This window comes from Phaseolus vulgaris, chromosome 9 (assembly GCF_000499845.2).
Source record: "Phaseolus vulgaris cultivar G19833 chromosome 9, P. vulgaris v2.0, whole genome shotgun sequence".
Taxonomy (NCBI): domain Eukaryota; kingdom Viridiplantae; phylum Streptophyta; class Magnoliopsida; order Fabales; family Fabaceae; genus Phaseolus; species Phaseolus vulgaris.
The window spans coordinates 37,263,802-37,407,980 of NC_023751.2; the positions used below are offsets into that span (position 1 = coordinate 37,263,802).

At 30.1% G+C, this 144,179-nt stretch overlaps 15 protein-coding genes, 1 long non-coding RNA gene, 1 other non-coding gene and 1 pseudogene across 21 annotated transcripts; 9 read left to right on the forward strand and 9 right to left on the reverse strand.

Moving 5' to 3' along the window:
* Positions 1-2,514: 2,514 nt before the first annotated feature.
* Positions 2,515-13,693, forward strand: LOC137821053 (topless-related protein 2-like). Its single transcript, XM_068625467.1, has 24 exons — positions 2,515-2,862; positions 3,004-3,183; positions 3,286-3,399; positions 3,776-3,934; positions 4,066-4,243; positions 4,338-4,431; positions 5,283-5,374; positions 5,464-5,590; positions 6,046-6,155; positions 6,896-6,965; positions 7,476-7,549; positions 7,626-7,721; positions 7,809-7,901; positions 8,586-8,713; positions 9,231-9,465; positions 9,543-9,701; positions 10,173-10,328; positions 10,472-10,582; positions 10,922-11,098; positions 11,193-11,321; positions 11,405-11,500; positions 12,190-12,372; positions 12,479-12,654; positions 13,450-13,693. The coding sequence occupies exons 1-24, from the start codon at positions 2,783-2,785 to the stop codon at positions 13,574-13,576; spliced, it is 3,144 nt and encodes a 1,047-aa protein (XP_068481568.1). The 5' UTR covers positions 2,515-2,782; the 3' UTR covers positions 13,577-13,693.
* Positions 13,694-21,295: 7,602 nt separating this feature from the next.
* LOC137821008 (probable polygalacturonase) lies at positions 21,296-24,755 on the forward strand. Its single transcript, XM_068625394.1, has 6 exons — positions 21,296-22,031; positions 22,571-22,882; positions 23,023-23,143; positions 23,237-23,411; positions 23,521-23,591; positions 23,738-24,755. Exons 1-6 carry the CDS (start codon positions 22,026-22,028, stop codon positions 24,409-24,411), a joined length of 1,359 nt encoding a protein of 452 aa, XP_068481495.1. The 5' UTR covers positions 21,296-22,025; the 3' UTR covers positions 24,412-24,755.
* Positions 24,756-28,788: 4,033 nt separating this feature from the next.
* Positions 28,789-30,688, reverse strand: LOC137821824 (uncharacterized). Its single transcript, XR_011082881.1, has 2 exons — positions 30,386-30,688; positions 28,789-29,178 (listed from the first exon to the last, which is right to left on the reverse strand). It is a non-coding gene; the product is annotated as an uncharacterized lncRNA (long non-coding RNA).
* A 580-nt stretch (positions 30,689-31,268) lies between these two features.
* LOC137820771 (uncharacterized) lies at positions 31,269-37,423 on the reverse strand (annotated as a pseudogene).
* Positions 37,424-39,344: 1,921 nt separating this feature from the next.
* Positions 39,345-39,822, reverse strand: LOC137820770 (uncharacterized). Its single transcript, XM_068625012.1, has one exon. The coding sequence runs from the start codon at positions 39,717-39,719 to the stop codon at positions 39,459-39,461; it is 261 nt and encodes an 86-aa protein (XP_068481113.1). The 5' UTR covers positions 39,720-39,822; the 3' UTR covers positions 39,345-39,458.
* Positions 39,823-43,114: 3,292 nt separating this feature from the next.
* LOC137822551 (cytochrome c oxidase subunit 2, mitochondrial) lies at positions 43,115-47,411 on the forward strand. Of its 2 annotated transcripts, none has more exons than XM_068627450.1 (3): positions 43,115-43,256; positions 45,216-45,643; positions 46,358-47,411. In XM_068627450.1, exons 2-3 carry the CDS (start codon positions 45,255-45,257, stop codon positions 47,115-47,117), a joined length of 1,149 nt encoding a protein of 382 aa, XP_068483551.1. In that variant the 5' UTR covers positions 43,115-43,256; positions 45,216-45,254; the 3' UTR covers positions 47,118-47,411. The 2 variants fall into 2 exon arrangements, with proteins under 2 accessions (XP_068483551.1, XP_068483552.1); XM_068627451.1 differs by having other exon boundaries at positions 43,245-43,396.
* A 2,567-nt stretch (positions 47,412-49,978) lies between these two features.
* TRNAT-AGU (transfer RNA threonine (anticodon AGU)) lies at positions 49,979-50,052 on the reverse strand. The gene has a single exon. It is a non-coding gene; the product is annotated as a tRNA-Thr (tRNA).
* A 567-nt stretch (positions 50,053-50,619) lies between these two features.
* On the forward strand, positions 50,620-54,192 carry LOC137820906 (protein DEHYDRATION-INDUCED 19 homolog 7-like). The gene is made up of 5 exons (XM_068625234.1): positions 50,620-50,835; positions 50,954-51,090; positions 51,562-51,639; positions 53,281-53,540; positions 53,910-54,192. Exons 1-5 carry the CDS (start codon positions 50,766-50,768, stop codon positions 54,016-54,018), a joined length of 654 nt encoding a protein of 217 aa, XP_068481335.1. The 5' UTR covers positions 50,620-50,765; the 3' UTR covers positions 54,019-54,192.
* A 574-nt stretch (positions 54,193-54,766) lies between these two features.
* Positions 54,767-55,719, forward strand: LOC137821772 (pathogenesis-related protein 10-like). Its single transcript, XM_068626523.1, has 2 exons — positions 54,767-55,084; positions 55,375-55,719. Exons 1-2 carry the CDS (start codon positions 54,781-54,783, stop codon positions 55,665-55,667), a joined length of 597 nt encoding a protein of 198 aa, XP_068482624.1. The 5' UTR covers positions 54,767-54,780; the 3' UTR covers positions 55,668-55,719.
* Positions 55,720-61,101: 5,382 nt separating this feature from the next.
* Positions 61,102-62,931, forward strand: LOC137821179 (ABA-responsive protein ABR17-like). The gene is made up of 2 exons (XM_068625649.1): positions 61,102-61,487; positions 62,413-62,931. The coding sequence occupies exons 1-2, from the start codon at positions 61,307-61,309 to the stop codon at positions 62,706-62,708; spliced, it is 477 nt and encodes a 158-aa protein (XP_068481750.1). The 5' UTR covers positions 61,102-61,306; the 3' UTR covers positions 62,709-62,931.
* Positions 62,932-67,298: 4,367 nt separating this feature from the next.
* On the forward strand, positions 67,299-68,305 carry LOC137822705 (major pollen allergen Bet v 1-A-like). The gene is made up of 2 exons (XM_068627652.1): positions 67,299-67,573; positions 67,820-68,305. The coding sequence occupies exons 1-2, from the start codon at positions 67,390-67,392 to the stop codon at positions 68,101-68,103; spliced, it is 468 nt and encodes a 155-aa protein (XP_068483753.1). The 5' UTR covers positions 67,299-67,389; the 3' UTR covers positions 68,104-68,305.
* Positions 68,306-68,706: 401 nt separating this feature from the next.
* Positions 68,707-71,951, reverse strand: LOC137821987 (uncharacterized). Of its 2 annotated transcripts, none has more exons than XM_068626826.1 (6): positions 71,757-71,951; positions 71,417-71,663; positions 70,308-70,460; positions 69,960-70,065; positions 69,731-69,845; positions 68,707-69,015 (listed from the first exon to the last, which is right to left on the reverse strand). In XM_068626826.1, exons 1-6 carry the CDS (start codon positions 71,802-71,804, stop codon positions 68,980-68,982), a joined length of 705 nt encoding a protein of 234 aa, XP_068482927.1. In that variant the 5' UTR covers positions 71,805-71,951; the 3' UTR covers positions 68,707-68,979. The 2 variants fall into 2 exon arrangements, with proteins under 2 accessions (XP_068482927.1, XP_068482928.1); XM_068626827.1 differs by having other exon boundaries at positions 68,707-69,635.
* Positions 71,952-82,663: 10,712 nt separating this feature from the next.
* Positions 82,664-86,686, forward strand: LOC137820779 (two-component response regulator ARR1-like). The gene is made up of 6 exons (XM_068625020.1): positions 82,664-83,086; positions 83,499-83,651; positions 83,738-84,112; positions 84,598-84,674; positions 84,830-86,008; positions 86,088-86,686. The coding sequence occupies exons 1-6, from the start codon at positions 82,924-82,926 to the stop codon at positions 86,157-86,159; spliced, it is 2,019 nt and encodes a 672-aa protein (XP_068481121.1). The 5' UTR covers positions 82,664-82,923; the 3' UTR covers positions 86,160-86,686.
* Positions 86,687-86,904: 218 nt separating this feature from the next.
* LOC137820780 (COBRA-like protein 7) lies at positions 86,905-89,332 on the reverse strand. The gene is made up of 2 exons (XM_068625021.1): positions 88,624-89,332; positions 86,905-88,403 (listed from the first exon to the last, which is right to left on the reverse strand). The coding sequence occupies exons 1-2, from the start codon at positions 89,141-89,143 to the stop codon at positions 86,986-86,988; spliced, it is 1,938 nt and encodes a 645-aa protein (XP_068481122.1). The 5' UTR covers positions 89,144-89,332; the 3' UTR covers positions 86,905-86,985.
* Positions 89,333-98,245: 8,913 nt separating this feature from the next.
* LOC137822467 (extensin-like) lies at positions 98,246-98,743 on the forward strand. The gene has a single exon (XM_068627353.1). The coding sequence runs from the start codon at positions 98,246-98,248 to the stop codon at positions 98,741-98,743; it is 498 nt and encodes a 165-aa protein (XP_068483454.1).
* A 3,529-nt stretch (positions 98,744-102,272) lies between these two features.
* Positions 102,273-107,518, reverse strand: LOC137822874 (importin subunit alpha-2). Of its 2 annotated transcripts, none has more exons than XM_068627888.1 (11): positions 107,020-107,518; positions 106,741-106,837; positions 106,544-106,635; positions 106,307-106,438; positions 106,029-106,214; positions 105,782-105,945; positions 105,613-105,691; positions 104,838-104,966; positions 103,620-103,747; positions 103,137-103,520; positions 102,273-103,030 (listed from the first exon to the last, which is right to left on the reverse strand). In XM_068627888.1, exons 1-10 carry the CDS (start codon positions 107,230-107,232, stop codon positions 103,151-103,153), a joined length of 1,590 nt encoding a protein of 529 aa, XP_068483989.1. In that variant the 5' UTR covers positions 107,233-107,518; the 3' UTR covers positions 102,273-103,030; positions 103,137-103,150. The 2 variants fall into 2 exon arrangements, with proteins under 2 accessions (XP_068483989.1, XP_068483990.1); XM_068627889.1 differs by having other exon boundaries at positions 103,141-103,520; positions 107,020-107,391.
* A 10,620-nt stretch (positions 107,519-118,138) lies between these two features.
* On the reverse strand, positions 118,139-120,721 carry LOC137822644 (uncharacterized). Its single transcript, XM_068627586.1, has 3 exons — positions 120,367-120,721; positions 119,853-120,103; positions 118,139-118,649 (listed from the first exon to the last, which is right to left on the reverse strand). The coding sequence occupies exons 1-3, from the start codon at positions 120,511-120,513 to the stop codon at positions 118,259-118,261; spliced, it is 789 nt and encodes a 262-aa protein (XP_068483687.1). The 5' UTR covers positions 120,514-120,721; the 3' UTR covers positions 118,139-118,258.
* A 5,093-nt stretch (positions 120,722-125,814) lies between these two features.
* LOC137821213 (protein FAR1-RELATED SEQUENCE 11-like) lies at positions 125,815-131,255 on the reverse strand. Of its 2 annotated transcripts, XM_068625695.1 has the most exons (5): positions 131,039-131,255; positions 129,264-130,279; positions 128,376-128,819; positions 127,406-128,298; positions 125,815-126,532 (listed from the first exon to the last, which is right to left on the reverse strand). In XM_068625695.1, the coding sequence occupies exons 2-4, from the start codon at positions 130,230-130,232 to the stop codon at positions 127,435-127,437; spliced, it is 2,277 nt and encodes a 758-aa protein (XP_068481796.1). In that variant the 5' UTR covers positions 130,233-130,279; positions 131,039-131,255; the 3' UTR covers positions 125,815-126,532; positions 127,406-127,434. The 2 variants fall into 2 exon arrangements, with proteins under 2 accessions (XP_068481796.1, XP_068481795.1); XM_068625694.1 differs by lacking the exon at positions 125,815-126,532 and having other exon boundaries at positions 127,192-128,298.
* Positions 131,256-144,179: the final 12,924 nt, after the last annotated feature.

A 144,179-nucleotide genomic window follows, 5' to 3' on the forward strand; every position in this document is an offset into this window, starting at 1 on the left:
TTGTCGAGAGAGCCATGTTGAGTACAAAATTTCCCAAAACGTCTCTCTTTTATTATTTGCGTCACTCTTTTGGGAATTCTACCATCATTCTTTCTTGTTGTGTTTTTTATCTCTAAAATTATTTTTTATTTAATGATTTTTCTAATAGTGATAGAGACTCTAAATGAATGCATGTTTATACTTTTGAATTTTGATAAAACATTTTTTGCTAAACAAAAGTGTAAGCATTTGTTAAAATAGAAAGTTTACAAGTAAAACAAAAGAGTAACGAAAACACATTTTATAAGAGTTTACTCCAACTATGGGTTATGTCCAAATTTTATTCAAGAAACTCTCAAAAGGTTCCTCTACAATTAAACTTGATTACAAAAAAGAATCTTTTATTGTCACTTTTAACTTCCAGAAATATATAATGTCACTCCTAATAAACTAATAGAGCTAGTGTAGGCTTAACGTCCCAATAAAAATGAAAGTTAATTTCTTGGTGGCTATGCATTAGAGACGACCTCCAATGAGACACAAATTTACAAGATAGTGTAGGCTAAGCCTACATAAAGAAAAATATATTATTTAACTATAGCGTAGGTTTGAGGGACACTAAAATGGATATAAAATTAAATAATTATTAAGAAGTGAAATTTAAGTCCAACTCAATCTCATAAAACTAGCTTATAAGGTGTTTACACCCACTTATATACTATGAAATGTCTTAATCTCTAGTCGATGTGAGATCTCCAACACCCCCTCACGTCGAGACTATATATAATGGGCGGTCTGATAACAACCTAATAGGGGGTGAGCTGATAAGGCCAACAAACAATCGCTAGGATATGCTTGAAATGACTCTGATACCATATTAAGAAGTGAACTTTAAGCTTAACTCAACCTCATAAAACTGACTTATAAGGTGAGGTTTGCATCCACTTATATATTATGAAATGTCTTAATCTCTAGTCGATTTGGAATCTTCAACAATAATTAAACTTAACATCGCAGTTGGGAACACTACATGAGAAAACAAATGTGAGTAAATTGTCGCCATCGGGGACACTACCTAGGAAATAAACATGAGTAAAATGCACTTAAGGGTTTTTGGGAGGAATTTCAGAATTATGAGTTTGAAAGTGACACATAAATGAGAAATTGAGAGTGTGAGAAAATGAAAATGTAAGACAAAAATGTTTTAATATTTTTTTTTCATTAAATAACTTAGTATGGTCTAAGGTGACAATAAACGTACACGTCACCTTAGTGTCTCCTAGACCTACGTTAAATATTATAAAATATTAACTTGTACTCACTTTGTGTTCCCATTCTCGACACAGTATCATTTTGCAACTTATTTTTTGATTACATCTACTTTGTGTCCTCATTCTATACGCTAACTTATTATTATTATTTTAATAATTTTTAGTGAGTTAAAGGTCTCCATTGTGGACAAAATATTTGACATTTATTGGTGTCCAACTTGAGTAGACTTCACCCATGCTAGTGACTTCTTTTTTATAACTCCCCGTTTTTATTGGCAACTAAAATTGATTTTTATTGTAGTGAAATAATTAGTTGCTATATTAACTAAATTAGATACTATTTTAGATATTAAAAAATTATTGGTATCTACATTAATTTTTATTATTGATAAATAGTTTTTAAATTGATATCTAATTAGTTACCAAAGTTTTAATTTTTTATAGAATTCAATTTTTTTATTTATTTTTTATCAAAACAACACATTTTATCATAAACCATTTCAAATTCTCTATAAAAATAGTTATCCTTTAATAATTTTCCTTTCAAACACACCGTTATGTTTTTTTATAAATTTAAACTTAATTATTTTTTCATAAGAAAATAACCGAGAAAGATACTAATTAATATAAAAAAGAAAACGATGATGAAATAAAAATATAATTAATGTTGTAAAAAAGTATTTATTATATTTAATATGCTGATTAAAATACTATTAAGTTTTAAAAAATTTAAATAAAGTATGATATTTTTTACTATTATTTAATAGGTGTCATATATTTGTTTAAATTGTTATTATTGTTTAGTTCAGTTAAACAAGAAAAAAATGAAAAACGCGTGAAGAAGTCAAAGAAGTAATTATAATTTAGAAAAGAAACAAATGAATGATGTAGTGTTTTTGACCAATGATATACAAATGTGTCAATCCATTGTCATTTTTTTGTTTTCTTATCAACAATGACCATATTGACCGTCTAGTGTATATAAGTACGATGTCTTGTATGATAGATCATTGAGAACAATTGTGAAACAAAAATCACTATAAATCTCATCAAAAGAAGTAAGACCTAGTTCTCAGTTAAGCAAAAGAAAAGTCCTAGTTCTATACACACATTTCTCTGTCTCCACCCCTTTCTTTCTTGGTAATTTCCTCTTTTTTTCACTTTTTGTATTACTTTTTTGTGATGAAATTTTCATTTCACTACTTAATACACAAATGTGACAACAAAATCCTATAAATCGTCTCTACTTCTTTCCATAACCACTTCGCCTGAGAAAAACGCTATCGTTTTTTTCTTCAATTGCAAAAAAAAAGAGGAAAATAACCTCATAATTTCTTCTTACAATCCTATAATTTGTATCAAAAAGCTAGTATTTTTCTTGGTGTTCAATTTCCTACCTTAGTTGTAAATCCTTACATGTTTCTTTAGTACCTAAAAGTTATTATTTGCTTTTTCTTGTTCAATTTCCAACCCTAGTTCTAAATCCTTGTATTTTTTAGGGAATTTTTTTATTCCACCGATTGGAGGCGAAAATGTTATCTTTAAACCAAGAAGTGGTATTTCTCATTCTTCAATTTCTTAAGGAGGAGAACTTTAAAGATACTATGCACAGGTAAAGATTTTTCTTTCAGATACACACAAAATTTGTTTATTAATTTATTCTTTATGTTCTTGTATCACCATATATGATGAGTAGCTTGTATGATGAATTAACATTTGAAAATGTGTTTTTTTGTCTGTTATTTGGATTCAGGTTAGAACAAGAAACAGGTTTGTTCTTCAATGTTAAATATTTTGAAGAAAAAGTATTGGCTGGAGAGTGGGACAATGTTGAGAAATACCTATTTGGATTTACAAAAGTTGATGAAAATCAACACTCCATGATGATTTTCTTTGAGATTAGGAAGCAAAAATATCTGGAAGCTTTAGATAGGTTATTGATGTCATTTTCTAATTACTCGTCAAAGTTTATGTTCAATTATATCTTGATGTGTAATGGTATAAACTTTTAACATTTTTCCATGTTCTCATTCAGGAAAGACAGAGTTAGAGCGGTTGAAATTCTAGTGAATGATTTGAAAGTTTTTCAATCATTCAATGAATATTTGTTCAAAGAGATCACAAATCTTATAACCCTTAATGATTTTAGGTAAATATTTATATGTTGCTATTTTATGTGATGTTTGATTTACTTCTGTTTGATTTATTTCTGTTTGTTGGCAAAGACTGAGTTTAGTTGTTGGACTTTTGTGTCTTTTGAGAATGTGTTCCTTTGAAGGGTATATTGATGTGCTCTTGTATATGTTAATGTGGTTGATGTGTTGTAATGCCTATTGGATCTCCAACTGGTTGGGTGATAAAAATCTTGTTTGAGATTATTTGTATAAGGGTTGAGACACCCTGAAGTGTCTCATTTTGTTTTATTTATTCTTTGTTGATAAAAAAAAATATGATATAATTGATTGAGAATTTCAGAGTTTTTATTCTTTTGTTTCATTATGAACATGAACTTTGATTGAATTCAGGGAAAATGAAGAATTGTCAAAGTATGGTGATACTAAAACAGCTCGAAATATATTGATATTAGAGCTTAAGAGATTAATTCAAGCAAATCCTCACTTTCAAGATAAGCTTAAATTTCCATCATTTAGGCCATCTCGGTTAAGAACCTTGATTAATCAAAGGTAATACAATTATTATACACAGTTTTTTTGTTGTTTTTTAATGGGTTGAACATCACACAAAATTTCTTAATTTTTCACAATGGTTTATGATAATTAATGATTGAGAAGTGTTGTGAATATTTTGTATCTAGTTTGAATTGGCAGCATCAATTATGCAAGAATCCAATGCCAAGTCCAGAGATTAAAACTTTATTGATTAACCATTGTTGTTCACCTGCAAATGGATCCACTGCACGTAGTTCTGTCAACATTCCCATTGCACCAGTAATAAATCCTTCATCTTATGCTTCACTTGGAGGCCATGTTAGGGTATGGATGTAATTTCTCTAATTTATTTAATTTTAATTATCCATTACTAAAAATATTATATTTATATCTAACATTTTTATTTAATTTTGTGCAGCCATTTGCACCATCCCAATCTGTTTCTAATGTTAATGCTTTAGCTGGGTGGACATTGAATGGGACTCCTTCTACATCTTCCCAAATACCTCAAGGTATAATTCAGTTCATTTCTAATGGTGTAAGATGTTTATTAAAATGTTTAAGATTTTTTAATTGAGTTCCCTAATTAAGATGTTTATTAGGGGTGAAAACTATAATCAGACTTTAAAGTCAATATATTAGTACATTAATTGTTTTCAAGTTTATTAAAATAAACTAATGAAAAATGGATGAATGGAATGGGAGGGTTGTTTGCTAGAAACATATTTCATTATCCTTTTAATTACCATTTAATAAACTTTGGTGTATTTTTTCCTCAAGTGTGAGAAATAATTTGATTTCTCTCTTCCATTATATATATTGATACTTAAGTGGATATAACACTAGAAGAAAATCATGAAATACAAACCAATTTTAGAGACAAAAAATAATTAGTTGTTATAGTGACTAAATTAGAGACCATTTTAGAAACTTAAACAAAATTGGGTTCTAAATTAGTTTCTATTATGGTTAAATAGTTTCTAAATTGGTATATAATTAGCTACCAAGGTGGTTTTAACTACCAATTATTTAAATTCTAAATTTGGTAGCAAAAACTTTGGTAGCTAATTAGATACCAATTTAGAAACCATCTAACAATAATAGAAACTAATTTAGAAACCATTTTTTTTAGTTTCTAAAATGGTCTATAGTTTAGTTACTATAGCAAGTAATTATTTTTTTGTCTCTAAGATTGATTTTTATTTTATGATTTTCTTGTAGGGTAATTTCAACTTCTATCAACTTAATTATTCTTGATAAAAAAAAAATTAATAGTATATAATCCTTATATTGTGCATGTTGTTATGCAGTATTGGATGATTAATTTTTGCAATGTTTGTTTGATCAATGTTGAATTTGTCAGGAGCACCTAATACTCTTGGAATGTTGGATCATTCAAACAATGGTCATGAACAAGTAATGACACAGATCCCAACTACACAACATATAGAAGAGGTACTTACAAAAGTTTGACATGTTTTTTTTTTTTTCCATGCAATTGGATTTTCATATGTATGATGTAAAATTTTTAATAATGTATGTAGGGTACAAACAATGCTCCACCTCAACAACTCTTTGATGATCTTCCTAGAATTGTTGTTTGTACATTGCAACAAGGTTCACCAATTACAGCCATGGATTTTCATCCTGCTTTTCATTCATTACTTGCTGGTAGGTTCAAAAATAAATTTTTTAATCTCTTATATCACTATAAGAAAATTATTAAATTACAATTAATTTTAGAGATTAAAATAACTAGTTATTATTGGATTAAATTAGAGACTATTTTAAAGACTAAAAAAATTATTGGTATCTAAAGTAGTTTTTATTACTAATAAAAAATTATAAAATAGTTTTTGTTGGAGATATCTCATATCGACTAGAGATGAGAATATTTCATTGTATACAAGTGGGTGCAAACCTTATCCCATGAACTGGTTTTATGAGATTGAGTTAGACTTAAGGTTCACTTTGTAATAGTAGACCAATTTAGAATCTAAAATATTAGTAACTAATTTAGATACTAATTTCAAAACTATTTTATAAATTTTTATTAATAATAGAAATTACTTTATATTCTAATAATTTTCAATTCTAACTCTGGAAAATTAACTTTTTTGAAACAGTTGGTTGTGCAAACGGTGAAATTTCACTTTGGGAAGCAAGGCATCGAGAAAGGCTTATATCAAATCCTTTCAGAATATGGAATATTTCTATTTGTTCTGTCTTATTTCAGGTTTCTATTGCATTCTCAAATTGCATAATTGTTAATAGATAACTTATATTTTTTTAAATCTTTTTACGAAAATAATTTAGTTGTTTATCCTACCTTATTCACTACCATCTTATATTTTCATGATTTTAAACAAATATATATCTCATTAACAAATATACCCTTTTTTTATAAAAAAAAATAAAATAGATGGTTCTTATTAAAGATAATTATCAATGTAGGGTAAGTTTTTTTTTTTTTATCATGTATGCTCTTAATAATAAGCCTATTTAGGTGTCGTTCATGTCATAATTTTTATGTATTATATATTGCAAAATTCGTAAAGAAAATTTATGAAAATGAAAAAAAAAATATGTGGACCATTTTTTTATCATCTAAAGAAATTGTATTTATTATTTATTAGAATGAAAAGGTCAATATTTTCAATATGTATTGAAGTAGCTTTAATGTTGTGTTTGAACTTATGGTAAAAGATATATGATGAGAGGGAATGAAATGGTATAAAATTTAATTGTCTCTACTATTAATGTACTTTTGGAATTGTTTAAGTCATAGAAAAAATTTATTTATTCCTCATAAAAAAAAATTCATTTATCGTCTTCTATTCCATTTGTTTATTGCACACTGAATTTTATTTATTTCATTGATGATTAAAAAAAAATTGCACACTAAATTTTGTATTTATTTAAAGTGTGACAATATGTTTATGTGATTAGAGTTTATTGAATTTGACTTTTCTACAGAATAAAATTTTGAAAGACCCTTCTGTATCCGTTAGTCGTGTAGCATGGGGTGGTGATGGAAATTTTATTGGTAAGTATGCTTCAATAAAAATTGGTTCTACTTCCACTAAAAAAATCGTTAAATTATAATTGATTTTAGAAATTAAAATAATTAATTATTATTAAATTAAATTAGACATCATTTTAAAAATTATAAAAATTATTAATATATAAAATAATTGTTTTTATCAATAACAATTATAAATTAATTTTTAAATTGATGTATAATCATTAACTACTTAATATTTTAGATTTTAAATTAATCTCTAAAAATTAATTGAGTCCAATTTAAAATATAAAATATTAATAGTTAAAATTCTCATAACTAATTTAAATATCAATTTAAAAATTATTTTTTAAATTTTTATTAATAATAAAATTCGTTTTAAATATAAACAATTTTTTAATATCTAAAATATCTAGTTTAGTTAATATAGTGACTAATTATTTTTATTTTTAATTTTGATTGTTATTTAATGAAATTTTTTGTGATATTTATTTCATAATTAGTGGTTAATAATAAATTTTTTCTTCTTTTCAGGGGTTGCTTTTAGAAAACATTTGGTTCAATTATATGTCTATCAAGCACCTAATCACCTACGACCGTTTTTAGAGGCATGTTTTGAGATCAATTTTAATAAAAATTTAATATAATTTTTGTAATTTTTTACTGATGTATTCTTGGCTACAGATTGATGCTCATGCTGGTGGTGTTAATGACTTGGCCTTTTCTATTTTGAACAAGCAATTGCGTATTATAACTTGTGGAGATGACAAGTTAATAAAGGTAATTAACAAGTGGTTTTTGTTGTGTATTAGCTTCTAGCCAAATGAATTTATCCTTAATTATTATTTTTGTGAAATAATGTTATAGGTATGGGATTTAAATGGAAAGAAGCTTTTTAACTTTGAAGGACATCAAGCACCTATTTATTCTATTTGTCCTCATGAAAAGGAAAATATTCAGGTAAAAGCCCTAAAATCCCTCTATCACATGGTGGACTTTCTTTTATTCATCTTTAGCTATCATCCTAAATTATTTATAATTTAAATTTTCAATCTTAGTTTCATAATCAATAGAATAGGAACATCTTGTGTACAACTAAAGATATGGTCTTGAGTCATAGTTAAATTTGTTTTTCTCTGTTTTTTTTTTTATTGATGCATGAATAATATTCTGATTTTTATGTTTTTTATTAAGTGACGGTGTACTTCAAAAGACTTTTGTCTAAGTAGGTTGGGTTTGAGGTATTTGTCACTATGTCTAAGGCTCGTCATTTGGTTGTGATGCTTGCTTTATCGTTAGTCTTGTTAGATTTTAGCAAGTTGCAAAGGAAAAGATTGCGTTAGTAGTGTCTTGTTCTGTATAAAAGTTAAGTGGTTCACATTTATTTATTTATTTTTATTGATAAAATAATTCTAAACTCTGATACTTTTGTTTGTTAAACTAAATTTTCAAACTAAAAGTATGAAACCTAAATGTGGAATTTTTGTAGTCTAATAAAGTAAGAATTATAAAAAAATTAAGCTTGTGGAATATACTGCAAGCCCATTTTCTAGGAACTAGCATGATACTTTTGTATGCCTTTGAAAAATTATTCTTTAATATTGTTCTAAGTGTTATTAATTATGAAGTAATATGTACATGCAGTTTATATTTTCAACTTCTATTGATGGGAAAATCAAGGCATGGTTATATGATGCCCTGGGCTCTCGATTGGACTATGATGCTCCTGGACACTGGTGCACCAGAATGCTCTATAGTACTGACGGAAATAGGTAAAAAAAGAAGAAGAACTAATTAGCCCAACAAATATATCTCATTAATTTTGTACTATTTTTTATTTTTATTGATTTTTTTAAACATGTTATTGTCAAAGTAATTTGTGGTGAAATTGGTTTTTGACCCTGATTCAAATTTTAGATTTTATTTATTTATTTTTTATCTTACTCTAAACTTTAGACATCCTGAATACTCGTAGTAAGAAAACTATTGAAATTGATTCTTAGTAGTTTTTTACGTAACAAACAAATTTTCATAATATTACAATATTTCACGTTGATTCATTATTGACATTGATATTATAATATTATAATATAGTTATGTTGAAATTCGTTTATTACGTAAGAAAACATTAGTAAGGATTCATTTCGATAGTTTCTTATTACAAGTATTCAGGTTAAAGACTAAAGTTTATACTAGAAACTAAAACTAATTTTGCGTTAATTATATTGTGAGTTGTGATTCTTGTTTAACAATTATAATGTGAGTTGTGATTCTTGTTTTCTATTTTAGATTGTTCTCTTGTGGGACAAGTAAAGATGGAGATTCTTTCCTAGTTGAGTGGAATGAAAGAGAAGGAGTACAAAAAAGAACATATGTTGGGTTTAGAAAGAAATCTAACGGCATTGTGCAATTTGACACAGCAAAGGATCGTTTTCTGGCTGCTGGTGAAGATAATCAGATTAAGTTTTGGGATATGGATAATGTGAATCTTCTGTTCAGTACAGATGCTGAGGGTGGTCTTCCTGTGAGTAGTCTTTCTACTTTCCATTTTTGGATGCAATTTTCATAACATTGTTTGATACAGTTAAGTTCTTGTATCAGAGTCTCCCTCGTTTGAGATTCAACAAGGAAGGGAGTTTGCTTGTTGTTACTACATCAGATGGTGGTTTGAAACTCCTTTCTAATTCCGAGGGCATTAAATACTTTAGGGTCATTGAAGCTCCATCTCATCAAACACTTCAAGCTCCACTTGGAACAAAGGTTTATTTCACATTATTCATCCTCTATCTTTTTTTTCCTTAATAAATGTCATTATCTATTTTTATTATTATATTAGTGTGTTCAACAACCTCAACAAATTAAATATTTGAGTTATCTATGATTGCAAATATTTTACTTCTGATTGTTTTTCTTTTTCTGATTGGTGTTTGAATCCGTTGACTTGTTTGCTTATGATAAAAAACATTTGATAGTTTATTAGTTTGAGTAGTTTGATTTGACGATGTTGTTTTTTTCTAGATGTTGGTATTGATTATGAGTAGGTAGCTAGGTTCTTGGCAAAATTACATGATCTAGGAAAAGAGTTATTGATATGTATATGGATTGGACCACCTCTTAAGTAGTTCATATTTATTTATTTATTTATTTTGTTGATAAAAAAAATATTGCAAATATTAATTCAATTTAGATTTATAAGTGTCCCACTAAATTATTATTTATTTATTTTTGAAGAATGGAATTGATTCAATGGCTAGAGGCATAGAGAAGAAAGGAAATATTGATTTTGCATCCCACAAGTCAAAAGTTTGGGAAATTACAGAAATAGTTAACCCCCTTCAGTGTCAAACAATGACTATACTAGCTGATAGTGTCGATCCCACTAATAAGGTATTTCCTGCAACCTTTCCTTTTCTGTATAAGATTCTTAATTTATATTACCTATAACTTTTCCTTCTATATATAAGACTTTTAATTAATATGTTTTTGTTTAATATAAAAAATTGTTTTCATAAAATCTCATTTTTGCCAAGGTTGTTCGCCTTATTTACACAAATTCTGGAGTTGGTCTTATTGCTTTGGACTCAAAAGGGACTCAGAGGTTGTGGAAATGGAGTCGTAATGAATTGAATCCAAGTGGAAAGGTAATTGTTATTTGGGTATGTGTTGTACCACAGTTTCGTAAGGTGAGAAAGTGATACCATGAATTAGGATTATTACTGGTAAAACAGTGAAAATATGCTTTTAATCCTCAGAAACATTGAAACAGAGGATCAGAAACATATTTTTGATGTTTTACCAGAGACTATCAGAGAATTAGAAGCATATCTTTGTTGTTTTATCCGTGACCATCCAAACTCGTGGTATCTCAATGAAAACGCCAATAATATGTATATTTGAGTTTGTAATGCTTGTATTTTTGTTACCTCTTATACAATTTTTCACATAAAGATCTAAATTTTCTTGTGTTTGTTGTTGAAAAGGCCACAACAAATGTTGCTCCGCAACTTTGGCAACCAAATAATGGTATTCAAATGATTAATGATGTCCCAAACTCTTCTAAAGCAACATTTCCCTGCATGGCACTCTCAAAGAATGATTCCTATGTTATGTCCGCATGTGGAGCAAAAATTTCATTATTCAACATGATGACTTTTAAGGTCATATCAAAACTCATGTTAACATACTTTGTCGTTATTATAGTAATTTTTCTCTTACCATATTTACCTATTTGAAAATTTTGTGTTGTTTTAGGTTATGACAACGTTTATGTCACCTCCACCACTTTCAACCTTCCTCTCATTTCATCCTGTAGATAACAATATTGTTGCAATCGGGATGAATGATTCCACCATTCACATTTATAATGTTAGGGTGAATGAGGTAATTGCTTCAAAAGTGTTCTAGAGTTTAAACTCTATTTTTTTTCCAGAGTCATATATTGATTTTACTTTCTCTTTGTTTAGGTGAAATCTATATTAAAAGGTCATCATAAGTATATCACTGGTTTAGCTTTTTCAGCTCAACTGAATACATTGGTTTCATCTGGTGCAGATGCTCAAGTATGTTTGGCCATGCTTTCTATTAGAATACTAGTTGTATTGTTCATTGTTGTGTTGCTTTATGAATGTATGAGCTTTACATTACATTTTTAAATCTTATAATCTTATTATATTTATTTTTATTTTTTAACTTTATTTCAACTATTTCAAGTTATGACTATTTGTAATTGTTAGAGATCCTACATTAAGTAGAGATTAGGATATTTCATAGTATATAAGTGAGGGTGCAAACCTTACTTTATAGGCCGCTTTTATGATGTTGAGTTAGACTTAAAGTTCACTTCTTAATATGGTATCAGAACCATTTTCGAGCCTATCTTAGCAATTGTTTGTTGGGCTTATCAAGTCATCCACTATTGGGTCGTTATCGGACCATCCATAATATATAGTCTCACGCACGAGTTGGTAGTCTCGGTGTGAGAGGGGGTGTGTTTGAGATCTCACATTGACTAGTGATTAGGACATTTCATAGTATATAAGTGGGTGCAAATCTCATCTTATAAGTCGATTTTATGATGTTGAGTTAGGTTTAAAGTTAACTTATTAATAATAATTGTTTTGTGAGTTTCTTTATGATCCTTTTAATTCTCTCTATGATTCAATTTCAATCTATTTCATATTTTGTTAAACTATTTTTAATTTATAACTTCACAATAAAAAAAAGAAATTATTTTGTGTTTTATTTGTAGCTTTCTTTTTGGAGCATGAACTCATGGCATAAGAAGAAATCAATATCAATCCAAATGGGCAATGGGAATGTAGATGTTGGTGATACTCAAGTGCAATTCAACAATGATCAAGTGCACTTGTTGGTATGCCATGAGACTCAACTAGCATTATATGATGCTTTTAAAATGGAATTGATTCAAAGAGTAAGCAACTATTTAATAAAATCACTCTTTCACTTTTATGATGATTAAATTTACTATGTTGTTGTTCTTGTAAATGAGATAGTAACATGTTGATGTTGGATTATAGTGGGTACCTCAAGACTGGTTGTTTGGTTCCTTATCATGTGCAACATATTCCTGCAATGGCCAACTAGTTTATGCAACTTTCACGGATGGAAATATTGGAATATTTGATGCCAACACTCTCAAGCTCAAATGTCGTATGGCTTCATCAGCATACCTACATCAACCCTCCATAATCAGGTTTTCCAACACTTCATAACTTATCTCCTTACATTTCAGATATATATAATGTCATGTGATTTCTTTTACAAAACATGAATTTTTTTAGGTGATCATATGACTTTATACAAGTTTTAAGAGGGATGTTGACAACCATGCACCAAATTACATCTGGAAAGAGAAATAATTTTTACTGAAATAAAGTAATTTTGAAATTGTATTGGTCGAATCGCAATTTTAAATTGGTGTCTTTTAATTTACAGTTGTCAAATTAACATTTTCCAAGTTTTAATCTTATCATTTCATGTATAGTTGTATAACTCTTGTTCACTTATCTCACTTATGTGAAGAGTAGTGATATGTTGACATGTCTATCAACACACTCTTATTTAACGACCAGTGGTTTTTTAAAGTTTATATGATATTTAGTAAATTACTCTTTATTACATCAGGAAGTCAATGTAAACTAAGAGTTTTTCAAGAACCAATATCAAATAAACATTTTTGCTCATGTGAAAATCTCCTAACTTCTGTAAAAATGTTCCTCCATTGAATATATTGATATCATATTATAGAAATGAATTGGAATTGGAGAGAAAATTTCTCCTCTATCATAATTCTTTTTTTTTACTACAATGCTTAAAATAGTTTATTGATATATGCTTTAGAAGTTTAATTGGTGTTCCTTTTGGTGAAATTTTGGTAGTTGGGGGAATTTTAGAGTTTCTTTATATATTAAACTAAGCTAGATGAATTTTGTTACATGATCTCTATCCATATTCTCCAAAATAATTAATCCTTGACCCTTTTTTGCAGGCAAAATGTGTATCCAACTGTTGTTGCAGCCCATCCTGGTGAGCCCGATCAAATTGCAATTGGGCTTTCTGATGGGTCAATTAAGGTTATTGAGCCTAGGGGGTGTGATAGGAAATGGGAAAATTAAGGCATATATTGATAGTGTGAACAAAATAATGTCACTTTGATAGAGGGGTGTAATGCATTATCTTCTCAAACAAAGGTTCATAATATATTATTATTCGGTTGAAATTTTCAATACATCATTTATTATGTTTTTCTGATTTAGCAGTAATACTCGATATATTGACTTCTTTTAACAAAATAATTTAAGAATTATTCAAAAAAAACTATAATATATATAAATACAAAAAATAAAAATATTTAGAGTCACTAAAAAGTTGTTTAAGTTGATTCTAGTTGCATCGATAAACACTAAAACAAATATTTATTTTACAACTTATTTAATTTAGATTTGACATGAGCCAGTTAGTATATTTTATTTCATAATTTATTTAATTTAGTGTACATTTGGCTTACATTAATTTTTTATTTAAAATTTATTTAATTTAATGTCTATTTAGCTTACATTAACTATTTTTATTTCAAATTTTATTTAATTTATGATAAGTTTAGTTCTCGTAGATGTTTGTTATTTTAAAATTTAGTTAATTTACCTTCACAAATATTTTTTTATTTTAAAATTTATTTAATTTATTGTCCATTTCATCTTCAGTAATGTTTTTTTTATTTTAAAACTTATTTAATTTAGCATCCGTGTATCCTATGCTAATATTTCTATAGTATCGATTTGATTCCCACTAATATATTTATTTTAAAATTTATTTAATTTAGTCCACACTTGTTTTTTACTTTTTATTTTTAAAAAATTGTATCATATTAGAATCGACTAAACTAAAATCTGTTAACCTCCAACACTTTATTAACATGGACTAAACTCACACTAACACAAATTTTTATTTAATTAAAAAAATAAAAATAATTTTATGGTTTTTAAATTTTAAATTTTTTTAAAATAATTTTTTATCGTAATGGAATTAATATTTAATATTTAGAAGTTAATTTAATGTTTTTTTTGTGACAAAAGATAAATGAGTTAGAGTTCTCTATAGATGTGTTAGAAAAATACAATAAAAGGGAAATGTGAGTAAAAAACTCTACATTTCATAAGAGAGAATAAACCAATACAATAAAGAGTAGTCAATTGCAGAGTTTTGACCTCTCAAAAAAAAAAAAATTATATATATATATATGTATATATATATATATACATATATATATATATACATATATATATATATACGAGAGAAAGATAATATCAATCTTACTACTAATTATTTAATATGATTGTATATATAAAATACTAGTGATGTTTACACTAATGCTTTAAATTTACCATATTTTTTTATATAAAAAATTCATCACACAACATATTAATATAATGTTATGTCTAGTTTGATGTAAGACTTCTTAACTCAATCTCATAAAACCGACTCATGAGGGTGAGGTTTGCACCCACTTATATACAATGAATTGTTCTCATCTCTAGTCGATGTGAGATCTTCAACACTTTACTCTCCCCAAAATTACTTATGATAATTTTGTAATTAACTTTACAAAAAGGACTTGTACCCAAATTCATGATTTTGAAACTTTGAACAAGAATAGTCTCAAATGCTAATTTAAGTACATTTATATATCCTTTGAATGGCTTTGGACAAACTTGTACATGTGTAGTTTTACTGGTTTGTCGTTCATGGTGAAATGAAGTGTTTCAAGTACACTCAACATGTGTGGTCCTTCACATCACCAAAATATCAAAAGCCACTAGTCAAATAAGCTATTAGGCCCAAAACGTGCACCACTACATTTTCTAATTTCTAGGATCTTCAACACTTCATTTCATGTCTTCTAGACTCATGTACTTCAAAAGTCTTTCCTATTTTTTCTTCTAAAATAATATTTGTGACTTTTTTACCCTAAATTTGAACTGCGTCACTTTCATATTTTCTTTCTCTTCTTTGTAATTTGTGTTTGTCCATGTTCCTCTCTTCTTCTGCGAGTTTCATTGTGTTGTCGTGTTATTGTAAGTTCGTTCGAGCTCTCTTCCTTCTTTACCAATGGTTTATAAATCTTTTTTGTTTCTCTTACTTTGTTTATTTTCTTGCATTGCTCGAGGTACGGTTTCATTGTCTTCGTCGCTTCTTGTTTGAGTTTTGCTACGTCTACATCAAATGCATGCAGCTATATAACCGCTGTTATAAATTGAAAATAGTTGTAGTCTTTAAACCTTTCTGCAAAAAAAATCATGATGAACTAACAACCTCTAAAACAGACAATATTTCAGATGCAATGATTGATCTTAATAATGTTATTTTTGTATATGAAAAGAACGTAAAAATAAGAATGAAAAGATATTTAGTGTGGACCAGAGGTGGTAGTGGTAGAGCATGCTTATAGAGAGAGTGTGTGAATTGATTTTCCTTGGAATGTAATCCACGCATGATAGTACGAAAAGAATTATAAAGAGTGTATATGTATTATACTGCTACACTATTTACCTCTTTTGCATCCAAAAACTAACTGCTCCTTTTCACAACAGTACATCTAAAATGCCACATGAAAGCAGAACAAAGATTCTAGGTAAACCCTAGGATCTTCTCGTACCATCATGTCTCTTCTTCCACATCATCACTACCACAATTATAACTTTTTACAATGTTTCATAAGAATTTTTTTTAACTAATTAAATACTAATTTATGAATAATAAAAACTAATTTAAAAATTAATAATTTTTTTAATTTTAAAATAATATATATATTAGTCAATATAATAAAAAAATAATTAAAAAATAATAATTTTTATTTAATAATTGTTTTAGTAAAATTAAATCATTTTTTAAATAATTTTTATTTGTTATTTATTTATTACTAATAAAAAAAATTCCTACAATAACATGAGTTTTACTTTAACTCTTAGGTGCATATTCAAACTTGAACATCATGGAAACTTTTTCTTTTTACTGTCTCTTCTTACTTTCTTATCCTTGTATAGTACATCTTTTTTTCCCCATAATTCCCTGGTCGTATCTAATTATCTATAGAACAACAAAAAATGTTCTTTTACAACTTCTACAATATCACTTTTACTATTCATTTTTTCAAAATAAATTAATAAATAATTAATGAACGATAACGCAAAATTATTTTTCGTTCTTAGATACTTGTAGTAAGGAACCTATTGAAATGAGTCTTAACCAGTATTTTTTTTACGTAACAAACGAATCTTCAGCATGGACTGTATTATAATATTATAATATTATAACATTTACGTTAGTCATTGTTAGCATGAAATATTTTAACATCATAGTCTACACTGAAAATTTTGTTACATAAAAAATAGCTAGCAAAAACCTATTCAAATAATTTTCTTACTACAAGTAGAGGCCTAAAGTTTAGACTAAGAAAACTCAATTTCACATGAAAACACTGAGATAGAAAACATATTTAACCCAAAATTAAACACATATATAAAAAGTGAAGAAAGAAGGATTTAAACAAGATGAGATTGAAATAATAGAAGTAGAAAGGAAAACATAGAAGTGTAGTTGTACTTGAGTTGGAGATGCCAAGTTTGGCTTGTTGCAAGGTCCTCTTCATTATTGGTGCATTAGCCGAATAAGGTTTAACTCTTATCATGGCATGTGGTTAATTTGGACTGAAAGCTCAGTTTCCATGTTTGTCTTTTGGTTTTTTCTGCACACACCAATAATAATTTGTTGCAGAAAACGACCTATGCAATTCTCAAATATTATTTTAGTCCTATAGGATTCTCATGTCTTTTGCTTATGTGGAACTTTTCATGTTGGCCCCATCCACTCTCTCTTTTCCATAATCACTCTTACTCGTCTTTTTTATTCTTGTCTTGAGTTTTCGATATGCATGAGATCTGATAGAAAATGTTAAGTGATTTTTTTACGAATTGCAAGGTTGTTTACGATTGTCAACTATGCTCCTCTGTTTTATGTGTTTTCGATATGCATGAGATCTGATAGAAAATGTTAAGTGATTTTTTTACGAATTGCAAGGTTGTTTACGATTGTCAACTATGCTCCTCTGTTTTATGTGTTTTGGTCTCTGTAAGGAGTTTTGAGAAGAAAAATTATACATTCACAACCTTGCTCAGTATACAAGCCTGTTTCTTTACCTAAAATTTTAATTTTTGTATAAAATGATAAAAATACTCTTTTTTATATCATCAATTAGATATTGTATAAGGGAGCAGAGTGTCAATACATCATTACTCTTCTAAAAACGAGTTCTGACTCGCTATATATAAAAATTGAGATATACATGAAATATCTTCATTTAATTTATTCCATTTTTCTGATAAAAAAACATTGAACTTTTTTGTTCCCCACAAAGAACGTGGCCTCTTTGCCATGTCCATTTTCATAAATCACAACAAATGCAGATACGTTCACATTTATTCGCCTTCAGATCCTTCTCTTTCACTGACATAGTTGCACCACCACGTACCTTCTGCTGCTAAAATTTTCTGACATGGCCACATGCACTTATCATCACCAAATAAACTCATCTTCAAAATTTATTTAGATACAATTCATTTTAACTATGGAATATGAGCATGTGGTCCATATTTTACACTTATATTTTTTTTGTATGAAAAGGGTTATGGCTTATTGATATGTAAACCTTTGACCAAGAGGGTGCGAGAAGAAAAACAAAAGCAAAGCAATTATTGGAAGAACTTTGAATGTCTTCTTCATAAAGAAATTGAAAAGTTAGGGTTTTCTCCATTTATTTTCTTTTTCACACACTGCTATCAAACCCAAGCAGATACAGCTGGTTCAAGAGAGATTCAAATAAGTTCCACCAAGCCAGATCTAACTACATGTAATTCCAAATTAAATAAGAAAACCTAATTAGCTGCATTTAATCTTTCATCATGTCGTTCTTTACCAAAAAAATGAAATAAGCAAATTGATTTAGTGACAGGAGGGATGATTTTTGTCCTGACACTTAAAAAAATTATTAAATAAAAATTAATTTTAGAGAAAAAAATAATTAGTTGTTATAGTGACTAAATTAGATACAGTTTTAAAAACTAAAAAAATTATTGGTTTCAAATTAGTTTCTATTATTGATAAATAATTTCTAAATTAATATCTAATTAAATACTAATTGGTAATTAAAATCTTGGTAGCTAATTAGATACTAATTTAGAAATTATTTATCAATAATAGAAACTAATTTAGAAATTAATAATTTTTTTCATCTCTAAAACTGTTTCTAATTTAGAAACTAATAATTCTTCTCATCTCTAAAACTGTCTCTAATTTAGTCACTATAACAACTAGTTATTTTTTTCTTTAAAATTGGTTTCTATTTAATAATTTTCTTGTAGTGTAATTAAAAGAATGTGTAATTAACAAAAGTTGCATTAATAAATATATGGCCTTAAAAAGTGTTGCGTTTCCATTATAAAGTTGAAAAAGTGGTGGGCCAGAGAGAAGAACTATGATGATGCTGTAGAGAAGTGTGGATTCTTTTCTCAAGAGTAACCAAAAGAAAGGAACAAAGTAGGGTTGAACCACGTTTAATTTTCTTTTAGTTAATTTTATCTTCTTCTTATTTAAATATTGTTTCTTTTATCAGATCATACGTCAGTGTTACTTAACTTGACAACAACTAGTGTTGTGTTTATCACTGTTTTATATATCATAAATAATTGCATTATCTATCAGATGTGGCCTTCAAAACTATGTGTTATTGAGTAAAGATTGCAAGAACATATCGCGAGAAAAAATTAATTTTATCACTTCTCACTTTCATATTTAATTAATTATTATATACATTTTAAAATAAAGATCTTAATTTAAAATATTTTAAAATTATGAAAATTAAATATTAACACTTATAACTAAAACTAAAATGCATACATCAATAGTTAAAACAAAATAAATCAATTTTTTTTTAAATATGAAGTTAAAGTCCATTAATGTGAATTTAAAGTCTACTAATTTTCCCTTTTCCTCGTACAATGGACTTTGATATTTTTTTGCAACGTGATTTAATAATTTTCTTTTATTCTTTAATATAATATTTATTTAAGATTTTTTTAAATATAAAATTTATTTAAAACCTTAACTTCAATTTATGTTATTGTTTTTTAATAGTTTAAAAAACAAATAAAAAGTAAAATGAAATTCACCTTTTCATAAATTAAAATTAGTAGTTGAAAACAAAAAATTAGAGATGTTATATCAGAAAAATTTGATAAATTAATTTGTTCACAAGTTAATGTACTAGTAACGCGGATGATTTTGGGATGTTTTGGTACCTAATATCGATTGACATGCTGATATCAATCGACATGTTTAAATGCATTAAGGTAAAATGATTGTTAACAAAGATAAGTCATATGAAAAATAGGTAATACATTATTGATTATCATTCATATGCTAATCTCGATCTAACATTAACCGGATCCATTTAGGTGTGAGTTGGCTCGTCCCGCAAAAGGAATGCAAGCTTATTTCACTAGCTTGTCGCACATAAGAGGTAGCCCGCATAAGGAAAATATTTTTAAAAAATTAAAATTTTATTAATTATAAAAAACTTATTTTTGTTGCTAAAAAATTAAAATGTTATTGTTTTAATTCATTAAATTAAGATAAAAATATGAATTCAAGTATGAGGGTTGGTTTGATTAAAAATAATTAAAGTTTTGAAGGAATATCTTATTAAAATCTCTTTTTTATATTATTTTTTATTAACAAATTTTAAATATAAAATTTTTCTTAAAACTAAATTCCCTATCACTCTTAATACTAACATGATTAAAATAAAATATTCTTTTTTTGTACACTAAATTCAATTTTTTAAAAATAAAATAAAATAAAGTCACACTATAATAATGAGTGACTAGGGTATGATTTTTTTGCATAAAAATATATATTTTTTATTTATGCGGGCTAGCAGGGCAACCCCCGTTGTTGGTCTGCGTTGGGTGCGGGTTATGCGTGGTTGCCTAAGCGGGTTAGTGGGCTAGATTAGTGAGTCTGATCCGTTGTTGGCTCGCGTGAGGTGCTGGCGGCCTAAGCAGGTTAGTGAACTATATTAATGAGTTTATCCCGCACTCTTTAGTCGCACGCTGCAAGTCATCATGTATGACCATCCCGCATTGTCATTCCTAAATCCATCATAATCGTATAAAGAGACGTAACGACCAAAACAAATATATATTATTATACATTTATTACATATAAACACTTACTTAAATCTCATATTTTCCAAATGTCCTGATGAGAACTGAAAGTAAATAACTAAAAATAAATAAAATAAATAGAATCCAATCAAAATGAAAAAATTAATTGTGAGATTTCTATAAAAAATAGTTAATAATTTAATTTTATACATAAGCTAATTTCAGTGTATAGAAAAAATACTTATATTTTTTAAAACATTAATAAAGAAACTTATTCAAATATGGTTGAACACTAATAAGATTGAAGTGAGTGAAGCCAGGCTAGCATGTATGGCATGATTGATGTGGGCCCCAGAGTCCCCCATTTCTGCTCTGTCAATCCACATGCGCCCTCTAATCTCTGTGCCCCATGCATTCCCCAAACATATTCTCATTCCCTCACCCACCCCTCCCTCCTACCCCCTCCACGTGTCACTCAGGGGACCCCCTTCTCCCTCTCTACACCCTCCCATTTCCTCACACCTGTCACTTCCAAAACTCAAACCCCTCCTACTTTATCATTCCCCATCCCACTAATCACCCTCCTCAAATCTTAATGTTACCAACAATAATGTTAACGTTGTTTTGTTTCTTCACTCTTCACTGTTCCACTCTCTCACTCCCTAACACATGCCAAACACAAAACACACTTCAAACAATTTACTTTGCCTTGTAAAAACTCTGACATGTGAAATCACTTCCACACACCCACAAACACTGTTCCTCTGCACTGCACCCACAATCTATGAGGGCCGTTTCGAACCATTTTGTCGGCGAGAGACGTTACTAATCATCATCATTAACAGGGGCAATACCCAATTATTACTATTAATTTACCTGTTTTTATGCTTTTATTTTTTTTGTCCCCTTATTCTTATTCTCTCTCTTCCCACACTCCACCATTTCTTTCACCTCACCATTATTCCGTTTTTTTTTCTATATTTGAATCAAGATAATTAATTAGTATATGCAAGGAAAGCAAAAGCTGTCATTAGGAAAAAAAATGAGATTTTTGCTAAATATCTGTATATACACGACCATGTTACATGTAGGAAAGGACTATTAATCTTCTCCTTTTCTGTGCCTAGATTAATGTTATAATAATACTCACAAAACTGGAAATAAAGCTGCTTCTGTTCCCGTGGCTGGTTCTTCTTCTTCTCTTTTCCTTCTCTCTTCTCTCTCTCTCTCTCTTTTCTCTCTGATTCTGCTGCAATTTCTTTCTTTTTTTTCCTTTTTTTCTTTTAGTTACTTATTTCTTGTCTCCCTTGGACTCTGACCCTGTTGCCAGCTTTGACTCAAGAAGATGTTTGTAAGTACGTTTTCGTGGTTCATTTTGTTCTGGTTTTTTTGTTTTTGTTTTTGCTGTGCTTGTGGTCTTTGCTTTTTGACTTTGGGCCTTGTTTCAAATCTGGGAGTCACTGATGAGTAAGAGGGCATTCTCAAATTCCAATCTTTGGTTTGGTTTTAGACAAGTCAAAGCATGCGTGATGGGTAAATGTTGGGTCTTGTTTTGTTGTTCCTTTGGTTAGGCATGTGGCTGGATGATTGATGCCAATGATGGGGGATTCAGTTGGATCAAATTTCATTCCATTTGATCTGACAATCTTGCATTCTTGTTTCAGATTGGAATTCTCTTTCAAGTTCTTAGTCATATGATGTGTGTGTGTGTGAAGTAAATTGTTTGATCAATGATGAGATTATTCATTTGTTTCTGTTCCAATTGAATTGTGATTGGATTTGGATTTCGGTGTGTTATACTGGAGTGTAATCCCGTGGTTAAGTATTGTATTTGTAGGATATCTTATGAGAATCAATGAGTTTCATTTTAGTTTTTGCACCCACTTTCAGGTGGCATTGCTCTTGCTGGTGGCATTGAGCAATGCCGTGAGAGTTAGTGGAGATGGTGGGCAATGTGGTTCCAACCCAACACTAAACCCAAGACCACACAGTGTCTCCATTTTGGAGTTTGGTGCAGTTGGAGATGGTAGAACACTCAACACCATTGCGTTCCAGAATGCCATCTTCTATCTTAAGTCATTTGCCGATAAGGGTGGCGCTCAGCTCTATGTTCCTCCGGGTAAATGGCTCACTGGAAGCTTCAATCTTACCAGCCATCTCACCCTCTTTTTGGAAAAAGGTGCTGTCATTATTGGATCTCAGGTTTGCTTCTCTTTTCAGTAACTTTTGATTGTTCATGTCTCTTTTTGCTGATCCTTTGTGTTTAGTGATGATTCATGTTCTAATACATGGTGTGTTTTTATTTGGGTTTTGGTTTTTACATCTTGTTATTATTTGTTTAGGATCCAACTCACTGGGATGTTATTGAACCCTTGCCTTCTTATGGCCGAGGCCTTGAAGTTCCTGGGGGAAGATATCAGAGCTTGATAAATGGATACATGTTACATGATGTGGTCGTAACAGGTTTTGTCATCTCCCAATGTTCTGTTTCTTTCCAGCAAGCTTTCATTTGTTTGTTTCTTGATTGAATTTTCATGTCTTTGTGTGATTCCTTAGGTAACAATGGAACCATTGATGGCATGGGAATGGTTTGGTGGGAGTGGTATAGCTCCCATTCCTTGAACCACAGCCGGCCTCATCTGGTTGAAATTGTAGCATCTGATTATGTGGTGGTTTCAAATCTTACATTCTTGAATGCCCCAGCTTATAGCATCCACCCGGTTTATTGCAGGTATACATGTTCTGTGCTTCTTCTAGACAGTAATGAAATGAAATGATACTTCTTATCTTTCAAGAAAATAAAAGGTCATGTTGATTTAGTTTTATGTAATTTGATGCAGCCATGTACATATTCAAAATGTTTCAATCTCTACTCCTCCAGAATCTCCTTATACTGTTGGTATAGTGCCAGGTTTGTAACAAACAACCACATTATCATTAACACCCTCTTTGCTTTTGGTCCTTGTTGTGAAAATGACATTGCTTCTAAAATATCATTAGCTTACCAAACTTTGGTTAGAGTCACTTTGGTAACCTTTGTGCACTACTTATTTTCAGATTCTTCTGAATATGTGTGTATAGAAGATTGTATTGTTGGCATGGGATTTGATGCAATTTCTCTAAAAAGTGGGTGGGATGAGTATGGCATTGCCTATGGCAGGCCAACTGAGAATGTACACATCAGAAGGGTGCATCTTCATGCATTTTCTGGCTCTGCTCTTGCTTTTGGCAGTGACATGTCTGGTGGCATTTCAAATGTTCTAGTGGAGCATGCTCATCTTTTGAAGTCAAACAGTGGCATTGAGTTTAGAACCACCAGAGGAAGAGGTGGTTATATGAAAGATATTGTTATATCAGACATACAAATGGAAAATGTGCACACAGCAATTGCTGCCACTGGTAATTGTGGTTCTCATCCTGATGACAAGTTTGATCCAAATGCACTCCCACTTTTGGATCACATTACCTTGAGGGATGTCACAGGTAAAAATATCACCATTGCTGGAAACTTTGCTGGAATAGAGGAATCCCCTTTCACAAACATATGCCTTTCCAACATAACCTTGTCTACAAATTCTGTTTCTCCCATTACTTGGGAATGCTCAAATGTGTCTGGATTTGCAGACTCAGTGCTCCCAGAACCATGTCCTGAACTTGGAACTCCATCATATGATTCTTCCTCCTCCTGTTTCTACCTTCACAGTATCAGTGGAAAAATTGCAGTGCAGTGATAATCCTTTCTCAATACAAAATTCTTATTCTTAAGTACCCTTTTGCTTGATTCATGTTGATGAAAAAGTGAATGGCCATTTGCCATCAAAGATTAGGCCACATTCTTTCCAATAAGACTGTTGTGAGGATTATTCATTTTTTCATCTCTTAGTTTTGCATTCTTGCATGTTCCTACCAGCACATTATTTGTACAGCTTCATTTCTTCATTCATGTGTAAGGAAATTTTGGTAGTGCCACCACAGGAGGACTCAAAGTTTGATAGTTTTGCAGTAGTGGATTTGGATGTAAAGCATGTAGTGGATTTGGTGATACTTCAATTAAAGAAACTTCCAACTTTTTCAATCTGTCTCCATTCAATTGGATCACTTCAGTGCTTATGACAGTTTAATTTGTAATGAAATTTGATGACAGTCACAACATTATTTTCAAATGTGATAATCAACTAAAGTGACCTCATCAAACAATGAAGTGGGTGACTTTGCATTTTGCCACCTAGCATAAAAAACTACCTATATCATGCACTTGCACTCTTTTTCTATATACATCAAATAATCTGGGATAATTTTAAAATTTTAGATTATTCTGAATTAAGCATTTAAAAATTTGAATTGATTAAGATGTTTTATGATAGCATCATTTCATATATTATAAGATGCGAGAAGAAATTGTGGGGTGCAAGAAGAAAAACTTGAGATGTTTTGTACCATTAGGTTGAAGGGTGTTAATTGAGTATATTTTCTGCACCAAGTTTTACAATGGAGATTGTGTTGGGTAAAAGCATGTTGGTGGCAACTAATTTTCCCCGTTTTCAGTTATTTTATATAAAAAAATTGTTTAAGAAAATTATCAGTGTTTGACATACAGGTTCAAATTTGCCAAAAAAATTGAAATTTGTTATTTTTTTTCCCTCACAAACTTCATCCCAAATTAACCCTAATCTTTCAACAGTTTTTTCTCTCAGTTTTCTCCTAACAACTTCATACTTTTTTTTGTGTAATTGCTATGTAAAAGTGATAATTTAATTGTATTCTAAAGAAATTAGGTGTTTAAAAATCGTTTTTTCAATTAACATTTTTTAATTTTATATGACACCAAAGGATCCAAAAGAAAGTTATGAACCCAAAATAGTAGGGGATAATCTTATTAGCATATATCCATTAAAAAGATACACAGATGCACATGAATCATCATAAAACCATACATAACTATTGTTTAAGTATATTAAACTCATCAAAATAAGGAAGGTTAATACGGTTATAATAAAAATATATACATAACGCAAACTTCACTTGAATAAAGGTAAATTAAGGTTTTATCTCGTTGTTTTTAAAATTCTTTATAAATAAGTATAGTCCATTTGTGTATATTTTTGTTTTTGAATTTTAGTTTAATCTTTTCATATGTTTTTTAGTAATATTTTTTTCATGTGATGACAGATGATTGTTGTTATTATAATCAGACTCTCTTAAACAAACTTATGTTGATAAAGTGAGGGTTAAGGAATAGTTAAGATGTTGATGACTTTCACACTTATACAAGGTCCTAAGGTGCACCATAAAGGCCTCTTATTTTGTGTACATTGACACGCAATCGTTTAAAAGAAATGAATTCTCTAGGATGAAACGTATGAACAAGTGTGGCAGCTTTTGTGTTCTACTTTCTCTTCACTAGCCATGGTTGAAAAGTTTTCGTTTTTCTTGTAATGGACTTGGACAAGTCATGAATGTAACAGGTAAAAAATTTGAAGGTTCTACCTAAAGTAGTAAAGTGCACAAGCTTTATAACATCGTGGGAGCTAGCCATGTGTGCAAAATGGTATATAATTCTTCTTCACTCGATTTTCTAATTGGTTGAATGTGTTACTTTGTTCTTAGATTTGGTAATCCTTCTGAACCACACAACTCCAAAACTCTTTTCCTTGTCATGGTTTAATCAACCTTATGCAAGAAAAAAAATTAAATAATCTTTCTGGTGGAAATCCCTCCTTAATTAATGGGAGACCATGACCAATGAATATTGGTAATTGATCCATTAAATATATTCAATGATAGACATTTCAATATCTTGGAATTATATTTCTCTTGAAGACTATAAAGTTGAACCTAAAAAGTCAAAGATAGTCTTTTCAAAGTATCTTGAAAATATGACAAACATTAATCATTCATTTTCTCTTTATGAAAAAATCTTTATCTCATTCTCTATATACAAGCATGTGAGAAGAGCAATATAGAGAGTAAATGAGAGAATTGATATCAGCACAGTGTGATATTAGAAATCATGGTGAGAGACTATAGAAACATTGTATTTCATCCTTCTTGAGTGAGATTAAGTGTTACCCTCATAAAGTGAAAGAAACAAATATTGTAATCTTACTTTCATAGTGAAAATATTTTTTGGACTAGGTTCCGTGAATTTTTACTTCTCAAAGTGAGGAGGTTTTCCTACATTAAAAAATTCTCAATGTCATTATTCTATTTTGCTGTATTTTCTTTAGTCTGTCATTGTTTTTGCAAGTACCCCTTTTGTATGTACACAAAGAAGGGAAAATTAGTTATGATTTTTCCAACACTCTCTTATAGTGTTTGTAGATAATCAAGATCTCAAATGTGGTACAATCAATTTTTGATGCAGAGTTCATAGATGCCACTCTAGTTGTAAATAGAACTTTGTGTGAGAAAAATTCTAGCTGACCTACAAGTGGTTCAAATTGATTTAAGCAAGGTGTTTGTAGATAATCAAGTAGCAGTTACAATATCCAACATAGTTTTTCATGGAAAGACTGAGCACTCAAACTATTTTCTTAAAGAAGTATGAAAGGAAGAAGAATTTTCATTGCAATGTTACAAGAGAGAAGAATAATTTGCAAATGTAAGCAAATTCTTGCTACCGATGCATGCATGGAGGAATATTAAGAATATTTCTCAGTAAACTCTTGCTGCAATGAATGATTGAACGCTATAGGTATAGGAGTTATTCTGATCTGTTACATATCCATGGATAATTGCATTTGTCATTGATTTTTCCTCCTCTTTTTGTCATACAAACTTTCTTTTTTGTTGCTTATGTTCTCATCAGTTTAAAACTTTCAGGTAGCCATAGGAGTAACTAACTTGCATAAGTCTTTGATTATGTTTCTGTGATATGTTAATTGAGGATTAGTTATGACCACTAACCCCTTTATGCCTCTCTTACAGTCACATAAAATCAAGCTTTGGTGGTGTTTACCTTTTCAACAATAATTCTCATGAACCATAAAGTTCTGAGGTTGATCAAGGGGTCATCACCCCTTCCTTTTTGGTTCAAAATGTTGTGCACTTCTATAAAGTGCAACAAGGAAAAATGCATTGTTTTTAGCCATTATGGCCTTAACACTTAAAATCTCTGTGACTTACTTTGTTATTTTGAAGTTTCTTATTGCACTACTAGATATATCATAATTAGTAACATCAAAAAAATGTTACTAAATTAAGGAAAATGTTACTAATAAGATTTAGTAACATTTTATCAAATGTAGTGGATATGCTAGGTAACTAAAGACTTTTAGTAACATTTTTACATTTCAATAGATACATTTATAAACATGTCACTAAATATTTTTAGTAACATTTATTTAATAAAAAGGTAACATTTTAAAAATGTTACTGAATCATTTTAGTAATGTTTATTTAATAAAAAGTAACACTATAAAAATGTTACTACAAATCTTTAGCAAGCTTTTTTAATATAGAGGTGACATTTTAAAAATGTTACTAAATCATTTTAGTAATATTTTTTTTTAAAAAGTAACATTATAAAAATGTTACTAATTATTGTTAGTAACTCTTTTTGATAAAAAAGTGACATTTTAAAAATGTTACTAAATCCTTTTAGTAATGTTTTTTAATAAAACAATAACATTATAAAAATGTTACTAAAAGCTTTTAATAATTTACATCAACACTACACGTTTAAGAACAAGAAATCAGACAGATATGTTGTTTTTTTTATAAATAGACTACTGAATTCGTAAAGGTTGACTTTACATTCATCAACTACCTTCTATATCTACACTACTACTCTTAAGATTTTTAAGTATTCCACATTCTTAAATAGTATTCCACATTCTTAAATGCAACACCTTCAACCATCATTGTGCACCAGGGAACACACGGGAACACACGTCACTCAAATTCTACGGATACTAATAGATTCTCTCCCCATGCATCTCTAAACCTCATTCATGCCTAACTACAAGTCACATACCTACTACCTGCACAAATAAATAAATAAAGCTTATGTCCCTATTTAACTATTTATTCTCTGTGCTTATTTGTAGCTTCGTTGCTAACTTCATAGAAAGCACAAATATCATTTTCCAACTGAAAAAACAGAGATAAGATGGAAGGAAATTAAAGGGACAGAAAATCTGTCATGCATTTCTGAATTTACATTTACCCCACATCAGGATTTGAGTTTTACAACATTTCTTCCCAGCATAAAAGAGAACATAACAAAATAATGCCTCTCAAAATTCACATAACTCACAACCTTTCATTGATTTGATTTTGTTCCTCTGTCTTTGAATCCTACTGTTTTAATAGCAGACTACCCTCCCAATAAAAAAAAATTGAATAAAGCATTCAAACATTTTTTCTTGGAGCTACCTTTAAGAGGAAAACATGGGTATCAGACGCGTTTGCAGGTCCCCAATAACGTATTTGCTTGTGTTCTTGGAATAAGAGAGTCCAACACCAGCAGAAGAATCCAAGTATATGATGTTGGAAACCTGAAATTAATTCAGATGGATAAGCATATTTACTATAAAGATTGTAAATTATTTGAGAAATAACTATTTAATCACCTCAATTAATTGAGAAATAAATGTCGTACTAATTTAATTAGATGGAAACTAATATAAACATTGACTTGACCCAACCTTGGACCAGCTGTAAGGCTTGGTATGCAAAATGGGTAGATTCCCTTTTGATTTTGCCCTCAAACTTGAATGGTCTTGCATGCACCCACATTTCACAATCACATGTATATAATCAACAAAAGTAAAAATGATATAATAGTATTGATTCAAGCTGAGTAAAAAGGACCTTCCAGAGAACAAAAACATCCAACATTTTCCACTTATATGCACGTATTCGAAAAGTTGAAGTGAGAAATTAATACGTAACGCGTTATATTTATTATTCGAAAAATTTATGTACTCCCATGTGTAAAAGTAGGATAAAAAGAGTGTTTGGTTGTTGTCATCTTGCTTTACCACTAGAAAAACAACAATTTTCAAAATATGAATCTTTTGTGTGTGCAATCAGAGATATGTTAAGCTCATAATGAGGGAATTTAATAATGTTTTCAGGACTATTATGAATTTCATGTTATTTGTGTTGAAATATGGTTATAAATATTGCACATTTACTGTACAATAAATATAGATTGATTGGATAATAAATGTAGACTTGTTTGTAATAAATCCCTAAAATGAAGAGATTGAGATTAAGAATTTATTTGGTATATTTGCTCTAGATTTAGAGTCTTTATGCCTGGAGATTTATTTCCTTTATTTTAAGAGATTTATTTCCTGGAACATCCAATGTTTGACTAATTCTAAATTCATGAAAATGTTGGGAAATCTTGTTAGAAATCATAAACCAAAAATTCTTTTTCTTGTTGCACCTATGGCTGTTTTTTCTGATGCTCACACTAGATTTTTTCAATCTTTTAATTTGAAGCTGATTGCTTTTAATGCTAACTCTGCCAAAGTCGCTAAGCTTTGGTGCCTTGGTAATGCTAATTTAAATATTGTTGTGTTACATTCCTCTAGAATCAATCACCATCGTTCAAACATTTTATCAAACACTTGGTGAGCATTGCACAATATGTGTAACATGAGAAAGTGAAAACGTAAGAAAAGAAAACAAAGCAAAATATAGAATCAAAATAATGAAAGTGTTGTTAAAAATAAAAGGAAATAATGAAATTACCTCCATTGCTCTTCCTTCTCGGAGGTTTTATACAACTTCTTCTTGAGTTAGAGACAGAGAAGCACTTGAAACTCTGATCCCGTAACAGCAACTCAGAGGAAGAGAGAAGCTTCACTCCCACTCTCGAAAGCTATTGTGAAGCGGTGTCAAAGGAAACAGAGGAAGAGAAAGACGGAGACTAAGAGCAGCGGGAACAAGAGAGTGAAACGAGATTGAAAGAGGAACGAGACCGAGATTGAAAGAGAAAGAACGAGATTTAGAGAGTAATGAAAACGAGTACGAGAGACTGAGTTGGGTCTGAAAGAGTGAGAAAGGAAGTTCAGATGGAGAGTAAAAAATATAAATTTAAAAAAGTTAGTTTTATGAATTTACTTATTATATTTGAAAATTTGTAATGAGATTTAAAAAATATATTGGTTTAAATTTACTTATTTGATATTTATCTATAAAATGTTACAATATATACAGTAACATTTATGTAAAAATTGTTACTGTAATAACTAAAATTTTATTTATTTTATTTACAGTGACATTTACGCAAATAACTGTTACTATAGGAATTAAAAATTATGTATAGTAACATTTTAAAGAATTGTTACTATGAAAACGTTACTATTGATAGAAAATGGTGTAGTGTTGATAAGTATCATAATTCATTAATATTTCATAAAAAAAATAGAATTCATGAACTTTAATTGATAAAATAATTATAATTCAACTTCTAATTTAAGAATTTGAACGATTTACTCTCAAATTTGTGTTAATTTCATAATTCTATGAAAAAATTGAGATAAATGGATTAAGAGAGAATGCACAAGTGAAAGATAAGATAAAAAGATAAATTTGAAACCTTGAAAACTCATCCAAACTCGCTCAAACAAAATTACTCCAGAGGAACTTGTTTGCCCAAGATTCACATTCATCTTATACATCATTGAACATTAGTTACAAACCTGAGCCCTTTGGCATGTCTAAGATGTTCATAACACAAACATTATTAGTTGCACAATGATTTGGCAGAGCTATTACCATCAGAATATAATGCTCTATCAATTCATAAAGATTAAAGAGGATGGTGAATCTCCAACTCTGCTACCACAAAAAGTACAAATATCTTGCCAAAGCACAGAGTAAGGACTTCCATCATTCAAAAACTGAATAAATTGGACATAAACAAATGAAAATCTAAGCATAGACTTGTGGATTCTGAAGCAGGTAGGCTTCCACCACTTTGCAGACTCCAAGAGAGCTTTCCCTTCCTTCCTTAATCTCTTCTTCTTTGACTTCAAAATCCCCAATCACATTGTATTTGCTTGTCATTTTACAAAGGCAACCACCATCACTTGTGGCCTCAAAGTTAACCTCATAAGCTATAGACTCAAGTTTCTCCCCCAATGGACCCCCTTCAATCATAGTGTATTTGCACACCAATTTCTCCTTATCAACCTCATCAATCCTGTGCTTCACATATTTGAAGGGGCTAGCTGCACAAAATCAAACACAAGAAATTCTTCAGCCACTAGAAAAACACACACATATATATATAACCTTGTAATCCATTGATTTTAGTTTAGTTTGTGAAAGTGTTTCTGCTAACCTTCAGCAAAGTTAACTTGTTCAATGGTTCCAGCTTCCCCATCTCCTTGGATCAAGTTGACCTCTTTTATGAACTGTGGTAAGAGCTTTGGAAGCAAAGTTTTAGAGTCAGTGATCAAGGCCTTGAACATGCGTGATGGAGCAACAGGGGAGGAATAATCATATGTGAAAGTTGTGCCTCCCATGGTCAATGTTGTGTTGATTGCAAAGATCACAGAAAAAAACTCAAAGGGAGAGCACTTTTATAGGTCTTGTGGTTATGGAGTAGTTTAATAGGAATGAACACTTTGATGGAAATGGGCATTTATTTGGCAGCTAAGAATGAGATTTTTTATTTTAAGACTTTCAAATCAATGAGTGTCTGATTAATAAGTTTTGTATTTCATATCTCCAAATAATTGTATCAAAACTATACAATACACATGGGCGGCTATTGCACAATAAGACCATTTTGCCAACATTATAAACTTGTTTGATACAATATAAAAGAAAATCACTAAATAAAAACTAATTTTAGAGATAAAAATAATTAGACACTATATTAACTAGATTATATATTATTTTACAGACTAAAAAATTATTAATACTTAAATTAGTAATAAAAGTAATTATTAGCTAAAATCTTAATAGTTTATAAATTTTATGAATAAAAAAACTACTTTAAATACTAATAATTTTTTAGTATCTAAAATAGTATCTAATTTAGTTAATATAGTGACTAATTGTTTTTATCTCTAAAATTGGTTTTTATTCCGTGATAGTGTTTTACCAACCTGATGAATTGTTTGAATAACAAGGTGCATTCACCATTTTTGAGCAATCAATTTTGCTTGAGGTTATCAGCCAAACAACAGCTGCTAGAGAGAAAGCAAAGAAAAACTGTGCAAACAATTGATTGAAGAAAGGTGTTTGGTAGTTAATTAGCACTGTAAAGAATAGTTATTGGATCTTGATTCATACTACAAAAAGGTAATGCACAAACAAACAAGGGAGTCATTCTACTTTAATATATAGAGACAGATTACATTAAAATATTTGACACTTGATATAATTATGTCTGTTGATTTATGGGCATATTTAATTAGACAGATAAATACAAATTTTGATAAGAAAATAATAAAGTAAATTAACTTAAATGTTGCTGCAGCAAATTTTATTTGTATATCTGATGGAAAAATAAAAATAAAGATAATAGTTTGTTGGAGATTCCACATCGACTAGACATGAGGACAATGAAGTGGTGTAAATTTCAACTTTATGAACCGGTTTTATGGGATTAAATTAGGTTTAAAGTCTATTTCGTAACATGGTATCAGAACCATTTTCGAGTCTATCCTAACGAGTAAAGTAGTTCACTTAAAAACTAGGCATTTTAGTTATATATATACCAACCTAAAATGTTTAAGGTGTTTTTATTTTGGTTCATGATTAAAGAATACAAAATTCAATGGTTAAATCAATAATTCAAAGTTAAATATCTCATTGAAACAATAAATAGAAGAAAAGAAGGGGAAGAAACTTGCCTTTGGTTTATAATTGAAAATATAAATGCAACAAATTTAACATATTACATTTTTTGGTTAACATGCATATGCTCAGGTTTCTGGAAATAAGAAACACTTAAAAAAACTAAAAGTATAATTTATTAATAACTTCAATTCAAAATTAAAAGGGTGTGTGATTTAAACGATAATATTAATATATATTTAGAAAATAAAGTACATGATTAAAGTTAAGAACTTCTTTCACATCCTAATTTTTTATTTTGATTTTTTTTTCTTGCCAGACCAAGTGAGATATTTTCCATTTTTTGGCGGATATGTACTTTTTCAAATCGAGATTTTTTGTGTATTTGAAAATTGGACAGAGAACGTTGAAGTCAAATGAAGTAATAAATGTTTTAATACAAAGAATGCTCACTTAGTTTATGTATTCGATTTTTCTAGTGTCCCTTTTTCGAACTAATTTTTCCTGTTTTGTATAAATATAATATGAACACTGGTGAAAGTAACAAGTAGATAAAAAAAATAAAAAATAATTATATCCGAGAGTTTTTAACATAAACTCAGAAGTAAAAATTTATGAAATTATTTCAGAAAATATCTTTATTATGAAAGTATAGGATTATAATATTTGTTTTTTTTTATTCTATGACAATAATACTTAATCTGATTCAAAAATGATGAAATGCAATGTTTCATAAACCTCTCATTAAGATTTCTAGTCTCACACTATGGTGATTATTAATTCTTTCATTTATTTTCTATGTTATTTTTCTCACTTTGTTTTTCTCTTTCTCACAATTTCAATTTCTCTTTATATAGAGAATGAGAGAAAAACTTCTTCATAAAGAGATAATGGAAAATCAATGTTTGTCACATTTTTAAAATACCTTAAAAATATTATCTACAATTTTCTAGGTTGAACTTCATACTTTGAAATGACCATCACTGAATATATTCAATAAGTCAATTATCAATATTCATTAATAATATTAATAAAAGAAAAAATGGTTATACACTTACACAGAACATTTTGGTTTGTAAAGTGTAGATTTTTTTAGAGAACTTGTCGGTACTATAAGAGTATGGAGAAAAGAAAATTTTGATATCTTTGTATGAGATCTGAATGTATATACATTTTTAGTTTTAAGAATGAGTATGACTGCTGTTGTTTATTGTTGCAGGTACAAAAACCATGTTTTGACCGAAATTTGTGGCTTAAAATCTGACTTGACAGAACCAAATTATGTGCACAATGGGCTGGAATATCCCATTATTTTGTGGTAAGTTTTGCATCTCTATCATATGACGGGCTCAATTAAAAAACGTTATCCCAATAAATTGATTCCACGTTATGGAATGTTGATAGGATTAGAAATTGAAGTTTGTGATTAAAACCCTTCATTGGTCTCTGTAGTTATTACAGTCAAACGTTTTTTTGTGTAACAAAGCATCATTGTGGAAGCATGAGGTTATAGGATTCATTGTTTTTTGTTTCGGAACTTTCAAGGGATTTTTCACTTATTTGTGTAATATTCTTCTGAGGATAAAATTGGTTAATACTATATTTATTAACAAGTAATAAGTTTCCACTGTATTAATCGATAATGTCATTAAATCTTTAAATCTTCCATGTGTCTCCTTAGCAGTTTGTATTCTTATAAGGTCGGGTTCCTTTTAGAGTAACTCTTTCTGTGTCTTCGTCTTTTGATCTTCACAACCTTCAGGCACAGTGGTGTCTGATTGGTTCTTCCTTTCACCAAGATGAGTGGGGGAAACCTGCAAAGGTACTTCGACGATTAAGTTAGTTCAAGTACAATGTGCAGGTGAGTTGAAAGTGGAAAAATTACCTTTGACACTGAGTCTCCTTTGATATTTATACCTTTTGGATGTGTCTCAGCTGTTATGGATCTGCTCGTATGTCTAAAAGAGGGTCCAATCATGTCTTAATTATGTTTTACCACTAAACTAACTTAATTAGGGTTATCTGTGGATTTATGGGTTGTGTTTGGATTAAGAGAGTCATTTGCCCTTCTAGGCCATTCGGTCATGTCGGCCTTCTCGACTATCCCGTAGTACATTTGTCTCCCAAACTCGAGTGGAGTGATTTAAGTGTCACGTGAAGTTTGTTGCTTTATCCTTTACCTAGATGATCATCCCGGGTCAGTTTGTATAATTATTGTGAAATCTAAAACAGTTTTAGTAGACCAATTATGAATCTCTATTCGGAACAGTTTCCTTTTAGATCCGAAAATACTTCGAGACAAAGGTAATGGTCCGAGTTCCAGTAAATCAAACTACTAGGGACGAATGATGATTGAAGTTTTCTCAAGAGTTATGTTTATCTTTAAAGACCAATTATTATTACGCACATACAATACAAAACATCGTTTTCATAGCTTGTGGAACCTTCTTGTCGTGTGAAGCATTCAGCATTGTTTCATGTTCTGTCCATGATTTTACATATATAAGCTCTGATTTACCACTTTCATGACTGACACCATTAACATAGTCAATTTCTGAAAGCAATTAAAGGAAAAAATGAAAAAAAGTGTCCCAATTAACCATTGTGTCTGATTATCCCACCCTTTAATTAGTTATTGTGTGCCCTTTAATTAGTTATTGTGTGGATAGTATGTTGTCACGAACGTTGTGTTTATTTATGTAGTTTTGATTAAGGTTTCTACCTATGTAGTTTTGATTAAGGTTTGTGAATGAGAAAGTTTATTCATGTTATTAGATTTTTTTGTACGTGCTTCCACCTAAGTTTTGGTGTTTTAGTGAAACAAATTTCTTTCTGTAATTGATCTATTTCCTTTGTATAGGGTAAGAGATTAATTTTGATCTTTTCTAAATAAAGGTTGAGAATCTCCTAAAATGTTTCATACCTATTACATTGTTAATTGTGTGGATAGTATAAATGTATTATCATATTTGGCTATCAAGCCCCATAAAAGTAAATCAAATTTTATTATAAGCCATATCATGCTTGGCAAGTAGATTACAAGCTGAATATAGAGCACAACATATTATAATCTAATGCAAAGGTGCCCTGTGTATAAGATCAGTTCAAGGCTTCAAGCATAGGCCTCTGGGTTTGCCACAAGATACGCATCCACTACCTTGAGGAGAGCCAAACCTTCTTCCTTTGCAGCCTTGAAATCCTCCTCTTTGACATCAACCCCTGCTTTGGGATGATAAGTGCTCACATTCTTGGTCTTGCAACCTCCCTCCTCAGTGGCCTCGAACTTAATCTCATGTGAAATTGAATCCACTTTTTCCAGTGCACCATCCCCCTCAATCACTGCGTAGCTGTAAGTCAATTTCTCTGGGTCTATTGCATCAATTCTATGCTTCAAGTGTTTGATCTTATCACCTGCATTGAAGGCATTACCAATAACGATCTCTTTGTTAGTCATTTCTGTTTGAAACCTACCAAAAGATGTATTGGATTATACTAGAAAATATTTTGAAAACCAAATTTTAAGCACATAAAGGTGAAAACTATTGAGTTCTTTAACTAGATCACATGGTTAGATAAATCATGATGTGATTTAGTACTACCATGTGTCTACTATCTTCTTTAATCTTCACGTGAGACATGGTCAGTCACAAATAACAACAAAAATGATAAAGTGAAATGGTGCAACTTGCCTTCAGCAATGGTTATCTCCTGAATGCTTCCAGGGCCTCCGTTCCCTTCAACCAATTGAACATTCTTAATGGCATCAGGCATCAGCTTGGGGATGAGGTTTGGAGCATCAAGGATCAAAGCCTTGAACAACCTTCCTGGCTGGACACTGCTAGTAAACTCCTCTGTGAAAGTGAGTGCCCCCATGCTGCTTAGAAGTTTAAATTGAACTACAAGATATGGATAGAAACTTAAAGCTAAGGAGAAATTGGAAATGCAGTGATGTGAGATATCAGAAATGTGTGTATTTATAGATGAAGAGGATAAGAAAGCAATTAATGCCATATTTGACAATGTTTCAACAAACTACGAAGGTGTCTGTCCCACTATTGTAGAGTGGACCGTCCCTTTGCATGCCTTATTAATTCCAATGGAAGTCTTTGTTTCCTTCACCAAAGTAAACATGTAATTGGACAATGCAACCTATGACCCTAATGCTCCTAAATCTATGCAGTGATTGACATTATGAAATCACATAACATGGAGTAGGCTGATTAATAAAATACTCTACTATGTTTTTTGCAACCATGGTGGAATTAATTTTTCTTTGTAAATACTATTAACACTTTTAGAGATTAAGGCCAGTCCAAGCTGTAATAGATTCCAATATTTCCTCAGCATGACTTGAACATATGCCCACCAACTCACCGCTGTTCTAAGCATGCTAAACATAAATGAGGGGGTTGGATTTCTACTTGAGTCTCTAATTTAGTTGAGAATTTATTGGCTGCAATTTATGCACCCACTTTGTGTAGGCACAAGGATCTCAATTTAAATAAGAAGTACATGCAAATATCTTAAAAAAAATGCAAGTGGTGTAGAAATGGATCTAGCCTCTTAAAACAAGAGCATATTACAGTAACACAGTAAAGATTCGTGTTCTTTTTTTCACCATCCTAATGCTATAGTTCTCCCTACGGTTTTAATAGCCATCAATAACTGATCATGGTGGCTTTTTTTACACACCAGAGACCATAGGCTCCTACTGTGCCTACCTATTTAAGGTAACAAAGATCGAACTCATTGATGAGTTTCCATTCTCACCACCTTGTAACAGATTGCTTTAAACTTTTAATAAGTTGTTTGACTATTTACTGGAAAAAAATAAATTCTGTGTAGAAAAATAGAAGTTGATCGAAGCTGGTCTTATTTAATGGTCGAAACAGGTAGTTGTGGTCTTCATTTTTAATTCAGCATCATTCTCTCTGTAAAGTAAAAATTACAGCTGAAGAACACAGATGTAATGTCAATCCAAGGGGAGAAAATTAAAATAATTATAATCAGTTACTCAATTTATTTGAATGAAAATCACTCAGTAACTATATTAAATCAGAGTATCTTTAGGAGCTATTAAGATAGTTAACCTCTTAAATTTGTTAACATATCATTTTATCTTTCTTTGTAAATTAAATTTAATATTTAATTAAAAATCCATCAATAGTTAAAAATAACTGTCATAATATAATTATTTACCATAAATAAAAATATAATTTATTTACTCAAAATATTATATCATAAATTTTAATTTATACATAGAAATTATTTTACATATTATATGAAATAAACAAAGTCAAGTCAATTGCACAAACTAAAATAACATGTCTAATGGTAAAACAAAAATACTAGTTTGAGTACAAAATTTATGAGTTAATAATTAAATATTAATACAAAAATCATAATAAATTAGGTTTGAAATACGTTAAAATGGCAATAGAAGTATATTCATGACACGCTATATTGAAAATAAATAAAAGTAAATACAATACTAATGCAAAATTTTATTATATGATCAGAGAGAAGAAACTATGACAGAATTGTCAGTGAAAATAATTATTATATAAGTAAATCAATAACAAATTTCAAATATATATTAATTTAATTAATTAAGTTATATGCTTGATTAATAATTTTGAGTTGAAGGATAACACAAAAAATTGTAAACTAATTTTATACCTATCAAACTGAAAATTGTTTTCTTTTACACTCATTTATATTTTCTAGATTACTTTTGAATCAGATGAATTATGGATCTGCTTTCAATTATTCACTCTACTACATATGTTCTACACTATTTCCCCAATTTTATTTGAATCGTATAAATTCAAACAAGTATCACTCACAAACAATTTTTCTTCTTCCACAATAAATTCACCGTCGGATACAGATAAAATTTATATCAATATGAATAATAAATTTAAATCGATATGAATAATAAGCGTTGCCACAAATTCCTAACAATTTACAGAGAATTGAATAGCAAAAATTAGTTAGGTTAGGGAATAAGCTATTGTTGGTGAGAAGAGAGGCAGAGGGAGAGAGAAAACTGAGCCTGTTGGCATTGCCGGCGCTTCAGAGCGGTGCCGGCGGTGGAGCAAAGGGTGCGCACCGCCTCCGATTGTTCGGGACACACCGACGAAACAAGACACATGGCCAGCGCCTGGCTAAGGTGGCGACACGCTGAGTCGCGACTCGGACCTGCCGGAATTCGACGGTGGCACTCTCGTAGCGCGTTCTCCACACGCTCGCACGTGTCTTCTCTTCTCATCTTTCTCTTTCTCGTTCGTTTCAGATCGCGCAATTGAGCATGCTTATTCTCACTTCCAATAGTAGTTACTCTAAACCAAGAAAGAGAATGAAACGACGTCGCTGAATCTAATTTTATTAAATAGAATAATATAGTTAAATATACGTATTAATTACTATTTATGTTTAATGTAAAGCTTTGTGAAACTCCCTGAACTATATGAAGTGACTCACAAATAAAATAAAAAAATCAAATTGAAATATAATTATTAGACATTTCAATTATTAAAATAAATAAATTTAAATCCAACCAACATTAAAATAGATGATGAAAATTGTTTAAATACAAATAAAAAGAGTATTGAACACTGAATTACATAACAAAATATTAAAAAAACATAGTTTTTCCATTAATTATGTTTTATCTCAAGTAGTTGGTTCTTCCAAATTTTAACACTGAATATTAGTTAAATACATATACACTACAACATACCATAAATAGTAAATGAATAAAATATTTTAAATATTTAATTAAAATATTAATTTATTATATGAACTATTTGGGTTAAATGTTGATAATTCATAATTTCCAAAAACTAAACTTGTTTAATTTAAGGATGATGCAAATCAGACTTCATTGCAATATTAATCAAAGTTATACAAAATTTAAATAAAATCAAAGAAAGAAAAACTTACCATAGTCATCTATTAATTTTTCATGTACTCAAATTAATCAATAAATGGTGAAAAGATTGAGATCTCTTTTTTTAATATAAATAAAAGTAAGAATACTTTTGTCCAGCGTATTTTTTCCCAAATTTAACATTCTTACAAAAATAATAATAAAAAAAAAGATGTTATAATAGTTATTTAAGTTATATTAATAATATTTTGTTTTTTATGAATAATAATTTTATTTTAATTTTTAAGTTACATGTCTTGGTTAACTTCTAGTACAGATACAATATCTTATTTATAGAAAAAAAACACTTTTGTAACGTGAAACACATCAACAATAAGGAGGAAGACATGAATTGTTTTTCTCGTAATAAGATAAACTAGTCATCAGATAATTCGAAACTAAGTGGGCGTTAAGAGACTTACGATCTACTGAGACCATTTATTGCATATCAACACTAGATAGTCTAACATTGATCAAACAGTCCATGAACATTTTATCATTTTTTTTATTAAGTCAATTATTCACAAATATGCATCTGGGTTCAACACAATTCTTTTGAGCAATAATGATTATTTGACACTAAGTTCATTACAAGCTTATTCTCTAATTAGTTTGATCAAATCCAAGCAATGAAATAATTTACTTTTTGACAAAATCTTTGTAATTATACGAGTGATTTGTTAAGACCTTCATCGCCTTAACATACCCTCGTTCAATCTACTCTCTTACAAATTGCAGTTTCATATCAATGTGCTTAATTCTTCCATGATAGACTTCGTGCTTGGACAATCCTATATTGTACTGCTACTATCATAATAAACTCGACAATGTGGCATACTCAATTCCTTCAACCATAAAGTTACATTTACAACTCTTGTCATGTTAGTATACTTAACTTTAGTGGTTGATAAAACCACTATCTTCAAAGTGTTTTCCAACTAATAAGAATGTCATACATAATGAAAAAATAATATGTAAAAAACTTTTTGGTGTTCAAAAATATAACATAATTTAACTAACAAAACCTTCTATAAAAACATTTATGATAAACAATTTAACTCCACCATAAACCAAGACTCATCAAAGTAATCCATTCAAATTATGAAGAATCTACTTAAAAATTTGTTAATATATTTCCACATTAACGGAGACATACATGCTAAAACATACATGCTAAAAGTGTTAATATTTTAATATTATTTATTAATTACAAATGATAATCATAGAAATTTTTTAAAAAAAGTAAATAAATAGGATTGTTTAAAAAATAAATATAAAATATAATTGTATAAGTATAATTATTAATTTATTCAATCATCCTAAAAACTATTCTATCTAATGTCACGCATGATTTTTATAATTTGTTTGGGATGAGTAAAGTGGTTGACTTTGCTGATATGAATTTCTTTGATATAAATAATGAAAGCAAAAAGCTGACAAAACAAGTAAACCTATATATTAAGGATGTGAAATTTATATTATATTTAAATTTTAATAAAAGTTGAACATAAACTATATGTATACTTTATACTCATCAATGTAGGTCAAATAATATAATTTATACTTGCTATGATACACATACTTATCGTAATAAATAACACTGTAAAAAATTAATAATTATGCGTTATATTATTATTATGTATATATATCCATCAATAATTAAATTATTTAAATTAGATGAAAGTGTTACAACATAAAAATTTAATTAACACATTTAGGAGTTGTGCAATTAAAATCATATAAATATGGTAATGGACAGACAACAAGTAAATTTAACTTTATTAAATTAATTAACGTTTTATTATTTTCAGTTACACTTATATTTAAATTTAAAATATTCCATTAGTTATTTAATAAAAAAATAGAAACAAAAAAATCGTTACTAATTTAAAATTAACATATTGTATACAAAATTAAAAAATATTTTCTTAGAAGACATTAATCATTTTCAAAAAATTTAAATAAAAAAGTTGGAGATTTTATTCATGTTTGACTAATTGTACAGATTAGGTAATTGTAACTTATATATAAAAGCTAAAGAACTATTTGACTAAATTAAAAATATTTGGTATATGTATTTATTAAACTGACATAAAAAGTTATACTTTATCATTTCTAAACATTTTAACAGTTATACATAATAAAAAATATTTATTTATTTATTTTAATTTATATCGTTGAAACAGTATTCTGTGAAATAAAATAAGATATTATATTATTACAAAAATAATATTTGATGATTTGGTTTTGAATCTTATTCAATTTAGCCAATTCTTTATTGATTTCAAAATCAATAAATATTTTAGATATTTGTTGTGTTTGAGGATTTTGTTTCTTTTTATACAACATAACTTAACTAAACAAGATTATATTCCTTGAAATAAATTATGTGTATTTTTAATCATCAAATAAACTTTTAAATACTATAATTTTGAGATATTACTTTTATTTATAATTAACTTTCAATAAAAAAAGGTTTCAATAAAATATTTAATACAGTAGAAGAATGAAACAGAAGTTTTAATAATACTACCAAAAAAGAAGTTTGAATAAAATATGATATTGAATTCAAAATGAGACAGTTTTGTAGTTTTATTTATTGGTCATTATAAGTTATATTCTATCATATTACACATATTATAATTGATTAATATATTAAATATAAAAAATATAATAAGAAACTTTTAATAAAAGAAATGAAATTACAATCTTGTAATTGGACTAAACAGCAATTTAAGTATTAGAAAACACTGAACTCTGAGGGAGTAGATAGTAATTTTAAGTTTTAGGGTTTCTGTGGACAAGGTCATAGGTATATATTCTAAAGAAGAGCTACAGAAGCGCACACGCCGCATCGTTTGGAGCAACACTGATCATGTAAGTAGATCGATCCGATGTATTAGGGTTCTTCAGATTATCTGATCTTATTTAATGTAAATTTGTGATTTGTGTTTTTGATTCAATTCTATATTCAAACTATTGCGTTCTTCTCGATCTCTTTCGTTGAATGCTATTAGGTATTAGTAATTCTGTTCATTCTTCGTTCGTTTGATTAGATCTAAGTTATTTCGTTTCTTTTTTCTTAGATCTGAGTTCTACAAGTCCTTTTTTGTTTAATAGGTATACGTCGTTTTGGTTTCTTCTCTGTTTTTGTTTAATAGGTATATTTTTTGTTTTGTTTCTTGTATACAAGCATGATACAGAACATACACAAGGAAACACCATAGGAAATTTAGTTTTTATATGGTTTAGAATAGAGTGTTGGTGAGATCTTTATCTTTTACATAAGGAGAGATTTCACGAATGGAGAGGGATGGTAAACAAATATGAAAGCCCTTTGTTTGGTATAGTGTTATGTGATACCTTTGAGGGACACAAATTCTATTATTTTTAGCGATTTAAGTGAGGAAGTACGCGAATTTGTAGAGTTGACACACTGAGATATTGGAAATGGATTGTAACTTGATGGTTGCAGAATCCAAATAAATATTGTGGATTATCAGATGTTTATTTTACATAGAGTATGGCTGTGGAGGTGATGAACGCAGGTTGAAATAATATGTTGTGGTTGTTTTTGTTATGCTTCTTGCTTGGTTTGATATATCACGGAAGCTTTGCAAGCATAGAATGTGGATGTTATGGAATATGGAATCTGTAGTTCACAACTCAGAGTTGTGAATCACGAGTTGCATTTTTTTATTTATAATTAATGTATTTTTCGTAAGTTGTAGTTTGCCACATGTGCGATATTGCATATGATGCATCATACATGTTTTATGCTATAGTGGATTTGTTGTAATATCTGTAGAAACTGTTTTTGTAATTCTGGTTTTTGCATTTGGTACATGTCTTTGTACGTCGAGTTTGTACTAGTTTTTTCTGATAACAATGCAACTTTGCCTATAAAAGAGTAAAGGGATCACAATAGACCGTTACATCATGTACCATTAAGTTTGTTATGTATGTATGTTTAATGTGTGTATTTAGTGGAGTTTTCTCAAAATTTTTTTCTGTAGATTTTAGTAGTTCGTATTGTCTTCTATTTTTATTTGTTTTTGAATATGAAACAATTGATGTGAGTTTCTTTGGTCATTTTGCCATTATTATTATACAAAAACTTTTTTTTTCACAGCAAAGGTAGAAAAATATTTAAATCTGCCACACACACCTACATCTTAATTCCATAACATAAATACTTGAAAGAATATGAACTCAATTTTGCTGCATAGTCCAGAGGGATTGCTGCGCAAACCAGAAACACTGACAAACATATATTTTCAATCTAACAAGTAATATGAGCATTAACCAAAGCACCTCCAACTAGAATCTTGCTAACCCTTAGAGCTCTCCCTCCATAACGTATCAATCTTCATCAATTCTTCTTGTGACTTGGTGTAAGCCTGACATATAGTATACGTGTTTTTACATTTCCTCTACCGCACAGTGAAGCTTCATTGCACATTTCCTCTACTCTGTTTCTAAAAGTGTTGCACATGGTAATCTTCACCAAGTTATAACATATACCTATTACATGACAGACCCCGCCCCCCACCCACTTTGACATATTCAGCTAATCAGAAAATATACACCAGATATGAATTTTATGCCTCTGGTCGTGCTGTATAATACAATAACTATGTGAAAGCTTCCAAATTATTAGAAGAATATACAAGTTAAACTATAAAACCAAGAAATATGGTTTTGGGTTGTAATTGGTTCAGTCTTAAGTTTTTTGTTAGTTTTCTCATTGGCATATTGTATTATGCGTATCTTTATTTGAAGTCATTCAATATTTTTTCTTGGAATTTACCCAAAATTTTGTTATTTCTATTTTAGTGAGACCAAAGTGAAGGCAAAAGTTCCTGGAGTTGGAGCATGGGCCTGCTATCTCATGTTAGGTCCACAGTTGTGGGAAAATGTTGCAAAGGAAACTTTGGCATATCTAGATTCTTGCAGTCGAATGATTATCAACGGAAGTTGATTTTATCCAGTGGTAGAGAATCATACTATGAACATTCTAGCAAGAGATCATATTCTTCCCCAACTGAAACTGAGAGTATGATTGCAAGTACTAGAACTAAGATGCCAAATATGGGGGGTGAAGGATTCGCCTTTTCATCTTATTTATCAACTGTCAACAGAAATTCAAGAATGATTCATTTCAGTAGTTGCCTCAAAACCCCTGTGAAATCTGAACAGGTTAATCCAAATTCTGAAATCCAGAAAATCACTACTGGGATGGACAAGATGCCAAGTCTTCTAAGGTTTGTGTTCTTTCATTACCATTTAAATGTTAATATCTATGTTACATATAACTATAATAGACTAGTGTGATTTGCAACATCCATTTTGCCACTGAAAGAACAGATAATGAGAGATTTAGAATGGAATGACTGTCAAATTGTTTGTCATAACAAAGTGCAAGAAGAGATGTAAGGTGAGGATTTGGTTAAGTTTTGGATTTTTTTTATACATAGAGATAGTAGATAATTCAAACGCATGAGTTCTAAATTTTTTTTACTGAAATATTCAACCTTAATACTCTAGTAATTAGGAAAAAAATACACAACTATGTTATCTTCCTATTCTTGATAAACTTTGGGTTTGTCTCTTCCTAACATGAGAATTGTAGAATTGTATTCATTTCTAGGAGAGAGAATACATTAGAAGTGTCCAAGGTATGCATGAAAAGAAAGATGTCTTGGTGACCTTTTCTTAGTCTGCATCTCACCTTGAAATTCAATTCTTAAATCGTCTGACTATATAACCTAAGATAGACTATAATAATAATGCATATCTTTAATGATGAAGAAATATCAAGACAAAACATGGTAAGAGTTAGGAAGAAACTATACTGTTTATTTAGATACTAAATTCATATAATAACTTTACAATGATTAATACTTGTACTTCTTTAGCAAAAACGATTGATCATTTTCAGTAATCAAATATTCCAATTGTTGTTTTATTATGAATAGATGGGTGGGTGGAGGCATCCCTGCGGTAGCTTTCTGTGATGCACCAGAACCATGGCAACTAGGATTTCAAGATGCAGCAACACCTATAATGCAAGGAATAATGGACTTACATCACGACATCTTTTTCTTCCTTGTTCAGATTGCGGTTTTTGTATTATGGGTTATGGCTCGTGCTTTATGGTGTTTCAGGCATAAAGTTAGTCCAATCCCACAAAGGATTGTTCATGGAACCACAATTGAGATTCTTTGGACCATATTTCCTAGTATCATCCTCATGTTCATCGCTATACCATCATTCACTTTGTTATACTCAATGGACGATGTTGTAGTTGATCCAGCCATTACTATCAAAGCTATTGGACATCAATGGTATTGGAGTTATGAGTATTCAGACTATAACAATACGGATGAGCAATCACTTGCTTTTGACAGTTATATGATTCCAGAAGATGATCTAGAATTGGGTCAATTGCGTTTATTAGAAGTTGACAACAGAGTGGTAGTACCAGCAAAGACTCATCTGCGTGTTCTTATAACATCAGCTGATGTACTTCATAGCTGGGCAGTGCCTTCCTTGGGCGTTAAATGCGATGCAGTACCCGGTCGTTTGAATCAGATCTCTACTTTTATACAACGAGAAGGTGTTTATTATGGGCAGTGCAGTGAAATTTGTGGAACTAATCATGCATTTATGCCTATAGTTGTAGAAGCAGTTTCTACCGAAAACTATGGTTCCTGGGTTTCCAATCAAATCCAATAGCCCAACTGATTGGGGGTGGTGGAGACAATGACGACATTGTTGTGGTGACGGAAGTAGCAGTGACAAGAATTGCTGATTGGTCAAATAAGACAAATAAAATTAGGTATTTTTCAATGAGTATTCGTATTTGAACCAAAGAATTGTCTCAGCAACACAATTAAGTTTTTGTCACTGTCTATTTTCACTTTGTTTTCTGTTTATTTGTTAAAATAAAACTTGAAACAGTTGTATTTTGTTATGATGTGATATACTTTTTTGTTACAAATCCAATGCATACATAATTACTTATTGGGACGTTTGTGGTGTGGTTTTATTTGATTTTGTATTACAAATTTATCCAAATCAATGGAAATATGTAAATAGTAGAAATTGATTTGATTCTATTGGAATTAGTTATGAAATGCACATCAAATTTAATTTCCTTTCAAGTTTTTTGCATTGGTGGATAAATTATTTCAATTGCATCAAGGAGTTGTCTTTATGTTTGTGAAACATACGATAAATAATTGAAATGTTTGAAGGATGAGAAATATTGAAGCAGATTGTGGATGATTAATTAAGTATACGTATTTTTGTTGGTGTTAATCACTGCATGGATTGTTACTAGCAAAATGTTGGTTCTCTTTTAAAATTCTTGAGGAAGCTTAGTCATAAGTTTATTGTGACGATTAAAATATCACTTAGTAATTTTTATTGTCATTTCATTCTCTTCTCTTGTTTCTACACTCTTTGAAACAATAGAAGATATACTATAGATGTTTTGAAGAAGCATAGTTATCTGAAATTGTATAAACTAAAGGAAGCTAAAAGGAAAAAGAAGGAATTATTGACTATCTTTACATTTATATGATAATCTAATAAATTTTGGAATATTTTAAAGTATATGTTTTCAAGACACAACATTCCATGCAGGTTAGGGGTGGCAAAGCGGGTCGGCATGCCCTGCTTAGGCCTGCAAAATGCGGGTTGAGTTGGCCCGTTCCGCATACAAAATGCGGACTGATTTTCATGACTTGCCCCGCATGCGGGTTGGCTTGCGGGCCGATCCACTTTTTTTTTTTTTTAGCGTAGAGGAAGAATGGAGGCAACACCGGGATGACAGTAGGGCGCGATAGTTGCAGGCGAAGCCACGCGAGTTGCAAGCGGAGCGAGCGACGACGCTGCAAAGGAGAGTGCGTAGTGTGTTGTGTGCGTTGTCACTCCTCCATTGGACAATTGTTATCAAGTCAATTAATTTTTTTATTTAACTTTTTATTTATTATTATTTTTTATTTTTATTTTTCTGGCTAGTGGGCCAGCTCGTCCCACCCTGCTACTGGCTCACACGGGTTGTACGAGGTGGACTAATGCGAGTCAGTGGGTTGAAAATGTTGACCCGTCCCGCGTTTTTTATAACGGCAGCCCCACATTGACATCCCTAATGCATGTAAATAATGAATTTCATACATTCACCTTCACATATTTTAAGATTTAAATATTATTACATAATTTTTGCGATGTTATTTTACTCAATTTTGTTATACATCTATGATTTTTCTATAAATTACAACTGTAAAATCTAACGTTTGATGTTGATTTTTTTCTAGTTTAAAAGATAAGACAACATATGTAATTTCAATTAACCTTAAGAACAGTTTAATTATTTATTATGAAAAAATGGAAGAAAACGTGTATTTACTTGATAATTTTGACAACTAAACATTTGGTATTAACTTTCCTGTCATATTAAACCAATATTATTAATTAACTAGTACAAACTTCACGAAGACAAGTTTGCTTGAAGGATTACCATTTCCCACTTAGTATAAGTGTGCTTGAAAATTGATAGGTTTTACCATTTTTTCTAGTTACATATAATAACTTAACTTATGTGACCTAACTTGTATTAAGAGTATAAAAGATTAAATATATTCTTTATCTTTAAATTTTTACGTAAAATTGACTTTTTTTTATTTTAAATTTTAGACAATTTGGGTACTTCTAATAAATAAACTATTGAAATAGGTATTTGTCAAATTTTTTACATTTTTAGTGTGAATTAGAATGTTAAGATATTTCATGCTTATTCATGGTTAATATGGATGTTATAATATTATAAAACAGTCCACACTTAGTAATTTGTTTGTTACGTAATATAAATATAAATATTCAGAAGATCTAAAGTTTGAAAAAAAAAATTATATTATAATACATAGACGAAAAATATATTTAATCTCATAAAAAAATTATATAATAAACACAAACTCAAGTTAATTAATCGAATTGAATATTGGAAACAAACTAGAAAAATCCAATCTATTGTATGACATTTTAATATTAAAAAAACAAGTAATACTTCATTTGACAATCTAATTATCACTTCCAATCTCAACACGAATTCAAGAATTTACTTCATACATGATATAAGACAGATACATAATAAATCAATTATATAATACAATAAAATTAAAATAATCACAAAATCATGCTATTAACAATTGTCATCTCTTTCATGAAAATTTATAGAAATTAGAATTATCATCTCTTTCATGAAAATATTATTTCTTAAGGAAAACTTAATAAAAATTCCTAAAACACATTGATTTATGAGAATGTTAATGTCAAAAGCAAAACCAAACATGATAAACAAGTTTTCCAACTTCAAATTCCTGAAAAAATATTTCAATGAGGTAAAAGCATTTTTATAATTAGATGCACCGCATTTAAAAAATTAAATTCTTTGAAAACAAAATAAAGAGAAAAGCTTTTTTCAAATAAAAAGTAAAACATAGATATTCACTTTAGTGTTTTAGAGAAAAAGAAAAATGATTAAAGAAGTCTCTATCAAAAAAAAAAAAACATAAAAAAAAAAATAATAATATTGCTCTTGTTGAGAGTCGAACTCAAGACCTCCCGCTTACTAAACGGGTGCTCTAACCAACTGAGCTACAAGAGCCTTATATTCATCTTAATCAATATTAGTTTATGATATACACTTGAAAAAGAAATTATGGATAATTTTACAATTACTTTTTTTTAAATAATTCCTACTTTAAATATAAATTTATAAAGAGAAATTATGGATAGTTTTACAATTACTTTTGTTAAATAACTCCTACTTTAAATATAAATTTATAAAGAGAAATTATGGATAGATTTACAATTACTTTTATTAAATAATTCCTACTTTAAATATAAATTTATAAAAATAAATAATGGATAGTTTTACAATTACTTTTATTAAATAATTCCTACTTTATTTTTTTATTAAAATAATTGGAGTCATTACTAACTGGAGTTATTACTAACTGCAGCAATTAAAAAGTTAATTATAAAAAGATTTTTTTTTTATATATTGAGATATGAAAAGAATAGTTATAGGAAAATTAAAATACATGTGTGTGTGTGTATATATATATATATATATATATAATTACATTTAAAAGTAATTGTTTTGTAATTTTGAAAAAAAAAATATAGCTAAAATAGTTTTTATTACAAATTTTCATAGATATATTGACATAGACAATGATTTGTACAACGATATAAATAAACGCAAAACACAACAAACTCACTCTCTCCTCTTGCCGGTGCCAAAAATTCTCTCTCTCTCTCTCTCTCTCTCTCTCTCCGACGTACATTTCTTGCGGTTTTTGATATTAGGGTTTGATGGACTCCTCAGATTCCTGGGTTTCCACGCGCATCTCCAACTCTTCACGCCGCTATCATTCTCGATCTGGTTTTTCACTATCTCCACTTCCTTTATTCTCTTGTTTGAATTTTGAAAAATGTTTTTTATTGGATCCAAAAGTTATGGTATAACGAATTGTAACAGCGAATTGCAATTGTTGCTGCAGATCTGTACATGGAGGAGAGTGAAGGGAACGATGATTTCAGAGCGGAGTACCTCTGCCCTTTCTGCGCCGAGGATTACGACGTCGTTTCCCTCTGTTGCCACATTGACGATCACCATCCTATACAAGCCAAAAACGGGGTCCGTTTCCCCTCTCTTCTTTCCAATTACCAATTACCGACACAACTTAATATCAGAGTTTTAAAGCTTATTTTTAATCCTTCTAATTTAAAAAAAAAAAACATGTTCCATTTTAATTTTAACCTAATATCTTTTAGTTGTAGTTATAGGAACTTAATTAATTTAAAATGTATATTTATTTAGAGAGTAAATGAAATTAAAAAAGTGTGTGCATAGAGATTAAAATGAGATGTTTTCAGTGTTGTTTGTAACTATATAATGTGTAATATTTACGAGTGTAAAGTTGAAAGGAGTAATTAAGCATGATTTGAATTAGTGATCACAGTCAAAGATAAATAAATTATTTATTTTTATTACTACTACTATCAATTTCTTCTAGTGCTACAGTGAGGATAAGCGAGTATGTTTGTCGGTGGGTCGGTTTGTTTTGCGCGCTAACTTGTGTTTCTTAATTGTTGCTTGTGTCTTCAGGTGTGTCCTGTTTGTGGGAAGAAGGTGGGAGTGGATCTCGTTGGACATATTACCACGCAACATGGGAGCTTCTTGAGGATATCCTTTTTGCTATTTGGTTTGTTTCTTATGTTATTTTGTCATGGTTTTTCTACTCCTCTTTACTTCAGTTATTTGACAATTTTAAGTTGACAGTTCAGTTGTTTGATGCTTTTGAAGTTTGAAAACTAAACAGGAAGTAAAATGAATAACTTTTTATTTCCCTGTTCAAATTAACTTATGGACTTTAACTTTTGGAAATGTAGGATTTGATAACTTTTAAAAAGGTTGACCTCCATACATTGATTTTAATTTAGGAAGGAAGCTTGATTCATTTTATTTTCAATTTTTCTTCTTCCATAAACATTTAAAGTAGGCCAAAATTTGTTGATAGATAAAATTTCAATATGGATGCATATGGCCTTTAACAAAGGAAAAGAAAAGAAAAAGGACCTGTAAAATGTCATGTGAAGAGTTTTCATGTGTCTGCCCATCATTATGAATGGTAAGGTCTGCTACTTGAATTGTAGGGAATGAGTGATAGATTTCAGTGAGCCAATTTAAGTATGTTTGTATTAAGCAAGCATTAATTTAGTTTGTTTGGAATGAAGAATAGTGGTAGTGGACAAAGCATGCTTTATCTGATGTGTTTAGACTTTATCAAATGTGGCTAATTGTTTTGTTTAGTTATTCCTGTGATTTCTTTCAAACATTGTTAAATTATAATATTATGCGTTGACTCTGTACTATCTAGTTAAACTATGTATGTAGAACAAGAGTCTGAGTAGGGATGAAAAGTATGCGCCGACTCTATGAATATCTGGAAAATTATCCACAAATGGGTAGGATAAATACCCGTTAATTGGGATGAGTGTAGGATATAGGTAGATGAGTCCAGGATAGGTATTTACTTGTAAGTTTTATTGTGGATGAAGGCGTATTGTAGGATACTATAGCACTTATCCCACCCTATACCTATTTTATTTATTTATATGGTTTTTGCCTGCTTAAACCCATTTGTTTTTTAGTAGTAAGTTAGCAAAGACACCTTGAATGTATTATAAAAAAAATTGTAGCTATAACTTACTAACTCATTTTAAAAGATATAAGTTAGCAAACCTGATTCACATTTGCTAACTCACACCCACTTACATATGTAGAAAGAGTAATTTAGCAAGTTACACATCGGGCGTATTTTAAAAATTTGCAGTTTTAACTTGCTATATTACTCTTTCTAAAAGAACAAGTAGGTGTAAGTAAGCAAAACCTATTAAATAATATAAACATATTCATGCATTCAATTTCTTCGGGATTTTGGATAAACCACCAGAAATTCATGTTAACAAATAACGGAAGAAATCAACTACATCCTTTCATTCAAGAGTTAAGTTTTATAATTAATATTTTTTTATTGATTTATACACAAGTGAAGTGTGCGGTAATGGGAATCAGTATGGATATATAGGTATTCAAATGGCACAGGAATGAAAATTAAAGTTGTTTATCCACACAAGTATTTGACAAATACAAATTTTTTATTTTTAAACATGCGCATTGAAGTACTCTACCCAGTCCCTACCCATTATCGTTCTTGTATGCGAGAGGTGAACCCAAATCTTATTTCGTATCTGCATTGCCTTGAATAACTTGATTTCAAGTACTATTCATTTGGTCAAATGTTTTTCCATAACCAGAACTTACGTGCAGCGTAAAAGGAGGGTCAGGAAAGGAGGCTCTGGTTCAACAATTACTATGTTAAGGAGAGAGTTACGAGAGGGAGCCTTGCAGTCACTTCTTGGAGGTTCTACATTCATAGGTTCCTCCAATTCTGAGCCTGATCCTCTGTTATCATCTTTTATGTTCAGCCCACTTGTTGCTGATGAGTCTTCGAGTGCAACACCTCCTGCTTCCATCCAAGGTGCCCTTGTAAAAGAAATCTCAAAAGATTATTTCTTGGAAAGGTAGGAATGTTGATACCGCTGTCTTATTATGTTTTGCTATGCATGTGGTCTTATGCTCTGTATGTAGTTAAATCTGTGACCGTTTTCTTTTTTTAAAATAACTGATGAAACAAGAAACGGTTTCTTGCATTCAGGAATTCATGAATTGGAACCATTAAATCAATGATCAGATAGCTCACATTTCGAATACGTATATTTAAGTTAGATTTATCGAGATATAATGAGTAGTTCTATCTGCATTCAATGGTTGTGATTGTTGGTGGAATGACTTGAACTGTTGTATGATCATTTTAGCATCGTGTCACAGTGCTTCAAAACCTTTTCATTCATTTTGTGATTGACAACTATTCCAATATTGTGTGGGTACAGAAAACCTAAACAGTTACAGCTGTCAGAAGAGGATAAAGTAGAGAACGCTCGGAGGTTTGAATTTGTGCAAGGGCTTCTCTTGTCTACCATTCTTGAAGATAAATTATGACTGCATTTGTAGCTGGTATGCCATTATTGTATTAGGAGCTGGAGCTGTAAGCACGAGAGAGAGAGAAAGAGAGAAATTCAGAACGATACGAAGTGGCAGTAGCTACATTGGATATGTTATATATATGTATGTTGTCTATAGTTATGTTCATAAATGCAACCTTTTTTTCTTGTCTGCTTGTCTTCCATTGGGAATAAAATTCGTTTCACTAGCACGGCCACATTGGGGCACTAGAATTTATACCCCGTTCGTGTTTAACGGTTTGTTTCTTGAGATTCTTGTACATCATGAAAAAGGTAGGGTTAAATTATAGAAAAACTATTCAATTAAAGAGGGTATTTTCATCATTTCATGTCAATGATGGGTTACAGGTTTAAATTTATTGGATGCAGGAAGCAAAAGCGAATAGCTCAAATTATCAGCAGCCTGCCATACTAATAATTTTTTTTTAATTTTTAAAATAGTATCTAATTTAGTCAATTAATTTTATTTTTTTAAATTTATTTTTATTTAATAATTTTATAATAGTATATATTATAGATAAAAGCAAATATTTAAGATTTTTTTAAAAACTAATATTTAGTATCATGTTAACTTTTTAATTAATGTGACTATTTTTTTTCTTATAATGAGAAGTGAAAAAGTACAAGAAAGGAAATAAAATGAATGCATAATTTATTATATCTATGATCTCAACATTCAGTGACAGAGACAGAAACACATATTATATATAAATGGTAGAAGTATACCTAAGCATCACAGATGGGCAGTGCAGGCCAGCATAGCCGGCAGCCACCGCTATATAAAGAGTTCCCTTTCCCACATCAGAGACCACAGAGCAGAAACCACCACTTAAGAGCTGAAACCACCACTAAGAGCAGAAGAATGGGAGTATTTAGACAGGATTATGATACCCCTGTTGCAGTGCCTCCTTCTAGGCTTTTCAAAGCCATGACATTAGATTTCCATAACCTCTTCCCAAAGCTTGTGGATACCATCCACAGTATTGAATTCACCCAAGGAAATGGTGCTCCTGGCACCATCAAGAAGATCACCACCATTGAAGGTCAGTAACTAAATGCTATCTTTTAATTACACTTAAAAAAAATTATTAAATAAAAACCAATTTTATAGAAAAAATAATTAGTTATTGATAAAATTAGATATTATTTTAGAGAAAAAAAATTATTGATATCAATTAATTAGTGTTCTTCCTCTAAATAAGCCTAAGATATACAGTGAGTGACTATACCCTAATTATAAGAATCCATTAAATTTGTACTAAGACAATTTGAATAACTTACATATAGAAGATTGTAGAATTGATGAGTGTGAATGAAATTAATATGGGAGCAGGTGAAGAAAGCAAGTATGTGCTGCACAGAGTGGATGCAATTGATGAGAGTAGCTTTGTATACAACTTCAGCATAATTGATGGCACTGCTTTGCCTCAGACATTGGAGAAGATCTCATTCCAGACCCAACTGCTTGAAAGCTCCAATGGAGGAACAATTAGGAAGGTCAATGCCAATTTCTTCACAAAAGGTGAAGCTCTTCTCACTGATGAGGACCTCAAGGCTAACCAAGCCAAGATCCAAGGACTTGTCAAGCTTGTTGAAGCATATCTCTTGGCAAATCCTCATTACTGAACCTCTTTGCAGTAAACCATCAAAACCCTTCATGGATTTCTAGCCTCACCAATAAATTAATAATACTTTTTCTCAACTTTCCATTTGGTAAACATATAATCTGATTATAATTTTTTATATAGTAAAAAATAAACAAAATAAAATGAGATATTTTAGGTGTTCCAATCTTTATATAAATACTTCAGAGTGTCTCAACCCTTATACAAACACTTTAAGTTTATACAAACACTTTAAAGATGTATCAACCCTTATAAAAAAAAAACCGTCAATGTCAATCTGTCGTACACAATATCTAATTTATAAATATACTTCAGATTCTACAAACCACCAAACCAATCATTAACTAAAATGCATCTTACATCAACCAAAATCATCATCTACCAATCACCTAGTTATAACCTGATTATAATATACTAGTGTAATAAACCTACAAATTTAGGTATATATAAGATAAACTTGAACAGAGAAAAGAACTTGAATAGTTTCATGCAGAAAAAATAAAAAGTGAGGTTAGAAGACAAAACAAAATGGCCATACCTTGGAAAGGGGAAAACAATTATAACTGACAGAATAAAGGAAAGCTCCAATATATGATTAGTTAATGTAATATGTTGATTAAACTTAACTTTAATGAAATACGTAATTATAATTAAAAATAGTTATTATAATTAGCTCAAACAAATACTATATAAATTAACAATAAAAAAGGTAAAAAAATTAATGAATTTAATATGTTGGTGCTTTATTTGTGTTTATTACACTTAATTAACCCAACAAATAAATAAATGGTTAGGATTTTAAGTGTGAGTTTGTTCACATTGAGTAGGAATGTGTATGAAGAACAAGACATAAGAAAGAAGATCATCATATCCAATGCTTTAAGATTTTAGATTGAAAGTGATGTCTTAACTTTTTTTATATGAAATGTTCATAACGAATCATTTAGACATTTTTTCACATAAAATATTTTACAAATTGATGATTCGAATATGGAAAGTCTTCTTGACAAGGAATTTTAGGTAAACGTGTTCCATTATGATAAAAACAACTATACAAGTGGATAACCAATGTTGCTTTATGCAGAGGTGACCAATGTGGAAGAAACTCACACTTAGAATCTTAACAATCACGTCTTAGGAACAATATAAAGACTTATACAGAAAATACTTTACATAAATATTGAAAACAGAACGGAGTGAAGGAAATGAATGTTTATTGATGTGAGAATGAAAGAAGAAAATGACTTTGTCTTAAAATGAGAATCTCAAATCTTATAAACACAACGATATTCACTAAAAAAAATCATTAAATAAATATCAATTTTAGAAATTAAAAATAATTAGTTGTTATATTGACTAAATTAGATATTATTTTAAAAACTAAAAAAATTATTAGTATCTAAATTAATTTGTATTATTGATAAATAGTTTCTAAATTAGTATCTAATTAGTTATCAAAATATTAGCTATCAACTTTATAATCTAAATAATTAGTAGTTAAAACTTTGATAGCTAATTAAATAAAAATTTAAAAATTATTTATTAATAATAAAAACTAATTTAGATATCAATAATTTTTTTTTAATTTCTAAAATAATATCTAATTTAGTTAATATAATAATTAATTATTTTTTTAAAGTAATTTTCATTTAATGATTTTCTAGTGATTTTTTTTATCTATTTTAAAGTTGTAAATAACCTATTAATATATAAAAACTTTAACTAAACAATATAAAATTATTACCTTTCATAATAACATATAAAATACAAAATAGTCAAAACAAATGTTAAATCAACCAGATTAAAGGGCATCTTAGGTTGTGAATTGAGAAACTTTGCCGTCCATCAACTCTTTAGGATTTTCTTCCTGCACCCCTACATTTTTCTTCCTCCACCCCTAAATTCTTTGAAATGCTGAAATTATCCTTTCACGATGATTCTTGAATAAGAGTTTCTTAAGAAAAAATGTTTCTAAAATAGGCAGCAAAGGACGTTTTTGAAATAGGAAATTCTGAAGATAAAAAATCATTCCAAAATATTCTTTCCATAACACATTTTTTTATTTCTGATAAATCTGAAATTAATAAAATATGTTCTGAAAATATCTCATAAAAAACAATTTGAAAGTCATTTTTAAAATAGGTAAAACAGTCTTCTTAAAAAATATGAGGTACAGGAAGAAATTTGTTGGGGGTGCATGAAGAAACAGCCCAACTCTTTTTGCTTTGCTTCAGTCAAGCTTTCCAACTTTTTTCTGTCATTATCTTCATATTATAACTTTAATTGAGAAAACAAATATACTACCTCACTGTATAATTAACGTAATCTTTTAATTACATAAAAAAAAAAATTTTAAACTCTAAACTCTAAACCCTAAAATTTAATTATAAATAGTATGTATGGTTTCATTGTAGAAAAACATAGAAAATCAATTGTTAATTAGTCAATGTCAAATTTGTTGTATATATTCGACTCAAATTATTGAAGTTAATTTATTATACCTTTTTAATGCTGATTTTAAGTAGCATTAATTAACCCAATATTATTTCATTATTATTTTTTAAATTAATTTTTAATTAAAATAATTTAGTGTTCACTTAACTCACGTTAATATGTTTTTATTTTAAAATTATTTAGTTTAGTATCAATTAAACTAACACTAAATAAAATTTATTTTTAATATTAATTAAAGTTGTATCACTCTGACGAATGTGAATAAAATAAAAAAATCTCGTATAAAGTTTTTATCGTTAATAAAATAAAAATAAAAAATAGGACAATTTGCAAGAGATGAATGTGAATAAAAAGGATAAATGTAAATGAAAGAAATGAGGAGACGTGTGTGGATGAAAGAGATATATGTGAATTAAAGAGATGTATAGAAATCAAAGAGATGAGTGTGAGTGAAGAAGATGAATGTAGATGAATAAGATGAGTGTGAGAAGATTGCTCATTATGAATGAAGAAGATGTGTGTGAAGAGATTTATGAGTGTGAAGAAATTTATATTCGAGTATTCAGATTAAAAATAATTTACAATTTCTATTAATACCAGAAAGACACACAAATTCATAGAACATTAATCGGTGTCTACTTAGTCAACGCTAAATTAAATAAATATAAATATTATAAATAAATAAAATTAGTATCAATTAGGCTGATACTAACCTTATTTATTTGTAATATTTATGTAGTTAACATCAACTTAACTAATAATTATTTATTAAATTTAAAAATAGTTAGTACTACCAAAAAATTGAGTAAACATAGTAGCATCCAACAACATTAAGTATATTCTATTAGCACAATGCTAATAACACAAATATTTATTTACTTAAAAAAGAGTTGGTTAAGCTAACTCTATTAGTATGGAATATTTAATGGACTCTATTAGTATTTACTAAGAAGTCCTATAAATATTTATTTAATAAAAAATTTAGAAATATATATATATATATATATATATTTAAATTAATATATTATGTTGCATTAAAGTTTACTTTTACCAAGACTAATAATATTAAAACTAATTTGATATTGTAGTATTAACTTCAAGTCGTGCAAAGCATTAATTATATATATATATATATATATATATATATATATATATATATATATATATATATATATATATATATATTCATAATGCCAAAAACTTATGGAAAAGATTTGGAGCAAAGATTTTTCCAAAGAGATCTTTTCTACATTTTTGGACCATTTTTTTTTCTCAGTTTTTATTTTTGCATATTTTATATAAAGCAAAGTTTAACACAGAAAAAAATAAAATAGTTTTTCTCCCTCTTCGTTTTAGCTAGCAATATAAAACTTTTACTCTTTTTTTTAAATAACACATAAAAAACAAAGGTTAAACAAATAAGATTAGAAACTTTGCCGTCCATCAACTCTTTGTGCTTTGCTTCAGTCAAGCTTTGTAATTAAGAAAATAAATATACTAGTATACTGTATAATTAAAGAAATTTTTTAATTATATTAAAAAGATATTTAAAATTTTAATTATATTAAAAAGATGTTTAAAAATAGTATTAAATTTGTGTAGTCGTTACTTTAAAAAGAAAAGTTATTTAGTTATTTTAAAATAAATAAAAAATATTGTTTTATTTGATCTAAAAATTAAATATACAAGTTTATTGTCAGTATTATTTGGTAATTTGGACTAAGTCGAAAAGTTTAATGACAAAATTTGAATGCTCTGCATAATAGGATATATTATTAATTACTATTATTATTATACAAAATTTATGAAAATTTATTCGTGTATAATAAAATTTTATTTGGATTTGCGTTATTTAATGAAACTCTTTTGAATTTTATTAGATTATAAAGATCATGGTAAAATATTTTTTTTTTTAAATGTGATATTTATCGAGGGGTATTACGTTGCGAGCATGCAGCTGCTAATTAATATTGCTAACCAATTTTTAATTTAAGTAATTTAGATTTGTTGACTAAAGCAACTATTTTTTTTTAAAAGTGAGAATATTTCTCAGTATCTTTTTTTTATTATTTTAAGGTTTGGTGGCATCGAACTTCTTGAATCATTCCGAACACTAAAATTAATTCTAGATGTATCTATCATAGTAAAGACAACATACAAGTAAAATAAAATGAACAATTATTTAATTCCCAAAAAATTATAGTCATTTCATGAGTTAAACATATTTTTTTATAGGTAATCACATCTTAAAGTTTCATAATTAATTTAATAAAATATAATCTTTAGAGAAGAAAATTAACTATATATATATATATATATATATATATAATCCAACACTTTTTTAATCCCACCCACTCTTCCTGAATCGTAGATTAAATCTAAAGGCAAAGACAACACACAAGCTAAATTTACAAAAAAAAAAATTAAAAATTTTAGACCCAAAAAATAAAGTGGAGTCATATAATTTTCTGGAAAAAAATAACATCAATTTATTACAGATTATACAAAGTATATTGTCTATAATAAATTCATGATTTCATCAGTAATGCATTTCTTTATTATTTGAAAAAAATAAAATAAAGCCGTCTATGGTATTATAAATATGTTTGGATACACTTCTAAATATTTAAGAAATTAAGTAAAACTTTTTTAAATTAAAGCAAACAGTATAAGTTAAAAAGAAAAGTTAGAATTTCATAAATTAATTTGTATGAAAAAGTTTGAATGCAAGTTAGGGTTTATCGATCTGTATGCAAGAGAAGAATCATCAATGAACTATTTGACATTTTCTTTTGAATACTTTGATCATTAACAATAGATAAAACCTTAATCAATTCATAGAGCATTAAAAAACTACATTATTAATGGTAGCACTTTGTGTAGAGAATAAGATATACTCATATTTACTCCACCTTCTGACTAATTCTTAGTCTTCATTCTCCTAATCCCATTATAAAACATGGAATAATACTGCATGATCCAATAATTAAATGAACATCGTGGTGAGCACCAAGAACAGTGAAGTTGTTAAGATAATTAAGTAGCATTTATGAGTAGGAATTGTATCTGGTGTGAGGCTATAAATACCATCTCTCCCTGTGCCCTATTCCATATTACAATCTTTGCATCCAATTAAATTACTGTATCTTAGTATTTGTGTTGATCTTTGTGTGTTTATTATCGATCATGGGTGTTTTTGCTCACGATGATGAGAACTCCTCCACATTGGCTCCAGCAATATTGTACAAAGCTCTGACCAAAGATTCAGACAGAATCATCCCAAAGGTTCTTCCTGTCATCCAGAGCATTGAAACTATTGAAGGAAATGGTGGACCTGGAACCATCAAGAAGCTAACAGCTACTGAAGGTCAGTGTACATAAATATTAATAATGTTAATTTCTCTTAAAACACGAGTCTTAATCCTTTTGTCTGTATGAGTTTGGTTATTTGATGTTTAACTTTCTTGGTTAACACTATAGTTGGTTTTTGAGGTTTCTGATGTTTTATTAATAGTTAGATGGAGGATTTTGGCCTATTTAGAGGAGACTAAGGTTAAGATTTATTTTTTTTAATAAGGATTTGACCATCTTGAAGTGGTTCATATTTATTTATTTTCTTTTATTGATAAAAAAAATTAATAATGTTAACTTCTTTTTTGCTAATATTTACTTTTAGCATATGTTCGTTACAAATTGAGTGTTGCAGATCCATATCTATAAGTATGTGCAAATCTCATTTTATAAATCAATTTTATGGGATTTAACTAGATTTAAAATTTACTCTGTGTTGAATTTGAGTTAGGTTCTGAAAAGGGTTTGTTTTGATTATGCATACATACATGTAATTCAGATTGTTTTATTTAAAATAATTATGATCAAAGTTACTCTTCTTCACTGTACATTTATATGTTTCTTACTTAGTAACAAAAGATCAAAGTAAATTTAACTCTAAACCTATAGATAAAACTCAAAATTAAGTTTTTCTTTTTAGAAACTGATTTCAAGCTAGCAAAGAATAAGAATGTTTTTAATAGTAAAATTTATCATATTAAACTTTTTGAAGGGTAAGTTTTTGTATTATGATTAATGTCTTAAACTTTTAATTTATTAATTTATATGAGATCTGTTAGAAAATGAGATAGATTTTCTGAAAGTTTTGTCGGGTAGACTTTTTAGTTATTTTTAAGAAGGATTTTCTTGAAATAACTCTATTTATTTATTTATTTTTACTGATAAAAAAAAAAGTTAGATTTTAAAGAAAAGTAAGTAAAGAAAATTATGATTTTTTGCAGGTGGCGTAACAGGTTTTGTGCTGCAGAGAATCGATGCAGTGGACGAAGCAAACCTGGGATTCGACTACAGCATAGTGGGAGGACCAGGGTTGCATGAAAGTTTGGAGAAAATCACACTTCAGACGAAGGTGGTGGCTGCTCCTGATGGTGGCTCCATCTCCAAGGTCTCTGTCAAATACCACACCAAAGGCGATGCACCTCTCTTAGAGGCAGTGCTCGAAGAGTCAAAGGCAAGAGGAACTGGTTTTTTCAAGGCTGTTGAGAGTTACGTGTTGGCAAACCCTGCAGAATACTAGATCCATCTATGCTTCTTCAACATCTGCTTTGCTTTCGTTTCCTTCTGAGTTTGTTTTATGTAACATTCTTAAGTGTTACAATGGTGTTCCTGAATTTCGTGTGATCCAAAATCTACGTCTCTTGTTGGTGTTCATGTCGATTTCCATCTGTATTCTGCAATAAATATATATATTATAATGCAATGGAATCTTATACTATTGCATTTTCTATTCTTTCTTTCAATTGCTCTTCTCAAACTCTGCAATCAACCATCATGTTATATATATATATATATATTACTCTATAATTCTGGTTATTAAGGTTTTTTTTTTCCTAGCAATGATTTGTAGTATTTTATTTTATCAATAATAAAGATTAAATAAATAAGAATCACTTTAGAATAATTCAATCCTGGTAAAAAACTATACTCTGAACGAGTACAAAACAAAGACTTAAATCAACATTTAGTTAAACAGTTAAGATTAATCAAACACACAAAATTATCATTAAATCATATTCATGCAAACTAGATGGTTAAGACACCAGTTAAAATAAAAAAAATAAGCTAACGGCACCTTAGAGATAACTTATGACCAAACTTTTGATTGAATAAGAACAAACATTTTCAACCCTCCAACACCTCTTCTTTAAAAATTATCTTATTTCTGAGATTCCAAATCTCACTAATCCTGAAACTGAAACAAACACCAAGTAAGTGATTTGTAAGGATTTGTTAAGAAAATTTTGAAAAGAAAATGAAATGAGAAAAAAAAATGGTTGATTTCTATTATATTAAATATTTGATTTTTTTATTTATTGGATTTTTAAAATATTATTGAAAATTAATAAATAATATTTTAAAATAATTAATGTTTTTAAAAATGATTTATTTTCATGTTCCTAACTAGTTTTTCATTACAGAAATGCTTACATTTTAAAAAAAAAATAAAGACAATTTTGGCATTATAATAAAAATAATCTACCAACTTTCATTATTCAATCACGTATATTAATTAATTTTCTAGTCAAATCTATTATCCTTTATTAAAACCAAACTACGCTTTCATTCACTTTTTCTTTAAATCGTTACAAACCAAATATCTACTTTCCACAGCCTAATCAAATCAAAGAGAACATAAAACCAAATAGAAGATAAAAGACAAAAAAAATTATGAATGCAAGAGTATTGTACCAAAAAATTTATAATTCTTTATTTAAACGCATATAAGAATAAACATATATCATGTTGTTTGCCACAAGAACTACACCATTTTTTATTAAAAAATAATATATAAAAATTGAAAAAAAAAGATATAAATGGGAGCAGTTGAGATGCTCCAATCCATTTATAATTATTGATTATACATAAAAACCATACACCATATGACTCTTAATTTAAGTTTATTACTTGATTACATAATCAAAGTACCTAAGTAGTTATTACATTTGTATTAAAAGAAGTTTAATTAATTAATTAATAGACCTGATTTGTACAGGTAAGAAAAGGATATTTAATAATCTTAATTAATTAATGCCGATAAAAATAATATTAATTAATTAATGATACAATATAGAGTTTGCTTGGATTATATTATGATATAAAACGTCTACATAAACTTATATATAAACTAATCACTCGTTTATTTTGACTTTTCGTTAATCAATCAGATTACTCCAAAAACATTCAAACTAATTATTGAATAATAGTAATTATTCCCACTTCCAGCAATATCAAATGCCATGTTTTCATGAAAGAAAGATTATAAAGATTTATTTATATTTTATGTTGTTATTTTGGGTATTACAGTTTATTTGGTTGTGATGCATGTAGCTTCAATTAATACTTGATTTCAGTGGGAACAATACATCACATTCTACAACTACAACTAATACTATAATCAATAATATAGAGACTATGATTTGTTATAGCTGAAAAAAAAAACTAATATAGATTATTTGATTTGCAGCACTTTGGTCAATTTTTTCATACAGAAATAATGTTTTTTTAGAAGAGAGATACTAAATAATATAATTTAATTATTGATTTTGTTATTTTCAAATTAAGTTTTTGGTTAAGAGTAAATACGAAAGACTTTCTTTCTCTTTTCTTGATTGGTCTTTTAACTCATGTACTTCATCAGAACTTTATAGTAGTAAACTGCAAAAAAAATTATTAAATAAAAATTAATTTTAGAGACTAAAAATAATTAGTTACTATAGTGACTAAATTAAAGACCATTTTATAGACTAAACAAATTATTGGTTTCTAAATTAGTTTCTAATATTGATAAATAGTTTTTAAATTGGTATCTAATTAGCTACCAAGATTTTAACTACCAATTATTTAGATTCTAATTTTGATAGAAAAATCTTGATTGCTAATTAAATACTAATATAGAAACTATTTATCAAAAATAGAAACTAATTTAGAAACCAATAATTTTTTTTTAGTTTCTAAAATGGTCTCTAATTTAGTCACAATAACAACTAATTATTTTTAGTATCTAAAATTGATTTTTATGTAGTTATTTTCTTATAGTGGTATTTGATTTCGTATATGAATGAGTTATTTACCTCATTAATCAATGTATGAGCGAAATAAGATAGAAATGCAATCAAATTCAAATCTTCCTAAGGACATGTTTTATGTAGTTTTTTCATAATGTAATAAAATCATCAAACTAATATCTTTATTTCCTATAATAGTAGGATAATAATTTTATGAAGAAATGTATAGATCAACCCTCTTCCTTATCTTACAAGTCACCCCATGGAAATAAGAAATTAGAAGAAAGAAAGGGATAAAATGGATTTGAATAATTAAGAAAGGAATAAAGAATAGAAGAGAAAGATAGGGAATGGATAAAATTAACTTCAAGAATCAAGAAAGGAATAAAGAATACAACAAAGAAGTAAAAAGTAAAAAGTTAAATATAATAGTCAAGCTTCATCTTTAAAACTTGAGTTTTTTATCAAGCAAATTGGAAAAATATTATTATTGTAATTTTCTGAATTGAACTCTAAAATCACTACACCTCTATTATAGATTTATAATAACGAATATTTAAAATTATAATGCTTACAAAATTTATTATTAGCGTAATTTTATGAATTGAACTCTAAAAACACTACACTCTGTGGCTTAAAAATTAAAAACTTAGTGAGATAATAAAAATGTCCTGAAAGTAAGGTTTAAATGTATTTTTTTTTTTAAGTTTAGGATATTTTATCATTTTAATAATAATTTAATTTTATTTAATTTTTTTAAATAAAACAATGATATGTGTGATTGATTGTCATTTAATTTTTTGGCAACAAATTAATTATTTAACTGTATTTCTCATATAATTAAGATCTTATCAGTACATTTTTTCCATCTTATCTTTAAAATTCCTTTAATGATAGTATTGTGCACAATGCCCTTCACCTATATTCCAAGACACGAAAATTAAGAATAATTGTATATATCCACTTTGAAAAGATACACGAAAATAATTAAGAAGTAAAAGATATTTTTAATTTAACTAAATTTATATTAATTCTACATTATTGTAATCAATCCAAAGATTTGATACCAATAAATAATGAGAAATAATTTATATAAAAGACCATTATACTATTTCCAACTCCAATTTTTAAATCAATGACCTTGTGCATCTTTTTATTTATATATTATTCAACTTTTATGTTTTTACTCCATGTGAAATTTAATCACATTTAAACCCCTAATCCCTTAATAGTTCCTTCATTGAGTTTAATATACCTTAACTCCAATGTGCATATTAATGTGACTACTCAATCTGTTTGTTTTTGTTTTTGTCCTTCTTTGTTTGTGTGTATCTATCTAAACAATTTTTTTATAACAAATAAAAAATTAATAAATAAATATGATATTATTAAAAATATAATACTAAAAGAATACAATTTTTCTCTCTTCAATATCAATTTACAGTGAAAAAATTATAATCACATATATATATCAAAATAAATTAATAATTTTTTAATAATTTAAAGCAAAAGTGAATATATGGATAGAAAAGAGATAAATATATACTTATTCATCTTCATCTCCCATTCAATAAATTCAATTTTTAAAAAAACAAATAATATTAAGTCAATTCTAATACTTTCTAACAATATCACTTCATATTCAAACAATATCGACAAGGACTCATTTATTTATCATAAAAACAATTCAAAGTGACCTGATTTGTACAGGTAGCATTTTCTTCTTACAAAATCAATGTGGTTAAGTAAACCAGTAGATAAAGTTTTTTTTTTTTTTTTTTTTTTTAAGTACAAACTAGATAGAACTTAATTTGCTTTATACTTTAAATAATTTATGTGTACATCAGCTTATATATAAATTAATCCATAGTAATCAAGCTATTCCATAGACTAATTCACCAATATCATCCATAAATTTTTATATTCTCTGCTAAAGTCTTCCAGAAGAAGAAGAAGCTGGTTCCTTCTAAAGTTTAGATTTGACTGTTTCATTAATTAATTTATCATTTATGCAAGTTAGTTTATAGAGATTCAAACTAATTTGAACATTAATTTGTTTGCGTATTGGGGGAACTTCCCACTTCCCATGTCCATATAAAATGCCATATCCACAATCAACAAACTCACTCTCTCAGCAAACCAAATCCTTCTTCTTCATATCATTTCTTGCTCTAATCCTTTTGTCAAAAAATCATGGGAATTTTCACTTCTGAAAGCGATCTAGTTTCTGCAGTGGCACCTGCAAGACTATACAAAGCCATTGTCTTAGATTCTGGCAATTTTTTTCCCAAAGCTTTACCAAACTTTGTTAAAAGTGTTGAAATCATTGAAGGAGATGGAGGGCCAGGAACCATTAAGAAGTTCAGTCTTCCTGAAGGTTAATTGAGTTTATCTTTGAAATAAACTTTATACTTAAGTTCCTTATGTTCTTGTCATTGCATTTCACTAGCAATATTGCATCATCTAGTCATGAATTTACATTTGATTAAACATTGTGAATTTTTATGATAAATTGCTCTTAATGGATTATATGTCCTTATTTGATGCTGCGTGTGTTTAGAATATATATGATGATCAATGTTGTGCTATAACTAATCCATTTCTTATGTATAAATATGATTAGGGTATGTGAAGCAAAAGGTGGATGTGGTCGATGAAGATAACTATGTGTATCACTACACAATAGTTGAAGGCAATCTTCTCACAGAGCCATTGGAGAAGGTGTCTAATGAGTACAAATTGGTGGCAAACCCTGATGGAGGATGCATTGTGAAGACCACACGCAAATACTACACAAAAGGAGATGCTGAACTCACAGAAGAGTTCCTGAAGTCTACTAAGGAGATGTCTGCAGTGTTTGCCAAGGCTGTTGATGATTATCTTTTGGCTAATCCTGATTACAACTAAAACTGACCACCCCTTTGGTTTTTGGTGTGTGGATTGTGGTGCTTCTGTGTTCTTCAGCCATTGTGTCGTTTCTATCACTTTATTTGATTGAAAAGTGTGAGATTATGTACGAGTTGTCTGTGTTGTTGCCTTTCATATATGATAATGTTGTAAAACTATAAGAATCCGTAAACTATAATGAATAATATAACTTTAGGTGATATATGAGGAGTGATTATGGTTGTCTTGAAGCTTTATTTTGTCTTAAATTTCAAGCTTTACTTCTTTTATAAATACACATTTTAACTTTAACATCTTAATCAATCTTTAACTTTTATCTTACTATAGTTACTACAAACTTAGAGGCTCACATGACAGATTCCACTACCATGACAGATTTTACTCACATGTGTGATTTTTTTAATCCCAATGATGAGTGGGGAAAAAAATATATTTCTAATAGATCTGTACGTTAATCCATGTCATTCTGTCACTCATAGGTTAGAATAGACTCATTGGACCTTAACAGGTCAAAAGTTGGTCCAAAACAATACAAATATTCAGTTAAATACCTTGCTCAACTACAAAATAAAAGCTACTTAAAATTATAAAAAAAAAAAAACGGAAACCAAACACACTAAATATATAAAATAAGATCAAGCTTAACTTTTGTTATATACACAATCAGCTTCAAATTTACATAACTTTAATCATTGACAAATCTGAACCTAGATCTTAACATCAGCAGGTTTTGCTCAAGACATGATATGGAGAGATTGTTGAAGAGTTTAGGGCTTAAAGTTAGTAATCAATTGGAACCATGTTCGTATCTCAATGTCTCTATTCTTTTATCAGCATAATTACATCTCAATTGAGTCAACAAAGAGCTAGCAACTCTTAGGCGGCACCCACTGAAGTATTATCCTGCACAATCTTCAAGAGAAACCATGTGTCAGATAGGCACAAATAAAATAATAGGATTATTCAAAACTAAAAGTAGTACATGATATTTACAACGATCAAGAGCAATGGTTTCATCAGAAACAGTAAGTTTTACATAACTTGAAACATACACTAAACTATATTTGAGTTATCACTTGTTCTCTGTTTGCCTAGGATCCACTGCAATGCTACAAGAAAGGCCAAAAAAATTTTAAGACCACCTTGGTCTTGCAATGAATATTTGAATAATGCTCCACACAATGTTCAATTTGCCTCAGCTGTTTACTACCGTGTTCAGGAACAAATAAATACTATATAGCAACATGCATCAGCAACTAAAGCTCCCAAAAAAGAAGTTCATCAGACATTCACGTAGCATTTGGAAATTGGAAGACATGAAGAGTTTGTTTGAACTTAAAAAATAGCTTATAACTTCCCTAAAATCATAACTTGTTTCAATAAGTTTTTCGTGCAGCTTATCAAAATAAGTCCTCCTTTTAAAATTAAAAAAAAAAACTTATTGCAAAAACTTCCCTGGTCAAATTTAAGGCATAAACCCTTGTGTGCTAAGAGCTTAATGAATAAACCCTTCATGAAACTGTATCTTCAATCTGCCATTATTGGCCAACATTAAATTGAGTTAAATGTTTTTTGTAAAGAAAGAACTAACCACAAACTTATATAATTTACTTTTCCAAAACACTACCTGAGAGATGTGTTCCTTCACCCTGTCACTCATGGGTGCATCTAAAGCTCTCTCAGCTAGCTCATAATATACAGTACTTCCTTCAGGACCATTAACTTTGTCTTTCTGTAAATACCTATAAAGTAAAGGATGAATAAATAACTGCAACATTGCTTGTCACTAGAAATCAGAAGTGTCACAAAATGCGACAAATCTCGTAGTTTAAATCCATCAATTAAACAAATTTCACCTTTGCTGAACAAGAAGTTCCAATGCTTGCTTAACATTTCCAAGGACTGGATGACTTCCTTCATTTTCATCCAAACCCATCCTCCTTAATTGGCTCCATAGATTTTCTGCAGTACCCTCACCAGGAGTTCCATTGTTAAAAAGACAGCATCAAAATTGCCCTTGAAACTTTCACTCAAGTTTTAGGCCAATAACAAGCAAAATGAAAAGGAAAGCAGAACCTTTGTATTTATAACATTTGTCTAGAGACATCAAGGTAGTATCATTGACTTCCATAAGTTTACAAGGTGCATATGCTTATACACATGTACAATTTTAGCATTGTGACACTAAATTAACAATACCATACCTTCTGGAATTTTGCCACCAGCAAGATGTACAATACTAATTATGACAAAAGTGAATCCAGATAGATGCGCAGTTTTCTCATCCACCACATATTTTTCATATACATTAGGAGGAAGTTGACTTGTGAGAGTGTATGATTTTGAATCTGCACCACCTGAAAGAATAAACATAATAAAACCATTAGAAGAAAATGAAGTTGGCTACAACTAAAATATTGTTGGAAACTCCTGGGAACACAACCAGCTTTGAACAAGTATAAAACAATTCAGTCTAAATTTACTCGTTTCCTCAATATGTATCTACAGTTTTTTAAATATAGAAGAAAACAATGCCAAATGAAACCAAAGCATTCTCTAGTCTGAGTAGTCTCTATCCATTACTAGGTAAAAGTATTCTCAGGACACAAATCATCAAAGTCCAAATGATAATTTACATCATATAGCCACAGCAACTGCAATATACTAGAGAGTAGGATGATTATAAAGGTATTAAGTAGTATACTAATCAATTCATGGAATAGAAGTAGATCCATATTTGCTTTCAATTGAAGAAGGCAATAACTGGTCCTGAACTTGACAATGGATAAACATAATTCAAAAACCCACAATTATTATTATTTTAATTTAAAAATATAATATAAGGGTGAATATGAATATGAAATGTGTAAATGGAGAATCCCAATATATATATATACAATCTGTTACATAATTATTTGATAAATATTATTTTTTATTTAAATTTTTCCTTTTCTATTTTTTTTCAACCAAACACCTTTATTTTCACTTTTTCACACTTATTTCCCTTCTTTTCTTTTCTCATGTACCTAATTCTTCTCTCAACCAAACAAAGATAACATTTGTATTAACAGAATTTCACATGATTTAAGTTAAGCACTCACTTAAGCAGTTTTAACAGTTAACCTCTGTATAAAGTTCCTGAATTTATGTAACAATGCAACACCTACAAATTTCAGATAAGTAACTTATTTAAGCATCCATACATTACATTTCTCTTTTAGCATACTCATAAGATAAGTAGTGGTGGAGAAGCTATATCCTAACGGAACCATAAATAGGTTGAAAAGAGAAGAAGAAAAGGCGAAATGCTCACTTTGTTGAGATAACCTTGTCTGGGCTTTGGATGAAGGGTGAGCCCTTTGAAGCTCCTTCATTTCATACCCAAATACTTTGGAAAGCTCGTCCTTAGCCTCATTGATAACAAAGGTAGGAAGGTTACGCTGATGATAGTTCTTCGTAACGATTTGAGTGAGTTCCTCTCTCTTAATAGGGCACCCTGAATTATGATACGTTTTGAAAAGCATATACCTAATCACTTCCCCAACAAGCTTATCCTTTTCCTGAAAAACAACTCGTATAATAGAATGCCCTAATTCCCAAAACGCGTGCATTTTAAGAGTGCATCATGAAAAGAAAGGGTAAAAGCTATTCACCTCCTTTGAAATCCCGAATTGGGAGAAATCTTCCGCGGCATTCGCCATCCTTCAACCGCGTGGCGAAAAGGGTATGAAGATGAGGAAATTCAAACCTCAGAGAAGGTGAAAAGCTTGAATCTTGTTACGTTTTTCTCTTCGAATTGGACTGTGCTTGGTGATTGCCAAATAACTTATGGATTTTAGCGCCTCACTGATGAATCTACAGTGGGAAAAGATTCTTATAGATTTTTTTATTATTATTATTATTCATAAAAATTAAAATATTATTAATATAACTTAAATAACCACTAACATCTTTATTTATTTATTTTTTGTAAGAATGTTAAGTATTCATACATTTATTTATATTAAAAAAACACATCTTACTGATTTGTATCATCCCTAAATTAAACAAGTTCAATTTTTGGAAATTATGAATTATCAACATTTAACCTAAATAGATTATATAAAAATTTAAAATATTTTATTCATTTACTATTTATAGTATGTTGTAGAGTAAATGAAGTTAACTAGTATTCAGTGTTAAAAATTGGAAGAACCAACTACTTGAGATAAAACATAATTAATGAAAAAAATTATGTTCTTTTATATTTTGTTATGTTATTCAGTTTTCAATACACTTTTTTTATTTGTTTAAACAATTTTCATTATCTATTTAAACAAAGGGCTTTCATATTTGTTTATCATCCCTCCATTGGTAAAAGCTCTCCTTATGTAAAAGATAAAGATCCCACCAACACTCTATTCTAAACCATATAAATATTTTTTACTTTGTGTTATTTATTTGCTTAAATTAAATAAATTCACAATCCAAAATGCATATTTTTTATGGTTAGAATTGAAATTTTAATTTTTATGAAAGTGCAACATGAATATATGGAGGTGCATAAAGCAATACTCGATTAATCATTGCCCATGTTTGTGATGGGTTTCTGTTTAAAGCCCATTTGGGGATTATTGTTAGGCAAATTTTTCATGTACAATATAAATTATCATCTCTAATTTTTTTTTAAAAATTATTCTCTATTCAGATTTACAAATTCGAAATTCAAAAAATACATTCTGGAAAAAAAATCAAAAACACAATCTGAAAATGTATTATGAAAAATAATTTCTTAAATTCAGAGATATACTCCAAAAATTATTCCAAAAAAGGATTTTGGAAGTCTTTTTATCTACACCTCCTTTCATTTAAAGGAATTTTCATCATTTCACAGATCACAGACTAAGAACTACGAGATCGTCCCTTTCATTTTGGAGTGACGACGAGATTGTACCATTCGAGCCTTTCTTTTTTCATATTTTTCCATAAAGTTTGGAGAAAATTGCAATCAATAGGATTTTTCTAATCCTTCCCAAAAGAAAGAACGTGAAATTCTTTTTTCCTTTCCATATGGACCAGGAAATTGGATCTAGCCATAAGAAGAAGAAAATGCATTTTAATGGAAATCAGATTGGAATTGATATGTTGGTGGGAGAATTTGCATTACTATTATAATGGGTCCAAAGTAATGGTGTGAGTGAAGTTGTGATGTTGTTCCTTTTTTGGTCACACAAAATTGGGTATAAATATGGAATGATATTATTGAAGTTATGATTAGTGTTAGTGAAGGTGGAGAAGAAAACAAAGAATGGTGTAAACCTAAGAAAGGATAAGTATTGTTGGAAAGAGAAGGAACACTAAGAACAAATAGTACAATGCATGTCAATTTTCATTTCTCTTCACAAATATATGCTAGGGAACACCATCTGCACTTTAACTGCTTATAAATTGGACCAAATCAATTCTTCTTTCTTCACTTTATTTAGTATATGCTTGCTACCTCCATCATGCTATAATTATAACTTATACTTTACTTCACAAATATTTATCTATATTTTTTAACCTAATTCAACCAAATTCATGCACTTTAAGAATTAGTTTAACTAATCAAACTATTTTTATAAAATAATCACTACTAGAAAATTATTAAATAAAAATTGATAAAAAAATTTAAATTTAGTGAATTTTAATTTTCCTATTTGGATAAATTATTTCAATTATTACCAAATTAAATAAAATATTTAAATGCTAAATAATTGTTAAAGATTTCAAAAATATCAATATTTATAATCTTTTGTAGTAAATCTCAATTGATGTTACTTTTTCGATTTAAGTTCTTCAATATTTTTTCATTTTATATTTGCAAAGGCTTTTCTAGATAACAATTAAACGAGATTATTTTTAGTTTGAGTGTAATTATTTATGTTGACATCAATCAAGTTTATTTTTATGATGTTGATGATTGAAATTTTTTGTCGACTTTTTTTTTATAAATATTAACTGACCAATCTTCCCGATTGATAAAAAAATCCCAATTAACATTGGTTAAAAGCTTTCCAATTAATATTATAAAATAAATCCTAGAAAAATATTAATAAAAAAATAACATACTTGTTGATGATAAAAAAATTACTATAAATATCGGAAAAAAAATATTATGTTAAAAAAATTCTAATTCACATTCATAAAAAAACGTTGGCCGATAAGACTCTAACTAATATTGAGGAAGAAATAATAGTGATATAAAAAAAAAATCTAATAACTTCAATCACAAAATAATTCTTATTAACATCAACAACAAAAAAATTATAGTTAACATCAATCGAAAAGTAGTCATTTCGACAATATCTCAATCTTAATCAAACCAATCACATTTCTATCAATAAAAAACATGAATTTGAAAAAATGAAAAAAATTTAAATTCTTACATTTTTAGGTTGAAATTTTCTTTAAACAATATAATTTCTCTAATAAAATTCTAAATTTTTTATTTTTTATTTTTTAAATTTAGAATTTCAATTTATTTTAAAATTTCTTACTCAAACAATATATTTTGTTATGAAACAATTCAAATTCTTAAAAAAAATAACTCTTAGAATCTCCTATCTAAACATGTTATAAGTGTTTTGAAAAAAAAAGTTGGCTTGTTATATTATATAATGTTTAAATGTGTTTGAATTAATATCTGGCAAACTATTAAAGGTTTTGAATAATTCTACTAAAAAAAATTCAAAAGTGGTGATTTACAAGTTATATCATTCAAAGTTATATTTGTAGATACAAACGTAAGACTTCTTTTTAAGAAAATATACGAGAAAATTATTTTCATCTATTATTCTTTTGTCTATCTATATTCTAAGTATATAAAGAATTTTTATATAAATTAAAAACATAAAAAAAATCATATTTTGGTGAATTAGGTGTGATTTTTAGCTCAACCCATATGAACTAGATTGGTAGTGGTTGTGATCAAAGTCCTATTCATGAATAAGATTTTAAACACCAAAATTGAAAAAGTAATATAAAAAATAAAAAATATAAAAAATAATAAAGAAGATGAAAAGATATGTTATCTTGTGATAGTAAATGTAATTGGTATCGAATTTGTTGTATATGAAAACATCTTATTTAACTTTGCTAAGAAATACTAAAAAATAAGGAAAAAAAAAACATTTTGCTTAAGAATATAGTGATTTGCCTTTATTTGCTAATTTATCAGTTAACCAAAATGAAAAATGTATTGTTCACCTTATTACTTACCGGGAATATTAATAAATTATTAATATTTAAATTAATATTTATTATTAATAAATAATTTTTAAATTGATATTTGATTAGTTACTAATATTTTAATTACTAATTATAAATAGATATTGGTTAAAAATTTAAAATATAATTCATTTATAAAAGTTAGTTAACCAATTAACATATATGTTTATTAATCTTTGAATTAGAACTAATATTCGTGTTGACCATCTAACATAGCAAATAAGTCTCAAATACACAAATATGGTGAAAATATAAAAACCTCGTAAATGTAATAATATTTTAGATGTAAAAAGAAAAAAATTAATCAAATACTTAAAATTGTAAAAAATAAAGAGACCTCAATTAATAATGTTAAGAATGGAAAGTCAACACTCACAGTGTATTTGTAGATAAGATTATGAACATATTAATAATCAACAAACATGGCCCATTAAAAATTGTCAACAAAAAATATTGATTAAAATAGAAAGATATAATTAAAATAAAATGAAACTCACTTTTTAACCGATTTTTTTTGGTATTATTTCATTGTTAATACTTTAAATAAATGATTAATTAAATAATAAGGAAATAATAATTATAAAATTATATGTAATTATTGTATGCAATATTTGACGATATTTCAAATAATAATATTGTACCCAATTATATGCAATTAATTTAATAATTACAGAATCTCATTATTAGTATCCTACCTAATTAGAATGTGATTTGAAGAGAGAAACTCCCTATATATTTACTATACATACATGCAGTAATATACACATAAGACAATAAGAAACATTTCTTCTTCTTATCATTTTGTATCATTTTCTTTTATGGTATCAGAACACCGATCTTGGTGCCCTGGCAGCCTCTCCATTTTTATCCCCTAAATTAAAATCATGTCTGACAAAGAAGGCACCAGTAACGAGTCCCATAGAAACCTTGTACAACGCTTCAGTGCCGAGCAAATTCAGCCATTGGCAAGGGCTATTTACTCGCTCAACAATAACGATAGAAGTGACACGTTTGTTAGCTCTGCAGGTCTGCTTGCCCATAACTCCTCTTCTAATTCTGCTTTTACGAAACCATGGATTTTGGATAGCGGAGCAACCCATCACATTGCATCTGATTCACAATTTTTCACACACACTTCATCATCATTTATTTCAAATGTTAATCTGCCCACAGGCTCAACTACGTCCATCTCATCTACAGGCACAATTAAATTCAATGACAAAATCACTCTCAAAGATGTTCTTTGTGTTCCTTATTTTAATTTAAATCTCATGTCCATTAGTAAGATAACCAGTTCACTAAATTGTTGTGTCATTTTTACTCCACATTGCGTTTTACAGGACTTGGCTACGGGGAGGATGATTGGCTCGGGTAAACAACACGCAGGCTTATACTACATGTCCCCTCTTCCAAACCAAGCCCACGCATCTCAAATATCGACTGATCCTGATTTATGGCACAAGCGCCTTGGACATCCTTCTCCGGCGTGTCTACAACTTGTATCTTCCTTACTACCTATCCCTATCAGTAAAAATCTCATTCCCATTCACAATCATTGTAGTATTTGTCCCAAAGCTAAACAGACAAGACTACCCTTTCCTTTAAGCACAATAAAATCTCATTCTCCATTTAATCTATTGCATTGTGACATTTGGGGTCCTCATAAAACCCCAACTCATTTTGGAAAACGTTTTTTTTCTCACTATAGTCGATGACTATACTAGATGTACTTGGCTATTTCTTATGAGTCACAAATCTGAAACCAAGAGTCATTCATTACATTTGCACAAAATTAATTTCAGGCATCTATTAAAACCATCCGCGTTGACAACGGACTGGAATTTATTTCAATGTATGATTTTTTTTCTCAAAAAAGGTATTGAACACTCCTCAACAAAATGGAGTAGTAGAACGCAAACATAGACATGTTTTAAACACAGCACGAGCCCTCCTATTTCAGTCCAATTTACCATTAGAATTTGGGAGAATGCGTTTTAACCGCCACATATATCATTAATCGCTTGTCATCACCTTTACTAAAAAATAAATCACCTTTTGAGCTACTATATAATCAACCACCTTCACTTTCTCACCTAAAAACTTTTGGTTGCCTCTGTTACGCCTAAGCAAAAATTTGATCCGCGTGCCCGACAATGCATCTTCATTGGTTATCCTCACAATCAAAAAGCATACAAATTATTTGATATAGATGCAGACACTTTTTTTACAAGTCGGGATGTTTTCTCATTCTGCTAACCGTCACAGACACAATCCTCACCTCCATTACAAGGTATTTTTCCCACTATTGACATTGACTTACCCACTCCTGTCCAACATTCACTCGATCAACCTTCTTCTCCTACTCGTCACAATACACCTGAACCTCCATCAAACCAACTTTCTTCTCCTACTCGTCACAATGCACCTGAACCTCCATCAAACCAACTTTCTTCTCCTACTCGTCATAATACACCCGAACCTCCATCAAACCAACTTTCTTCTCCTACTCGTCATAATACACCCGAACCTCCAGTAGACCAACCTTCTTCTCTCATGCCAAGAAGTTTAGCACCCATTACCAAACCTTCTCCAACCGACCTTCCTGTTCGACGATCCAGTCGCACATCAACCCAACCTTCCTGGCTTCAAGACTACGTAACGGGATCTCAAGCCAATCATTCGACCACTACCCAAGACCGACCGAATGGAACCAGGTATCCTATGCATCATTTTCTTTCTAATTCACGATTTTCTTCTACACATAGTGCATATCTTGCTAACATCACAGCCACCAAAGAACCTCACACTTATGCTCAAGCTATCCTTGATCCAAATTGGCAAAAAGCAATGGACGAAGAGCTTTCCGCCTTGCAGCTAAATCAAACGTGGACCTTGACACCGTTACCCGCTGGGCAGAAACCCATCGGATGCAAATGGGCCTATAAAATAAAGTACAACTCAGATGGTAGCGTCGACAGATATAAGGCGCGCCTTGTCGCAAAGGGGTACACTCAGATTGAAGGTGTTGACTATTCTGAAACTTTTTCACCAACAGCAAAATTAACAACTTTGAGGTGTCTCCTCACCATTGCAGCAGCCAGAAATTGGTTTACTCACCAGCTAGATGTGCAAAATGCCTTCTTACATGGCACATTGCATGAAATTATTTACATGGACTTGCCACCCGGGCATCATTGACAGGGGAGAACATTGTCGACTCAACAAATCCCTTTATGGTCTCAAACAAGCATCTCGAACATGGTTTTCAACATTTTCTCATGTGATTAAATCTGTAGGATTTCAACAGTCCAAGACAAATTACTCTTTATTCACAAGACAGAATAACTCATCATTTACTGCCCTTTTGATTTATGTGGATGATATTCTTTTAACAGGAAATGATTGTTTATTACAACAATTTCGCATTAAAGATCTTGGAGACCTAAAATATTTTCTAGGGATTGAATTTTCCCGTTCCAAAGCTGGTATTTACATGTCCTTAAGAAAATATGCGCTTAATATTTTGCAGGATACGGGACTCACAGTGCTCGTCCAGACAAATTTCCAATGGAACAATACCTAAACTCACACCAGACGATGGAGAGTTATTAAAGGATCCAGTCAAATACAGGCGACTCGTGGGACGACTTATATACCTCACGGTTACTCGGCCTGACATAGCATTTTCGGTTCGGACCCTAAGTCAATATATACAGGATCCACGAAAACCTCATTGGGATGACGCAATTCGAGTACTAAAGTACATGATCACCAGGACGTGCTATTGCCATCCGAAAACAATCTGACATTGACAGCTTATTGCGACTCAGACTGGGGAGGTTGTCAGACAACTCGGAGATCAATATCTGGATATTGCATTTTTCTTGGTTCCTCTATTATCTCATGGAAGTCAAAAAAACAGACAAACGTATCAAGATCATCAGCGGAAGCAGAATACCGCGCAATGGCCAATACTTGTTTAGAGATAGTTTGGTTGCGATATCTGTTGCAGGATTTAAAGGTGCTATGTAACTTGCCAACTCAACTTTTATGTGACAATCAAGCGGCATTAGCAAACCCAGTATTTCATGAACGCACAAAACATTGAGATAGACTGCCACATTGTGCGAGAAAAATTACAAGCTGGATAATCAGTCCTTCCTGTGTACCGACACAGTATCAGCTCGCAGATATTCTTACGAAGGCATTGGGTAAGGAACGATTGTTGGGGTTCTTGATCTTCACCTACCACAACTTGAGGGGAGTATTAAGGAAATAATAGTTATAAAATTATATGCAATTATTGTATGCAATATTTGACGATATTGTACCCAATTATATGCAATTAATTTAATAATTATAGAATCTCATGATTAGTATCCTACCTAATTAGAATGTAATTTGGAGAGAGAAACTCCCTATATATTTACTATACATGCAGTGATGTAATATACACATAAGACAATAAGAAACATTTCTTCTTCTTATCATTTGTATCATTTCCTTTTACTTTAAATTGCTTAAATTGTATAATTACGTAATTAGACTCTCATATAAAAATAGGTCAGAAAATATTTTTTTATATAATTTTTCTTGTTTTCTTATCAATTATATGTTTAAGTTAACATTTTCATGAGAGCAGAAAATTAAAATGTTCAGTATTTCATTATTAAATAATTTTTTAACTTTGATTTCCTTACGTTAATGAGCTCATTTTTTAAACATACATGAGGTGTTTGATATTTTTATCATTATTTGGTTTCTTATGAACGGGTTTATTTTATGTTTATAAAATTTCCAATGGTGAAAAAACTATATTAAATATATATTTAACAATTAACACAATTTTTGTAACTTTACATATTATTTTAAATATGGTTTTCGACATTTAACCGTGTATAAAAATATAACTAAATAATTTTATCTCAATTAAACTCGTGTAATTTTTTATAATTTAAATTTTCAAATATTCATACTGATTAGAAAAATAAAAATAGAAAATATTAACGAAAACATTATTAGGTCAAATTATAAAATTATTTAATTTTTCTTTTAAAAACTAAAATACTTAATGATTTATAAATTGCTTTATTTCTACACATTATTTTTGGAAGTAACTCTACTTGAATACCGTTGAATATTAAATGTAAATACCTCTTCTAATAAACATTCTTTAATTAATATACACTCAATGCATTAACTGATTATATATTTTTTTTAATAATAAAATATTCATTTTATATATAATTAGTTTATGCTTTTATATTCTACCTCAAATTAAGCACGTTTCACAATAAATTTTAAACATTACCTTGAGGAAAAAACTTAAAAAAAAAAATCAATTTACCTCGAGGAAAGCTTGGAAAGAAAAAAAGTGAGAAATTGGAACATTTTTCTAAACTTATGGTTTGTATTTTAGGGATGACAATAAATTATATATATATATATATATATATACTTATAAAAACTATTTACAACTAAGTTAATTACATGTTTAATGGGTAAGATCATAAATAATAACCCAAAAAATGATAGAGATGAATGCATAAAATAAACTTAATTATAAACTCTGACTAATACACTCTTATATATGTGAGCAATTGTTTGTCCTTGTAATTATAATAAATAAATAAGAACACACATAAATAATTGTAATTATAATAATAAATATTTTTTAAACTATAGTAAATAAATTTTTAAAATGTGAAAACCTATATACATGTACAATTACATTATTAACCAGTTCTATAAAAAAAACTTCTAAATTTTTTATTTCTAAATTGAATTTAGATAATTTTTTTAAATAAATTGTTAATAATTAAAATGAATTTATGTCATAATTTAAAGTATTCACTATAAATGTAAATTATAACTTGATTATGATAAATTTAAAATACAATAAATATTTATTGTTGAAAAAATACTAGTTATACTAAAGATTTAATTAAACATTTCTGTATCAATTAAAATAATTGTATAAATTAAAAAAAAAATAAAGGATCAAATATTCATACCAATGAAGAAAATAAATGATAAACAAAAAAAGTATTATTAGGTGGAAATATAGACAAATTTTAAATCTTGTTCTCTCATAAAAAATTAGAATATTTAATGAAACATTTAGATTATATAACCGAAGCATTAACTAAAATATCTATTTATTAATATAGAATAATCCATTTGAATTCATCAACTACTTAATTTTATAACATGTAAATTTCTTACCTACAAAAATAAGTAAATTTTTCATCCCTTTTAAATATTCACTGTAATAAAACCATTAAATAATTAAATAATAACTAAATTTATAGATAAAAAATAATTAATCATTGTATTAATTAAATTAGATATTAATTTAGAGACTATACAGTTATTAGTATCTAATATGATTTCTATTATTAATAAAATTTTATAAAAAGTAATTTCTAAATTGGTATTTAAGTTAGCTACCAAGTTTTAACAACTAATATTTAGTGTCTAAATTAATCTCTAAAATTAGTAGTTAAAATCTTGACAACTAATAGTTAGATACTAATTTAGAAACTATTTTGTAAATTTTTATTAATAATAACTCTAGATACCAACAATTTTTTAATTTATAAAATGATATTTTTATTTAGTCAATATAGTAATTAATTATTTTAGTCTCTAAAATTAATTTTTATTTAATATTTTTCTTATTAGTTAGTTGATCCTTAAAACAAAGAAAGAAAGTAGTGATACATTCAACAATCAATATATTCATTTAACATAAAAAAAAAGTATTATTTTATTTATAAGAAAATGTAAATAAATTTAATTTATGAAAACCTATATCTTATTTATACAATAAATTTGAGTTTTTAGAAAATTAATGTATTTCTTCTTTATAAAGTAATGTATTTCTATTGTGTTAAAATTGTATTATAATTATCAGAAGTCCAACAAATATTTTTTGAATTAGACACTTTACTGTTGATGTCCAAGATTCTTTATATTCATTTAACATAAATTTTTTTATTATTTTATTAAAAAATAATATTTTATTTATAAAAAAAGAAAATAAATTTTATTAAAAAAAAAAGTAAGAAGATTTTGAGACAGCAAAGTTTAGAAGTGTTGTGAGTTTGTGACAGCGTTGGAAGTGGTTTAGAGATCCGAGGTTAGTTAATCCAATCCAACCAATGAGCTGGATCCACTCTTTGAGTAACCTTAAAATATGATAATATTAACATTGCAAAATGTCAAAATAATTACACAACATCTTAATAATAATAATATTATTATTATTATTTTGACAACATTATTTTATGGAAAGTAATAAAATATGCCAGAAACTAAGCATCAGTTTGAAACAGAAAAAAAAAAACTCTTTCAGAATCAGAGCCTCAATCATTTCCATTATTTATATGCTATATTATCTGCAACCAAAAGAAATTCCATTACCCTTTTCTCTGTTTCTTCGCCTCAACTCTTAAACAACTCACTCTTCTGTTATTATATTTAACACTCTCATCATGATGCCACTTTCAACCATGTGAAGCTGTTTGAGTCCGTGTTTCTTGTTGTCAACTGTTTTGGATCTTCGCAAACATGAATCTCAGCAGCGCCAAGGGATCAACTTCCACTTCTCCTCTCAAAACCGGGGATGCCGTCTCCGACCAGTTTCCGGCGGGTCTCAGGGTCATGGTGGTGGATGATGATCCCACTTGCCTCAGGATACTTGAGAGGATGCTGCGTGTTTGTCTATATGAAGGTGCTTAATCACTTTCTTTCTCTCTTTTGGGTACAAAAAAAAAATGCTTTTTTTCAATGTTTATGTGGTCATGGATAGTACTTGTACTTGTCAATCACCTCCAGCTGTGTTCTGTTATGGAGTTTTTGCTCCAAGCATGTTGTTTGATACGGTATTTACTGTAATTTTGGATTCTTGCAGCCGTCTATCTTTTCAAGTTTATGCTTTTTTTGGTATGGTTAAATGAAGTGATTGATGGTGTTTGTTTTCACCTTGTGATGACAGATTTGTTTGTTAATTGTTTTTTCAAACCTTTGGAATTGGTTCTAAAGTAAAGTTGGAATTGTGTCTCTTTTTTTACTTTCCCTTTTTGAATTTTGATTTGTGATTTGTGATTTGATTCGGTTTGCTTGGTGGGTTTATTTCATTTCAGTGACGAAATGCAAGAGGGCTGAGGTTGCATTGTCGCTTCTGAGAGAGAACAAAAACGGGTTTGATATTGTTTTGAGCGATGTGCATATGCCCGATATGGATGGATTCAAGCTTTTGGAGCTTATTGGGTTGGAGATGGACCTTCCGGTTATTAGTAAGCATGGTTTTGATTGGTTTGTGGCTGTTGAGAGACACTGCATTGATATGAACTAACAAACTGTGTGTGAATGATTTCTACAGTGATGTCAGCTGATGATGGAAAAAGTGTTGTGATGAAAGGGGTGACACATGGTGCCTGTGATTACCTGATTAAACCTGTGCGAATTGAGGCTTTGAAGAACATATGGCAGCATGTGATTCGGAAGAGGAAGAATGGGTTGAAAGATGTGGAGCAATCGGGTAGTGTGGAAGAAGGAGATCGGGTTCTGAAAGGATGTGATGATGGAGATTACTCATCTTCAGTGAATGAAGGCAGAGGTTCAAAGAAGAGGAGGGATGAGGAGGAGGAAGGAGATGAGAGGGATGATTCCTCCACGTTGAAGAAGCCACGAGTTGTTTGGTCTGTTGAGCTTCATCAGCAGTTTATGGCTGCTGTGAATCAACTTGGAATTGATAGTATGTGTCCCTCAATCACCTCCTTGCAAAAAATGTTCTGTTGCTTTTCCATGCTGTCTTGTCTGACACAGCAAACAATGCCTCCCACTACTTTTGATCTTTGGATTCTTTATGTCTAATCTTGAATTGGTTAAGAATCGTGAAAGCATCAAATCCACACATTTACTACTTGCATCTTCCATATCAGATTGCACTAATTTGGGATGACCCCTTCTAGCCTTTCATCACTGTTCACAAATAGGAAACCAGTTTTCTAACTCTATATCATGTTTTAACCATATTCAACAAATACTAATACACATTCAAGATCCTAGAGTGGCCTTAGCTTTAGAAAATTGTTTTTATCTCAGAATTAGTTTCATTTTCACCCCCCACAATATCTAATATATGAAGAGTTTCGGTGATATCTACTTGCCTGGTTCATTAGAGTTTTATTCAAATATAAATGCCTCTTCTGATGTTTTAAATTTGGTATGCATATACAGAGGCAGTTCCTAAAAAGATTTTGGAGTTGATGAATGTTCCTGGGCTCACTAGAGAAAATGTTGCTAGCCACCTCCAGGTTTGATACTATTATGCTTAATAGAACATATACTTTGGGAGAAATTCAGGAATTGATGTTAACCATGCTTTAAAATTTTGTTGTGGTGATTTACGGGATTAGTATTAGTTGATTTGAAGGAGTTATCTCTTTTTTCCACCTATTTTTTGGTACAGAAATACCGTTTGTATCTTCGAAGACTGAGTGGAGTTTCCCAGCAGCAGGGTAGCTTGAACAACTCCTTCCTCAGCTCACAAGAAGCAACATTTGGGGCAACCTCAATCAATGGAATTGATCTTCAAACTCTTGCAGTTGCTGGTCAGCTTCCAGCACAAAGTCTAGCCAAGCTTCAAGCCGCAGCACTTGGCAGGACAACTGCTAAAGCTGGTGTGCCTATGCCTCTATCTGATCAGAAGAACATTTTCAGTTTTGAGAACCCAAGATTAAGATTTGCAGAAGGGTCACTGCATCATTTAAGCAACAGTAAACCAATAAACTTGCTTCATGGAATTCCCACCAACATGGAGCCAAAACAACTTGTCAATTTGCACCAATCTACCCAAACCCTTGGTAACTTGAACATGCGAGTCAATGCTCCTGCTGCTCAGAACAACCCCTTGTTGATGCAGATGGCTCAGTCTCAACCAAGAGGTCAGATGCTAAGTGAAAATGCTGATTCTCATGTAGCCAGGTTTCCATCATCTTTGGTCCAGCCTACAGTACAAAATGGTATTTCTAATGGTGTTTTGGGAAATAGGATTACTGGCACCACCAACCTAACTACTGCTTATAATACAGTTCCACAAAACTCTTCATTGTTGAGTTTTCCCATGAGCCAAACCAATGAAATGTCTTTGGGTAGTTTTCCTCTTAGAAGCACTCCAGGTATAACTAGTATCCCAGCTAAAGGTATGTTTCATGAACAAGGTGCCTCAGGCATTAAAGGACCTGGTGGATTTGTTCCAAGTTATGACATGTTTAATGAACTCCACCATCAGAAGTCCCATGATTGGGACTTAACAAACACAGGCATAACATATGATTCTTCTCAGCATGCAAATCCTTTACAAGGCAATGTTGATGTCTCACCATCAGTTTTGGTTCATCAGGGTTTTCCCTGTATGCAACAGTCTGTACAAACTAGAGATACCACTTCAATTGGAAAACCTATGTTCTCCACAGGGGAAGGCATACATCCAGGTATTGTCCAAAATGTTGGTCAACACCTCAATAACCTTGTTGGAAATTCAGTAAGGGTTAAGGCTGAAACATTTCATGATCCAAGCTCCCAGATTAATAACCTCTTCTCTGATCAGTATGGTCAGGAGGATCTTGTCACTGCATTTCTGAAACAGGTCGGTCCTTTTCTGTATACATATCTTTGCACATAGTTTTCCTTTATAAGCTAATCATTTTCTTCTGTTTTTCTGGCAGCAAGAAGGTGTAGGACCATCTGATAATGAGTTAGACTTTGATGGATATTCCTTAGACAACATTCCGGTTTAGAACAGATCCCGCCAGATCTCTTTCTAATTGCAGACGCCAAAGTAAATAGTTGGCGTTCTATATGAACCAAATCATTCTGCAATTAGTTAGTTTGTTCCTTAGTTTAAATTTTTCAACAGATATAATTTAGTTTGTGTAAAAAATTCAGGCATCAGGGAGTAGTATGCTATTATGATTTAGTCTGGATGCTCAAGATCAGTTAAGTGATCCATCAAGATGAATAATAACAAACATTAAATGCATGTATGCAGAAGGCATATTTGCAAGTTTTTGGCTGCTTTTGATTGCAAAAGTCCATTGTTGAAGTGTACATGAAGACATTGATTTAGGGCAGAACTGCAGAAGCAAGGTTTTGACACAACTGCAGACTCGTAGGAGCATTTTTAACTTTAATAACACCCCCTTATGAAATATTTTTTCCTCTGCTCCTTCTTTTCTTATTTTTCTTTTTCAAATTGATCGAAGGACTGCTGTAAGTATGTAAATATTCCATTTGGTTGCCCAATCTTTTGTGCATTTTTTCTTTACCTCGATAGTACTTGTTCAATCATGTTGTTGCTGTAGACAATCTCCTCATTTTTTTTCATTATGATATGCACACCTTGCCCATATGGGATTTTATGTCCAAAACTATGAATAATTCATAAATGTTAACTGTAGAAATAGAAAAATAACGAACTTTCCAAAGATTAGTAAAAGTATATCTCTAGAATCTAACACAATTCTACAATTAATACCCTGTAAATAATCGTGGAAAAACGGATATACAACACATGATGCTCGATGATGTGACTACATAAATCCTGTTCCAGAACAAACAGTGCTACTATTGCGACATGAAGATGATCGACAACAACATCACTAAGAACATCATAGTAGCCAATGAAACCTCCGGTCTCGCAACACAGCTTGGTAACACCGAAGGAAGAGAGCATTCCTCACCATTGAAGAACACTTTACTTGGAAACCCATCCCCACCAACCACATTGATTCCAGGAGTCTCCTTCTTGGTAAAGGAGATCACTGATTGCTGTTTCCCCGGTACCCTAGGATCTTTTCGAGGGTTAGATCCATCCGTTTCCGCCACAAGAAAATTCAACCCCTCTTTCCCTTGCATGAAGATCGTGTTCTCCACACTCTCCAAAAGGCTTCCATTGAAGGAGTACACTTCCTCAAACCCCTTAGCAGCTTTCTCCATCTGCACTGCAGCAAACCAGTCAGCAAAACTAGTCTCACCCCAGTTGAAAAGTGTCACCCTCGCGCTCCACCCTTTTCGGTAATCTGTAGCCACGTGCCAGTTTATGCTCACACCACAGTTATCACCACAAGGCATGGGATTAGGCACAGGTAAACGCTGTATCTCAGCCCAAGAAACGGCCTTTTGAGTTCTGTTCTCAAAAGGGACAAGAAGTGCCTCTGGTGGAAGCAACATGGCTTGTGAAGTTGCGCTGCATGTTCTCTCCGGATTACTTGGACATCCACAAGCACACGTCTTGCATGGGATAACAGATTCATTGTAATAAGCTGAGAAGGAAACACAGCACTTGCGTGTTTCACGGTTTGTGTTTGTGATGTTGCACACCACTTGCCAACTTGCAATTGATGATTTGTTTGATGCAGAGTGAGTAGGGTCAGGGGATTCACTTGGACTAACCCTTATGGGGTGGCCACATTCATAGTGAGGGTTAAAGGTACCCTTTATCTCCCAGTTACGAGGAGCTGTGATTGTGGAGCGGTTAAGGTTGGGTGGCATTTTGAACACTTGCATTTGGAACCTTGAAGCTGACATGCTGGGGTCCATGGTTGGTGGCAAGATGGTGCCATTCCTGCAGCAGAATGGGATTTGACCGAGTTCTGAATCGTTGAACCTTGAGGGAGGAAGATCCACTATGGTTGGCCTTCTTTCACAGTTCAACACGTTGGAAAAGTCGAGTTCCTTGTAGAAATTACCTTGAGAACCGAAGACACAGTCAGAGGAATCCACATTCAATGGAAATGCACCCTTTGTTGTGTAGATGAACTCGTCGTTTTGCCAGTCCCAGCTTAGTCTCCAGTTGTCAAGACGGCCTAAAGAGTTGTGGTTTGCGATTGTAACCTCTGCCCAGTAATTGGAATCGTAGGTTCTGATGATGTCGTATGTGATGCTAAGGTCACCCTTCTCACGGGGTAAGAACTCTTCATCTGTGCTCATGTTTGTTTTGAAACTGGGATCCCTTGCGCAACACACATGAGTTTCATTGCTCCCTGAACATCAAATCAAACATTCAAACTATATCCATATCAACAAGTCGCACCTATGTAGGAGAGAATCAGACATTATCCAATAAATATTTTTGAATTGAACACTTAAGTATACGTATGTTATAGGAATATCAGTGTGCGTCTATTCAACACAAACACATCATTTTATAATTCCAATGAAAATTTTGTTTCCCTCTTCCTAAAATAAACAAGTAAAAACTACCTTCACGAGAGGGTTGACCACACAAAAATCCATCGTTAGCCAAAGTTAACGACCGAGGCATCGGCACAGAAGGTGGCGCCACCCCAAGCAAGCTCCCCACCAACTCCACCTGAACCTGCATCTGGGTCAAATCGCCGGCGGTAGCCACCGCCGTCTTCAGATCCCTCACCGTGGACCCACTCAACACGGTGCCGTTCCCAACCGCAGCGGGAAGACTCGTACCGTCGGCGAGCACCGCGTTCGACGCCGACACCAACCACTCGCTGTGCTGAAACCCCACGAACACCTTCCAAGACTTCAGCTCCTCCAACCCGTTGTTCAGCACTGTCAGCGTGGACTCGAACCGGTACGGCTGCTCCGCCGTGTCGGACACGTTCGGCGGCAGCCTCTCGCCGCCAGTGTAGACGTACGACACGAATATTCCATTGCAGGAAGCTGCGGTTTGCGACTGAGACATGGAGGAAGTTGCCGAAAAAATGGCAACCGTTAAGAAGAAGAAAACGTGGACATGCATGGACATGGCTAAGAACTCTGAACAAAGTGAGTGAGAAGAAAAACGGTGTTAGATGTTAGAACATCATGGTATGAATGTAGGAATATTAATGTTTAAGGTTGTTATGGTCTTTGAGTTGATTGATTCAAGGGACATAGCGCGTTGTGTTATTGCTTCATCAAAGTTTTGTTATATAGTTTTGGATTGCTAAAATGTGACAGGTTTTTGGTTTTGGGCGTTTATGTATGTTTGGATACAGACATAGTCAAGGACAAGGATTGTTTGGCCAAATGGCTTACTAAGTTGAAACGGTATTTGAGAGTAGTTTGGAATTGGAATTTGGGTTTTTATAATATTCATGCAATCATCAACAACCAATGAACACTTATCTGTTTAGGAAATTTTCTTATTGCAAGATTTATTAATAAATTATAAAAGAAGAAAGTACATATTAATAAATCATGTAAGACTTTTTGTTCTTTGCTGATTCTTAAGGGATGACCAAGTGAAAGGTGAAAGGGAGAAGAGGTATTTGTTGCCTGCCATTCATGCTGTATTCACATTTCATGAGGAATTCACCAAACAGAGCCCTAACTTGTTGAAATAGATTTTATAATTGTAATTTGATCGATGTAATTTTAAAATAGATTGATTAATACTTTAACATCCTACTGGAGTTCGAGTTCGGTTACGTCTCTTAGACGGTGTGTTCGCCTCTTAGACGATGTGTTTATGTTAAACATACGTATTGGACACTTGTAGAACACATACTTGTGTACATACATTTTTATTATCAATTTATATAATTCATAATTATATAATATATAAATCTGTATGACCATGTTCTATATTTTAGAGATTATACGTATATCCGTGTGTTAGTGTCTATGTTACATAGCATCCTACAGAATAAAAGTATTCACTTCACAAACCAATAAATTATTATTTTTAGTTATATTTATTTTATTTTTTAATTTTAAAAGTTGTTATAATTGGTTTATTGTTAAATATATGTTGTTTTCTTTTTGAGTGTGAAATAAATATTTCAGATTACTCTATTTCAGTAAAAAATTATTTCATTTTTTAATTGTAACTTGGTGCACAATTGTGAATCTATCAACACTCAAGTTTTTATTATGTGCCAAATTTTCACTGTTTCTTGTTATATTGTGATCTAATTCATTTAATTACTAGTAAAATGATATTTTTTTATTATGATTAATTTAATTTTGATTAAACATAATGTTCTTTTATACCTCAACCACGTTTTTTTGTGTGTGTGTATTTACAAGATTTACGGGGATGTAACATGGAAACATATTTTTCTCATATATCTGTTTAAAATTTTTAGACAAAAATAAAAGTTTAGCGTGAACTTAAGAAAAAAAAGGAGTGAGAATACGAAGCCCAAAAGCGAGTACCTATTATATGGCCCAGTTTATTGGATATCAGTTATTACATTTTTGGGAGTCTCTTCCTGCAGCCTTACATTTTCTTCCTTCACCCCTACATTCTTTAAAATACCGAAATTACCCTTTCTCAGTTTTATGTGATTCTGGAATAGAGGTTATGTAAGTAAAAAATGTTTTCGAAATAGGGGTTTCATAAGAAAAAGTGTTTCCAAAATAGGAAATTCAGAAGACAAAAAATATTTCAAAATATCCTTTCTGGAATAAATTTTTTGTATTTCCAGATTGATAAATTAGGGTTTAGGATTTAGGGTTTAGATTTTGAAAAGAACAATCTGGAAGTCATTTTTAATAGGGGTAAAACAGTCTTCTTAAAATATGAAGGGGTGCAAGAAGAAATTTGTAAGGATGCCGGAAGAAACAACCTACAATTTTTTTGTGTGTGGTGGAATGTAATTGTTTTGTAAACCTTCTAAATTTAGTGAGCCTCTTTTGTGTTATAATAATTATAAAAATTATGATATGATTATAAAAATATATACATCTCTAAATAATTTATAAAATTGTTAAAATGTGCTTATGAGAACTCTACTAAGGTTTCATTTAGAAATATTAATCTAGAATTAGCTTTCAATATGCAACATTTCTTTATCCCTTAATTTAGATAATTTTGTCACAAGTTTTATTAGATTGACTATAATGATCGTAATTAACTAATATTGGGTATAAAATGATTTTTCCTTTACGTTTAAATTGCATAAGTAATTATGATTGTGATAATTATAATTGTGGTGATCTTAAAGTGTTATCTACAAGAAAAAAAATTTGACTACAAAACTTGTAATTAATTTATTTTATTTCCAAAAATCAATATCTATTTAAATATGACCAATTTTTTTTATAGGAACTAAAGTTAATTATTTTAATCTAGGTGAAATTATAATTTTATCCATGATTAATTCAATTGTCAAAATAATCACTTGGTAAAAATAATACAGAGAGACTTTTCTCCAATTATCTTTCCATTCATTTATTCAACGTTTTACTGATTTTTTCAAGAGTAGAGAAAGCAACAAAATCACCGCAACCCTTGCTACATCCAAGAGCATCAACCATTACCTTACAAGAAAAAATCTCTTTTAATTGTAGTAACGGTTGAATTTGGACTTTCAAAATTCACAAAACCAAAACATTTGGATTTTCCATATGCTTCTTTCATGACTACAACATTTGTTATAGTACCATAGGCATTAAAGAGTTGTTTAAGGTCTTCCTCAATGTATGTTTAAAAAAAAAAATCATGTACACATGAACTTTGGTGATCCATTACTTTAGTGATCCATTAAAGATGTCATTCAATATTTTGATAGCATTTTTATCATGCTCATCATTGTCAAACTACTCAAATTTATATCCTTTAGATTGACCATTGTGATCGACTATTATCATACTAGATAACAAAATTTCAATGGCTGCAAGAGTGTCATGCATTGCCTTGTCATCTATTGACGTGTCCAGGTTCTTAATGGACACATTTGCATATCCACTTTTCCTAATGCTTGAATTACAAAGAGATACAAATGAGTTTTCCATTGAGGAGAGAGAAGTTCAAATGTTGCATGGCAATAGCCACATTTTGAGCATTGACAAAATTGACATATGCATAGTTGGGAGAGTGCTTAATCTGGTCCTTGCAAAGCTTAATCGGAATCACTTGAGCTATTTGATTGAACATATCAAACAACCGACTCTCTAACGCATTGGTGTCGAGATCCATGACATACAAAGAGACATTCTTGAATTGTGCAAATATATTATAATAAGCACACATTTTCATCAAAATCTAATAATATAGTTTTGGAAGCAAGGTTGTTCATTAAATTTTGAACAAAACTCCAACAACATTACCTTTCATAACTCAACCATGACAAACTTTTTTTAAGCTAATACTACAAAGTTTGTTGTTGTTCAAATGTTAACTTCTGAAGTGTGAACTCCTTCCTTTAATTCCAAATTCAAAAACCCCTCTTGTAAATTTTAATATACAATGAAGATGATTTTTTTTTTCATATCTTTTCATTGACTTGTGGTTGTGTATCTAGTGTGTTAATATTTCACGATTTTGATGGAAATGGTAGTAAAACTCCATGTTAAAGTACAGAAAATCTTGAAAACACTTAATTTAGTCTTTTCAAATTAAAATTTAAAAGTTTATTTTATTTAACTATTTCTATGTTTAGTTCGATTTACTTTAAAAAATTTAAAATGATAATTTGGTTCTATTATTATTTTTTAAATGTAACAATGTTATCATTTACCTTAAATCGTTTAAAGTAAACTCTTATAACATATTGTATAAAATTGAACTAAACATAAAAATAGGAAACACAATCAAGCCTTAAATTAATCATAAAAATTATTTTCATCGGTTAATTAGTACCACATTTAGGATTAAGTATGGTTTATTCTTTAGTCCTTTGAAATGCAACAAATTTTGTTCCACTTTTTTTAAAACATTTTTAAAAAAATTCAATGAGGAGGACTCTTGATTTCGAAACCTATCCATTTACCTTTGGGAATTCCAGTTCAAGGTTTTCAAGAAAATTATTAAATAAAAATAAAAACTAAAAAATAATTATTTACTATATTGATTATATTAAATATTATTTTAAAACTAACAAAATTATTAATATTTAAATTAATTTTAACTAACAACGTAATTAGTTGCTAAAAATAACTAATTAAATATCAATTTAAAAATTATTTATTAATAATAAAAATTAATTTAGATACCAACAATTTTTCTAATATTTTTAAAAAAATTATCTAATTTAATCAATATAATAATTAATTTTTTTTATTTTTAAAAATAATTGTTTATCTAATAATATTTTATATAACACTAGATAGATGTTGAGCTCTTGCTACATCCCATTTAATTTAAGAATTTCAGAAACTATACAATTCTAGAAATCATAAAGTGCAGTGTGTAGGTATGAACTTGGCTATATATTATTGTGCATTTTCAAAACGTGTAAAAGGTTTTGTAAATGTATCTATTTAAGTTCTTGGACCAACCATTGCATGAACTTATATTTATCATCATCCACTTTCTTTATTGTAAATCACTATATATCAGCTGCACATGCCAACTTGAATCCCAGTCTGAACATTCTAATATGATTGACCAACACCATTTCAAAAAACACCAGGTTCAATTCACCCACATCACTCTTTCACACGCACCTATTTAGCTGTACTCCATAAATATTTTCAAATTTCTATAATTTACTCTTTTTAAATATGCTGTTATTTAATATTCACCCTCAATTTCATTCTCTTTCTTGCTTTTTTAATATATTTGTTAAATTATTTCTTTATTTTATACGAAATATTATCTTAAAAGTGGGTGCAACCATCACTTCATGAGTCGGTTTTATGGGATTGAGCTAAGCTTAAAGTTCATTTCGCAATATGGTATCAGAGTCAATTTGAGCCTATCATAGTGAGTGTTTGTTGGGCTTATCAGGCCACCCGCTATCGACCGTTATCGGACCACCCATAATATATTATTTCACGCACAAGCTATCACTCTCGGCGTGAGGGGTGTGTTGGAGATCCCACATTGACTAGAGATTAAGACATTTCATTGTATATAAGTAGGTGCAAACTTCACTTCATGAACTAGTTTTATGGAGTTGAATTAGACGTAAAGTCCACTTTGTAATATAATATAATATGAAAATCTCTTATATTCTAGGTTGATTATTAGAAATCCACCACCAAATAAATGTGTATACCAATCACGATATAGGTACAATAATTTATAAAAACTTATAACATTCTTATATTAAAAAATTATAATAGGATTTGAAAATGATGTAACATAAAGGAATTACATAAATTAAAATAATACTTTATGACATGAAAGATCAGTAGCGAATGTCACATGGGAAAATACACGTGCCCAGCAGAATTCATTGAGGAACAAAATTATAAGGGGGACCCACCCACGAATGATTTGGGAAAGAAACTTAATTGGGCTGGTTGGTTTATGAAGGGCCCAATGGGGCCAGAACTCGTGGCCCATCCCCTCGTGTTTTTCCAAATTCATGTTACTTATTACTTAAGCACTCCTTAAGCTCATTTTTTACACAATTTAATGATAAAAAAACCTTTTTTTCGTTATTGGTAGGTGGACATGATCCACCATCATATACCTATCATTATCTAAATGATTCTTGATTAATTTATTTTTTTTATGAGCAAATTCTTGATGAAATTATAATTATTCAAGACCCAATGTCTTAAATTTCACCCACATCATGATCTTTAACTTATGATCTTGGTGCATGCACAAGATTGGAACTTTTTATTGCATGTTTATGTTATCTTCAAGAAAACAAACTAAACTGCCCCAAAATTTGAGGGTTCGACATCGTTGGCAATCGTTGGTAGATGATCAATTTCATGAAATATTAAAGCTTGAAAAGCAAAAACATGTACACATTAGCATTATTATATATGAAAAAGGGTAGAAATTCCCTTGGACAAGAACAGCCATTGAAAAAGCATAAAAGCAACTGAAAGTGTGAAGAATGCATTGCTTGTTCGTGCTGGCTAAGATTAAGGAATATATGATTGTATTTTTTGATGGAAAGAAGAGACTCATTAAAAGAAAAGAAAAAAGGTGTCCATTGTGACAATGATAGAAAGAAATATAAGTAAAAAATATATGTAATGTATGAATCACAACAACATGATAGAACTTTACTATCATAAATAAAAATCTGACTTTACTATCATATATAATAATCTGTTGATTCTTATGTAATGTAACTTCAAAATAAACCAATCTCCTTTCAATTATATTATTAGATCAGTTAGGATTGCATTCTTAGTTATTTAATTCTGTAGTATAAATATCGATACAGATATGATATACGATATGAATATAAATTTAAAGATACGTATAAACTCTAAAATATAAAACAAGAAAGCAAATAATTATATATTATATAATTATGAATTATATAAATTGATAATATAATAAAGATTTATGTGCATAAATATGTTTCAGTTTTTTTTTAGCAGAAAAATGTTTTTTATGATTAGTTCAAAAAGATTTATTTCTTATTTTTATAATCATAATAAAATTTTATAAAATAAATTTAAGTTTTAAGAAAATTAATGTATTTCTTTTTTTTAAAATTATGTTAGAACCGTGCTAGAATTGTTGAAAATCTAACAAATATTTGTTGAATTAGACACTTCACCGATACGTGTCCTACAAATGTCGTACAAATATCAGTATCTAAATACGTGTGTCCAAAACGAATACACCATTTAAAAAACGTATCCGAATCTCATATCATATTACACCTTGTATGTTGTTATACTCCCTTCTACCCCTAATTGTCTGACCAATGGAACCTTCCGGAATTAACACAAACAAAAGGTAAACTATGCAACTATCAATATAACAGTAAAATTCAATAATAATAATAATAATAATAATAATAATAATATATTGTTATATGTCTAATCCACATATGTTATAATAAGTTTAACAGTTATTATGTTGGATGAAATTAACTGATAACTGATAACTGATATAATATAAACAACATAAGCCTTATTATGTGCGTTAACGCTCATGATATCATAGACAATATAAATGTGTGTGTTGTTCATTTTCTTTGCTTTTTGAATCATGTCATTTTTTGTTCACTAATGTTAAACTAGTACCCCATATATGCGGAATAAAAATTCATTTTGTGAATTCGAATGAGATGGACGCAGACCAATTTATTAATTCAATCAATTATGACTGTATTATTTTCTTGGGACACAAACTGTGATAAAAATAGCATTATTTTTGTAGGAGATTTTTAAAATTTGGGCACATTTTTTCAAGTGAATTGTGAAGTTGTGATATAAAAGTGTAGGTGCTAACCGAAAAGAAGAATGATTGAGTAGATGAAAAAGAAAAAAGAGAATGTTAAAAGAGAAAGCATTGTTGGGTGGTGGAGCCTATGGAAGGATGAATGAGTGATGCTTATTTATTTAAGGCTAACCAGGCTGGAAAGGAAGCATGGAGGGGCATTTCTAATGGAAAAAATGGCTTTCTAACACCCTTTGCCGTTGACAAATGGTTCATGGTTTTAGCACAAAGCTATCAAACTCTAGGATTAGTGAATTTGATATTTACGTAAACACTGATACGATGCGGACAAATACAGATATATGTATAACTTTTAAAATATAAAATACAGAAATACGGATATATATTATATAATTATAAATTATATAAATTGATAATAAAGATTTATATACACAAGTAAGTTGACATGTATCTTATAAGTGTCGTACGAGTGTCGGTGTTCGATACATGTATTTGACATGGATCTGACAGGGACATACCATTTAAGAAGCGTGTATGAGTCTCATAATTTGATGTAGCTTTATTAACAACAAATAAACAATGACATAACACTACAAGAAAACCATCAAATAGAAACCAATATTTAGATACCAAAATAATTAGTTCCAGTAATAACTAAATTAGAGACTATTTTATAAACTAAAAAAAAAAAATTGGTTTCTAAATTAGTTTTTATTATTGTGAAAAAGTTTCTAAATTGGTATCTAATTAGCTACCAAGGTTTTAACTACCAATCATTTATATTCTAAATTTGGTAGCAAAAACCTTAGTTGCTAATTAGATATCAATTTAGAAACCATTTAACAATAATAGAAAATAATTTAGAAACCAAAAATTTATTTAGTCTCTAAAATGGTCTCTAATTTAATCACTATAAAAACTAATTATTTTTTGTCTCTAAAATTAGTTTCTATTTCATGATTTTCTTGTAGGATAAACACTGATACAATGCAGATTCAAATACTAATATATGTATAATTTCTAAAATATAAAACACAAAAACACGGATCCATATATTATAAATTATATAGATTGACAATAAATATTTATGCACACAAGTTTTATACGTGTCATATAAATATCGTAGAAATATCGATATTTGATATGATCTGAACACGCCATTAATACACCATTTAAAAAGCATGTAAGAGTCTCATAATTTGGTGTAGCCTCGTGAACAAGAGTGCAATAAAGAAGATATAGGGCACAAAGGGACAGAAGAAGAAGCAATTTGTATAGCACAGATCTAAAGAATGAGATGAATCCAAGGCACCCCTCAATCTCTTCTTGCGTTTCCTTTACGTCTCCTCGTTAGGACCATCCCACACTTTCTTACTATTTATCTCCAACTATTACATCCACTTCCTACATTTTAACCTAACCTAACCTAAACCTAAACCTAAATACACCACTCATTATGGTAATGTGAAACAAAGAACTAATGTATATATATATTTTCGACAGTTAAATTAACCTCGTTTCTTGTTTCTTAACCATGTTCAAACTTCAAACATGGCTGCTTTCTGTTAAAGTAAAAACGTGTCGGTGTCCACCATTTTTTATTATTATTCCCTTTTCACTTTCTTTTTTTATTCTGTTATTTTATTCACAATACAAATAAACAGAAAGGCTCAGCAGAAGATGAAAAGAAGAGGACAGTGTTCCAATCACACCTCAAATAGCAACACAACACCCTTTCCTTCACTTTTCTTTCTTTCTTTCTTTCCACTCTCTCATCTTCTTTTCTAAGCAAAAAACAACCTCATTCCTCACAACATGGGAACCAGAGTGTTGTGCTCTTGTTTCATCATGTTTCTTCTGTCTCTCACGGCTCTTTCAACAACAATGGCTGCAGAACGCAGCCTTCAAACCTCCTCCAAGGATGATGACATCAAATGCACCCCCTGTGGCCAGGTTTCCTCACCGCCGCCACCCTCTCCGCCGCCGCCAGCCCCCACCACCACCTACTGCCCTCCCCCGCCGTCCCCTCCTTCAAGCCCTGGTGGCGGTGGCACTTACTATTACTCCTCTCCGCCGCCACCCTCTCAATACATCTACTCCTCTCCGCCGCCGCCGTCATCATCCGGCGGCGTGTATTACCCGCCGCCAAACAAGTACTACCCCACGCCGCCACCGCCGAACCCAATTGTCCCTTATTTTCCGTTTTACTACCACACCCCTCCGCCGCCGTCCACGGCGGCTCCTCCGCCGGTGAAAAGCTCGGTGGTCTGGGCAACCTCGTTGTTAGCTTTTGCTGTTCCGTTGCTTCGGTAGAAAGAAAAAAAAAGGAGAAAAAAGGAAAATTGTGGGATTAAATGCTGAAATCAGCAGATCTTGGGAAAGTGAAGTGGTGACTGCACTGCAAAGACTGTGATCTTATTTCCCATTTTGCCCCTGGAGTAGCATCAACTTGTTTCATTTTCTATGTAATGTAGCTTCTTCAGCAATTTTATTTGTAACTGTATTTAGCCTTTTCATTTTGATTACCATGAGAAAATTATAAATTGAAGAAGGTTTTAATAATTTCCATTTTTTTATTTTTTTATTAATAATAAATAAATAAAATAAAATAAAATTTTTAAAGGGTGTTACAAAGACTTTGATGTCTCAATTCTTATATATAAATTTGACATTAGGAGTGTCCATTTATTTAATTTGTGATGGTTATTTTTGGTTAATATATTATTATAGTGATGGTTACTTTTTGGTTAGTATATCATTATCTTTTTCAAATGGTTTTTATCACAACTTTTAGTGGATTTTTTTGTTTTTAATTAACTAACTAATTAATAATATTTTTTTCAGACAGTTCATAATCGTTAATCTCATCTAATAGTTAGCATAAAAGTTTACACTAATTAGAGGTTACAGTCAAAGATATAATTTTATGAATAAATGTTATAAAAGTAAATAATTTTAGTATGCAATAACTAGAAGTTACAATTAATGTATTTTTTTAAAAATTATGGGAATATTTGATTGAATAAGAATAATTAAAAGGTGTAAGTAGTATAAAAAGAATTGATGAGAAAATATATTATTGATAAGGTTATGATGGTGAGTTTGGTAAGTGATAAGGGATCATGTGCAAACGAAAGGAAAAATAACATTAAACTAATGAAGAGAACACATCATCATCAACGTTGTACTGCATTATGCATTATGCATTATTAGTGTCTTTGTTTTCTACTGTTTCACACTCTTTTTCCTAACTCAAATCACGTAGTTATGTTGTAACTTGAAACTTCTTCTTTTATATGAATTTAGTTCATGATTCATTGTTTAATCTCTTATTAGTTTTTGGTCACGTGTATTTGTGCGGATTTGAAGAGAAAATTGGATTATGAGAATTACATTTTATATTTCTTTTCTCTTATCTCTGTTTTTTCTTTCAATCTTTTATATGGAATTGCAAATCCAATTTATATATGATTGATGTAGAAATGAGAGAATTTTCATATAAACATCCTAAAATCAGACCTAACTATTGTATACTCGAAGAATTCTTCTATATCTATTATAACTTGCAATTGAAATAAAAGTAATAATATATATAATATAAATTATTGAACAATTTATTGGGTGATACACCTCCCAAATTCAATACCGTTAAACTAATTTTATATATAAACTTACAACTTGTAATATAAATTAGAGTCAAATACCATAATTTTGAATAACATAACTAAATAATAACGCATATTAATTTTATGGTCAAATATCTAACCTAACCTAACCAAATAATATAATGAAATTTAGCTTATAACTAAACTTTGAGTATTTCATATATATATATATATAAACTTAAATGATTATTTTCTTGCAATTTCATATAATTTCTAACATACATTCCTAAAATTTTATTTAAAATATATTATTCCTAATAATGTTCTAAAGAATAATTAATAATTTGTGATTAAATTTGAATGTACATTATATATTTTGAAATTTGTATGTTTAAGAGTATAACTAGAGTTGTAAGGTACGTAGATAGATACGGACACAGATACGAAGATACGTATAATCTCTAAAATGTAGGTCATTGATATATGAATATATATATATATATATATATATATATATATATATATATAAATTCACAGTAAAAATTTATGTGTACAATTCAATTTTTTTAGCAGAAAGATGTTTTTCATACTTATTCAAAATGATTTAATTCTTATTTTTATAATCATATTAAAATTTTATACAATAAATTTAAGTTTTAAAATAATTAATGTTAATTTTTCAAATTGTATTAAAATTATTAAAAATTTAATAAATATTTTTTAAATTGGACACTTATTCTACTGATATTAATGCTCAATACGTGTTTCTAATACGTTATTTAAGAAGAGTGTTATGTAAGTGATATATTTAAGAGTATATATAGAGATGTGGAGGTGGGTGAAGGGAGGAAGTAGGTAGAAGGTAATTATGATGAAGAATAGTGAAGTGGGCCTCCTTCTCTTTCATACTTTCCATTCTTCACATTCACCTCCAAATCCTACCCATCTCTCTCTCTCTTCCTTATTTGTCTTTCCAGTGCCAACCCATAGCAAACTTCCATTTACTATTTCATATCATTACACTTTTCATTTCCCCATTTTAATTTCTCTCATTTTTTATAAATAATTTTTTTTATGATTTTCTTACAATATTTTAAATAATAAATGGAGTCCTTGAACTCATTTTGTGGTTGTAAATTATATGGTACGACACTTCTATAAGGATTCTATAATTATTTTTAAATAATAATATTCTAAAATAAAAATATCCATAAATAAGTATTTACTTGTAAAATTTAATGGGATGCTACAAATAGTACGCTCACAAATATATAAATATAATTAATTGATTAAAACTTTCAAATATATTAAATTTTTTACTTTCACAATTCTTATTTATAAGAAAAAAACATAATTTTGTCTTAAATATTTTTACTTTATTTAATTAAAATACTCTAACTTTAATTAGCATCTAACATTTAGTTGTATCATTAAGAAAAATATGAGAACAAATAATTATGGTAAATAATAATATAAAAATAAGATAAATTACTCATTAAACAAATATATTCTCACCATTTGGACGATAATATTCTGAGCATTATTTGAATTATGTGGACGACCTTCGTCCACATGAGAAAAAGTATATAGAGTGTAATTCATCCACATGAAAAAGTATGTAGGGTGTAATACTGATCTGAATTAATGAATGTATTCAACTGCATATGTTGAAGAATGTAAAAATGTAAAATCAGTGTCACATCTAACAAAGTAAAACCATTGGTTATGAATAAAAACATCTCCTTCATAATATGTGAACACATCACGAACAGAATTTATCTAAAAAGATGTATATAGAGTTCAACTAGAACAATGATGATTATTATAAAAACTTCATAGCACCACAATATTGATATTTACATGCACACAACACCAACCATACATATATGACATCCACTGAACACTTTAGAGATGATACGAATGAAAGAAACCACTTTTAGAAGTTAGCTATTTTAGTATCTTCAATATTAGATAGTACTATTCGACTTCCACTTTCTTCAGCATCTCACCCCTTTCAGAATGAGTCTAATTATGAACAATTAACATGAGAAACTAAAGAAGTTAAGCGTTAGATCCTTCTGGTCTGGTCGTGCAATTATGAAAGTTTAGTATTTGCCATTCTGGAACCCTCGACAACCGAATAAACCTTAAATTGAACACTTACTGAATATCCGTATCTTTCTTTAAAACTCAAATCAGAAGAGCACAAAGAAGAGCTGTCAAGAAATCGCACGGACTTTAAGCAAAAAGACATACTTCACAAAAATAACAAATCGTTATAACATACTTTTTGACAAATTGACTACACTTGTTGATACACATTCTTCCCATTGGGGGCATACACATTGCAGCTTTCCTAATGAGAGTTCTAGTGCTTCAGGCAGCAATCTCGATTTAGGCTTCGCTTCTTATTGACACTATGCATTCCTGATGTGAATTGTGCGAGAGAAAAGGCTTCAGAATAGCCCAAAGGAGAAATGCAGGCACAAAAATATGCTAATTCTTTCATTTGAATACAACCACGGTTTCTGAATACTGTGTATCCACTCAAATCAAATACTGACTCTGTATGAATAAATTACCAATACAACTACACGACTCAATAAAAAATAGGACTCAAAAGCCGCATTCGAGAAAACCCATCCACTGCCATATAATACGGTCCCTGCTACTGCAACATAGAACCTTCCAATAGTTATGCCCACAGCACATATATATATGTATATTTATAATTTTAACACAACATAAACTGCTAACAAGGTCATTATGCTGCTGTTGAACCCACCACCACCCTTATTTGGACATGGTAGTTAAACCGACCCTTCCCAGCACCCCATTAACCACGGACACAAGACCAGACTTAAACCAGACACCATGAAGTGCATGGACCGAACTGACCAAACTCACCCCCTGCCCCCCAACCCAACTCAACCCCACCCCAGACTCGACTCCAACAGTTACCCTAGCATCAACCCTGCTCCATCCAACCAGGTTCCTACAATTATTCAAACCAATTTGGTTTAGAGAACTGTGGAATTTATATTAAAAAATGATAGGAAATTTTCGATAGAAAAAAGAATACTGAGACAAAGCATATTTACCCACACAACAGTCTTCAACTAAAGTTGAATCCACCAGATGGGACTGGAAGCTCGTTTCCAAAGTTAAAACCAGGTTGAGCACCATCGCCTGTAGGTAGTGTGTCATCATCGTCTTCCAACCAGTATGTTTCAAGAATTTTAACAGCCTTTTCATATATTTCATTGTTGTCATGACTCTGCAAGTTTTCGATTTTCTCCAATCCTTCTGCATCATCTATCATCTGAGCATACAAGTTAACATCTCCAGTGTTACCCAAGCTCTTCTCAGCTTCCCCAACCTTCAGAATGTTCTCAAGACCTTCTAAACAGACAGTGACAATTCTTGGGTCGGGACAAACAAGCAGATCACAGAGAGGTTTAATGCAACCCTGGCTCACCAAATACCTTACAACCACATATGATTAGTCAATACATAATTTCAAATAATTACCAACTTATCATTATGAAGTGGAATTAAAAAAATAAAAAATATGAAAGTTATACTTAATCTGCTCATGGGTACCACCAGATGTAGCATTTGAGATTGCCCAAGCCGCTTCCTTTTTAATGTCAAACTCAGCATTTTGAAGAAGATTGACAAGTGGGGCAATCAGACCAGCTTCAATAACAGCCTACATCACATATAAAGTGTATAAAGTCCAAAGTACCTATTGTATAAACCCTAAAAATTGTATTCTTAATCCTTCACAAATGCCAATAGAACATCTCAAGGTCCCAAACAGAGTATAATGCCTTATAATATAAAATACCAATGCTCACAAGTGATACGTGTTTTCCTTCGTACTACAATTTTATAATGTAGAATAGAAAACCTTAACAAAAGAGCAGTCGAGCACATAAACATGCTATTTTGTAATGCTTAGGTTATGCATCGGAGATTTATATACTTTGACTAGTCAAATATTAATTTGTTTCCATTGCTTGTTGTTCAATGACAATGTATTTTATTATTTCAGTTGAATTGACAATGTATTTTGAAGAACCTTGAGACTCCATTATTTCATGAAGATCACAGCTGAATCTCACAAATCCGCACACTCTATCAGTACAAAGGCTTTTATTCTATCAATGATCACGCATTTCATCTTTGTAACCAACTTTTTTATCCTTTTACTAGTGTAACGATACAACCTTTTTTATCAGGCCCATTTTATCTTATCCCATTATGTTTCCTCAGATAGTTTTACCGCATTTCCTCACACTCACCTTTCATCAATAAATAGACCACTCTTTCATTTATTTTCAGAGATGCTGCAGCACTTGGAAGAGAAGGACGAAAGAAGGGGATAATATTATAATTATAAACATATTTAATTCTTAAAATATGGATAGATTTTATTAAATGGGTCATGGATGGATTAAAAATTTTAAATTAATTATTAGTGGATCAAAATAAATTAACGAACTATTTTATCCAATGGAATTTATCCTATCCACATATTTGACATCCCTAATTGCACCACGAATCAATGTTCAAGATCATCTAGCTTCTCTATATTACGTATTACAAAGCCACAGCATCTATAGCACTCAATAATGGTTGAAGAGACTTGAAACTTTAGGAGGTACAATATTTCCATTGAAATATCCAATTTAATATGCATGGAGATAACAAACATCAAGCTAAAGAAAAGGATAAACAATAAAAAAAATATCAATAGCCTATTTGATTAAGAAAAGGATTTGGATATACTGGCTTACCTGTATCTGTTCTCTGTTTCCAGCTGTAATGTTCGATATGGTCCAGCAAGCTTCTTTCTTGATGCTTTTCTTATGATTATGTGTCAACAGGCTCAACAGACATGGGAGAGCACCATGATTGATGATAGTCTGATGAAAATAGTTACACCAAAATCAGGAAACCCTCAGCAATATGCATTGGGGAAGCAAAACCTATATTCATGGTGAGCAGTGGTCGTGTCACAGTGGCAAGTCAAAGTGCTAAAAGTCAAAAGAGACGTGCAAAATTGAATTCTTCAGTGGATAGTGAATAATGTATACAGTTAATATCATTATATGAATTTTTCACTCTTCCCAACCTCTCACTCTATTCTCCGCAAACCCTCAAAGCATTGTATTCAATACCAAACTAGAACGACCAACTGTAACACTCCACTCAAGTCAGCCAAAACAAATTCACCAACAAAGTTATGAAGTTAAGACTAACATTTTGTCTAGTGTACACTTCTATTACACTCATATTATAGCAGCAGCATATTATCTTCTTAAACTAGAAAACTCAACCAATCAAGAATTTTGGGTGAAGTTATTTTAATATTTAAATTTAAATTTTCACGATTTCTGGAGCACATGAAACATGCTAAATTAACCTATCAACAATTTCGGGTCAAGTTACTTGAATATTTAAATTTTTCAAGATTAGTTATGCAACAGCAACTTCTATTACTTCACAAACCTTGAATAAGAATAAATTTCGGTACCAATTAATTATTCAGGACTGTTTACAAGTCATTACCTGAGTCTGCAAATCATCTCCGGTTACAATATTTCCGACTGTGCGGAGTGCCGGAATCAGCACTGAAGGGGATGGGTGCCTTTAAAACAAACAGACAAGTTTAGTGTCAAGACAATTAATTGAAACAATAAAGCAATTGTTGACCAGGTATACTGGATTTAGTACTCACAGAAGGAGCTGCACCAGTCTGCCACATACACCAGCCTCAATAACAGCTTGGATTTTGTCATTTGTTCCATCAGAAAGATATGATAGCGCCCAGCATGCATCTGTTAAGACCTCTTCATCATTGGAAAATACCAATCGCTCAAGAGCTGGAAGTGCTGCCCTGACCTGTCCACAAAAAATTCTCATAGTTATAGGCCAGCACAGGTTCTCTTACAGGTTTGACTTCAATTAAACGAAAAGACAATTACCTGCTCAAATGGAGGCTGTGGTTTGCCCCTGCAGAAGTTTGACAGGGTCCATGTTGCATTTCTTAACATTGAAAGTTTTGCATGCTCGTTCAACTGGGCCAACAGTGGGATTAACGCCCCATGGCCAAGAACAAGATCACGACACCTGGGGGAGTCACCAGCAACATTTCCTAACGCCCACACAGCCTGGAATTTCAGAGTTCTATTATTCCAGCAAGCTAGATCAAAAATTCCAAGAAAGGAGAAGCCAGCACTACCACATTCTTGTATCAACATACCTGCTCCCGAACATCATCACTGGGCGAACTAAGCAGCTTGACAAATATCGGAACTGCCCCATGATCAATCACCACCTTGGTATTCTCAGAAGTTCCAGATGCTATGTTCGTGAGAGCCCATGCAGCCTCAAACTAACCAAACAAACGAATTTCACAAGCAACCAATCAAGAAATCAAATTCCATCCAAACTACACTACGCCACACGAAAACTTCAAATGCAGGGAATAAAACAAAACCTGAAGTTGAGGGAAATCCTCTCTAACAAGAAACTCCACAAATCGAGGCACAACTCCAGCTTGAATAACTTCCTCAATAGGAGGACTGCGCTCTACACAATAGAATAAACCACACAGAACAAAACAAAGTTAACACACAGAACCAGAGCACCACAACAATTCAACAATAACATCAAACAAAATCAATCCACAATTACCAATCGAAAGCAGCTTCCGAAACTGCGTGGTCGCTTCCAACTGCTGGCTGTTATCATCCGACCACACTCCAGCAACCATCGCAGGAAGGCTTTCTAACTGCGGCCAACAAATAGACAAAAGCAACCATCATAACTTATTCCCTAACTAACCAACTAATCTCCAATCGCACTCAAACAAATCAAATCACAACCACGTGATTTAAAGCACGTGAATCTGAAATTTCCCAGATCACAGTGGAATTCTAATTTCCTGCTATGCGATGCCGATAACAGCAATACCTTCTTCTCGACAATGGAGGTTTGAAGAGGAGTGGGGAACTGTTGCTGAGTTTGAAGGCCTTCACGGCGCTTCTTCTGGAGGCTCTCTTCTCGCTTACTCTTCCGGATCTCCACCATGTTATCCTCCCTCCTCCTCCGACCCTCGTCAGCGTCCACCGCCACCTTGTAACGGTTGCGACGAACCTCGGTTCTAGCATTTGGCCTCAACGACATCTTCACTGCAACAACAACAATCCTAACCCTAAGAACAATCAAAGATCAAAGGAATCGGAATTGAAAATGAAGGAGAAACCCTAGGTTTTCGATTGAGAATTAGAGGGACATGGTTTCTACAATATTCTCATGAAATTTAAATAGCGGTGGGGTGTGTATGGAGTGGGGTCTGGGGTCGCGTTGCGTGTAGTGGTGGTTGTGGTTCTGGATTCGGGTACGGTCTTTCGGGTCGGATCCAGGCCCGTTTCTCCTCAATAATAATCAAAGGTCTTTCGATTTTTTTAATGGATCGTACCATTATCATTCGAACCGGTTATGGGTTATGGTTCCGTGATGGGCCCTCACTTCAATCATATCGATACTTCCATGAAATTGGATGGGTACTCCAAGAATATTCAATTTCCACCATATATTTTTTATTTTTCATATTTTATTTAAATTATATTTTTTATTTTAATCAGTAAAATCACATGTATTATGCATAATAATAAAATATAAAAAATATCAATTATTAAAATTAAAATTACTAGATTTATAAAAAAATGTTTTTATAATATTAATTATGAAATAAATAATTTTAGTAATTTTATTATTGTGGATAATTAATTAAAATTTAAGAGACAGTAAGAAAAGGTAAACTAATAAAATTTTATATAAAAAGGAGAATCTCCTAATTAATATTATAAATAAGTATAATTAACAAAAATAAATATTATAAAAATACAGAATAAATACTGTTTTTATTAATTTTATAATATTATAATTATGTGATATTTAAAGATAATTATTATTAGAAATAATAAGATTAGTAAAATGTATTATATTAATAAAGATAAAATAATAAAAAATTATAGTTATAGGTAATTAAACAATTAAATATTGCTTGAAGATTGAATTTTGGTGTTGAGTACCTTTATTTAATGGTTGACTCAGCAGAATACATGAGGTGGTTGACTCAGCAGAATACATGAGGTGGTTGACTCAATCTATTTTCTTAATAAAAAAAACTATTAGAAGTAATTATTTTGTGCAAATAACAGAAGTTATTGATAGAGACTTATAAGTATTTTATTAAGTAAGGACTTCGTTAATAATTATTTTATAATATTTCAAAGTATTCTAATTTTATTTTACTATTTTTCAGATACTTGTTGTCGTGGTTATTTTAAAATGTTTATTATTTTCTTTTCACGGCAATAATATCATTTAACTATTTTTTATTAAATTTTAAATAGCATTTTATTATAAATATGATTTTAAAATAATTGTCTTATCATGTTTTTTTCTAAACCTACGATAAGTTTATTTTATTGTATTTTTTTATATATAATGTTGTTTTCGGTGCTCTCATTGTAAGATGATTGGGCACGAGCTTGCTCAGTGCCGGGTGATCCATGACCAGGGTCGTGTTCCTGGGCCTCTACATAAACCTTCTCAGAAGACACCTTCTGATGAACAGGAACAAGGGAGGACCACGATTCCAACCCAACGTAAAGAATATCGGAAAAAAAAATCTGCAGACGAAGCTCTTAGAAGGTCCCATGGATAATTTGAGAGTTGATGCTACTAGTGGGGTTAATGTAGGGTCACCCCTGGGGCACCTTGCTGATAAAACAGATGGAGGAGAGGATGATTTTGCAGATATGCCTCCTCTTGAGGATGCTTCAGATCATGATAGATCCTCACCCAAGCAGGGGTTGTCCTCTCCCACTTTGGATTCACTTGTTGTTATTCAAGCTAAGGACTCAGAGTCACACTCAACGATTCTTATTGATGATCATCATGTGGAGGCCTCTGCTCCTGTGATTGTACCATCTCCATTGCGTACTACCTCTCCTCGGAGGGCTAAATCACATGCAGATACTAATCCTAATGTGGAGGTCTCTGCTATTGTGACTGTACCATCTCAGTCGCCTCATACCTCCCCTCGGAAGGCTAAATATATTGGGGATGTTAAAGCAATATCGTTGGTCCTTCAAAATCACTTTTCCTCTCTTGATGGTTTGGAAACTACAGATGTGGGAGGTAATTCTCATATTGGAGCGTCAACTATTCCGCCTACCATTGCTGGAATTAATTCTGATCATATTGAAAATCAGGTTGTTTCAAAATTTTGGGTTGACTCTACTGAGATGGAGGAGGATGATAGTGATAATGGGGAAGAAACAGTTCGCACTAAAAGAAAACCAGGGAGACCACCTAAGGGGACTGGTAAATCCAGGAAAACTGCTAAGGCAGTTCTCTCTACAACGTCGCAATGAAGGTCTCTTCTTTTTTTTGGAATGTCAGAGGATTGGGAAACCACAAAACTGTGGAGATGTTGCTTAGTTTACTTAACCTACATAAACCTCTCCTGGTTTTTCTTGTTGAACCCATGATGCCGTACACTACTGCTTTTGACGTCCTTTTCAAATCTATCAATATGCATTTGGTGGCTACGTCTCCTATTGTTAATAAAGTTGCTAAGCTTTGGTGTTTGTCGGTTCCTAATCTTGTCCAAAATTTCTTGGTTAATGATCAATTTATCTCTGTAACTTGTCTTTGGCAGGATAAAAGTTTTAGCTTTGCAGGTGTTTATGGTGCTAACACATACTTGTCTAGACGATTTTTGTGGAGGGATCTTAGTTTCTTCACAGGGCCTTGGTGTATTCTGGGAGATTTTAATGCTGTGCTCTCGGCGGATGACTGTAAAGGGGGAGTGGCTCCTAATCAGGTTTCTTGTAATGAATTCCTGGATTGGATTAATACTAATGATCTTTCTTGTATGCCTTTTACTGGATCTTGTTATACTTGGTGTAACGGAAGGAGAGGGTTGCATAGAATTCACAGAAGACTGGATAGGGCTTTATGTAATGGAGTGTGTCTGGATGAATGGGATTCTTGTACTTATCAAGTTCTTGTTAAAAATTGTTCTGATCATTCCCCTATTCTTGCTAGTCTTGCTAGTAATTCTTTGTGGAAGGTTAGCAATTTTCATTTCTTTTCTATGTGGCTTCAGGACACTTCGTGTATGAAGCTTATTCATGATTCTTGGGCTAATAAGGTTGTTGGTTGTCCTATGTTTATCTTGCAACATAAGTTAAAAAGGTTGAAACTTGAGCTCCGGGACTGGAATAAAAATTCTTTTGGTAATGTTCACAATGCAGTTCTTCTTAAGCAGGGTATCCTCCTTGGTATTCAAAAAAACTTAGAGACTGCTAGTTTGTCTGATAGTGATGGGCTTCTTTGTCAAGAAAAGATTGCTAAGGAGGAGCTTGATCATGCTCTTCACTGTCAATATTTGTTTTGGAAAGAAAGGACTAAGATGTTATGGTTCAAGGATGGAGATCGAAATACAACTTTTTTCCATGCTGTGGTCAAAAGGAGAAATAATTCTAGTGGGATTCATCGTCTACGGATTGATAATGAGGTTACGGAGGATCTTAAAATCATTGAGGATCATATTTTGGACTTTTATAAAAATCTTTATGCTGAGTCTATTTCTAATGTTCTGAATGCTGATAATATGGAAGATTTTATTGGTACTTATATTCCTCCGATGGTTTCCTCTGAGGAAAATATGATGTTGATTAAATGTCCTGATTTTTCTGAAATCAAGAATGCGGTTTTTCATCTTAACGGTAATAGTGCTCCTGGTCCTGATGGTTTTGGTGGTGTTTTCTATCATTCTTGCTGGGAAATTATTGGGACAGATGTTTGTAATGCTGTTCAGCAATTTTTTAAACAAAATTGGGTTCTCCCTGGAATGAACAGTAATGTGGTATCTCTTATTCCTAAGATTCAGGGTGTTGATTCCATTAAAGATTACAGGCCAATTGCTGTTGCTAATTTCAAATTTAAAATTATTTCCAAGATACTGGCGGATAGGCTTGCTCTTGTGGCTGCTAGAATCATTTCTCCTAATCAATATGGGTTTGTGCAGGGTAGACAGATTCAGGATTGCATTGGTATTGCTTCTGAGGCTATTAATATGCTTTCTAAAAAGGTTAGAGGAGGTAATGTGGCTTACAAAGTTGATATTCATAAAGCTTTTGACACTCTGAGTTGGAAGTTCTTATTATTAGTTTTGAAACGCTTTGGTTTTCACCCCTCGTTTGTCAGTTGGATTAGTACAATTCTCCGTTCAGCTATGCTTTCTATCAGAATAAGTGGTAGTTTGGTGGGTTTTTTTCCCTGCAGTCGAGGTGTAAGACAAGGTGATCCATTGTCTCCTTTACTTTTTTGTCTTGCAGAGGAAGTTCTTAGTAGAGGTATTTCTAAACTTGTGAATGATAAGAAGATTTTAAATATGGCTAGTCCGAAAGGTTATCTCACTCCCTCTCATATTTTGTATGCTGATGACATTTTTATTTTTTGTAGGGGGGATATTAAGTCTCTTCGAAATTTGAGTACTTTTCTTAAAACATATGGTGATTTTTCTGGTCAATATATTAATAACTCTAAAAGTAGTTTCTTCACCATGGATAATTCTCCAAGATTTGTGATTTCTTCAACCTTTGGCTGATAAAGTCAAATTGAAGCTAGCATCTTGGAAAGGTAAATCTCTTAGCATGATGGGTCGGATCCAGCTGGTCAATACAGTGATTACTGGATTTCTAGCTTATAGTTTTAATATGTATAAATGGCCAGTTTCTCTTATTAAGCAAGTTGAGCAATGGTGCCGGAATTTTATTTGGACTGGTGATATTATGAAAAAAGGTATCGCTACTGTTAATTGGGCGAAAATTTGTTCACCTCTTGAGGATGGAGGCTTGAATATTATTAATCTTCATCATGAAAATAATTCATATCTTCTTAAGCTTGCTTGGAACTTCGCTTATAGCAACAAACCTTGGTCTTTACTCTTGAAAGCCAGAGTTCTTAAATCAAAATACGAGTTTAGAATGGTTTATAGATCCTCCTCTCTTTGGCTTGGAATTAAACAATTTTATTCTATCATACTTGATTATACTTCTTGGACTGTTGGTACAGGTTCTTTTATTAATTTCTGGAATGATAAATGGTGTTCTACTACTTCTTTAACAAATATTGCAGGGTTATCTGATGGGGCTAACATTCCGGATACAGTCTCTCAATTTTGGTCAGGTTATGATTGGAATATTCCTTTATCTTTACAGCAGATGCCGCATTTTTTTAATCATATCATGGTTAGAGAGGAACAAGATATTCCTAATTGGATTCTAGATGAGTCTGGTCGTTTCACTCTTAAATCGGCTAGGACTTTTTTCTTGGAACCAGGAGTTCCAGGTGGTTGGGGTAAGTTCATTTGGTCTTCATATATTCCACCTTCCAAAACTTTAGTACTCTGGAAAATTTTTCATGGGAGACTTCCTACAGATCTGCATATTCAGAATAAGGGTTTGCATATATGTTCTATGTGTACGCTTTGTGAAAAGCATGAAGAATCTATTCAACATCTATTTTTTGAATGTTCTAATGCATTACATATTTGGAGTTGGGTTCGACAGATTTTTCTTACTTCACATTTCTCTAATAAGGATGATCTTCTTTCTTTTATTAAGAGTGATGGTAGTCCTTTGGTTAAATTGATTAAACTTGCTGTGACAACCTTTTCTATATGGATGATATGGCGTATGAGGAATTATGCTAGATTTCAGGATAAGATTGAGGTTTCTAAGGCTATTTCGGTAATTAAAGATTTAACTCGTCTAGTGGGAAATTCGTCTAAAGCTTCAATGAAGAATGATATGTTGGATTTCAACGTGATTAAGTTTTTTGGTATTAAGACTCGTAGTGGGAAAGTTCTTCATCCTCTTCCAGTTAGATGGGAATTTCCTTCACCAGGCTGGGTTAAAATTAACACTGATGGGGCTGCTAGGGGGTATCCTGGTCTTGCTACTTGTGGAGGTATTTTTCGTGGGAGTATGGGAGAATTTATTGGTGCTTTTTCAGGGTTTCTTTAAGTTCAAACTGCTTTGGTTGCTGAGTTTTATGGAGTTATACATGCTATGGAGGAAGCTCAAAAGATGGGACTTACTAATGTTTGGCTTGAATGTGATTTTGTCTTGGTTTGTGCTGCATTTACTGCTAGGACTACTGTTCCGTGGATGCTTCGTAATCGATGGAATACTTGTCTTAATTTCTGTAGGACAATCAGGTTTAGGGTTACTCATATTTTTCGTGAGGGAAATGCATGTGCTGATAAGTTGGCTAATTTAGGGTTCATTCATAGACAATCATTTCATTGGTATAATAGACTTCCATCTAGTCTGTTCTTAGAATTCTTTATGAATAGGTATAGTCTACCTATGTATCGTTTTTGTTAACATGTGGGTTTTGGTCTAGTCCCCCCATATTTTTGTATTTTCTTTCTTTTTCCTTTTTTTAATAATACTTTTTTCATGTGATGGCAGATGATTGTTGTTACTTGAGATGTCAGCCTAGCTGAGATGTCAAGTTGCATAGTGATGCCTAACATGAAAATTTTCATTAAAAAAAAAGGTAACATTTAGAAGACAAATTAATTTTAGTGATACAATTCTCAAGAGACTTTTCTTTTGTGGGAAGATGACATGCAATTGAGAGTTTTCAACAATAAGAATAAAAAAATGTTTATATTCTTTATTAAAACAGACATTCTGTTATTTTAATTAATTTTATATTATTTAATTATGTTTTTACTAGGGAGATGAGACCTAAAGAACTATTGAAATCTTCTTTTCCTTCCTTTGGTTGGTCAGGTTGCTGGGTGATGAACTAGGGTTCTTCTCGTCCTCTTGCTTCTCTTTCGGCACTCGGTCTCGGGTGAACACCAGATGGGATACATGCGAACGCACTCCGACGCTCAAGTCAGTAAAGCAGGTGATCAGTACTCTGGTAGGTGAATAGTAATAAATGACGTACCTTTCTCCTTGGGATGTGTGTTATTTATATTATTTTAATGGACTTCCTTATTGGGTCTGATTAGTAGAGTGGACCATCGCTTAGGGTTGTATTACCTAATCCTTAATGACGGATTAACTTCACTGACCTTGGTTTGAGCGTTAACGGTAGTATGAGTCGGCCGGGCAGGCCGGCAATGATGATTTCACTCGTCTTGGTCAAACTTATACGGTTTCGGTCAAGTCTCTTAGGTCTTGGTCGCCTCGGCCAAGACTCTCAGGGCTCGGCCAGGACTATCAGGGCTCAGCCAGGTTCCCTTGGTCTCGGTCAGGTAAACCAGGTCTCAGGCAGCCAAGTGGATCTCGGTCAGGGAGTCCAAATGTCGATCTCACCCATACTTGTACAAATTACAAATTTATTTTTTATTATAATTTCCTTTTATTAAAAATGTCATATTAATAATTATATATAACTATTTTGATTATCAAAGTATAAGTTTTTCACCAAACAAAACATTCAGTGATTGACTCACAAATAATAAGAAAGTTTTAGTATCATCAAGTTAGCATAAAGACAAAGGAACAAACACGAAAAAGAAAAGAAATTAACAAATAAGGAAAAAAAAGATGTGCATTAAACTTGCTCACATAAAAAAATCATATATTCTATTATGTTTGAAAATATAATAAATTACATTGAAGATATAATTGATTATGTTATAAATAGTGTATTAATATTTTGTACATCTATGTTATTATAATTGATATAGTTGATTATGTTGTACTTTTTTACTAATAAGTATTTATATACTTGATAATGGTCTTAATATTTTAGTTATATGCTTGATTTGAGAAGAATAAATGAATTTATAATAATTTAGGTTTTTAATGATACGTTTAGTTTGTGATTTAAGTTTTCTAGAAATAAGTTAAGACTTTTCTATTTTTTTCTAAATTTTTTAAACATTTCATTAAATAGTACAATAATCAAAGTAAAAGAAATTACTTCAATTTGGCTATTTTGGAAATGATGATGATGTCTTGAAGAGATAAAACTTTAGGATAGACAATCTGTGGATTTAGTTTGTGTTGTTGAAATTAGATATTGAGTTATTTTATGGTAATTTTGAGTAATGTGAATTTTGGTGATGAAATTGATTTGTATACATGTATGTGACTTGTGATTATATTGTGATCATGAAAGTATTAGTGCTTGATGAGATGTATTAGTTTGAAATTGAGTTATTTTATGTAATTTTGATGTTGTTTTAATTTGTGGGATAGGTGAAGTTGATATTAAATGCTATATTGTTTAATAGGTTGAGCATTTTAAATTCAATTGAATTAAAACAAGTATATATGAGTAATATTTTTAGAACTTATTTTAGATTGAAGAGTTGTTATTTTGCTTTAATTGAAATAACAAATTTTAGTTTGTGAATTTTGTTTTGTATGCTTAAGGTGATCATATGTTGTTCAAGAAATGTGATTAAATGAGGATGATTGAAATTTGATTTATGGATGATGGCTTGAGAGAGAACTCAATTTTCTCTCTCAGTGAGTTTTGGTTGATCAAGTGACATATGACCGTTTTCAAACAAGAGATAAATTGGGAATTTAATTGTTCAACCCTTTTGATAACACTCTAATAACAAGTTTTGGGTACTCAATTGATAATTGAACATTTGAGAGAGAAAAAGAAGTTGAGTCAATTCTTTCTCCTGAAGGAACATCGCTCAAGTGAGAATACCTCGTTTAAGTAACCACATGTGTCGATAAAACTTATTATTTTATTTGTTTAAATGAGATTTGATAAATATATGTATTATAAATTTTGATGTTCATAATGTTTCATATGAGGTGTTGTGTTTATTGAAGTTTTATATGATACTTAATGTTTATATTATATAAAATGAATTATTTGAAAATGAGAATGAGTTTTTAGGAATCACTGATCAATGATTTAGTCATTATGGATGACAAATAAATTTGTACCTACGATATTGTTCGAACTTGTCTCGATATTAATGACAAATGTATATATATTGATTGAGCATGAATATGGGTGTAATACCCAATTTTTAAAATTGGGTATAAGGATAGAGATGAATATATACATATCCACTCACCCCGTTTAAAATACCAAAACATCCTTAGTTTATTTGTACTTTATTTTAAAATTTATATAATTATAATTTCTTTAATTTTTATTGGACATTAAAGAGAAGAAAATTTGTGTCCTTTTAACATTATAGTATCGAGAATATCATGTTTCCTTTATTTTGATATTGTTGTGCACAAAATCATTTAATAAATATTTAGACATGTAAGAATGCAAATACGAGTATACCTATTACTTGATAGGGGTAAGGCTAAACTTAAATTTTTACTTTGGATGATAACATGTATAATCAAATTCGCACCCACTCCACTTCGTTGTCATTCCTATTAGTGATAAATCAGAGAGAGTGATTCATGAGAAATCATAAAATCATAAATAATTGATTGAGTGTTAAGATGATCGATAATATAAAATCACATATTATATTTTTTATCAACAAATATTAAACAAAATAAAATGAGACACTTTAGGGTGTCCAAACACTTATACAAAAAAAACTCAGACCAAACTTCTTATCACTCAATCAACTGGAAATCTAACATGCTCTACAAAACATAAATCAGAGTAATATAGACATGACAAAACTGATATAGGCATGATCACATTAAAATACAAATACATCATCCCTCTAAAGAAGACACGTTCTCACAAAATAAGATAAAATAAATCACATATTGATAAAATTATATGTTTAACAATATAATGTAATTCTTGATTTTAGTTTAAATATAATGATATTTCATGTTTAATGATAACTCCTAATCACATAGTAGATGAAAGTATTATGTGGTAACAAGTTGATAGAGATTGTTTCCAAAAAGTCTTAAATAGAGATTGTTTTCAAGAAATCTTAAGTCTTAAGTCTCCTTCAATTTTCAGAACTACCATATTGATAATCTGAATTCTCACTAAATATCATACATGTCTTGTTGTTTAGCATTAGTAATGAATACAATCTCCATGATCTAATTATTTATACAGTTTGTGTTAAATAATAATTGAATGCGTTTTCAACATTGATAAGTAATGATAATGAATATTTTGAATTAGTCATTTGTATGATGATTGAATTAATTCAATTACTTTATTGTATATTTTGTGCGTTATATTATTATGTTCATGTATTTACATGAAAACATATTATACTAGAAATATAATGACATTAAGAGATATATAAATATTTAAGAACATGTTTGTAAATTAGGTATCTTTTATATTTTTGAAATCTTACAAATGATTTAAATTGAGAAAAAGAAAAAATATTTAAGTCTAATTTAATTTTATAAAATTAATTTATAAATAAAGTTTACAGTCAATTATTTTTTTATTTCTAATTATTATGAAAACTTCAGAAAAACAATTAAAGTATTTATTTTAGTAACTAACTAATTCCAAATACTTCTAGGAAGTGTTTGTATGGTTTAGAATTTAGGATTATTCATGATAATTGAACACTATAAGCAACTTATGGAATATAAATCAATTTTAGAATATAAAAAATAATTAGTTGTTATATTAACTAAGTTAGAAATCATTTCATAGACTTAAAAATTTATTGGTTTTTAAATTAATTTTTATTATTGATAAATAGTTTCTAAATTGGTATCTAATTAGCTATCAAGATTTTTGCTACCAAATTTAGGATGTAAATAATTGGTAGTTAAACTTTGGTAGCTAATTAAATACTACTTTAAAAACAATTTATCAATGATAGAAACTAATTTATAAATCATAATTATTTTTAGTCTATAAAGTTTAATCAATATAACAATTAATTATTTTTATTTCTAAATTTAATTTCTATTTAATGATTTTTTTTTCAGTGAGACCTACAATAGTAGAATATAAAATTTAGTTGAAGTCCTTAAGTGATCTTTGTATTTTTATACTTCTTTTAATAAAAATTAAAATTTAACTTTAATAATTAAGTAAAGTAATGAGATAATAGTAAGTTTTGTTGTTGAATTACTCTGCAACTTAGACAGAAGTTATAGGTGGCCCTAGTGAATCATATTGAGAAGTTATTTACAGAAAGAAATGAATTTGAAGCCTTTTTGTGGATTCATGCAAACTCGAAAGATTTAACAAATGGAGTTGGAAACACAGATAAGAGAAGCTCATTCTGGTTCTCTCTGCTTGTGGGGTTCTCCCTTGAAACGGTTGACATATAGTGTGGTTGGGGTGATCTTGGTGGAGAAGCATACAAGGCAGAGGCTTCTAGAACCTCTCTTCGAACACTTGCTACTTCCTCTACCATTTTCTGTGCACGTAGTGCTGTTAGGTATAAACCAGCAGCCAAGAAAACTGTGGTTAAAGCCAACACCCCTGCAGCAGAGAACAACCCTTCTCTGATGTTGTAGCAACCTGTTCTTGGCTTCCACCAATTCTTCAGATGGCCTGACTCTACACCCAGTGCTGCCAACAACAAAATCTCTGCAACTCCAAAACAAATCCTACAATGTTGTTGGAAAAATCAGAACTAATTCTCACTCCTTGATATAGATACAAAATGAACACTTGTAGAAACAATAAACAGAGAAAATAAAGTAAAACAGAATAATAAAAGTAAAATTTTTAACTTGGAAAAACCTCCTCAACTTCAGAAATTAAAACCGACCGACCTAGTCCAGAAAATGTCACCCAATAAGGATGAAATACAATATTTGTTTCTGTCTGTGTAAGGATAACACTCAGTCTCACCCAACAAGGATGAAATACAATGTCTCTCCAGCCTCTTAGTATGATTTTTAATCTCATACTATAGGGAATATTTATTCTCTTATTTACTTTCTATGTTGCTCATCTCACTTGCCTGTACTTTTTTTTCCTCACAAATTCTCGTTATATAGAGAATGAGAAGAAGGTTTCCTCATAAAAAGGTAGTAGATAATTAAAACTTATCACATTTTCAAGAAACTTTTGGAATAATCATCACTCAATATATTTAATGAATCCGTTATTAAGATTCATTGGTTATGATTCCATTAAAACAAGGAGGAATTCCAATTCACATGTTTTTACTTCTGGTTTATTTGATTGCTAAAAGATGAATATTTTTTTTATCAGTAGATAGTATAAAATGTGGATAGATGTTAAACTGTTAAACATATGGTTACTAAACTTAGACATGTAGTTATCCATTACTGTTAAACAAAGGTGTTATAATCAGAGCTGTTGCTTTGTTGGTGGGAGCACCTATATTATTACATCACATGATTAACATATGCAGGAATTAATATTGAATTAGGATTTTGATTAATTTAAATTAAGAATAGTTAGGTGGAAAGATAATGCTCCTTTCCTAATAATACAAGGCTGAAGTTGGTCTGCTAAAAGATAATAACATATGAAAATAAGATTTCAAATAATTGATCCATGATGGGACCATGCAATAGCCTATGTTTATGTTTGTTCTTCTCTTTGGTGTCATCAAACCTCTCTCATTCCCTCCTTTTCTTTCCACTGTCTTCACCAGAGTTTTGATTTCTACTCCATTTCAATTCATTTCTATCTAATTTCAAAGCAATTTGGTCCACTAGTAAAATCTTTGAATTGGAAATTAGATAAGGTTTGTGAAATTTTATGGCAAACTAGAACAAAGAGCTATGTTTTCTGTGATATTCAAGAACATAAGAACAAAAGGGTGTTCCTCTTACCAAGTTGTAACGAAGAAAAACGCTGCTTGCCATGTTAGGGACTTGGCAGAGGGAGAATGAGGGTCCCAGGTAAGCAAAGAAGGTGATGATTTGCTCACTGCTATCAACATGTAAGTGTGTTGCATGACCATGGCAAATGCAAGTCCAACAAAAGCAGAAGCAGCACATAGTAATGGTACTTTCCCACTACCACTGTAAGCACATTCTGATTTGGCTCTATTTTCTTTTCCACCTGTGTTCATCCATGTCACCTACCAAATCATATCATATCATTCACCAGATTATGCATTAAACTTCATGAGAGGTTCATTCCCTTAGGGGACAATCTGGCAAAATTGAAATTTTGTCCGATGTATGATGGCAACAGGTTGGTTTTGGCCATTTTGTGCCTAAGCGTTTGGATACTTTTGAAGTTTCAGTATAAGGGTTGAGACACAAGTGTCTAATTTTATTTTATTTATTCTTTACTGATAAAAAAAAGAATTGTAATTTTGCAAACATATCAAACATGTACCTCAGAACGTGTGGCTTCTGCTATGAGACATAGGATGAAGCAGAAGAGGCCTATTAGTATTGTGAGAACCATAAGGAAGGCACCAGTTTTGCTGCTCAAATCTGTCTTGCTTCTGCTTGGTTGAAGGTCAGCATGTGTGATTGCCATTTTTTGGGAGCTCAAGAAAAATGATGCAATTCAACAGAAGGGGAGAAGATGAAGTTTTTATGTTTTGAAGTTTTGAAGGAAAGAATTGGGAAAAGGGAAGAAAGAGTTTCAGAATTGCTTGGAGGAAAGGTTGCTTAAAGGCCAAAGATTCCCACTGTGTGTGGGATTTAATACCAAACAGTCCCACAAAGGCAATTGTAAATTAGCACCATATGTTTGTGTTTGAAGTGTACTCATTGATGAAGACAAAGTTAGTGCTAATGAGTCATGACACATAAAAAATGTGTACATTATGGCCATTTCACTCCAAAAAAAGTGCAGAGTACCTTTCAGTTAATTCAGTTTTTTTATTTCCTCAAATACTAGAAAGTAAATGTTATATAGTTCTTGCATAACATATATAGAGACGTGGGGCATTGAACTTGGATTCACCTTTAAACCTTTGGCAAAGAAAGACCTCTTTAATATTTGCTTTAGAAAAATATTGAATACAACCTTCATTTAGTGTTATATGATTATTACATCCATTTGTGATGATAATATATATTATAAATAAAGAATTGAGATAAAATAAAGGAGAAAAAAAAGAAGACAAAGAATATTAGAAGCAAGGCAAATGGTTTCGAACCTATTTTAATTATTATTTGTTGGGTTTATCGTGTCACTTGAGCCTTTATTGGACCACCCATAATATATTATCCCACACATTAACTATTTTCAGCGTGAGAGGGGTGTATTGGAAATCCTACATCGATTAGAGATTAGAGCATTTTATAGTGTATAAGTGAGTGCAAACCTTATCTTATAAACTAATTTTATGAAGTTGCAGGTTTAGGCCACTTCTCAATAATATATTTTTTTTTGTTACCAAGGAAAAGATAAAGTTGACCTTATGAAGTGTAAAATGCTTGATGAACAAGTGAGAAAGCCACAGAAAAAGGAAAGGAATCACAAAGTGTTAATTTAATTAGAAAGGAATGAATTCTCTGCTTCTGACTTGGGGTAAAGCATTAAAGATGAAGAGTTGTTATTTCTTCACCAGAACTTGATATTCTTGGTTGAAACCTAAGTGCTGAGCATAACAACAAACCTCCAAAAAGTGCTATTCTGAGGTGGAAAATGTAGTTGATGCTGAGAGGGACAAAAATAGCCACCAAAAGAAACCAAATAGGTCAATTTGACAAATGGAACTCTGATGTCGGTGGTAACAGTCTTCCTCATGTTGGTTTGGTTTTCAAAGAGAAAAAACAGAATTTTTATGTTTGGTAAAAAAAAATCATTAAATAAAAATCAATTTTAAAAATTAAAAATAATTAGTTGTTATGTTCACAAATTATATACTATTTTAGAAACTAAAAATATTATTAGTTTTTAAATTAGTTTTTATTATAAATAAATAATTTTTAAATTATTATCTAATTAGTTACCAAAGTTTTAACAATCGCTGGTAGAAAAATATTTGTAGCTAATTACATACAAATTTAGAAACTATTTATCAATAATAAAAACTGATTAGAAATCAATAATTTTTTTAATTTCTAAAATAGTATTTAATTTAATCAACTTAACTACTAATTATTATTTATTTTTAAAATTATTTTTATTTAATGGTTCTTATTTTCACAATAATTAATTAAAAAATGCATTTCATAGTTATCCCAACATAATTGTAGTGCCCATTTCCTAGCCTTATCTTTAATGCCAAAATGCAATCTGTGTCACAGACACTTTGTCTAAAAAGTGTTCTATATTTTTAAAGATTCAAAGAGATCCATCCTTTTATGCACTGATTAATTGTCATAAAAAATTAATATTATTTATTCAATTGTATAAGAAAATTAAGAACTGAAATAATCAAAACATACGAATTCAAAAGTTAGTGGAAGAAAAATACTTAACACTAATACCTAATCGAGTAATTGTTTTGAACTTTTTCAGTGTGTAGTTTTGTGATGATTAATAGTGTACTTCAAAATGAATCAGGGTCGTGATTTTTCACTGCGAATAAAAGAAGTTACAAGTTTTAGCTTTTTCAGTTCTCAGTAATTTGTTGCCGCAAAACATGTTTTCAAACTTTTTTTTTTATAGCCAATAAAAAAAAAATGGAATCAAACTATCTTACCATAAAGAGTAAAACACCTTACCATACTTCTACCACGAAATGCCTACCTGATTATTTAAGGAACAACCAAACTAACCACAGAAAAACATTAAATTACCATCTTTGTACAATTCACTGGATTCAAAACCCAATTAAAATATTCGAAGGAAGCATAACGATACTTAATGATAACTTTTCATGAAGTATTAAGAATTTTAATTATTCAGCAACACGATATGCATTACGATTACCAATATTATTCTCTTTACTTAAAAATATTGGTTGAAAAAACTTAAAGTTACATTTCTTCTTTAATTACAATTTTCAAACAACAATAATTACATAAATATATATACTTTTAATTATAAATATTATTTTTTATTTGAAACTAATTTTATAAATATATAAATAAACATATATATATATATCTAAATATTTATCTTTATTTTAATTAAAAAATTTCTCAATTCCATGACATAAAGTATTTTGGTTAATTAATAAAAAACACATTTTTTTTAACATTTTAATCATATCAATAATATCATTTATAATATTTCTACTCAAATTTACTCACTTTCTCCAAATTCAAACAAGATAACTTTTTACTCTTTTTCCTTTTCTTATCCAAACAAAGCCTTAATATAATGTATATTTTCGTTCAACTCTCATAATAATAATAATTGTTTTTATAAGACAAGTTTTAATTAGAATAAATATTTATTAAAATTAAATAATATTTTTATTTAAATATATACATCTGAATATATATTTCAAATTATTATACTTAAAAATTAAAATTAATTTTATTTATGTTACTTTGATTTTAAAAAACATTTAATTTTTTAATTAATTTGTTTTTATTTATTAAATTGGATCAAAATAGTCTGTTGGTCTAATATAGAGTCATGGCAAACTAAATTTATTGGTTTATTTAGATTTTGGGTCACCGATCAAAAAATTTCACTTAGTTCAATCGGACTATGTTGAGTTATCTATTTCTTTTCCAACCATAGTAGATGTATATACACTTTTTTTGAATCATATTATAGGTTTATTTCTAGTTGAAAATATTTGATGTAAAACAACTCTAACACTTTTTTTTTTCTGTTTCACATAGTATAGCAAATAAAATAAATCTAGAAAAAACATCTCAAACATCCTAAATTTGTGGCAAAAAAGTTGGAGGGTATCTAAAGTATCTTTCTATAAAGGGTTGAAGAGTGAAAAAAAATAGATGTGTTGAAATGGAAAAAAACTATGCACTTCTAAGGATCATGTTAGGTCTTTCAATGAAGCTCTCTCACCTAAATAGAGATGAAATATGTACTTACAAATTAGGTCTTTGTGAGAGGTGTTAGAAATCTAAGTATGGTAGTAGGAAAATCTAATTATAGGAAAAAGTAAGACAAAATCTTCTATATGGTAGAGATATCTCTCCAAGGTTTATGGTGAGAACAATCAATCAAAAGTGATTTAATAGCATGTTTAATAAGGAGTTAGGAAATTAATGGTTCACAAATCAAGTGTTTAGAAGGGCAAATGATTAGATGATGAATGATTAGCACAAAGATATGACAAATTATATTTTATTTTAAAACAACATGTGGTGGTGAATCACATAGGCTATTGGATGAATAAATCATGAAAATGGAAGTTCTCATGATGAATGAAACAATTTGTTTGGTAAAACACTTTTACAAAATCTTCTCCAATATTGAGAAATGGTAAATATATAAAAGCATGCACAAGATAAGTGGATATGAAGAGAATAATGAATAGGGTCGTGAGATGATAATTTGGAAGATAAGATTAATTTATAGGGTATAAATGAGACAATATTTATCTTACAAGTCAATTTTATGAGAATGTGTTAAACTTAAACTCACTTCTTAATATACTACTAGAGCATATCTCAACAAGTTTTGTTGGATCTATTATATCACTTGTTATTCAACCAACCTACAAATATATACAATGAAAGACTCTAATCTCTAGTCGATGTGGGATCTCCAACACACCCCAACGGATAACACGATAGGCCCAACACAAACACTCGTTAGGATAGGCTCGAAATGGCTCTGATACCATATTACGAAGTGGACTTTAAGCTTAACTCAACCCCATAAAACCGGCTCATAGGATTGAGGTTTGCACCCACTTATATACAATGAAAGGCTCTAATCTCTAGTCGATGTGGGATCTCCAACACCATACATGAAATGTCTATGTATTTGAAAAGTGTGTTGAAAATCTCATATCAACAAACAATTTATAATAAATAATATTAAAGATAAATAAACTCTAATTTATGCATAACTAACTATTTGAGGAACCTCTGAAAAAATATTGGACACCACAATGATTTTTTTTAATAAAAATTTTCATGTTAGAACAAGACTAGCAGTTTTGTGTAGTTTTTACTTGTTGCAACATTATGCAGATAGAGATTATTTTTATTGCTCAATTACTGTGCTACTACTATAGTTTTTCTTTGCCTTGGATAATCAATGTACATAATTTTTTTTGTCTAAGTATGTTTTGTTCTTTAACACATGATTATGTCATATCTACGGTTATTTTGCTATCAATTTTCTTTAATGTGAAAGAGTTGAGTTAAACTCCTTATACCTCTTAGTATGCATACTCTTACTGATAATTTTTTTTGCCACATACATAATTTGTCTTTTTCGTTAAGGATTTTCATTAGTTAATTAAATAAGATTGATAATGACTTAAAAATTGTAACTTGAAAAAGAAAACACAAAATAAAGGATCAAAGTGAAACTGATTAATAAAATAAAAAACTGAAAATATATTTAAACTTATATATCTGTATTATTTTGCTTAATTTACAAACGCCTTATATTAGTGACCATAAATAATAACATTAAGGGTTTAGTTTTGAAAAACTTAAAAAGTAAACTTCTTACCAAATTTGTGCATGCTTTAACTAATTTTAACTTAAAGAAATCTTTTCCTTTATAATTCCTCATAGAATATTTTGTTCAATATTTTTTTTTCTTCTGAAAATACATTTTTCTCTGTCAGATTCTCACACTCTTTTGAAGACAGAATAGTGTTAAGAGTGTTTATAAAAGGTGTTAGAACTACATCTCATCACATAATATAAAAATAGCAGAAAAACAGTGAAAAAACACTCAAACTCTTAACTTAAAAATTTAAATCTATATTACACTAACTATTAACTAATGCAAAATAATGATAAATTTATCAGCATATAGCTGCTTCAATTTGACACTTCAAATGGCTACCATTTATGATGATTTAGTCCTTTTATTCTTGCGACCATGAAGTGGCCGATTAAATTAAAGGATCTTGATCAAAGCTGTAACCAAACAAGAAAAAGATCTGTATGAGCATCTTCTGCATATTGTCTACAGCACAGGTGAATGACCGCAGGGCCAATGCCACGTCCTATAATTGAAAATAGTTTCTTCATATACAAGACAGCACACACTTGTTTAATTTATTCCAAGAGTGATGAACTTTTGCAAGTGATTCCTTGAGCACCCCATTAACCTTGCTGCCATCCAACATAGATTCTCTTGCATGTGGTGCATTATAAGTGGAGACTGTCACAAAAACCACCTTAAAATCTGACACCTACTTCGCTACTACCATGTTTTGATCACCCTTCTTCAATATCCACCATCTCACTGTCCTAGCTACCCTTCTTGAACATCCTAATGGCTTCTGAGAAGGACTCTTTTGATGCTGGCAACAGCCAAGGAAACACCTCCCAAGAAATCCCTTCCACCAAATCCAGCATGGGAAAAGAACTAGCCTGGAGAGCTCTCTTGAGATCTCGTCAACGTAAAAATGGGAGAAGAAAAGTTGCAAGTAACAGTGCTAAATCATTGCCAAGCAGGCTAAGTAAAGTTTCTCTGGGAGAAGATTCTGCAGAATAAGTCATAGATAGGTAAGGCACTGCCCAAAATGTGTAATTCCATATTGTAATAAGAGAGGAAGCATCCAGAATGCTAGCTTATGATTGATAGCATGGAATGTAAATATACAAGTTCTAGATATGTCTAGCAATAATCAGGATTCATTCGCAAACAAATTGTGTGGCAGTGACTCTGATTGGTACAAATGATCAAGAATTTTTTGTAATATAGCTAATAATAAATTACCCCAACTGATCATTGACCAATAATGATTTCGTTACTATCATTTAGGGAAACAATTTATTGAAGGGGCTCCAAAGACAAAAATATCATTTGCTCAAATTCAAGAAAGACTCTAATGGTCATAAACGATAATAGAAATTTTGATACCATCATAGTTGTCAATCCCATCGTATGTATATTTGTAATCAGAGAGATTAAGTGAAATATCGTGCAGTTTATAAATATGCACAGAAACAACATTTTTATGCAGCTTATGAACTCAAACATATCCAGCTAAATAACATCTTTTACGAGTACACCAAAAAAAACACTTTATTGTCAACTACAACTTTTTATGAACAAGGTGAAACCTACATGACCACAGCCGTCATGATTGAAGGCAGAAGATTCAAAAAACAACGATTCTTTCTACACATGCAAAAAAAGTACAAGCAAAAAGATTTATGTATTTAAGTAAATCAAAATTCGCATGCTCATACAGTGGTGCAAGAAGCACCGAAACATTTGCTCATGTAAAAAGAGGGAGGCAACATGTGTATCACTGGAGTGAAGGAAAATATAAAAAAGATGTATTACATGCATCTGAAATTAAAAAAATTGCATTTATGTGCCTCCTCCCCCCCAAAAAAGATGCATTTACTTTGTACAGCAATACTGCTTCCACCCACTCTACAAGTACCCTAATGCATCTCCACTCATATTGTCAGTCGCCATTATTGAGCAATCAGTTGCATCATGTCCATATTGAGCACACAATGGTGCAGAAAACTGTCTGCGCTTCCTTGTGAGATCGACTCCATCTCTAGCCCTTCTTTCCTTGAGCTTTCCTGTAGTGATAGAATCATGGGGATTTGTGATTGTAAAGCCGGGAATCATTCCATCAGCATCTTCTACCTCTGGGAGGATTAATGAATCTGATGGATAACTAAATGCAATGTCATTCACCCCATGTGGAGACCTGGGAAGAGTTTTGATGCGTGATAGCACCATGGAAATTTGCTCGCAAGCAACATCCAGACGTTCCTCAGTTTCAATGGATTCCACTAAAAATGTTGAAACCATGGATTCCAAAAGTTGCATCCTTTCAGGCTGATCCCTACTAGTGGCACCCCGGAAGTGGTTAACAGAAGATGAACTGATGCCTCGCCATCGGCCGGGTAAATATTGATCAGGGACGTGAAAACAGTTATTAGTTGACAGGACACGTAGCACATGTCTACATAAGATGCCTGAAAACTCGAACAGATGGCAGCTGCAGCTGATGTGCTCTTGACAAGGAACCCAAAATACTTTGCACCCTCCGTCTGACTGAGAATGGTGTCTGACCTGGAAACAACCTTCATCAACCAGGAAGGATGCATATTGTGGCGCCAAAACTAGCTCTTCCTGAAGTTTATTTAAGGCATAAGGAGTTAGTACAGTGGCAGCATGGGATTCAATAGGTGAACCAGTTTTGAGGCAAGCTTTCTGCAGTTTCCTTTGCATCTTTTGTTTCGCTCCGGCTCGGTCATTAAAATCAACAATATCAGCCACCTGCAGAAACTGATATTTAAATAGGGCATAACATATCAATAAATAAGACTAAGGGAAACAAATTATATATCACAGACTTGCTCCACAAAGCGGTCTAGTTGAGATTGGGCACTCAAGAAACGTTGGATGAAACCATTAATGGACTCAGACTGACATGTACTGGTCAATCCTGCAAAGAAGTAGCGCCTCAAGAATGGTAAAGCCCAAAATGTCCTCAACGAATACAGGCTAATAATATGTTTATTTGTGTGGAGTCCATATTTGTCAACCATTTGCCGCCAGCCTTCTTCAAAATCTTCCACCAGTTCCAAATTGTAGAGCCGGTGGAACTCAGCTTTCCACTCATCATATTGTGATCCAAGAAGTAAAGAAAACCAATCAGAGAACTTAGAAAGAATATGCCATATACAAAAGGCATGTTTAGTTTCAGGCAATTCAACTGCAATAGCTTCTTTCAGCCAAGTGTTGTGATCTGTCAAGATTGTTTGTGGAGCCTTTCCTTTCATGAACCCCAAGAAAGCCTGCATAGTGATTATTAAGTTAAAAACAAAAACTCAAATGAAACAGATCTCATAAATATCATGTAAAGGAAATTTGCAGCATAAAAATTTGCACAAAAGTATCAGCCAATGGATTGTCATCGTTATTCTACTATCAAGAAAAAGAAATATGCCCATCAAAGAATCAGACACTGAAAAGAAAAACAACGTACAAGATTTTGCTGCTTTAACATTAATGCTATGTTTAATTCTTAACTTGCGGTCACATGTTAACCAAATCCTATTATTATTAGATGCTCTTATTATACAGTTAAAAAATTTGGTCTCAGATTTTATTTTGCAAAAACATTATCAAAAGCTAACAAATTGTAGGTTTTGGGACAGTAACTTAAACCTACACTACATAGCAGGCAATTGAGAAATCAAATACAAGATTATCAAGTTAGAATATCACAAGGTTCTTGCCTTTAGAGCCCATGAGAAAGACAATATGTTTTCATCCCGTAGAAGTGCGCAACTAAAGAAACAAGTCATGCCATTATTGTCCACACCAAGCCAAAATCCCAACAGCATGTCATAAGCATCTACTCGGTAGGTGGTATCAAAAACTACAGCATCGCCAAATGTCTCGTATGATTGAATGGATGAACTATAGGACCACGCAATATGTTCAAGCCTGTTATTACTATCTATTTTGAATTCATATTTGAAGTTGTTGTTTTCATCCTTTAACCTCTTGCACATAGCAATCAAATCAATGGCATCATTATCTCTGTCCACATTTCTGAAAGACTGCAGCAGGTTTCTTACATCTATCTCTGTAAAAGGAAGACAACCAAGTTTGACACCTTTCTCAAGTTCCATCAGTCTTAACATCTGCCTTACTGACATTCCAGCTTTAGCAAACATGCATATACGACTCTTGTCATCAGGAGATATCGGACAATACGCCGGAAGAAGGCGCACCTCATTGGATTTTAGTAACTCATGATTGTGTATGTTCCTAAAACCAGTAACACGCCATTCAGGGACATCAAAATCTGCCCTTTTCACAATACGCATGTATGCTTGGCAACCACAGCGAGATGATTTGCGGTTCCTTTGCACCTTTCCATCATCAGAAGGTTTAATCTGGGGAAAACCACCACGATGGCAAGTGAAGTCCCTCCTTGTAACTCCCCTTCCAACTCCATCTTTCCCTCGAGTTCGGTGTCGTCTAATTGAAAAGCCACACTGTTTAGCAAAACTGCAATAAAATTCATAAGCTGCTTCTTGAGATACAAATCTTTGACCAATAAAAGGAACAAGGTTGACAGAAGTTTGTCTTGACAAAATTGTTTCCTCTGCTGTTTCCTCAATGGTGTCAATGTCGTCCTGAGACAAATCCGTGCCATTTTCAGATGATTCCAGGACCAAACTGGTTCCTTCCGACATTTTTGCCAGTACTACTAACAGCCCAATTGGTTTGCAGATGTTTAAACCTACGAGACAAGCAGATGAAGATATCAGCATAATATACAGTCATTAAGCTGATATGCCTCCAAATATAAGAAAAATTAGCTTAAATACTCAATAATACAGTTAAGTTTAGATGCTATATTTTTCATATGCTAGCACTGAGATTAACAATTAATGAAGAGGATAATCAAATGGAAAATTGTAGCACCAAACAAGGATAAATAACAATAGAAGGGACCAGAGGGAAGGGGCTCCCAGTATAAGGCAAGTAACAGAACTTTTAAACAACACACCCTTAACATATTTCATTTACAGATACATTCCATTCAGTAAAAGTGAGTTTTAATCCCTATGCAAAAACCAATCAGAGTTCATACTAACAAACTGAACTTATCTGCTAATAGTTCTTAGTATAACAACTATTATTCTCACTATCCACTACCACTTCCTAGCACACAAATATCATTCACCAATGTCCAAGATTCTCATGTGGGTCTCCCCAAAAACACTGCCACATACCACAATTTAAATTCTCAAAACAATGAACTCATACTTAACCCTCACAGATCCAAAGCCATTTATCCAAAATCTCAGTCAATCCCAGCACCATTCCAGACACTGAGAAACACACCCAAAACCAAATAACAGAAATCCACAATGAAAAACAGCGAGTAAATAAATTCAAACCAGTAATCAATCACAGGTGATAAAACAAATTTAAAAAGGGTTCAGTTTTCGAAATTGAAAATTGAACATGACACTAAAATGGCCATAAAACATACCAGGTAGAATCGTTGGGAATACGAGGTTGGCTCAACGGTCAATAACAAACTACAAAATTTTGAGAACGGAAAAAAAAAATAATCAAAGAAAAAGAAATGAAGATAGAAGTGGCGGGGAGGGTTGAGGAGTAAAGCGCATCCCATGGAGAACGATAACTATTCACAGGGTAACAAATCTTATCATGCGCCGTGGATGCACAGTGTTATCGAGCGCATCGACTGTTTATTGGCCGTTAGATCAAAATCCAATTATGTAGCTTTTTCAAAAAAAAATTTCGTAAAATACTTGGTTTGGGCTCATTCTGCCTACACCCCATTGTTTCAACATACACCCTATGGGGTGGTGAAATACCCATTATACTCTTAATGAACACTTCATCTTCTTTGTGTTCACTTTAGCACCATACCCCCTTTTCTCTGTGTTTGCAATTTTGCTCCTAGAGGCATTGGATTATCCTTTGTCATTATCATAAACTGTTTTACATATAGTTGTTAGAGAGTCATGTTGATTGAATCGAATTTTCTCTAAAAAATTTAGATTATATAAATTCAGAATATATTTTATTTTTGAATACATTCCAGATTGTCCAATTAAAAATGCATTTCTGAATCTGAAACATCGTTATAAATTGCACCAAATTCATAATTATGTATTCTACAACATATAATTTAGAATACAAATGTTGTATTTAAAGATATAAAATTTATATTTTAGATTGTACATTATGGAATATAAATTTATTAGTTATTTACTTTCTGAATTGTATAGTTCGAAAGATCTTCATCTAAAATATAAACTAAAAGTTAAAAATGAAAAATAGTATGTATTTCATAACATATAATTTATAATATTCCAAAGATATAAAATTTATATTTTAGATTATACATTATAAAATTTAAATTTATCGGTAATTTACATCTTCAATTATATAATTTGAAAAATCTTCAAATTCCAAAATATAAACTAAAACATAATAAAAAATAATAAAAATCTTGAAAACTCATTCACCATAACAACAACCTTAACCACCATCACCCATTAGCCATCACATACCCATTTAACACATTTATTTACACATGTATGAAATTTTTGACAATTATGGAGGTATAGGTAGTAAACATGGTGGTGCAGAAAGAAAGGTACACTTGCTTCTAAACATATACTCCAATAATCAGGTTAGTTTCAATAAAGTTTTGTTCTATATGGTTTGATATATAAATTTATCAAATTGTTGAGTCTAAAAAATCATTACAAGTAATCCATAAGTATTTAGATTAGTAAAATTTTATCCATAATATATTTTCATATTTGTGAATATATTTTGGATTTCTTCTTCTCTAACAAATTTTACTATTCTTTTTTGTCTTACTTTTTTAGGTTTTGTTGATGGTTCCATAAAAGATTGTTGCATCATTCCAATTTACCTACCTAATTTAGTGTCTTCTGATTTAGTGTTATATTAGATAATTTACACACAAATGTACTTTTTTATTTATACAATACATACATGTCCTTTATTATTTTGTATTTGTATCGTTTTAAAGAATACAGATTTTAGATAAAATTAAAACACGTTAAAAAAGGTACTGAGAATACATAAAAAAAAGTTTAATAATTTAAGAGGACCTTCCTCGAATATATTAACAGTAAGTGTATAAAAAAGTAAAATAATTTTTATTGAAAAATTTGACTGAGAACATTTAGTTATAAACATTATTTTTTATTGATAAAACTCCAATCATAAACTAATTTAAAATACCAAGTAAAATACCATTTATATTATTAAAATTTTCATCTCATATTTTCTCACTATCAACTAGTTGAGTTGGTTGGACTCAACCTGGTTTTTCAGTTATTTAAAAGTTTTATATCGATTTATTCTTGTCTAATGTTAAATGGGTTATAAATTTTTTAATTTGGTCACCTTATGTCAGGCTAATGAATTATTTTGGTCTGCTTTAAAAAAAATTAAAAGTTAAAAAATTAAAAATTAATTAACGCATGTATGTATTTGAAAAAAATAAAATATTATTAGATTTTTTAAAATATAATTATTATTTAATAAACTTAAGAACTGGTTTCATCATGTGTCAAACCAAGTATCTAAATTACAATCTTAATATATTAATAAAAGAATAAATAATATGAAATAATTTAAAGATATTTTTTAACAACTAGTTGAAGGTACATAACTTTAAAATCATCGATAGCCGACAAAATATATTAAAAAATAAAATATATTAAATAATTTTATTGATCATCATTACATTTATTAAATTATAATATATTAAACAGTTTTGTTGGTCATCACTAAAAAAACACTTAAGTCACATAAATATTAGTACCAAAATAGAATGTTATTAGTCCATCAACTTGAATATAACTATCTTTATTGTCACAAACTAAAGAAAAAAATATTCTTTTTGCCCCCACTTTATACCCCTTTCACTTCTCTACCATAAAATGAGAGGAATCCTAAATAAACACTACTAAAGGTTCATAATTTGTACCAATTATAAATATTATGTTAAATTTTTTTATCAAAAAAAATAAATAAAATATTTCAATCTTTATATACAAAATGACCAACACTAAACTACTCAATACCTACCAATAAAAATTTCAACAAACACTACAATTAGTAAATATTACATCTAATCTAGGGTAGTAAATACAATGTTGTTTTTTCTAAGGCGTGCGTGATCACTGTCCGTAAGTATTTATCTACGGTGTATTGCGCAAGTTTCAAAAAATATAATACAACAGGAATTTCTCGAAAAATTTCAAGAATTATCAAACAACTCTTAAAAGAGTAAGAACCAAGATAAAAAAAATATTTGGAACAAGAAAAGATAAGAATGAATGATAGAAAAGGAGAAAGAAAGCGGTGAGCGTGATGAGGAGGCAATCAAAACCCTTATCTATAGAGTAGAAAAAACGTAGCAGCTCCAAAATTGTCATAGCTCCAAAACTGTCATCGACAACACTACTTCACGTCCTAACAGCGCAAAATCCCGAAAAAAAGTGATAAGATTTCGGAGGTTTGAGTCTTGCACGTGGAACACCTGCCCTAAAAGACACTACAACAAAACTAAACCCTATGAATTTGTGATGCAAAACCAATATCTCTATCTTTTACTATATCTGAGATACAGTCTTACAATAACCCAAGCCCCATCTAACCCTTGTGTTATAGTAATATTGAGCAGTGTTATAAATATGTAGAAAGATAACTAGAAATAATAACAAATATTTGCATCATGTTACCTGGTGCATACAGGGTGTGACCTAGAAAAACACATGTAGTACGATAACGAGGAGGAATACCCAAAATCGGGTCGAAACTATGATGTTCTCTCGTTGGTGTGGGACAAAGCAGCAACTAGGAAAAGTGCAAACAAGAGTAAACAAAGAAGATGTTACAATTTTTATTGCCTTTTCAGAACTTGCCTTGCATTCGCTACCCACACTCATATTCTACACACCAAACTAAACCCAACAAATGGAACTATCATACAAATTATTAAACCAAGCTAAATTTAATTGCCATTTATGGAGGACTCATTTTTAGGGTCACAAAGGATTACATGAACTATTACAAGTGTTGTTCTATTAAAGATAAAACTAAATTAGACAACATAAATTAAAAAAAAAATCAGCTTTTCCTATTTACTTCTTTTATAATCATACCTGTCTTAATCGTTTTAATTTTATTTTAATAGATGATTTTTAAATTTAAATATATATTTTTGGAATTTAAATTCAATTTAGTGAAATGCATTTGAATTTAAATTATTTTAAAATTTAAAAATCTATATTAATGTTCATTTGAAGAAATCTTGAATTTATCGGGTTATTAAGCGTAACAATTAATCACATTATTATTAGACTTAAAAGTGTATTCTAGAGAATGTTTTTTTTACTTGTTTTTGGGTGACAAATTTGACTATTAAATATGTTTGTGGGTTTTTAGAGGGATGTTTTGTATGTATTGTGTTTTGTCCTCTTTTAATTGAAATTTGGTTATTAGGGTCTTGATTTTGATGTGACCTATTTTATGTATTTTTTAGAATTAATCTGTTGGTCGGTAGAGTCTGTTGGAGTTTTGTTGATCAGGTATTGGAGAGGTTGACTCTAATCATATTTTCTGTATAAGGGTTAAGATGTCCTTAAAATATTTTATTTTAATTTATTTATTATTTACTGATAAAAATTTTATTAAACTCAAATATTGATCAAATAGAACATAATATTACTTGATTTTGAAGAAAACAAAAAATATTGAAATGTTATTAAAGGTTTTTGTCTCATAGTGTATAAAATAAGGGCTTATATCTAAAAAGGTTTTGGATTGAGATGTAATTGGAATGAGCATGAGCAACATAATATCTTTTCATGATGTTTCATGGTACTTGAAAGCCGATCATTGAATTGGTTGAGGAATAAATTTGCCCCATTGTGTGTGTATTGTTCCCAACTTTTCTTCTTCATGTTCTTCCACTTTTTGCTACTCTATTTTCTCTTTATATGTAGTGGGCTGCTTTCATTTACACCACACAATGTTGTGCACTCCATCTAGGGTATATGCCTCAGATATTTATTATGCACACTCTTTGCAAGAAAATTCATCCATACATAGATCTAATGATGTAATTTTTATATATTACACATACTATTTATATAATTTTTAAAATATTTTTTTAATAAGATAAAAAATAAAATTAATAAGAGGTACTAGATAGTAATCCAACCCGTATAAAATAATTTGATTTTAATGAAAGAAAGGTTTAAATAACTAAAAAAATAAAGATAAATCCAAAATTTATAATGTTTAAGAAGAAAATTAAATTATAGCTATGAATGTTAATATGTTATCTTATAATCAATATTAAAAAAATTAACGTAAAATCAATTATCAAAAGCAAAAGATGGAAAAATAAAATGATTATTTAATCTTAGTAATTAATTATTTTGGTTTTTAAAATTAGTTTTTTAATAAAAAAATTATCGTAATTAAACATGTAAATGATATATAGTTAAATTTGATCTCAATTAAAAATTTACTTAAAAAATATATAGATTACGTATAGACTTTATTATAAGTTATGCAATTTTATATAATCATTTTTTTATCAGCAAAAAATTAATTGAATTAAAGGGGATCACTAAAGAGGTGTCTTAACCCGTATAAAATTTTATATAATCATTAATATTATTGCATTCAAAGTACGGTTTATTTTGATTAACATAGTCTATTTTTATTTTTAGAAGATGAATTAAGTAAAAAAAATATTTATATTATTTTTTTATTAGCAAAAATAAATAAATAAATGTGATTCATTTAAGAGGTGATCTAACCCTTATACACAACATCAACCAAAAATTTTCTAATACACAAGGCTATTACAAGAGCTAACTCTCATCGAAGACCAAAAAAACATCCAATCAACCTAAACCCTTCAAGTAATTCAAATTCTTAATATATATGAAAGTTGTGTAATCCAACATGAAGCATGCAACCCTAATTCCATGGTGGTCGTCCCCTACGATCTCTTAGTTGTGTTTTGTCAAGTTATAACTACCAATCGTTTGTAGACATTGTTAATGAAGATCCCTACTTCAACTTACATAAATCTTCAACCTAAAGATCATTTCAAACTGTCATTAGTCAAATTTCCAACTTCCATTGGACCATTTACTTTGCAACCTTAATTGAAACCAGGAATACCGTACACTGTAATACCAGTCTTCAACACAGAGGTAGGTGAAGAGGAACATGGTATTGGCTACCACCTAAGTATTTTGTTGCAATTTTTTTGACAAATTTCATTTAAATATAATATAGTGGAACAGAACTGAATAGTTACTTCTTTTTTTTTTGTGATAGTGCCAAAATAAAATAATTATACATAGAAAGTAGGAATATAGATTTTTTCTCAACATATGTATGGTTTTTTTTTTCATGGTATTTTTAAGTGTTAGTAGGAATTTAAAATAAAATAAAAATCTAATATTTTTGGAGGATTAATGTTTGGTACTTTGTTTATGTTTTTATGTATTTCGATGTTTGATATGTAGGTTTTTAAGTGACTCTTGTTAAGAGCTGACTTCTTTGGTTAGTTTTGAGGTAAGGAATAACTGGTCATTTTTGTTTGGAGTTTGAAATAGGTTGAGGTGTGGGGTCCTATATCTTATCTCTTTTCTTAATTCTTGTATAAGTGTTGAGTCACCCTTAACACTACAAGAAAATCATGAAATAGAAACTAATTTTAGAGACAAAAAATAATTAGTTACTATAGTGACTAAATTAGATACTATTTTAGAGACTAAAAAAAATTTGGTTTCTAAATTAGTTTCTATTTCATTATTTTCTTGTAGTGTGTATTGACTAGATATATCATGTTAGAGATTAAAAACATTATTGGTATCTAAACTAGTTTATATTAATAAATACTTTCTAAATTAATATGTAATTAGCTATCAAGATTTTAATTGTAACTTCGTAATCTAAATAATTGGTAGCTAGTTAGATACCTAATCACAACAACAGGAGTTCCAATTGTTGACAAGACTCTGTCGATTAAGTCAATGAGAACATAAATTATAGGTGTAATATTTAGTGTCTAGAATAACACTTACTCCTTCAAAAGTAGTAACCATACAATAATTTATTAATATTTTCCTTTATTTTAGGGGGTTGATAAGCATAGTGTCCTATAGTTTTATATTTGCTGAAATCATGTTAAATAAATATAATCAACTAACTTAGTTATGCGTTCCATTGGTTTGCTATTTATTTGGATCGAACTTTATTTATTAAGCCTCATTTAAGTGGATAAAAACTATATTTAAATGCTTAGGTCAGGAACTAGACCGAACAATACATATACCAATTTAAAAATATTTATCAATAATAGAAACTAATTTAAATATTAAAATTTATTTTTATTTAGTGATTTTTTAGTTGTTAGGATTCACCCTCGTCTGTGAAAGAAAAAAGAGAGGATGAAAATGGCATTTTATTTAGGTAGTACCATTTTCTTATTCATGTGTGGCCAAAATGTTTTGTCCCCCATAGTCACCTCCCTTTCCCTTTTTTGGAGTGGAGATAATGCTCAACAGTTACTCATTCTTAACATCAATTTCTTGAATTGAAACAAAATGAGAAATGATATGTTTTGTCCTCCCTTTACCTTTTTAAGGACTTGGAAGAATGGTGAACATTCACACATTTAGTATAAATCCATTGAATTAGGATATAATAAAAATACAAAATATATAATAAATAATGTCTTAAAAAAAAAATATATAAAAAGAAAATTATATCTTTACATTGTACCTATATGTTATAAAAACACCCTAATGTAAAATGGATCAAATTAAATAAATAAAAATGTACATAAATTATTTATTATTTATATTAATATTTTATTTAAATTATATTTTAAGATTAAATTTTTATTTCAGTTAATATTTTAAATAATCTTAATATTTTTTTTCCATCACAACCCTCCAAACTTCATTATATGTTGGCAATTGAGTAGCTTTATTATATGATGATATGTAGACACTTTGAGGAGTCGTCCCCCACATGAGGATCTAGATTTGCTTCTTAGTGCTTTTATGGAGGTGCTCATTGCTCAAATAATTTTTTTATTTTATTTTCTGTCGTTATTATTGGAAAGTAGAAATATTATGATGATCTAAAAGTAGTGTCACCTTTTGAGAGATGATCTTATCCCACAAAGTGGGGACACATTTTAAAATAGGAAAATCATAAAGGCTATATGCTACCAACATAGTTTGCAAACATATATTATAAAAGAGAAAATTTTATAATTATTTGATTTCAATCAAGAAAAAATTATTTAATTTTTGTTAACATACATAATTTTAAGAATAGTGGTACAAGGATTATTTTTTTAATCTAAAAAAAAAATAATTAATTTGAACATTTAAGGGGTGTTTCAATCTTATTACAATAACGATGCATAGAGACATATTTATTGTCCGAAAGCAAAAAGAACCCCTATTGTCAAACCAGATTGTAAACTTGACATTAATATTGCAATAATAGGGATGGGGTCGCCCGCCAACCCGTCCTCATTTAGGCGGGGCGAGTTAGCTTTTTGAGCCCGTCAACCCACTCTGGCCTGACTCGCCTAATCTGCTAACCCAACGGGCCAGAGGTGGAACGAGGCAGGTCGGTTTGCCCTTTTTTATTTTTGTCACTTTTAAAGATGAATTTCATGTTTTTGGAATTAAAATTGGTGGTGGTCAATTTTTTATATACAATTTTATTTACATCAATTTCTTTATAAATCATTTGATTCTTCAAATTATTGTTGATCACCTCCCAGCTTGCAGAACTCACTGCTCTACACCTTGAAGTTGCATATCCATAATCTTTCTTCTAGTCCCAGCCTGCATCATCATTTCTCTTTGAAACTACCTAACCATTGCTGATAAAATCAGTCACATCTCAACAATAATTAATTCCTAGCTAATTTTTCAAGACTCCTTGTATTTGGCAGTACCATCCTCTTTTGACTTCATCAAAACAACAAGTAGTTGCAACCTAAAAGCAACCAAGTCCTTATCCTCCCTAGAGATAGAATTTTGTAGCACTCTATATGCAGATTTTACAGTGAAACAACCTTTGTCTTCCTTCTTCCAGGACAAATCATCTAATTACTGGTTTTTTATTTGAATATCCTAAGTTGCTAGTTGAAATCTTCAACCAAATTTTTTTCCCATTCAAACCATTGTCTCCTCCTTCTAAAAGTCCAAGACCACTTATTACCATACCAATAACCAACGTCCCTTATTTTGAGCTTTTTTTCCTCAAAGTTATTATATATTTTTGGATATTTATCTCTTAAAAGGTGTATCTCCTAACCACACATCGTCCCAAAAAAGAATCCTATTACCATCCCTTACTTGCCATAGGATATTATTCATGCATCATTTTCCATTTTCACCATGACCACATACTTTCTTAAGGTCTCTCCACCATATAGATTCACCTTTGTTATCTTTACAATCGATTAAAGATTGCCAAGAATCATATTTAGATTTTATAATATCGACACAAAACCCTTTAGCCTCTTTTCCTAATCTTTAACCCCACTTTGCTAATAAAGCTTTGTTAAAGTAACTCAACTCTTACTTAGACCACCATCATGTTTCGGTTTACATATGATATTCCATCTAATCCATGATATTTTCCTGCCTTGATGGCCCCTACCCATAGAAAATATCTCTGAATGCAAACAATTTCTTTTGATACATTATTAGGCATTTTAAAACTGATAGATAGTAAAGTGGTATAGCAGATAACACATATTTTGTTAGGGTGACTATATCTGCAAACGAGATATATTTTTCTTTCCATTTGGCTAATCTTTTTTTTCTTCAATCATATCCTTCCAAAAAGCTCTGTGATTTTCCCCAATTGGCATACCAAGATATATAAAAGGAATATTCATTGTGCGACAACTTAATATCTCAGAGAATTTAAGCATCTTTGAATGTTCCACACCCATTCCACCTATTTTAGTCTTGAGGAAGCTAACTTGTAAGCCCGAGGCTAATTCAAAACATATAAGCATTCTTTTAATCACCAAAATATTTTCAATGAAGGGTTTACAAAGAAAAAGAGTGTCATCAACGACAACAAATTGCAACATATTAATTTTGACTTCCTTTTGACCTACATTTATTCATTGGAGCATATTTTTATTCTCAACCTGCCTCACAGTCCCAACTAAACCTTCTGTTACAATTAAGAATAAAAAAGGAGCTAACAAATTCCCTTGTCTTAACCCCTTTTCTAACTTGAATTCTTGCATAGGACTATCATTTACAACAATAGATATTGTTGATGACTCAAGACATCCCCAAATACACGTGATCCACTTATTACTAAAACTTAATCTTCTCATCATATATGTTAGAAAGTCCCAAATTACATAATCATATGCCTTTTCAAAATTTATTTTCAAAATAATACACTCCTCTTTCCTTCTTTTTACATCATCAATAGTGTCATTGGCCACAATCACACTATCTAAAAATTTTGTTCCTTCAAAAAAAATAGACGGTTTAAAATCAATGATTTGAGAACTCTCAAATATGGTATAATATGGTATGTGGATTCATAACTTTAAAATTCGTGATATGTAATATTCTTAAAACTAATAATTTTTTACATATAAAAAACTTCTCCTATACTAAAGTCCTTTTTACGTGTTGGTATTGTGTGTGATTTTGGAAGATTTAAGAAGTAATGGAACAACCAATTAGAATTAGAAGCATAGTGAAATTTTTAGAAGAAAAGTAAAGAGGGAGTGAGTGAGAAATGATAACCGTTGAGAGGTATTACATAAATTTTTTAATTAGCATAAATGTAGAATAATAATAATAATAATATTTAAATATATTAGGGGTAAAAATATTTTTTATGCTTATTAATGCAAGGTATTTTTTCACATCTTCCTTGATAAACAGTACGAGAGAGAAAAACTTAGTGAGATTGTGGACATAAATATGACTATTTCTTTAACACAAACTGTATGGGTATGGGTTGAGCCCAACATGGTTATGGACGAATTATTCCTGACCATTTTTAAGTCTCATTGGCTTGCGTCAGATGTTGAGGGACTATATGGTCATGGGTTGAGCTCGGTATGGTATGGGAGAATCATTCCTGATCATAGTATTTATAAGTGATGAGACAGAGATCATGGTAATTGGCGGATACGCGAGATCAAAGATATTATGACTTAATGACTAGAAAACAGAAAGGAACGACCTTGACATAAAAGACAACAGAGAGCTATCATCAACACACAACATTCTTTAGGGCTAGAAACCATGGTTTCTGGCTTAAGTGTATGTTCTAGTAAGGAGACATCCCTCTTGATTAGAATATTTATGCTCTAGTAATGAGACATCTCTCTTAATTAAAACACAAATATATTTGTTGCATTCTCTCTTTTGTTCTCTCTTTTGTACTTTCTATTGGCAAGTCAAGTATTTTTCTTTTAGTGATGGTTGACTACGATTTTTTCAAATTTAATTAATTTTTAAAATATAATTAATAATTTTAAAAAAAAAATATGATTAGCAAAAAGATACCAAATTGTATTATAAATGCATAAAGATTCTTACCGTGACATATGAAATATGTATTCTCTTTTTGGAAGTTTATATTTAAAAAATTATCTAAATTTTTTTCATGTAAATATATTTTATATATGTTCTTTGATCATTAAAGAAAACATTATATTGTATGAATCATGATACATTTTGGTAGTACAAAATTCAGTTTTGTGGGATGTAAATTGGATTAGGAATATATTAAAGTGCTGATTTGTGATGGAGATTAACTTTGTTATTTTTTTTATCAAAAATAATTAAATTGTATGAATCTTGATTATTAAAAAATCAATTATATTCATTACTAAAAAATAATTAAATAAAAATTAATTTAAAAATAAAAATTAATTAATTATTATATAAACTAAATTAGATACTATATTAGAAATTAAAAAAATTATCAGTATCTAAACCATGTAAATACTTAACTATCAATTATTTAAATACTAAAGTAAGTAGCTAAATAGGGTTGAAGGATTTTAAAATACTCTATATTTATTATTTTTCTTTACTGATAAAAAAAGTTTAGTAAGAGATTAGAAGATAAAATATGTACAATTTAAAATCAAGGGTATCTAATTGAATATATATATATATATAATTCTTTAAAATATAGAAATAAACCTAATCAGTTTTTACTAGTGTAAGATGAAATTCATGCATATTATTTTGCCAACAAATAAATCAAATGACTAAAAGTTCCAACGTAAATATATTGTTTCAATGATTAAAAAGAGTATTATATTTTACGCTAAATATATATTTATTTTTAAAATTTGCTACAACATTTTATCGAACTCAAATTCTAATCAAATTAAATTTATAAAAAAAAAGTTATGGTCAAAATTCATCTAATGTTTGTTTTTTTTTTAACAATGAATTAATTAAATTAATCTAAAAGCATGTTTTAATCCTTACACACAAAAAAGTTCAAAAACCTCTATACCTCACCCCTTAATGCATAGTGCATAGCAGCTGAACAAATCAGCAAAAAGAAAACTATGAATTCTAACAAAACTATATATCTTAAATAGAAAATAAGACAATTTCTAGTAATATCCAGCAAATCATTATGTTTATTTAATATATGTTTAAGTTTCAATACATCTGTTTCATATAACTTAAGAGTCGATATTAGGGACAATTTATATCTTTATTTTTTAACTTTTTTATATGTTTTTTAAGAACAAAATCGTGACGGGACTCCAAACTCAAAAGTAAACCATATTTAAAATGCAGTGATTGACCATAAAGATGTTATATTAATGGACTTGAGATTGAAACATTAACGCTAAAGAGTCAAGGTAAATGATAATTTAAAAACATCTTCCTCCCATAATCCTTCGAAACATCTTTTAAAAATAAAATTATTATCGAACTTCAAGTTTCAAAAAGGATAATACCTTAATATGATAATTGTGATACTATTTCAACGAAATTGAGATTGAGAAAAAATATAAATATAAAAGTAGTATATATTCCAATAAAATGTAATGAATTTTTTTAAAAGCAATGCAACTTAAATACATTTGAGAGATGTAATTCATTTCAAATTAAAGGTAAGTATTTAATAATTAAAAAACCTAATATGATGCCAAAGGCATAGCTAGCTTTCCCCATTGATTTGATCTGCACTAGGAGTCATATGTGATAATTAATTAGGGACTTAGGATTCCATTTGTCTAACATGTTTTGCAACAGTCTGATGGGAAACGAAGTTTGAATTTATGTACATTTCTGCTGATTCTTTCACATTCCATATCCAACACCTAAATTTTCATTGGAAGATGTAACTCACAAAGAAAATTTTCATCATACATACATATAAAATCTCTCTAAAAGAATCACTAAAAAAATCATGAAATACAGCCAATTTTTAGAGATCAAAATAATTAGTTACAATAGTAACTAAATTAGAGACCATTTTAGAAACTAAAAAAAAAATTGGTTTCTAAATTAGTTTCTATTATTGTTAAATAG

What these genes read in the sequence shown, in the direction of transcription:
- LOC137822551 (XM_068627450.1), top strand. Translation starts at nt 45,255, where the DNA reads ATGGGCCTGCTATCTCATGTTAGGTCCACAGTTGTGGGAAAATGTTGC. An exon ending in AAGATGCCAAGTCTTCTAAG is followed by an intron (nt 45,644 to 46,357) that starts GTTTGTGTTCTT and finishes TATTATGAATAG; the next exon opens with ATGGGTGGGTGGAGGCATCC.
- LOC137820770 (XM_068625012.1), bottom strand. Translation starts at nt 39,719, where the DNA reads ATGAGAAGAGAAGACACGTGCGAGCGTGTGGAGAACGCGCTACGAGAG.
- LOC137821987 (XM_068626826.1), bottom strand. Translation starts at nt 71,804, where the DNA reads ATGGCGAATGCCGCGGAAGATTTCTCCCAATTCGGGATTTCAAAGGAG. An exon ending in AATTCGGGATTTCAAAGGAG is followed by an intron (nt 71,664 to 71,756) that starts GTGAATAGCTTT and finishes GTTGTTTTTCAG; the next exon opens with GAAAAGGATAAGCTTGTTGG. An exon ending in TGGTGGCAAAATTCCAGAAG is followed by an intron (nt 70,066 to 70,307) that starts GTATGGTATTGT and finishes AGGGTACTGCAG; the next exon opens with AAAATCTATGGAGCCAATTA.
- LOC137821179 (XM_068625649.1), top strand. Translation starts at nt 61,307, where the DNA reads ATGGGTGTTTTTGCTCACGATGATGAGAACTCCTCCACATTGGCTCCA. An exon ending in GAAGCTAACAGCTACTGAAG is followed by an intron (nt 61,488 to 62,412) that starts GTCAGTGTACAT and finishes GATTTTTTGCAG; the next exon opens with GTGGCGTAACAGGTTTTGTG.
- LOC137821053 (XM_068625467.1), top strand. Translation starts at nt 2,783, where the DNA reads ATGTTATCTTTAAACCAAGAAGTGGTATTTCTCATTCTTCAATTTCTT. An exon ending in AGAACCTTGATTAATCAAAG is followed by an intron (nt 3,935 to 4,065) that starts GTAATACAATTA and finishes TTTTGTATCTAG; the next exon opens with TTTGAATTGGCAGCATCAAT. An exon ending in GAGATGACAAGTTAATAAAG is followed by an intron (nt 7,722 to 7,808) that starts GTAATTAACAAG and finishes ATAATGTTATAG; the next exon opens with GTATGGGATTTAAATGGAAA.
- LOC137822644 (XM_068627586.1), bottom strand. Translation starts at nt 120,513, where the DNA reads ATGGCAATCACACATGCTGACCTTCAACCAAGCAGAAGCAAGACAGAT. An exon ending in CAGAAGCCACACGTTCTGAG is followed by an intron (nt 120,104 to 120,366) that starts GTACATGTTTGA and finishes ATGATTTGGTAG; the next exon opens with GTGACATGGATGAACACAGG. An exon ending in TTTTTCTTCGTTACAACTTG is followed by an intron (nt 118,650 to 119,852) that starts GTAAGAGGAACA and finishes ACAACATTGTAG; the next exon opens with GATTTGTTTTGGAGTTGCAG.
- LOC137820906 (XM_068625234.1), top strand. Translation starts at nt 50,766, where the DNA reads ATGGACTCCTCAGATTCCTGGGTTTCCACGCGCATCTCCAACTCTTCA. An exon ending in CCGCTATCATTCTCGATCTG is followed by an intron (nt 50,836 to 50,953) that starts GTTTTTCACTAT and finishes TTGTTGCTGCAG; the next exon opens with ATCTGTACATGGAGGAGAGT. An exon ending in AAAGATTATTTCTTGGAAAG is followed by an intron (nt 53,541 to 53,909) that starts GTAGGAATGTTG and finishes GTGTGGGTACAG; the next exon opens with AAAACCTAAACAGTTACAGC.
- LOC137822467 (XM_068627353.1), top strand. Translation starts at nt 98,246, where the DNA reads ATGGGAACCAGAGTGTTGTGCTCTTGTTTCATCATGTTTCTTCTGTCT.
- LOC137820780 (XM_068625021.1), bottom strand. Translation starts at nt 89,143, where the DNA reads ATGTCCATGCATGTCCACGTTTTCTTCTTCTTAACGGTTGCCATTTTT. An exon ending in TGGTCAACCCTCTCGTGAAG is followed by an intron (nt 88,404 to 88,623) that starts GTAGTTTTTACT and finishes TTTGATGTTCAG; the next exon opens with GGAGCAATGAAACTCATGTG.
- LOC137822705 (XM_068627652.1), top strand. Translation starts at nt 67,390, where the DNA reads ATGGGAATTTTCACTTCTGAAAGCGATCTAGTTTCTGCAGTGGCACCT. An exon ending in GAAGTTCAGTCTTCCTGAAG is followed by an intron (nt 67,574 to 67,819) that starts GTTAATTGAGTT and finishes AAATATGATTAG; the next exon opens with GGTATGTGAAGCAAAAGGTG.
- LOC137821008 (XM_068625394.1), top strand. An exon ending in CTGTCATTATTGGATCTCAG is followed by an intron (nt 22,883 to 23,022) that starts GTTTGCTTCTCT and finishes TTATTTGTTTAG; the next exon opens with GATCCAACTCACTGGGATGT. An exon ending in TACTGTTGGTATAGTGCCAG is followed by an intron (nt 23,592 to 23,737) that starts GTTTGTAACAAA and finishes ACTTATTTTCAG; the next exon opens with ATTCTTCTGAATATGTGTGT.
- LOC137822874 (XM_068627888.1), bottom strand. Translation starts at nt 107,232, where the DNA reads ATGTCGTTGAGGCCAAATGCTAGAACCGAGGTTCGTCGCAACCGTTAC. An exon ending in CACAGCCTCCATTTGAGCAG is followed by an intron (nt 105,946 to 106,028) that starts GTAATTGTCTTT and finishes TTTTGTGGACAG; the next exon opens with GTCAGGGCAGCACTTCCAGC. An exon ending in GAGATGATTTGCAGACTCAG is followed by an intron (nt 104,967 to 105,612) that starts GTAATGACTTGT and finishes TATTTTCATCAG; the next exon opens with ACTATCATCAATCATGGTGC.
- LOC137821213 (XM_068625695.1), bottom strand. Translation starts at nt 130,232, where the DNA reads ATGTCGGAAGGAACCAGTTTGGTCCTGGAATCATCTGAAAATGGCACG. An exon ending in CTTTCTCATGGGCTCTAAAG is followed by an intron (nt 128,820 to 129,263) that starts GCAAGAACCTTG and finishes ATCACTATGCAG; the next exon opens with GCTTTCTTGGGGTTCATGAA. An exon ending in TAGACCGCTTTGTGGAGCAA is followed by an intron (nt 128,299 to 128,375) that starts GTCTGTGATATA and finishes CAGTTTCTGCAG; the next exon opens with GTGGCTGATATTGTTGATTT.
- LOC137821772 (XM_068626523.1), top strand. Translation starts at nt 54,781, where the DNA reads ATGGGCAGTGCAGGCCAGCATAGCCGGCAGCCACCGCTATATAAAGAG. An exon ending in GAAGATCACCACCATTGAAG is followed by an intron (nt 55,085 to 55,374) that starts GTCAGTAACTAA and finishes ATATGGGAGCAG; the next exon opens with GTGAAGAAAGCAAGTATGTG.
- LOC137820779 (XM_068625020.1), top strand. Translation starts at nt 82,924, where the DNA reads ATGAATCTCAGCAGCGCCAAGGGATCAACTTCCACTTCTCCTCTCAAA. An exon ending in GCGTGTTTGTCTATATGAAG is followed by an intron (nt 83,087 to 83,498) that starts GTGCTTAATCAC and finishes ATTTCATTTCAG; the next exon opens with TGACGAAATGCAAGAGGGCT. An exon ending in TCACTGCATTTCTGAAACAG is followed by an intron (nt 86,009 to 86,087) that starts GTCGGTCCTTTT and finishes TTTTTCTGGCAG; the next exon opens with CAAGAAGGTGTAGGACCATC.